General features: G+C 32.9%; 2 protein-coding genes across 4 annotated transcripts; one reads left to right on the top strand and one right to left on the bottom strand.

The window, feature by feature from the left end:
• Positions 1 to 333: 333 nt before the first annotated feature.
• LOC114342251 (protein jagunal) lies at positions 334 to 45,578 on the bottom strand. The gene is made up of 4 exons (XM_050663339.1): positions 45,370 to 45,578; positions 45,125 to 45,266; positions 18,319 to 18,543; positions 334 to 11,355 (listed from the first exon to the last, which is right to left on the bottom strand). Exons 1-4 carry the CDS (start codon positions 45,474 to 45,476, stop codon positions 11,224 to 11,226), a joined length of 606 nt encoding a protein of 201 aa, XP_050519296.1. The 5' UTR covers positions 45,477 to 45,578; the 3' UTR covers positions 334 to 11,223.
• A 531-nt stretch (positions 45,579 to 46,109) lies between these two features.
• LOC114342252 (katanin p60 ATPase-containing subunit A-like 1) lies at positions 46,110 to 101,019 on the top strand. 3 transcript variants are annotated; one of them, XM_028293040.2, is made up of 6 exons: positions 46,110 to 46,171; positions 46,285 to 46,501; positions 61,200 to 61,408; positions 61,535 to 61,926; positions 72,856 to 73,034; positions 93,171 to 101,019. In XM_028293040.2, the coding sequence occupies exons 2-6, from the start codon at positions 46,334 to 46,336 to the stop codon at positions 93,747 to 93,749; spliced, it is 1,527 nt and encodes a 508-aa protein (XP_028148841.1). In that variant the 5' UTR covers positions 46,110 to 46,171; positions 46,285 to 46,333; the 3' UTR covers positions 93,750 to 101,019. The 3 variants fall into 3 exon arrangements, with proteins under 3 accessions (XP_028148841.1, XP_028148842.1, XP_050519284.1); XM_028293041.2 differs by lacking the exon at positions 46,110 to 46,171 and having other exon boundaries at positions 46,192 to 46,501; positions 61,538 to 61,926; XM_050663327.1 differs by lacking the exon at positions 46,110 to 46,171 and having other exon boundaries at positions 46,194 to 46,501.
• The last annotated feature ends 5,258 nt before the right edge of the window (positions 101,020 to 106,277 follow it).

Genomic DNA, 106,277 nt, shown 5'->3' with positions numbered 1-106,277 from the left:
CAAATTTCATTTTCATAGCTCAACCGGTCTTAGAGCGATAAATAAATTGGCAGTTTGAAATAAAAATTTCAACACCCCGTATCTCGTAAGCGAAGCATTTGTGGACATACGTTTATAGATCAAACTGTCATTATTTTTCCACGTAGAATTACCTCTTAAAGTTTGTCATACTTATTTACAACACCCTGTATATTTTTAAACGAATATAATAATCAATTATCGTACTGTACAGGATACTGCAATTTTGATTTAAATACAAATCTAAATTATTATGTGTTCAGTAGTTCTATTAGCACTGTCTGGATCTTATTGGAGTTTGGGGAACCAAAACAATTTTAGAAAATAGATTTTATTTTTCGAAAATAGAATTCCAAAAAGTGTGTTTTGAATATTCAAATATTCTACAATAATTGCATACAAAAAACACAGAACTAGTTAAAAGATATAAGAACACATTAATTACATTTCAATTTCAACATTCTTAAAGAATTACATAAAAAGTATACCATGATTTTAACAAGGTGACTATTAATTAGTCTATGTATAAGGGCTGATTTAGGTTAGGACGGGACGTGTACGACACGGGCCGTGGAACAAACGGGCTCCGCACGGGGTTTGATTTATGGTACGACGGGTCGCTTCCGGCTTCTGCACGGGTTTTTTTAAATTAGTTTTATTTGCGAGTGTCTTTAGTGGATTTAACACTTTCGTTCACCGTGTCCTCATTTGAGGACAACCTATTCTGTAGTTTTTTGTATATAGCTCCATATGTTTTTACTCTTGTAACACATTGTCCACGATTATGGACATCTTATTCCGTCCAAAGAGTACTTGTGCTGCAATCTAACAGCTTTCGAACAAAATATTTAATTTTTTGAAATATAGGTTTCTATAATTCGTGCGACATTTCTATATTGACATGCGACAAATGCAATGTTCATATCTGTGTAAGTATCATCAGTTCATAGAGTATAGTATAAAAAACTCATTGGCTCACGATATCCTCAATAAATGAGGGCATCTTGTAGTGACCAAACTGTGCATTTCGAAAATGTAAAACTTCTTCCTTCTTGTAAACTTCAAAATATTAGCCTCCTAAATTGTTTAAATTATCGCACCATCTTTTTCTTGGTCTGCCAATACTTCTTCGTCTATTTGGTGACATATCGTGCTTTTCGTACTATCCTATCCTCTGCCATTCTACTAATGTGTTAGTTCCACTCCTTTTTCTGTTTTGTCACCCATTCATTTATGTCTTCTATATTGCATGATCTTCTTATGTTTTCACTTCTCTCCCTACCCAACAGACTTTTCCCTGATTTTCGTCGGAGTATTTTCATCTCTGTTGTTTCTAGTAATCGTCTCGTTTTAGATGCGTCCGGTCTTGTCTCCACCGTGTATGTCAAAATAGGTATAATTGCTGCTTTATAGATTCTTGCTTTTGTGTCTTGTCTTAGGTGTTGGTTCTTCCAGATTGTGTCATTAAGAGATCCCGCCGCTTTACTTGCTTTTAAGCTTTGTTGCCGTACTTCCTCTTCAACATCTCCGTAACTGGTTATATTTATTCCCAGATCTAAACCTTGCTTCTTGCTTTATTATTTTCCCATCAATTTCGATTTTACATCGTAGTGGGTATTTAGATGTTGTCATACGTTTGGTTTTTTCTGCTGATATTATATATGTATTTCTTAGCTGTTGTATTGAATATGTGTGTTAATCTTTGAAGATCGTCTTCTGTCTCGGCGATTAATGCGGCGTCGTCTGCATAACATAATATTCGGATTTCTTTGTTCCCCATTCTGTAACCATGACTTTTATGTACTGCTTCTATTATTTCGTCCATTATTATATTAAAGAGAAGTGTGCTTAACGAGTCACCTTATCTAATTCCGCTTTGTACTGGTATAAACTGTGTTAGTTTTCCATTTATCTTTGCCTGTATTCGAATATGGAAGTAGATGTTTTCGATGGTTTGTATATTGATTGGTATGTTTCTTCTATAGAGTAAGTGTAAGACATCTTTGACTTGGATGCGATCGAAAGCCTTTGTCAGGTCTATAAAACATAGATATGCTGGTTTATTGTACTCGATGGCCTTTTCTGTGATTTAATAAGGGAAATGAAAATGTAGTATGTCAAAGTGTGTAAATAATTTATTTCTTTAGCTGAGCGCTTTCAACATAAACGTCATCATCGGAGCTAATGGTCAAATATTAAAAAAGTACCGCTACATAGAGGTGTAATCATGTGCATCTTATGAATGTAAATGTGATTTTTTGATTGTTACACCTCTTTTGATGATTACACCTCTATGTAGCGGTACTTTTTTAATATTTGACCATTAGCTCCGATGATGACGTTTATGTCGAAAGCGCTCAACTAAAGAAATAAATTATTTACACACTTTGACATACTACATTTTCAATTCCCTTATTCATTCAAGTGTGTACAAACTTATCAGTCTTTCAACTATTTTTCTGTGTATTGTCTCAGTATAAATACGGCGTCTACGCAGGATCTTCCGGATCTGAATCCTTGTTGTTTATTTGATAAAATTGTTAGTTTATTGATTTTGTTGGGTAGGACTTTTGTGGTTAGCTTAAGTGTGGTGTTCAGTAGATTTATACCTCTATAATTGTTGGGGTCCTCTTTGTCTCCTTTCTTGAACATTGGTATCATTATGCTGTTTCTCCATGCGTCTGGTATCTTGCAGTGCAATATTAATTTTTGTATAAGTTTTGTCATCTCTAGGGTTATACTTTCTCCTCCGTATTTTAGAAGCTCGTTGGTTATTCCGTCTGGTCCTGGTGACTTTCTATTTTTGAGTGAGTTTATGGCTATCTCTACTTCCTGAAAACTGATTTCTATTTCGTGTCTTAATTCAGGTACGTTATTGTGTTGATTATTATTTTCCTTTCCTTTAAACAGTTCCGTCAAGTATCTTTCCCATTCGTTTGCTGGTATGTTATTGTATTCCTTCAATTCGGCCATTTCTTTCCGGTGGTTTCTTATGAATCTCCATATTTGTTTTTGTGTACCGTAGAAGTCGCTTTCCATCCTTTTTGTAAACCGTTCCCAGTGTTCATTTTTTGTTCTTCTTGCCAACTGCTTTGTTTCACTTCGTATTCTTCTATAGGTGTCTCTGGATTCTGGAGTATTTGATGTTTTATACTTCATGTAGGCCCCTCGTTTCACTTAACATTTTAATATAATAATGAAACATATTAATATAATAATGTTTCAATATACTATCATAATATAATGTATAATAATATATAAACACACCGAGAAGCCAGACTGATCAAAAACAATAGTTGCCCGTGAATAGCACGTTGCGACCGCCGACACGTAGTTTATGTTAAGATGGAGTGGGGCGAGCACGGCCGGTAGACGGGGCCTATCCCCGTTGCCGGCCCGTCACGTTATACCATAAACTATCCAATGTCTTTCATATCACACGATTCTTCAACGTCTCCTGCAACACAGCCGTTTTGTACACGACCCGTTCTAACATAAATCAGACTTAATTGTACAAAGAGTGGGTTGTATTCGGACTTCTGCTTCTTTTAAAAAATAAATCTGCCAATAAATTAATATACAATGGGTGACAAAATTAGAACCATTTCATAAAATTTAAAAGCCACAACAGAAAAAATTAACAAATCACAGCAAAACATGATGAAGGAAAAGTTCGCGACATTTTCTTGGCAAAAAATAGAATAACAAAATGTTAAGCAAAATTATGGCTGGCATGAATATTTCATCAATGACACTTCGTTGGCATATAAAAGATATGCAGATTCCAATATGTCAGCCTGGAAAAAGCCGCTACTTATCCCTCCGTAAAATAAAATAAAAATATAACAAAAAATAAAATATACTCACTGACAAAAATATTGCATATGCATGTGCAATGAAATTTTTTGTGCTGCTGTCCGTAGCCATATGGTATAGATAGATGCTGCTGTCATATAGTATAGATACTATAATCGGATTTAAATCTGATCTGGACTATATGCTGGCCAGTATAATTTTTAAATTGAATTTCATCAAGGTAACTATATATTCACTATGCTAGCGACATGAAGACGTCCATTAGCACCGATATGTCATATCCAATATGGCTTTCAAATAGCAAAACATGATCTTGTAAAACGTTTTCAATGTACATATCAGTTTTCATTCGCCTAAGCACATCCACGTGTTCGGGATGTCCTTTCAAAACAATACCGCTCCGTAGAATTATGCCGCCGCCACCAAAAGTAACGCATTGTATGAGGTTACAACTGACATACTGTTCGCCAACTCTTCTGTAGACTAAGTTTTGTAAATCTTGCTTCCATATAATGAACGGTATTCCAGATGTAACTTCATAGTGTTAATTTTGGTAGTGCCGGCATAGTGCTAGGGAGTGGTATTTTTTGGAAAGGAGATACCTAACTTGTGGAGATGATTGGGTGAATGACAGCTGATATGTACATTAAAAACATTTTAGAAGATCATGTTTTGCCATTTGTCAGCCATATGGGATAACACATTCGTGTTAATGCACCAAGACGCAAGACGGGGGACATGAAAGGAGCCTCCACGTAGATTGTGATCACTTGTGAATACAATTGGGCGTCCCCTGGAAACGAGTAATGTCGGCTAATCCTTTCAACACCGGTGCACCACAGATGCAATCAGAATCAAAACGGTCTTTATCAAGGCCATTTTTAATGACGACCTCAATTAATATTGAAGGACTATCAGCGGATAAAGAAGACTTATTGTCTAATATGTGCAGAGAACATGGTGTCGATGTTCTATTGGTTCAAGGATTCGGGGCATGAAGCTTATACTGGAGAGACCACACGACCAATATGGTAGCGCAGTCTTCGTCAGACCAGATATCGACATAGCGTCCACATCTCTAACAGATCAAAATGACATCGAGATCCTCACAGTGGAGATGAACTCCTGTACAGTGACGTCAATCTACAAACCACCAGACGCTGACTTTGCTTTTGAGTAACCGAGTAACTTTCAATCACAGCAAATCAAATTCGTACTGGGTGACTTAAACTGTCATAGTGTCGCGTGGGGTTATAACGAAACAGATTCCAATGGCGAAGAACTAGAAAAATGGGCTGAAAGCATGAACCTAAAACTTATTCACGATCCAAAGCAGCCTGCGTCGTTCAACAGCGGAAGATGGCGCAGAGGTTATAACCCAGACAATATATTTGTCAGCGACAGAATTGGAGACCAGGTGACAAAAATCGTTGGAAGCGCCCTCCCAAAGACACAGCACAGATCAATAATTTGTCTTTCCAACGCGGCAATCAGATACGAAATTGTTCCTTTCAAGAGAAGGTTCAACTTTACTAAAGCAAAATGGGAAAAATTAACTGAAGCATTGGATCAAGAAGTGTCCCAGCTAGAACCTTGCTCTGATTCATACGATCAATTTGTAGAAATCGTAAAGCAAGTGTCACGGAAATTTATCCCTAGAGGTTGTCGAACTGAGTACATAGCGGGGCTCAATGAAGAATCTAAACCCCTACTTAAAATATACGAACAGCTATATGAAGAAGACCCTTTCTCGGAAGCGACAATACAGGATGGGGAGGAAATGTTACATGCGATATCCGCCAACAGAACGGAAAGGTGGTGCAAGCTGGTCACGAGTCTGGACATGAAACAAAACAGCAGACGTGCCTGGAAGCTGATTCGGAATCTCGGCAACGATCCCGCTGCTCCGGCAGTCAACATGACAGAAGTCACACCCGATCAGATAGCTCATCGTCTTCTAATGAACGGTAAGACGACATCAAGAAAGAACAAGGTGAGAGCTCAACGGAATATCGACGAAGAAAGAAATGTTCTAGGTACCTCTTTTTGCCTAGAGGAGATGAGAGGCGCGATCCACCAAATGAAAGATAATAAAGCGGCTGGCCTGGACGACATACGAACAGAACAAATAAAGAACTTTGGACTAAAAACCATAGAGTGGCTCGTAAAAATGATGAATTGCTGCATACGTACATTACAAATCCCCAAAATCTGGAGGAAAGCTAGAGTGGTAGCCCTCTTAAAACCAGGGAAGGATCCGGCGGATACAAAGAGTTTCAGACCTGTCTCTCTTGTGCCCCCTTTTCAAAGCCTTTGAAAGAATTATACTGAACCGGATCACAGAATATGTGGAGACTAAAATTATTCCAGAACAAGCAGGATTCAGACCCGGAAAGTGTTGCTGCAGTCAAATTCTTAATCTCACCCAACATATTGAAGATGGTTTTGAACGGAAGGAAATAACAGGAGTAGCGTTCATAGACCTAACAGCCGCCTATGACACAGTTAACCATCAACAGCTACTCGCAAAACTCTATGATACTACAAAGGATTTCCGACTAACAAGGTTAGTGAAATGTCTCCTCCAGAATAGACGCTTCTACGTAACGCTCCAGTCCAAGAACAGTCGGTGGTGGGACCAAAAAAATGGGCTACCACAGGGAAGTGTCCTCGCGCCGATACTATACAACATATACACCAACGACCAACCCATACACCAACAAACAAGACAATTTATTTACGCTGATGATACAGCTGTGGCAGCTCAGGGAAGAACCTTCAATGAAGTCGAAGTGAAACTGACAGATGCCCTGGGAGACTTAGCTCTATACTACGATAAAAACCATCTGAAACCCAATCCCATAAAAACCCGGGTATGTGCTTTCCACCTGAGAAACAAGCATGCCCGAAGGCCGGTGGAGGTGGAATGGCGTGGTCAGATGCTGGAACACGAGACGCCAAAATACCTTGGCGTCCGTCTGGATAGAACTATGTCTTACCGATACCACTGTCAAGATGTCAAGAAGAAAGTAAGTGCCAGAAATAATATCATCCGCAAGCTAACTAATACAAAATGGGGAGCACAACCACACCAGGAGTTTGGGCACCAGTATGGGCAAACTCTGCTCACGCAAAGAACGTCGACGTGGCTCTAAATGAAACGGTTCTTATAATATCGGGTTGCCTGAAACCGACACCTATCGAAGAGGTATACCCCATAGCTGGAATTGCTCCACCACGTATCAGGAGGAAGGTCACGTCAGAGGTAGAACGAAAAAAGCAGGAGACGGACCGAAGACACCCCTTATATGACCACCAAACTCAGCCAAGCAGACCAAGATCTCGGAAAAGCTTCCTGAAAACATCAAGATCCATCCCCGAAGCGCCAGAGACGCGCCGAATACACCTATGGCAAGCGTCAGCTACCGCGACACATTTTCCTACCTCAGAGGAAATGGCTGCTGGACACAATTTACCGTATCCGACTTGGAAAGCGATAAACAGATTAAGAACCGGCGTTTCACATTGTGCTAGTAACCTGAAAAAATGGGACCAGGAGGACGATACCTGCGACTGTGGCGCGGTTCAGACCAGCCGGCATCTACTATCATGCACAGAGATGGGAGAGACCTGCACAGAAGAAGACCTAATTATAGCAAATGACAAGGCCATCTATGTGGCCAACCATTGGAAATACAGAATTTGAAGTTGTTGGTGTTCCGGATTCCGGACACGGAAAGTAAGTAAGTGCCAAGACGCAGATCTTCATGTCGGTAGAATAGTGGATACTTACCTTGATGAGATTCAATTTAAAAAATTATATTGGCCACCATATAGCCCATATAAAATTTAAATCCGATTATACCATTTGTATGATGCTTTCGGATTCGGAAAAGAAATCCTATTGCTATGACACTGTGGGCAGCACAAAAAATTTTATTTCACACTTTAATTTCAAAGTATGCAATATTTCTGTACGTGAGTGAATAATAACACAATGGACCAAATTAATTAATAACAAGAATTTGAAAATTAATCATTTGAAGAAGGTATTAATTAATTCGAAGCATATTAATGTCATTTCTGCTCAAAAGAGTATATAAAAATATTAAAAATAAGTGAAAAAAGTACAATTTGCTAAGAAAATAGGATCATGTCCATACCACATGGCCGATCCCCTAAATTGTAGAAATAAAAAAGTGCCAGTGAATTTGGCTAACGTCTGCCAAATGGGGTCGAAAATTGTATGGGGGTTCGTTTAATCCGAAAAGGTTGCATACCCCGAGCTCGAAGAAGCAATAAATACTCAAAAGCCGACTGCGCGCGGACGCGCCGCTGCCAAGTCTACGGAACGAAACCAAATTTTGCTCTTTTTTATTGCCGCAGTTAATTAAAATTAATTGCGGCACATAATTATTTTTTCCTCCTCTATATAATAACTTTATTTTTACAAATTTAATGAAGGTTGTTTTTTAATTTTTGTTGTTAGTTTTTACTACTGTTTACCGTTTCTTTTCAATTTACATGTTCTTTAATTTTTGTGTATCCTTAACCTATTAACCTTTGTTACATAAATTAACATATTTTTGGTCTGATGAGAAAATTGTCGAAACTACATTTTAATTGATAAAGAATTTTACACTGTGACTTTGAGTTTTAGTTCATATACGTAGACTTGGCAACGGCGCGTCCGCGCGCAGCCGCCTTTCGAATATTTATTACTTCTTCGAGCTCGGAGTATACATTTTCGGATTAAAATCCCCATACAATTTTCGACCCCATTTGGCTGAGTTTACTCGTGAATTTATCTGTGCAGATTAGACCAAATATAATTATTTATCATCAAGATAGATAGGTATAATATATTATATAACGTATCATCTGACATTGTTTTAGTTCTTACAGTACACATAACCTTTAGACCTCCATTTTCTTCTAAGTTCTCTTTTAATAACGCACTTCATTTTTAGGGAACCTACTAAATATTTAAATTCTACTTTTTGAGTTGGTTAAATTGACTTATAATAATTTCAGAAGGTCCCCACAGTTATACAGTCTTATAAAGATTAGGTTTATTTCTTCAACAGTTAAACGATTTGATACACGTATTTACAGTAATAAAATGTACGCTGCAAAATGTGTAAATAAAAAAGGATATTAAGCCTTTCGTCCACCGTGTCCTCAGTCGAGGGCAACCTATTCTATAATTTCTTGTACGTAGCTCCATGTGTTTTTACCCTTGTAACACATTGTCCCCGATTATGGACATCCTATTATGTCCAATGAGTACTTGTGCTGACATCTTACAGCTTCTGAACAAAATATTTAATTTGTTGAAATATAAGTTTCTGTATTTACTTATGACTGGTGTAGATAATGTATATACAATGCAATGTTCATCGCTGTATAAGTAAAGAAAAAATTGTTTTGTAAGATACTTATTGAAAATTACTTATTGAATAAATTATTGTTTTTTGTCAGTACATATTAAAAAAAAATGTATCTAATATTTTTACTCCATTGGCTCACGATATCCCCAAATAAGGACATCTTGTAGTGACCAAACTGTGCATTTTGAAAATGTAATCAAAAATTTGCAAATATTCTCGCGCTGTTGCACATTTCAGATTTTTAGCTTAAAGAAATTTAATTCGTGAACGAAAGGGTTAACGAAGTAAAAAATGAAATTAGTTTGGTTTGGACACTCGATACCTTTAGTACATTAAATGTACTTAAACAAAATGTGTAAATAAAAAAGAACATTAAAGAATTAAAAAATGAAATTAGTTTGGTTTGGAAATCTAGTGATTATAAAGCATCGTCAAGGCTATAGCGGGATAAGATGATAAAATCTGCACTGGTTTCTTATTTGGGATGGGGCACTCGAAAGTGCATATTTAAAAATTCACGTGACCAGATTCTTAGCTCCCTAGGTGGCCCAGGGGTCCCCTATCGCAAAAAATGAGTTTTTCGAAAAACATTTTTTTCTGAGTGATAATCCTTTGGTATAAAAAATGTGAAAAAAATCATGAACATACATTTTTATGCCCACAAACTTTTGATTTTTTTTTTTCAGAATTGAGCTCAGGAAAAATTGAATTTTTCAAAAAAGTGTTAGGTTATGTAGGTAATTTTTGGAAAACTTCTAAATAATTATTTCTCGTGTATTTTTTCCGTTCTTTTGAATGGCCGAATTCAAACGCATGTTAATAAATAGCGATTTTTGATAAATTTGTTGGTTAGTTCTAATAGCAAAATCAGGCTTGCCATTTCAGACCAGAACAAGCTCAAAATACGACAAACCGTCTTTTTTATATTGTTTCCCTTGTTTTTAGCATAACCCCTAGATACTGCATATGAATGAAGAACGATGTTTCATCTATTTTTCCGTGTTTTCTAATAGCAGGGTCATGTTGGCCATTTTCAGACCAAAGCATACTTTAAATTCGAAAAACTGCATTTTTCGGTGATTTTTTTTCATATCTTAAGCACATAATCTGATTTAAATGTGCCAAATAACGATTTTTGTTTCCCCGTCCCCTTCATTCGAATGGTGATGATCATTTAAATATTATCATTTATATGTAAAATTTATAAAATAAATATAATATTTAATTTCATATTTGACATTTTTTTCAACGAACATTTTTTCAACGTTTTTTTTTATTACACGAAAAATACAAAATTTATACAAATACACGAGAAATAATTAGTTAGAAATTTGTCCGAAATTACGTACATATCCTAAAATTTTATTGAAAAATTAAAATATTTTTCCTGAGCTCACTTTTGATCCAAATAAGCTGAAAAAATCAGAGTGTTCGGGGGTATAAGAATGTATGTTCATGATTGTTTTTAGACTTTTAAAGCAAAGGATCGATCAGGAAATTTTTTTTAGAAAAACATATATAGGAGACTCCTGGGGCCGCCTAGAGAGCTAAAGGGGGCTTTAAAATTGTATTTTCGAGTTCCCAGTCCTAAATAAGCATCCAGCCGAGCGCAGATTTTATCATCTTATCCCGCTATAGCCTTTACAAACACCACAAAAACGTTTAATTTATGTAAATACATAATATAATTTTCGCATTATCAGCAAACTGTTGGAGAAACAAATCTGTGTATTTCTTTAAATGATGTTGTTAGGCATCGTAAGTATGATAAATGACTTAATTTATATGATACTATTTCTAAACATGTACAAAAGTTCCCCACGCTGAAGTGAATTTTGACAGTATAAGCAGTCTTTCAGAAGACAAATAAAGGTCCATTTATTCACATCTATCGTTCTATATTTTCTCCACCCAATCCCATATTAACACCAAACACATTCCCAGTGAACAATAATTTAAATATCTGAATTAGTTAACAAGACTCAAACTGTACAAGGATTTATTCCTGCTTCCTTCCTGAAATCCTAGCCAACCAAGCGTCGAGAAGTTTCTGGGAAAAATGCAAAGTGAATAGGTGGATTTGAAGGGCCACGATCAAGAATGCATACCATAGCATACCATATGGATAACCCTAAAAATAAAATACATTACAAAATATGGCTTAAGTGTACACGTTAGTTAGTAGTACTATTAAACAATACATAATAATACTCTAATACATAATAATTATAATAATTATGTATTAGAGCCTAAGGATTATTGGTGAATATGACCTTAGATAAGTTTTTTGTAGTATCTTGTAGATAGAAATAACTTGCTTATCAGTGGCGTACCGATAGATCAGCGGGCCCTGGTTCCAATTCGGATGCGGGCCCGCCTGCCCAATATAAAGACACATTGTATATTTTTTAGTAAGTTTTTAATAAAAATTAAATACAAATCATCATATATCATAAAATATAATATCACATATGTATTTATAAAAACTTGAGCTAATTTATAATCCATTTACTCACGGTTTTTGCTGTAAATTTTAAAGAACCGCTCGGATTGGGATGAAATTTGGCATACCCATAGCAAGCATGTCAAACAAAAAAAAGTAATATTGTGCCGATGTGTGCTTTTACCCTGGGGGTGGGTTTCGCCCCTTCTCGGGGGTGAAAAACAAACGTTCAAGATAAGTCCGGAATTGGATAATCTGACTAATTCTAAGCAACTTTAGTTCTATAGTTTTTTTAATTAATCAATACTTTCAGTTATTTGTGAGCGAATATGTTCATTTTTCAACAAAAAAACACGTTTTGAGACGGTTTTTCGCAAATAACTCAAAGGAGTAAGTATTTTACCGAAAAAAATATTCTTAGTAAAAAAAGAGCTTATAAAAAAGTAAAAAAAATGGTGTATACAGTTTCAGCGACCAAATTTCGGAACATACGCACTGACGACATGTAAAGTTGAACTGCATTTAACATAGTGGACCAATATAAAACTTTGACACACAGAAATTCATACCACGTTGATAGACATTGTATAAAAATATCGTTTAACTATCTGTCTCCTTTGAGGACTATCTGTCCCCTTTGAGGAGGTGCCACAGCCCATATCGCCGCCCAAAGTTAATGTTGCCAAATAATATATATAATAATCCGATTTGCGGATCTTTCTAAGAGTTGTGTCTCCATATCTTCGTAGCAATCGGATATTTGCCTATATTTTTCAGTGTAACTACCAATCTACTACAACAGATTAATAACAAAAATAGACTTAATGGTTTGTAGTTATTTCCTTTCTCTCCTGTAAATATTTTATGGTTAAGCGTTATTATACCTTGTTTGAAAGAAATATCTAGAGAAATGCGATTGACAACACTGCTCAAACGTCTGACTGCTTATTAGAAAAGGAACGATTCTTGTGGGCTGTCTAAGGAAACTTGCATATTCGCACAGCCCCAAGGATTATAACCAAACCGATAGGTATGGTATGTTAAACAGTAAATGGTTAAGTTCAATTAGTTACCACTATAAACAGCCCGGATTAACCGATAATAGTATAAAAGGCCCGGTTTCAGGTAAAATTTATTTTAGGCTTTATTATGGGAGTACCGTCTAGTCAGTGTTAATTGCAAAAGACCAACTCTGTCTACCTCGGTGGCTTATCGCTCCGGGTGGGTCTTAACAATGGGCCAGGGCAGATAAATTTAATAATATTTACGACCGCACTAATTGAATTCAAACCATTTACTGTTGAACAAACCATACAAGCCGATTGCATATCTAACTTTCTACGCATACGCAGTACGAATAGAATAGATTATTATAAGTTTATGGATATGTACTTAAAACATAATTTCACCTAAAATATATCAAAATTTTAATAATTCTATATATGTAATAGGTAGGTACCTAAGTATACATTAACTCCTTCAGTCATAATCGTCGCAGATCTTTTACATAATTATATGAAACTTCGTAAAATGTCATGTTAATAGATTGAAATCTTTACCATTTAAAAAAGCATACAGTCATACAGTCTTTTTCTATTTATTTATAAAATCAACTTATTATTTACATGAAATATATTGATTAATACTGACAACTAATATTTATAAAAATATTCATTCATTTTAGAGAAAACCCTTTAAATAGAGGCCTTTTAAGGCCTGAAACAATAAAAAAGTTATTTTTACGATAAATAATGCAATGGCAAAAAACAGTCATTTTGGACATTTCGCGGGCTATTTTGCAACAACAAATTAACGAAATTAAACTTGCCGTAGCTCAAATTGTGGCTTTTTTAATTTACTACAACTTTCTATACAGTTTCTCTCTAAAATGAAATTTATGAATGTTAACTGTCAGTATTAAGAGGAAACAGTAGCGATCAACAGGTAGCAAAAACGCCTAAAATTTTTTATTTCATTAGTAGTTCCAAAATGACACAAAATCTAGGCATCGGATAAAAAAGTTTATTTGAAGAAAGTGTATTTTTTTGTTCTTCTTAATGGCGGTACAGGCTCGTTTTTTTAATATTGTATTTAATTACAGAGTAATTTCCACATATTTATATATGTATTTTTCAATTTGGGCTATGTACCGCCATTCTTTATTATATTTCGAATACGTGTGCCAAATATCTCGAAAAATATTCAAAATTACAGCTGTAATCTTGGAACGCGTTTTCGCTACCTGTTGATCGCTACTGTTTCCTCTTAATCAGGATTTCATGTAAAGTTGTTTTTATTTGCGATGTTAAATCACAATGACGACCTCTCGTGGATTTCGGCTCAACTAATATTTAGGGTGTTTTCTTCTTTTTCTTAGGGGCGTTTTTAATGTCAAATCGTTGTCAAATTTTGTAATTTCAAACGCACGAAAAAATAGTAATTGTTTATTTTTATAAATAACTGGTGGCTATAATAATTATTAATATGTCGGTTCGGTTATAATCCTTGAGGCTGTGCGGACGTGCAACTCTAAAGTCTGTTTTAAACTATAACATAAAATGATATAAGAAAATGGTATAACAAAAACTTACATGAAATGATTGTGTACAATATTAATACAAGAAGTTTTGTGTATTACATTGTCACATTTTGGTATCAAAATATGTTATGTGATTCTGCGCATTACATCCTAAATAAGTACTTTTTTTATATTTTTGTGATGGTACATGTACTGTTAACCTCAATTTTCTTCTTCTTATTTTCTTTTAAGAATATTTTAACCTCATTTTTCTCAACATTTAACTAGTTACTTTTATCTTCGATATTTTATATTACATAGATATATTTTAAATGATGGATAAGAAAACTCTATTATTATCAGCTGCTTCCATTGCAACATTTCTTAAAAGAAAAGTTAACCTTAAAAGAACCAATGTGACAGTATAACGAAAATAACCTAACTGCGCATGCCTGTGTACTAAAAATTGTTATCAAATAGGACATGTTCTAATTTGTATAACATTTTCTGTTAACAGATTTTGTTTCCTGTTTTACATTGTGACAAAACTTAGTATACCATTTTATGTTATAGTCTAAAACAGACTTAAGGAAGTGGTTTTCTGACGATTTTGACTAGTTAAGTACCTGTTTAGTTGTTAGTCAGGTTATGACTCCTGGCCCTCTGGAGCGATGGCCGTGTTGCCAGGTCGTAAAAAATTATTGCACGAGAAATAGTACCACAAAGCATGAGATGTTTTTATTTTTTGTTTGAAGCATAGGATTTGTTTATTCAGTAATATTTGCAGGTTATTTGTTTACTAGCCTAATTTATATCGTGAAATTCAGTATAACAATGCGTAATTTGCCTTAAAATAGCAATTTAAAAAAAACCAAAAATGTTTAATGTTTTACGCTTAATGGCCAAGCTGAAATAAAAAAAGAACTATAATTAGTCTGAATCCATTATTGCATCAGTTAACAATGCATTTAAAGCATCAGTTAATAAAATAATTGTAGACAGAATGACCGCCAATATTCCAAACGAATAGGCACTAAAAGAAGCACAAGATTAATGTATGTTTTTTAATTGTAACTACCCTGCTCTAAACTTCAATAATTAATACTTAGCTAAGTATAAAGAAAGTACCAAACCAAATAAGACAATTTCGTTTGGTTTTCGACTATAATCTGTAATACTGTGATTCATTCATAAGAAAAGAGAATAGGGGGATATTAGGGATGCTCCGAAATACACCGATATTGAATTCGCCTATCGAATTTCATGACATACGAATATTCTCATTAAACGTGACATAAATAGATAAAAAAGGGAAATTTCCCTCCGATTGGCAACACCTCTGAAATTTAAACAGAAGCAGCGTGGTCACAAATTTTTGTATGTAATAGGCGGGGCCAGGGCAACTATTTGGGTGGAGTTTAATTTCGACTTGTTCCCGAATGAGTTCAGAATCCAGCAGCCCAATGAAGTATTGGATTTTTTTATGTCAAAATCGTCAGAAAACCACTTCCTTTAAGTCTGTTTTAGACTATAACATACAATGATATAAGAAAATGGTATACTAAGTTTTGTCACAATGTAAAACAGGAAACAAAATCTGTTAACAGAAAATGTTATACAAATTAGAATATGTCCTATTTGATAACAATTTTTAGTACACAGGCATGCGCAGTTAGGTTATTTTCGTTATACTGTCACATTGGTTCTTTTAAGGTTAACTTTTCTTTTAAGAAATGTTGCTTAATATTTATATAATATATATATATATATATATATATATATATATATATATATATATATATATATATATATATATATATATATATATAAAACAAATGAAATAGAGAATGTGGAAAAATCCCCTTACGAATAACTCACACATCCACTATGTGGATCTTTTGATCACTGAGTGTGTTTCAAAGATCTACATCTTTTGTTTTTTCATATATATATATATATATATATATATATATATATATATATATATATATATATATATATATAGGGTGAGGCAGATAACTGGCCTATTAGAAATATCTCGAGAACTAAAGGCAACAGAATCATGAAAATTGGAATAAATCGGTTTTTAAGGATGATCTATTAAATGAAAATATTTTCATCTCTTTGCAACTTCCGGTTATACCGGAAGTTGCTTATAACTTCGTTTTTTTAAATGGGACACCCTGTATATTTTTACATTTTTGGATTCTCTTCGATGTCTTCTTTCTTAAAATATGATGTTTTGTAATATTACACAGGGTATTTTAAAAGATAATTACGTTTTTTTATTAATTTCGTAGCAATATTCACACCCTGTAGAATTGTAGTAGTTTGACATCTAAAACTCTACTTACGTTCAAATGATTTTTAATATACTCTACTATTGTTAAGAATCATTAGTATAGCTAAATTTTTAATTTTATTATACAGGGTTGGTCGAAACTCGGAATGAGTATTTTCTGAGTTTTCTTAAATGGAACACCCTGTATTTTTGTATTGTAGTGAAATGGTATTTTATAGTACTTTTTAATTTCTTAAGCATTCCCTATACCTAACTGCTTTGATTTGTGAGTTATTGGTGATTCAATCTAAACATTAATTGCAACAAAAAATACGTAAAATTTTATTAGGTTGGCCGTGAAAATACTCAATCCCAAATAATTTTTCAGAAATAAATACATATTAATCCAGACTGGTCCTTAAAATTACTAATAATGGTTTAGCTATCAAAATACCTACGTAGTTAAGATTGTTAGTGCGATTAACAATTAAGCACAAATTAAAGCAGTTAGGTATAGGGAATGCTTAAGAAATAAAAAATTACCATAAAATATCATTTCATTACAATACTAAAATACAGGGTGTTCCATTTAAGAAAAGTCAGAAAATACTCGTTCCGAGTTTCGACCAACCCTCTATACTAAAATTAAAAATTTAGCTATACTAATGATTCTTAACAATAGTAGAGTATATTAAAAATCATTTGAACGTAAGTAGAGTTTTAGATGTCAAACTACTACAATTCTACAGGGTGTTAATTTTGCTACGAAATTAATAAAAAAACGTAATTATCTTTTAAAATACCCTGTATAATATTACAAAACCTCATCTTTTAAGAAAGAAGACATCGAAGAGAATCCAAAAATGTAAAAATATACAGGGTGTCCCATTAAAAAAACGAAGTTATAAGCAACTTCCGGTATAACCGGAAGTTGCAAAATATTTTCATTTAATAGATCATCGTTCAAAACCCCTTTATTCCAATTTTCATGATTCTGTTGCCTTTAGTTCTCGAGATATTTCTAATAGGCCCTTTATTTGCCTCACCCTGTATATATATATATATATATATATATATATATATATATATATATAATTGCTTATAGGAACTATGGAAACGAACGAAACAAACCAGTATAATAACAACAATCAGACAGAAGAAATGAGAGGAAGATCCTAGTAACATCACAAGACAAGTACTCGAATATCAACCTGAGGGGACAAGGAAGAGGGGACGACCAGATAATAGTTGGAAGAAAACAGTAACCAGAGAACACAACAGAATCGGCTTAAGTTGGGGGAAAGTGAAAAACAAAGCAAGAAACAGAGGTGAATGGAAGGAACTGGTACGCAGATTAACCAGAGAATAAACACAAGAAGACGCGCTGAGCTGACCACCAGCCGTCTTACACTATCGGCCAAGAAACGCAGATGCTCCCAATACTCCACTAGGAGTGATGGTCCAAGAGAGAGAGATTTTAATTCGTGCTAAAATATGTATTGCTGCAGTTATGTTGTTTTCTAAATTCTTAGAGCATATTTCATATTTTTTGTTTTCTGGATTCCTTGTTTTTACAGCTCGGAAAGAGAATTACTAATGTTATTAATTCAAGTCAGAGACCGGATGGAGTGAGGAGAAGAGGCAGGCCCAGAGCACGATTAAAGGACCAGGTTGAAGACGACTTGTGAGTGTTAAGGAGTGTGAAATTGGAAAACCAAGGCGAAGGATAAGAAGGAATGGAAACTGATTATGGGACAGGCCAAGACCCAACATGAGTTTTAGAGCCAATGATGATGATTATTTCGTCAGTGAAGTTTAAACTATCTATTTTACTCTATAAAAATTGACATACCTGCCACCATTCAATGTTTTCTAGATCTTCTTCAACTTCATGCTTGAGGTAGGTCCAAACGTCGAAGAAATAATAAACTCCAGCATAACAGATAGGAACCAATGCAAATAAGAGAACGCCAAGCCTGTAGTACCTCATTAAAGATACTCTGTTCTTTTTTATTGCTTCTAATCCTAAAAATGATAGTGGAAAACTGATGCACCAAATATATTCCCACCATAATGGCTAAAAGTAAAGGTTTCTATAAGTCTCTTGTAAATTAAATCTAAAATACTAATCAATTAATTTTATACATATGTTTTATACATGTTACGGTGCATAGAAAGCTTAGTATTAATAGTAAATACTTTGAATGTTTTATGGATAGACAGTATAATTTTTTGCAAGTATACAGGTTGTAACAAAAAAAGTAGGTCATATTATATTAAATCACATATTCTGGAACCAAAAATAGTTGGATTGAACCTAACTTACCTTAGTACAAATGTGCAAATAAAAAAAGTTACAGGCCTTTGAAGTTACAAAATGAAAATCGGTGAATGTTTGCAAGGCTATATTATTATCATGTATAGGTACTAAATATACTTATAAATAATCATAAACATTTCAATATTCATTTGAGTAGTTTATTTTGCCGCATACTGAATATTAGGGTGGTTCGAAAAAAACTTTTTTTCTTATTTCAGATCGCTATAGTGATATTTTTTTAATAATTTGTCTTTCGGTCGCGCAATGCCATCGAAGTTAGCAAAAATTGTGAAAAACCTCAATTTTTCATATTTTTTTTTAAACAGGCCAGATGGTTTTAACTACGTTCCTATACCATGAATTAACTACTAAAAGTATGTAAAATCAATATAAATGCACTTATTATACATTTGTTTCATATCTTCCGGTCGCGCAACATAATACAAAATGAGTAAAATTAGTAGTTTTTGCAAAATTTCAAAGTTTGACTGTTTAGTACAATTTAATCATACGACTTTTAGAGATGCTATAGTTTAATTCAATTACAATAATATATTTAAAATCCAAGCCTATAAGATACATTTTGATATTCAAGTGGAATTCGGTCGCGCAGCTTCTTCAAAAACAGCAGACTACCGAGAGGCGAGGCGAAAGTGACGAATGCCAGCGAAGCTCGCGTAGCCACAAATAGAGATACATGTGGGAAGACCTCTACAATGGAGTATTTGTCTTCTCCATTACAACGAACTGCCATTCAGCCACCTTTTCCAACACTTAGATGGAAATACAACAGGCACTATAGGATATCCGGACCGATTGGAAAGGCCCTACCTGATTGTGAAAGACTACCAGTTGTTGTTGATTTTAATCGTTGGTATCGCTGAGCGGTGCAGTAATGTGGTTCTAATATAGCCGTCTCTGGAACTGTGTCCACACACGTTACTTGAAGCTTCGGTCACTAGCTTAACGCATCTTTCTACTGCCTGTGTATGGCATGGCAAAGTATCTATACTCATAACAGGCTTGAAGTCATTGCTCGCATACTGTTTTATCTCTTCATTGGTCAATGTTCTTAGCCGTAGAGGGGAGTCAGTGTACTGGTGTTCCATTTGATAATTTCGTAATACTATTTAGCTTCAAAGTTTAAGTTTGGTGGTTTAAAGATTCTGATAGAGTCACTTTCAGATATTGCTTGCTTTTCCTTCATAATACGCCTAAAGCCCAGCTCTCGGATATGGTTTCTGTCATCAATTACCATAGCCAAAATAAATTTTCGGGATGGGCAAAGTAAGCATTCCGTTGTAAAACGGGATCAACAACTTGAAGAAGCTCTTCTGGTAAGTACCTTGAAGATTCAATGATTTTGTAATCATGACTAGGCCCATCTGTGAATTTGTGGTTTATTTTTGTGGCAAATCACAGGCATATTATAACATTTGAGAATGAATGTGACAATCTCTCTCAGATTTTCAGAGGGGTTGGACACACTGATGTAGAAACGCAAAACTCGGTTTGCAGTAGTAAGTCATCTTGAATGTGACGTTGGGCTAGGATCACGTACCCACTACAAAGCCTTCTGAACAATGTTCTGACTTGATGACTTCTGATATCTCAAGCAAGTACAATTATTGGTGCTTGCTAAGAATACGCTTGTCAACTTTTGAAATCTCACAATCAATAGGATTAAAAGCAATAAGTGGTAGTCTTTCACAATCAGGTAGGGCCTTTCCAATTGGTCCGGAATATCCTATTGGGCCTGTTGTATTTTCATCTAAGTGTTGGAAAAGGTGGTGGAATGTCAGTTCGTTGTAATGGAGAAGAGAAATACTTCATTGTAGATTGTAGAGGTAATCCCACATGTATCTTTATTTGTGGCAGCGCGCGCTTCGCTGGCATTCGTCACTTTCGCCTCGCCTCTCGGTAGTCTGCTGTTTTTAACGAAGCTGCGCGACCGAATTCCACTTGAATATCAAAATTTATCTTATATGCTTGGATTTTAAATATATTATTGTAATTGAATTAAACTATACCATCTCTAAAAGTCGTATGATTAAATTGTACCAAACAGTCAAACTTTGAAATTTTGCAAAAACTACCAATTTTACTCATTTTGTATTATGTTGCGCGACCGGAAGATATGAAACAAATGTATAATAAGTGCATTTATATTGATTTTACATACTTTTAGTAGTTAATTCATGGTGTAGGAACGCAATTAAAATCATCTGGCCCGTTAAAAAAATATACGAAAAATTAAGGTTTTTCAAAATTTTTGCTAACTTCGATGGCATTGCGCGACCGGCAGAAAAATTAATAAAAAAAAATAATAATTAGTGCTTTTTTCAAGTCTATACCAATGGCAACTTTTGCGCACTATAGCGATCTGAAATAAAAAAAAAAGTTTTTTTCGAACCACCCTACTGAATATGCCTTTAAGATGCTCAACTGGGACAATAAAGGGACCACAATAGATGGAGAAAAATTAAATCATCTTAGTTTTGCAGATGACATAGTCCTTATAACTGATGACCTAGGAGAAGTAAAGGAAATGCTAAATAAGTTAGACGCTATCTGCTGGAAAATAGGCCTGAAAATAAACTTTTCTAAAAGTAAATGTATGACTAATCTGGTTCCTAGCGGACAGCTGATTATACGTGAACATGAAGTAGAACTAGTGGAAACGTACATTTACTTGGGTCATGAAATTAGAATTGGCAGAGATAACCAAACATGCGAAATAAAAAAAAGATTAACCCTTGCTTGGGCAGCCTACGGAGCTCTGAGAGACATATTTAGGAGCAGTATACCGATCGGTTCGAAAAGACAAGTGTTTGATCAATGTGTGCTGCCGGTAATGACATATGGAGCAGAGACACTGACTCTAACCAAGGCAACAGGTTGCTCAAAGGCGTATGGAAAGATCCATGCTGGGTGTAACCCTACGGGATAAAATAAGAAATGAAGATCTCAGACAAAGAACCGGTATCGCAGATGTTGTAGAACGTATCACCAGGCTCAAATGGAACTGGGTATGGCACGTCGCCAGGCTGAAAGACTCAAGATGGACACGAAAGCTGATGGAATGGAGACCGAAGGAAGATAGTAGAGGAAGGCCGCCTACGCCATGGACAGATGATATCAGGCGGATTAGTATTGGTTGGATGATGATGATGATGATGATGTATGTGGTAGATTTTACAAATGTTCAAAATATCTCGATACAAACTGGCTCATTGAAAAAGCATTAAGAGGCAAGAAAGTTTTAAAAACATTGTGTTTAACTCATGATACTATAATAATAATTTAACTGAAACGTACACAAATATTCGAGGGGTTTAAGGGAACAAAACCGCCATAAATTGTTTATGCTCACTCTAATTTTTTTACAGATGTTCTTGCCGTAAGAATACCTCATGTCCATTTTCAATAAAAATCTCTAATAGTTTTCAATATATTAGAAAAAATCGATTTTCATTTTGTAACTTCAAAGGGCTGTAACTTTTTTTATGTGCATATTTGTACTAGAGTAAGTTAGGTTCAATCAAACTATTTTTGGTCCCAGAATGTGATTTAATTTATGACCTGCCTTTTTATTACACCCTGTATAATATTAATCATTGCTCGGCTGCTGACACTATTAAAAACTATAGGTCAGATGCACTTGCATATTTATTTGGCGACTACAATTTACCACAGGCTTCTTGGGCTAACTCAAATGAGGGGAGCTTGATCATTGACTACCCATAAAACTATACAGGAAAGCTACTTACTATGCTAATGCTTCTTTTACCTTAACCTGAGGAAATAAAAAAATAATCAACAAAAAATCAACATGAAGTATTCTTGGATCTCATTTTCTACAGTATTGAAAATTATCAAAATGTCAGTTTGCGAGGCATTTGACGATCTGCTTCCCAATAACTTTCATCATGTGGCAATTATTTGTGATCTTAGTTGTAACGGTAATGTTACATTTATTTGTGATCTTACTTGTAATGGTAATGTTACAACAATTAAATTACAGTACTACATATTTTGACTATTGTAATGCAAATTTTGGAGGTTTAATCAATTATTTTTTTTAGTTGACTGGAATACTGGTTTTGATGACTCAAACATTAATATCTCAGCAAATAATTTCTATGAAATAGTCTCTAATGCAATATCATAAATGTATGTTCATATCATGTGTATGTTTCGAAAAAAAAAAACATAAACCTTCAAAATTTCCACGTCGGTTTTCTCCAGAATCAAAAACACTTTTTTTATTTCAAAAAAAGTCTACTTATGCTAGATTCAAACATACTCAGTCAGCAGCTGATTATACCTTATTTTCAGATCTTAGAACACAGTGCCTCCGACGCCCCTGAGGGGCATAAGGAGTTTCGAGAAAGAAGAAGAAGAAGAACACAGTGCAAACTATTAACAGATCAATACTAGAGATCTTATGTCTCCAACATTTAAGAATCTATTAACTCAGATTCAAAACAACTTTGGAATCATGTAAACCACTTGAATAAAAGCCATGGAATTCCAAATGTTTTGCATTTTAATGACTTCAGCTGGAACAAGTGAAGTTAATTTAAGTAACTTAAATTTTAAAGTAAAAGGTTGTGTTGATATTCTATTTATTCAATTTTCACTTTCTGAAGTCTGTAAATGGTCTCAAAGATAAACTGAGTTATGGTTCTGATAATATTCTTACATAGGTACTTCTTAAAAAGGTGTGTACAGTAGGGTACATCTAAAAAATAAAAGTTGGAAATGTTATATCTAATAGCGTGAAAAAGTTGCTAGTGTTATTTTTCTTAGTATTTTTAATTTTTGTTTCTAAGCGAATTTTCAGCCCCCAACGACCTTGAATTTTATTAAATATCTGATTTTCACGGAAATTTCAATTTATATTATTTGGAATAAAATATGTGCAAACTCGATCTAAGATCAATTAAAGAAAACTTAAAATGTTGTTAATTATGAATTTAAAAGATATTTAAAGTTTTATTTGTTTTCCAGTCTCCCCAACCCCTTTGAAATGTCCCACTTCGCGAGTCCGTGCGTGTAATTTTCACTTATGTTTGGTGCGATGCCTTACTTTGTTATTATTGTTGTTTGTAAAGTAAAGATTTTTAAAATAGATACCAGGACCATGGGGAATAAAATCAAGATGTGCTGTGGACCGTCCCATTTTTGGGCAACCACCAAATACCAAATCTCTTCAAAAATATCTTCAAGGTTAAACGATATGAATGGAATGTCAACAAAAGAGTTGGGTGTAAAATAGAAGTTATTCAAATTAACATTATCGTTAGAGTAGTTGTTTGCAAAGTAATTTGCAAACAATGTGGTGATAGACTTACCACCTAAACCTTCTTCGTTGTCAAAAGTCATAAAATCTGGTATACCAACAGGGCCGGATTTAAGGGAGGGCAGGCTGGGCAGCTGCCCGGGGCCCCCCATTCCGGGGGCCCCCACAAAATCCCAAACATAAAAAAGTCAGCACATTATTCACATAAAATAATTTTTGTTTTATGCAAACATAATTATGTATATCAAAAATAATTTCTTATTTATCGTTATATTGAGTTGGCACTACGCCACTGAGTATAACATTGATCAAAACATTGCTTACTCCACATTTACAAAGTTTGAACTTAAATTTGAGCCAAACTTGCCTCCTACGCCTACAATAATTTATTTGTTTCTAAATCATATTCTACATCATACATATTTTTTAAATACTCTTTTTGCATGGATTGCAAAATACTCAGAACATAATCAAGTGGAATTCAGTCTTTTTTGTTGAGTCATAATTTGGTTATGAGTTTGACCTTAAATTATCCCGTTGACAAAAATTGTGGCATAAGCAAATCTGAAAATCTGGCACTAAACCACTCATTTGTTTTGTGACTTTGTGCTTCTTGCAGAAAGAATAATAATTGTCAGCTGTAATACTATTTACGATAATCTAGTAAAACAGCAATATTATTACTCACCACTCACCTGTTTGTATTATTTCGTACTCTTAACCCTGTTGAGAAAGGTAAGTTTTTACTTTATTTTTGTGATAGAAGTTTCCTATCTAGTATTTGGAGGGTTGGCGACTTTTAAAATATAAAAATTTAAATAAAGTCATGCTACTCATACAAATATGGTCAGGCCAGGCCGGAAAATATTTAAGTTGTACATTGGATTGTTAACTGTTAAATAATTGGGATATAAGCTTAAATTCTAATTTCTAAAATCATTCAAAAGGTGCGTATTAAATAAAATTGTGTTGTGTGCTCTCATTGTTACTGGTACCTATAATAGTCCATTGACTCACGGTTTTTTCTGAAGATTTTAAAAAACCGCTTGAATTGACATGAAATTTGGCATACACATAAATAATAACATGTCAAAGAAGAAAAGTGAATTTTGCCGATTTGTGCTTTTGCCCTGGAGGTGAGTTTCACCCCTACTCGGGGGTGAAAAAATAAGTTCAAAGTTCAAGTCCGGAAATGGATAAACTGACGAATTCTAAGCAACTTTTGGTCTATAGCATTTTTTCACTAAGTTAATACTTATGTAGTGTTATTATTTTAGTTATTCATCATCATCAGTAGCTCGACAATCATTTTCGGTCCTGGCTTGTTCTAGGATTTTCTGCCATTCTGTTTTGTTCCTTGCTTTGTTTTTTCAGTTGGTAATCTTAAGTGTTTTCAGATCTTGTTCCACTTGTTCCATGTATCTAAGTTTGGGTCTTCCCTTTGACCTTCTCCCTACTGGTGTTTGCCTCATTATGTGTTTTGGTGTTTCAGTCTTCAACATCCGCGCAACATGGTCCATCCAGTGCAGACGTCTGATCTTTATGGATGTTATGACGTCGGGTTGGTTGTATGCTGCGTAAGGGGGTTGTTTCTCTGGTATCCGTTTGATGCAGTATAATTCCATCATATAGTGGATCTTTGTTTTTTTAAGTTTTCTTTGAAGAAGTCTGTTATTATTTCAGTTATTTGCAGTAAATTTGCGAGTAAATATGTTCATTTTTCAACAAAAAAAAAACACGTTTTTAGACGGTTTTTTGCAAATGACTAAAAAAGTAAGTATTTTATCGAAAAAACATTCTTATCAAAAATATAAGTGTAGCTTATGAATAAGTGAAAAACATGGTGTATGTATGAATTCTAGAGAGCAAGTACAGCCTTGCTGTCTCTAACTGCAGTGGAGAGTGATCATTCTCAAAACTAAAGTTAGGTAATTAAAAATCGCCTTCGGTCTATGATGGGCCAAGAGCGTTTCATCTCTCTATAATGAGCATTAAACACGATGCCTTAAAGGAACTAAATAGATATGTCAGACATAATTAAGGAATTTTCAATTCAAAAATCTTAAAAATACCCAGACTTTAACCATACATTTTACAATATTTATTTTTAATATTTTACGGTAACAAGTTACACCTCTTGTATTTTTTATTATTTATAAATATATTTATAAATGTAGATCAACATTTTTTTTTTATTTTTAAAAGGGAAAACTCTATACTTGGCTGTATACCATAGTTATAACAACAATTTTTTAATGGTAGGAGGTAGGGTCCCCCACCAATTCTGCCCAGGGGCCCCCACACCAATTCTGCCCAGGGGCCCCACTGCCTTAAATCCGGCTCTGTATACCAATATTTTTGTTAACTGAATCAAAGTAAGACCAAAATTGTTGCGGATTATTTAATACAGATGAGTTGATGTTATTAATATAATTCATGTAGCAGGTTTGAGAAATAGTTTTGCAAAGGACCCCGCAGAAACCTCATGGGAAATGGCTCTCTGTCAAATGCTCTGAAACTTTGGGTTCTGGTAGTCCTTGATGTGTAGAACAAAAGACTCAATGGGCGCATAGCTCCAAAAAATCATGTTTTTAAGATATAAGCCTCTGAAGTTATAGGTACAGTGAGGACGTTTGAGTTGGAATAAATTCATTTTCTCGAGAATGGGCGACTCTGGAGATAAATTACAAATCAGGTCGATTTTTATTTTTAAATTATAATTTTTTGGAATATATATCATACTAGTGACGTCATCCATCTGGGCGCGATGGCGCAATCGATGATTTTTTTTTAAATAAGAATAGGGGTCGTGTGATAGCTCATTTGAAAGGTTATTCAATTTTCTAATCAATAATATAAACATTAACATAATTATTTATACAGGGTGCCCAAATTTTTTTTTAATTAAATTAATTGAGATAAAAAGAAGAATATATATATAATTTATTTAATTCGAAATACATTTTACTGTTGTCCGTACACAGGAAAAAATGTTTATTTGATAAATAAATATTGTTTTTCGCTAAAATTCAATATTAAAGCTGCCACCCACCTGCCTCTTAGCAGTTTGAACATTTAATTTAAGCGAAAAGCAATGTTTATTTTTCAAATTAACATTTTTTCTGTTTTCTGGCAGCAGTAAAATGTATTTCGAATTAAATAAATTATATACATTCTTCTTTTTGTCTCAATTAATTTAATTCAAAAAAAAATTTGGGCACCCTGTATAAATAATTATGTTACTGTCTATCTTAGTGAATAGAGAATTAAATAACCTTTCAAATGAGCTATCACACGACCCCTTTCGCTTAAATTAAATGTTTAAACTGCTAAAAGGCAGATGGATGGCAGCTTTAATATTGAATTTAAGCGAAAAACAATATCTATTTATCCAATAAACATTTTTTTCTGATTTCGGACAACAGTAAAATGTATTTCGATTTAAATAAATTAATATACATTCTTCTTTTTATCTCAATTAATTTAATTAAAAAAATTTTTTTGGGCACCTTGTATAAATAATATTAATGTTTATATTATTGAATAGAGAATTTAATAACCTTTGAAACGAGCTATCACACGACCCCTATTCTTATTTTAAAAATTCAATTGCGTCATCACGCCCCCAGATGGATGACGTCACTAGTATGATATACAGCGTGTCTACTTAAGTTGGAAACATGGGAAACTTTTTTATTATTAATTTTACGAAAAAAAGTTATTCTTTATAAAAAGTTCTGCATGCCCCAAAACCTAAGATTAAATAATCAAATATCAAATTTTCTCAATATTATACGAGGTATGTCAAAAAATATGAATTTCGGTCAAGGGTAAAGTACCTTTATTTCTCTCAATATCGAAAATTCTTATGATAAAAAGTTGTTTGGAATTAAAAACTAAGCTCAAATATGCAATTACATGCTTCTAATTGAAAAAAAAAATTTTCTCAAATTTATGGATACCCAACATTGTTTTTAATTATTACAAATATGATAACTCGTTTATTATTCATTTTACGAAAAAAAGTTATTCTTCATAAAAAGCTTTGCATGGTCTAAAACCTAAGACACAACCATGATATATCAACTTTTATTAATTTTATACGAGGTGTGTCAAAAAATATGAAATTTGCTCAAGATTATAGTACCTTTATATTTCACAATATTTCAATTAGAAGGATGTAATTGCATATTGAAACATAGTTTTTAATTCTAAACAACTTTTTTAATAACCGTTTTCAATATTGTGAAAAATAAAGGTACTTTACTCTTGAGTGAAATTCATATTTTTTGACATACCTCGTATAAAATTAATAAAATGTGATATCTGATGGTTGCATCTTCGGTCTTAGGACATACAGAGCTTTTTATAAAGAATACCTTTTTTTCCGTAAAAGTAATAATAAAAGAGTTATCGTATGTGTAATAAATAAAAACGAAGTTAGTATCAATAAATTTGAGAAAAATTTGGAAAATATCTTTTTCCAATTAGAAGCATATAATTGCATATTTGATCTTAGTTTTTATTTCCAAACAACTTTTCATAATAAGAATTTTCGATATTGAGAGAAATAAAGGTACTTTACTCTTGAACGAAGTTCATATTTTTTGACATACCTCGTATAATATTGACAAAATTTGATATCTGATGATTGAATCTTAGGTTTTAGAGCATGCAGAACTTTTTATAAAGAATAACTTTTTTTCGTAAACTGAATAACAAAAAAGTTTCCCATATGTTTCCAACTTAAGTAGACCAAAGTATATGCCAAAAAATTATAATTTAAAAATAAAAATCGACCTGATTTGTAATTTATCTCCAGAGTTGCCCATTCTCGAGAAAATGAATTTATTCCAACTCAAACGTCCTCACTGTACCTATAACTTCAGAGGCTTATATCTTAAAACCATGATTTTTTGGAGCTAAAGTTTCAGAGCATTTGACAGAGAGCCATTTCCCATAAGGTTTCTGCGGGGTCCTTTGTCTTAAATTAGAGAATTCTAGATAGTCGCTGTAACTAGAAGTTTGTTTATATTTTAAGTGTGCTCTCTTTTTCTGCCATGTGAGTTGTTTTAATTCACCTGTAAACCATACTGGATATGTAGATATCTGTCTACGTTTTAACGGAACAAACAAATAAATTGCAGTATTCAGTAAGTACTTGATAAAAATTATGCACCGAGCTATTGATGTCATTGCTGTTTAGTATAACATTCCAATCTATAGGGGATAGGTAATTATTTAGAGCCGTATAACCTGCGTTCTTAAAATCAAAGTAGTATTCTGCATAACACAGAGGCTTAATATTGTTCAAAAAAGATAGCCTACCCTCAATAGCCACATGATGATAATTATTTGGCAGCAGTAGATCATTTGCTCTTTCAAATGCTCTCTCAAAGGACAATCAGTAAAACATAAATCTAAATATAGATTCTGATCGTTAGGAATAGTGTTAACCTGAATCAAATCCAAAAATGCATACATTTCACAAAGAGTAACAGCTGGGTAGTCAGTTGGACAATTCACATTTAACACTTTGTCATCAATGGTGCTCCATGAGGCTGATGGAATATTATAATCACCAAACAAAAGAAGTTTTGCATCCGGATGGAGTGCAGCGATATCAGTCACACATTGGGCATGTTCAGAATATAAATATATCAGCCGAAGTACATGTAGGAAAATAAGTTGCACCAATTAAAAAGGGATTTTTAAAGGAGCCATGACCGATTAGGACGAAAACATGTTCAATTGTGTTAAGGGCTTTTACTATTAGGGTGCTATTAGGATGCCACCTCCTCTAGACTTTAAACTCGTGTTCGAGTTTCTGTCGGATCGACAGATACAGTAATTACACCAGTTCAATTCGGCTTCACTAAAATCAGAACTTAACCAAGTCTCAACGAGAATTATAACGTCGTAGTCACTGAGAAGAATGTTATGTTTTAATTCGATTAATCTAGTTCGTATCCCACCAACATTCTGATAATAAAACTTAAGATCGTTAATAACATTATTCTTGTACACTAGTTTTTTGAATTCACAATTTTAGGCACCCCTTTAACATATTTGATAGTAATGTCAACTTCCCCCCTATTAAGTCTATCAGTTAACTCGGATCTTAGAATGGAAAGCTGTGAACGTTGTTGAATAGTCAAATCAGATCTTACCTGCACTTTGTTATGAATAGTGGAATGAAGTTTATGCTTATTTTTTAAAATATTAGTAACATCAGCATCAGAATCCAAAATTATTTTAATAGATCTAGGTCCAAGGGCGGATCCAGGACCGATTTTCGGGAGGGGCCATAAACTTTTTTTTTAGGGTGAGGGGGTACCGGGGGCTGGGGGTAATTTTTAAAAATTTAGGGTTACAATGGTGAGTTTTAAGGCACTTTTCACACACTTTTAATTGATATAAAGTCATTCAAAACTTATTGTTAATTAAGTATTATTAAAGTCAGTACCAATTCCTACACATTTCTTCAGATCCAAGTGCAGTTATTTTAACAAGTTTAATACTATTTTTCCCAATGCTTCTCCTGTCAGGGCTTGTTCTTCCCCTCTTTCTTGATTTTCACTAATTATTTTTATGTTCTCACAAGCGTCAATGAACTTGACCAATCTTTACGAATGTTGTTATTGTATATGTATCTGAAATTTAGAGAAAGCTGTTTCACGTAAGATACGTCGGTCGTTTCGTCAAATATGACACAGTAATAATGTGCACTTTGAACCTGATTCATTATTTGTTCAATTATTTCTTCGCTTCAACATGTTATTAATCAATTTTGACTGGTGATACTAATGTACGTTGCTCGGAAAGATACTGTGGATAAGAATCTTATCTCCTGATGTGATTTTAAACCTTCACAATTCCCCTTATTACTAGATCCAGCATCTTTGTCCAGAAGCAGAAGGCTATAGATAGACTCTACTGTTAGTCGTAATCTTTCTCTATTTTCTTGTGTCTGTTTAGACTTCTGAGAGTCTATCTGGTTAATGACTGACTTTTGCGGGATGCGATAACTTTGTAGAAAATCTAGCTCAACCTGAAGGCACTCAATGTGGTCTGATTGATGTTTTTTCATGGGTTGTATCGCTCCATCGTTGCCCATTACTTTGGCGAAAGATGTTAAACGTTTCGTGACGAGGCTTTGGGCTGTCATCTCCTTTATTATGACCATAGTGCGAAAGTACCAATCAACTCCTTTGTTCTAAATACTGGTGACCCAAGTAACACTTCATTTATTTTGTATTCTTTGTGTGTACAGAGCATAGAAATTGATACGAATTTGATGGCTACCAAGGTCGTTCTAACCATTGGCACTTTGTAAAGTTATCAACATTTTGATTTACACAACATCCTATGTCATTCTTGAAGCTTACTGCTTTTGTTCAATTCTAGTCCAGAAGATATATTTATCCCCTGTTTTGTACATATATATGTTTTTGAAACTGAAAACATTTGAACTGTAAATATGTAAATTTATATTTTTTTATTCTCGGCCCGTGGAAGGCGAGTAGTTGCGACGCCTTCGCCTTCAGCAGCTGTATATCACCTCCCAACTTCCTTGCGGCTACCCCAACCCCCAAATTCAACCTCACCCACCCCGGAGTTTCTGACCGGTGGCCGGCGGAGGGGCCCTACGCATTGGGCGGGGGGCCCCTCCGTTGGGCTCCGATCACAAACCTCTTTTTTTCGAGGACATTCTTGACATACCCACCGTGAGTAGCTGCCATGTCTTACCCCCATCTAAGTACCTTTCCCACCGCACATTCTTTCCAAATTCCGCGTAACAGGGAAGGCAGCAGTTACGCGGAAATTCCAAGCAGCCTGTGAATACAGACTGCTACTGCGTCCGGAGGCAACCGTGATAAAAAGCCTAGAGGAGTAAACCTCGATAAAAAATCCGCAACCACACGGTGTTCAGCGATCCGTGCCAAAGTGGCGAATGGCCTAGCGTTAGATGGTCACAAACGGAGCCCTTGGGGAACCGGGCGAAACCCCATTGTATATGGCCTTACTGCTGCATGCGGGGCTCTGCAGTAGTGTACGAATATTCCCTAGCTACTCGTGGAACTTAAATGGAAAGGAATAACATTCAAGTCATAAATATAAACGGTGACTCGGACGGTGTACAAAATCCGAGTCAATCAGACATAAGTAGTGGCGGCAGGAAGAGAGTGGACTCTCTCCCAACCGAGATACCAGACATAAGTAGACGGAGGAATAGGATAAACTCTCTTTCAAGCCTGGTACCTGTTAACAAAGTTTAACAAGATGGAGACCAGACCATATATAAAAGGAAAGAAAGTTGTGAGTATTTCACTATTATGGAAGGACTAAATAGGTATGAAAAGCTTGTGAGTGAGTTAAACAAGCTCATAAACGATGTACCAAATACTCATAAAGGTATTAAAGAAGTGGCAATTCAGCTGAAGAAAACAAGTACTACCTTTAAAAAGTACCTCGTTGTCAACTGGCTAAGTAAACACCGATACGAGCCAGTAGAAAAGATGACAATGGAGAAACGCAAACAGACGCGTGGCATGGGGGCCCAAAACAGTTCATTACAAATATTGACCGAGTAAAGACTGTTGGTGACTGGGAGAAGATCGCATCCCAGGAGTGGGACGAAAAATTATTTAAGCGTAGGTACTAAGGTGATAATCGGAGACCCGGTAAAAACATCGAGTGAAGTGACAAAGGTGGTCTTTGTGGAGCCGAATGATGAGGCAATGAATTTCAGTGTCCAACGTCTCTACAGAGATAGATACCCTGAATTAACCGAACTAAATGACCAATACGAAGTACTGGAGCGAAGGGTTAGGCTAATCAGTAAAGGCACAACTGTGACAAACCGAATCATTAAGACTAAAATTAGCGGACAGAATGTGGAACTATGGGAGAAGATCTGTAGGGTGAAAGAAGATCACCCGGAAACAATGGAGAAGGTTGCTTTGCACCGTGTAAGCAGCCTATCTGTGAGAGCTTAGAAAGATGTGTGAGATCATTTTCCGTGACACAAACATAGACGTTTTGATCCATACAACGGCCCAAAAAAGAGAAAGACCAACCTACGGTATGATAGCCACCAAAAAAGATGGTGATTATAAAGACATATTAAAATCTGTTAAGACAGCTGTGAGAAGTACGGATGCCTCCGATGTAGTCCGCTCTCTTAGGAGTACCAAGGACGGCAAACTTCTAATTACACTGGACAAAGATAGAGCAGCCTTGCAAAAGATCAAGACTGCTATAGGGGCCCAGGATGGAGGAATGAGGGCTGTCCAGCTTGGTGACGAAAACAAAACAGTAACCCTGCACATCCGTGGATGGCACTTGATGCTACCACAGATGAAATAAAGAATGCTTTTGAGGAACAATTCGGTAAGTGAGAGGAATTTTACAAGATAGGAGACCTCCGCCCCCTTAAGGGACAGACCCAGGCCACGACGGTAGTAGTACCGGTACCAGTGGCAAACGTTATGGCAGACAAAGGTTACCTTAGAGTTGGCATCGTAAGATGTCAAATAGAAAAAAGACTCAAGGTAATTAGGTGTAGCAAGTGTTGGGGATACACCCACAGCACAAATGTTTGTAAAGGACCAGACCGAAGCGGCACGTGTTACCGGTGTGGAAAAACCGGGTACAATATAAAGGAGTGCAATGATGTCGAATGGTGTGTTCTATGTAACTCACAGCACAGGACGGGTAGCATGGACTGTCCAGAATTCAAAACCGCCCTAAAAAGGGCAAGAAAGAGCGAACAACAAGGGCATAGTTACCTAATCCCTTTGCTTCTCCTTCAGTTGAACCTGAGAAAAAAGATATAGCCCTCGCCGAGGAATCGCATACTCTGAAACCCTCGCAAAATACAGAAACTGCGCGTGACTCACTTCTAAACGAGTTTGACCAGGCCTGCGACGTATCTACAGTGCGACAGGTCGAGGTACCTATTGAAGAAGTCGAGGTTTTCGAAGACCCTCTTATGATGGAGTTTTCGAAAACCTGCGACGAAATACAAATGACACTCAGCGAGGCTTGAACACCTGAAGCTGCAAGTGAGAAGGTGGACCAACTGTCGCCGAATAGTGTCCAGAAAATTATCCTTGGATAATTATAATAACAGACACCATCACCCATCTAAGTGACATAATAACTTACTGGTAGATATTAAAAATGGCTTCGATAGGGACAAAGAGACTAAAAATATTACAAGTCAACGCCGGAAGAGCAAAGGTAACACACGACTTAAGACTTAATTCACGCGAAAGCCTTGGAGATAGAAGCAGATCTCTTGATTGTCCCAGAACCTAATAAGAGAATAGCTACGAATAAAGGTTGGATATAATGATACATAATAACATCGACGTAGCGATAAAAATACTAAATAGAAAGGTGTGCATCAATAAAATAGTAAGAAAAGAGGGGTATGTAACAATAAAAATTAAAATTAAACAAAGTTCAATATAGTAGCTTAAGTTATTAAATAGTGATCAAAATCTCTCAACTGATTTCTTAAATGTTGCTTTAGATATTCCAAATAACTCTAAACTATTGCTGTGCTCATTGGCAGTTCGTAAAATTCTTGTAATGGGTTCATTTTGACCATAATTTGTAGTGTGGAATGGAATGTTGAAAATCTCAGTGTTACGAGTTCTTCTAGTATTAACATTAGAACTTATTAAACTTAGTAACTCTGGATCTTGAACATATCCATTTATAATCTTAAAAAGGAAACATAAATCCGCTTGACACCTTCTATGATGTAGTGGTGAGATATTTAGTATTGACAGTATATCATCATATGTGTATTGTTGTCTAATAAAAATAAAACCAATCTTGTAAGCACATACCCTCAAGAATTTATTCTGAACTCTCTCGATACTGTAGATGTCACTATTATATGAAGGAGACCAAATGAGAGAACCATACTCCAAAACTGATCGAACTAAACTAAAGTATAACATTTTTAAAGTTTGTACTGAAAACTGATTACAGTTTCTTAGAATAAATCCCAACATTTTTAAAGCTTTAGCTGAAGTTTCGTTTTTTAAAAGTTAATTTAGAATCACAATTTATACCTAAATCCTTAATATTATGACGTGCCTCTAACGGTACATTTTTTATACAATAATCATAATTTACAAACTCTCTTGATCTTCCAAAAGTAATTTTAAAACATTTTTTTATATTTAAGTATAGCATGTTTACCTCACACCAACTAGCTAAGCTTTTAATATCATTCTGTAACAAAGAGGCGTCAACTAGGTTATTTACTATTCGAAATATTTTAAGGTCATCAGCAAACATTAGAAATTTACTACTTTTAATCACTGAGGATATATCATTAACAAATATATTAAATAAGAGAGGCCAAATATGAGACCCCTGAGAAACTCCTGAGGGTACAGATACTCGGGGAGATAAACAATTTCCATATTTAACATACTGACATCTACCAGATATATAACTAGCGTTACCAGGTGTCCCGATTTGCGCGGGACGTCCCGATTTTAAGGGGTCTGGGGACGCGTACCGATTTGTACCTGATCGGGACACTAGATGTCCCGATTTTCACCCACGAAAACCAATTTCAGGAGGACTTACAGTGAATTTTATAACTATGTTATAAAAACAAGGCACTCCTAAAAGCGGCAAAATTGAAGGAAAAATATAATTTTAATAAAAAAGAAATAATTTACTTAATCTACGATTTTTTTTGTAATTTCGTCTGATTATTATTATGTAAGATTAAATACAGATTATAGAAACACCTTGTAGTCCAGTAAATAAACGGGAAATACGGCGATAATACCGTGTATTTTTCAGGATCAACTCAGAATTGTATGAAAATTTGGACGGCTTGTGCCGTTGGTTGCTTTTACTCGGGGGATGGCAGTCACCCCTAGTAGGGGTGAAAAACCGCGCGTTTAAAATAAGTCCGGAGATGGATAAATTGATAATTCTAAGCAATTTTAGTTCGATAGAATTTTAACTTGTTAATACTTTTCGAGTTATTTACGATTGAAAATGTTTATTTTTCGACAAAAAAATCACGTTTTCAGACGATTTTCACAAATAACTCAAAAATTAAGTATTTGATCGAAAAAAATATTCTTAGCAAAAATGTAGCATAATATAAAAAAAAACGAAAAAAATTGTGAAATCGTAAAGACTATAGACCCAGCAAAAGCAAAGTTGTGGCTCATGAAAAATACGTTGTTATTCGTCAAATTCCAAATCAAATGTTTCAACGTGAAATAACCAAGAAATAAAGCACTTTTCGGGAAAAACCAATTAAAACTTTTTTTAATAAAGCTTTAGATATTATGTTTTAAACAAGTTTCTAGCATCAAAACTAAGCGAGTTTGCCCAAAATCAAGTTGACTCCTTTTTTTGATAAAAAAAATCGTGAAAATCTCCCCCTGCTTAGCACCCCAAATGAAATTAATCGTTACCGCTTTACAAACAATTTACTTTACTTATGTATTTTTTACATGATTGAAAGGGCCTGAACGAGTCAATAATCACGAGTGTATGCAAAATATGGACAGCCATATTTTAACCAATTTTTGTCTTACAGAAAAACAAAATGAATCTATCAGATTTATAAAAAACCTACCTACTTTTTACTGCTTGAGGTTTTTAGTATCCCTAATACTTTTATTTTCCAATATTTTAGGAAAATTTTTTTTAATATAAAACCAATTCTGTTTGAAACTAAGCACTCCCAACCGGTAAAACTTACAGATCGTATTGGGACCGTGCAAGTTCGGCAAAGCGACCTCTATTTCTACGCTCTGTACTTGTATTCGCACTTTTAATTATATTGGCCAATTATATTAGTCCTGGGCCCAGAGCACGCCAAATAGAATTCTATTTTTCTGACGTCACAAAATAGAATTACATAATGGGAGAATCGACGGTTGCTAGGCAACGTGACGTCACTCAAATAGAATTCTATTTGGCGTGCTCCCGCACCTGGTTGCTGGATAATTGTCAAGCCCATAGTCCAAAAAAATAATAAGAAGAAAAAATAATATGCAGGGTTATGTTATGCAAACGTAAACAATTGTATGTAAAAGTAAATAAAATTAGTTATTAAAATGCAGTACTGCAAGCAAAATACAATTAATTAAATTTACCTTTATATAATAATTGCATATCTTATCAATATTGTGGAGCAATATATAATTTTTCTGCTTCAATGACAGAAGGTATGAAATATACGTCAATTTGACAATTTCAATTGACAATATGAATTATTTAAGATAGTTGCAATATTTCTCCGCGACTCGCGCACGGTCGTTTCTTGTTTCCCTTCCAAGTACTTGCACACCGCGAATAAACAATACACATAATATAAAGTAAAGGGTAAAGCGGTAACGATTAACTTTATTTACGGTGCTAAATAGGGGTGATTTTCCCGATTTTTTTTTACCAAAAAAAAGGGTCTAACTTTATTTTGAGCGTAACTCTCTTCGTTTTAATGCTAGAGGCTTTTATATAAAATAAAATGAAAAATTTTTTAAACACTTTAAAAAAATTTTAATAGTGTTTGCTCGAAAAGTTCTTAATTTTTTGGTTATTTCAAGTTGAAAAATTCGATTTGGAATTTGACGAATAAGAACGTATTTTTGATGAGCTATAACTTTGCTTTTACTGGTTTTATAGGCTTTCTGAACATACAATTTTTTTTGCTTTTTTAAAAGCTACATTTTCACTAAGAATAATTATTTCGATAAAATTACTCGAAAAGTATTGACTTAGATTAAAAATTATATAGAACAAAAGTTTTTTTATAGTTAGTCAGTTGATCCATTTTGGGACTTTAAAAGCGTTTTTTTAACCCCGAAAAGGGGTAACTGTAACTGCCACCCCCCAAGTAAAAGCAACCAATGGTACAAGTTCAACTTTGAAGTAGACAGTAAGTAGAACCAAAAACCAGATTTTCATGCAATTAGGAGTTGACTGAAAATTACACTCCAAAACGGTCACTTACTGGGCTATTGTTGTTTATTTGTCCCGATCTACAACCCTAAATCCCGATATGTTTTTGCTTATGTACCGATTAAAAACAAATCGGACCTGGCAACACTATATATAACTACCTATCCACTCAATTATTTTACCTCCAAATCCATAGCCTTTTAATTTAGCAATAAGCAGATCATGGTTAACTCTATCGAAGGCTTTAGAGAAGTCTGTGTAGATAGCGTCAACCTGACCCTTCTGTTCAAGTGAATTAGCAATGAAATTAGTATACAATATTAAGTTCGTGCATGTAGACTTACCTTTAGAAAAGCCATGTTGTCTAACATCAATTTTATCTTTACAATTCAATGTCAAAAAGTTACTTACAAGGCACTCAAAAAGTTTGGGTAATACAGATTGGTTACAAACCGCTCGATAATTTTCAACATCATTTTTATTACCAGACTTAAAAATTGGTGTTAAATAACTAGTTTTCCAAAAATCAGGAAAGATGCCAGTACTCAATGAGGAATTAAATAAGTAGCAGATAGGTTTTACGAGAGTAAAAATGCAATGCTTGAGAACATAAGCTGGCAAATAATCTGGTCCAAGCGATAATTTCCAAGGAATCTTTAAAACACTATCAATTATGTCTGAGAGCTCAATGCTCAATACTATAATTATTCACATTTACACTCTGCTGATAGTTAAAAATTGGGATCTGATTAACTTTAGTATTAAAATATGTAGTTGAGAAAAACTTACTAAATAAATTAACTACGTCTTGAGCATTATCACCTGTACTATCACCGTAGAACATATTAGATGGCAGATTATAACTTTTACGTTTATTATTGATATACTTCCAAAAATGTCGAGGATTAGATAGAATTCCATTCTCAATATTATTCAAATAGTTACTATAACATTGAGAGGAGACTTGTTTACATTCATTTCTCAACTGAGAAAATCTTAAATAATCATCCCTTCTACCAAATAATTTAATCTGCTTATGTATTTTCTTTTTTAAATATATCAACTTCCTTAATTTACCATTAAACCAAATCGGAAACGAACTTGTTTTAAATTTTTTGATCGGAACAAATAAGTCAAAACCTGTATACATAAAATCATAAAATACTGCTATAAGCTGTAATTCACATCATCTGATAAAAGTAAGTCCCAATTAATACTTGCAAAGTAATCATTTAATCCGACATAATTTGCATTTTTAAAATCATAATAAAATTCCTCGTAGTTCAGTTGATAATGCTTTTCAAAACCAGTTAGTTCTACAATTATAGGCGAATGATGGATACTATTATCAAATAGCGAATCAAGTGGAATAACTACATCAACATTGTTTAAATTTGTAAATACTAAATCTAGAAAGACATTACGACTGTTAGGTAAAGTGTTTATTTGAAACATGTTAAAATAACCAAAAGAATTGGCCAAATACACAGCAGGAGAGTCATCAGGACATTCAACATTTAATCCAAAGTTGTCATTACTCCAGGAAGCATTTGGTAAATTATAATCACCACACAGTACCAAGTTTCCACACTTCTCCATAACATATTCAACTGAACTGCAATGTAACATGTATACATTTAGGTCGGATGCAGGAGAAATTTGTTCTACTTCACTATCAGGGATTATCACTTTCTGCGCACTTATGTCATTTTTAACAGCAATCAACACACCTCCACCCCTAGTTTTTCCTGTAGAAGCAGGATTGCGATAATTTCAAAACACATTATAACCAATAAGTCCTAATTCTGCATCGCTATAATCACAAGTTAACCAAGTTTCCACCAAAATGATTATATGATAATTACATTGAGCTATGGCAATTTCCAGAGACTTTAGTTTAGTTCTTAATCCACCAACATTTTGATAATAAATTAATAAAGGAGGTGAGCTTATATGTTTCGTTGTGTCTAGTTTTTTTTGTGTGGAATTATCATTTTTGCAAATTTCAGGTATACCTTTAACACAAATAAATCTTTCTCACCTTGTTCTTGGCGTTTTTGAGGTCATCATTAACTTTATTGAGTTTGTTGAGTTGCTGGGGAGTTAGATCAGAATTTATAAATATCTGTTTTGCTTTGGCAACATGAATCTTATTTTTTAAAATATTCATTACATCAAAAGAATTTGTTAATACAATTTTTAGGGAACGAGCACCATTTTTGTTTTTCTTACCAAATCTAACAACAACTTTAATATCCTCTTGAGTAATATCCTTGAAAATTGAGGTCACAGTAGCCAAATCATCAGAAGCAGCATTTCTTCTATCCACAGATTCACCTAGATTATGAATGATTAAGTTGTTCATTCTCTTTTATCTTTCAAATACCTCACTTACAATATCCTCTTCTTGGTTTTTAGAATTCTGCAATTTCATATCATTAACCTCATTCTGCAGTTTTTCAATTAATTTGAATAGTTTTGGAACAAGTTTCATTCCAGATTTACATTCTTGGTACAAAAACTGCAGAACATGATTCTTCTTTAACTCCATAACCCTAATTTCTGATGAACACAGACCAGAACAATAAGTATCTTTGTGAACTGGGCGGTCACAGCTATCACAATAAAGTATTTCTTCTTCAGTACCATCTTTCTTGAATTCCATACACTTCATTTTCTAAATTAAAATTTAAAAGCCGGTCCTGTACACTAATGAGCTTTATCAATTGCCTACAGATAATGGACAAGTTCAGTTTTTTCGTGATCTGTAAATTACCACAAAAAAGGGTAAAAACACTGAATTATTTTCTGTTAATTGCAGATTAACCAACTATTACACAATTGTATTAAAAACACTGTGAATGCAGGAGATACCACAAAAATTTGCTATAAATTGATACTAAATTTATAATTAGTTTCACTGTTTAACTTAAGATATTTTGATTTATTTACAGGAAGGTTAATTAAGGTGTGTACGCTTTGATTAGCTTTTTGATACTCGAATTATCATATCATATTGTTGTAATTGTAATGTCTGCTATTTTTTGCAGGAACTGTTGTGAGTTTTTAATGCATGTTGTTGTATAGTGTGCCAGTGGCGGCCGGTCAGGTGGTTATAAATATTATAGATTTTTTTAATATGTATTCAATTTAATCAGAGTTTATGTCATTTTTTTTATCTATGAAATAAAAAAAATGTCAGATAATACAGACTAAATTTTATTCATGGTTTTTAAAAGGATTCGACCAATCCGAGCGTTAGTGATTGTTTTTCTAGACTTTTCAAAAAATGAATGATCCGAGCCATTCATCTGACTGTTCGGCTAGCCGACACCAGCTCATCAGTAGCTTGACGATTTACACATAAAACTCAACGAAAAATACAAGTTGATGAGCAACCAAACATACATTTCTCCTTAGGCATTAAGCGGCAGGTAACGGCACATTTAAATCTGACGGTTTCATCTGGAAGCATCGGCAGAAATTGTAAAAAATAATCACGCCGTTTTACGTCGTTTAATTGATATTGTAATTTTTTAAGTTGTTAGGAATTATCATTTATTTATGGATATATATAATATCTTATAATCGTTATATCATATAATTATAGATAACTAATAAAATTGTTTAGGAAATACGATTTGGATTTTCTAATTTACATTATGATTCTAAGATATTTAGGGGCATGTCTAAAACAGTACAGAATGAACTAATTAGTTACATTTTGAATAACGATATTGGATCTGAGATTCAGAAAACCATTTGCTTTTCGCTAGAAGTAGATGAAACTTCTGAAATGTCATTTACAATAATTATCAACTGTTGTGTTACGTGGTAATATTTATGAGAGGTTTTTAGGTTTTACAGACGTGAGTAAAAGCAATAAGGCAGAATATGTTTTTGGTGTTTTAAAGAACAGATTAAAATTTTTTGATATCAAAAATAAATTGGTAGGGCAAACTTATGACGGCGCTGCCGTGATGTCTGGTGTCTCCAGGCAAAAGTTAAAACTATTGTACCACAAGCTTTATTTACTCACTGTCATGGGAATAGAATGAATTTAGTTTTGCAGGATAGATACGTGTAAAAAATTAAAGAATATCGTCTTCTTTTGCCAGTTTAGCTCGCCCAAAACGGACAACTGTTTTAGAACAATTTGTTTCGAAAAAAATACAGTTTTTCAGACGCGATGAAATTTTAAACCTCGGTTAGTTTCCACAGTAGCAGATTTTCGTGAACGGCTTTTGGAAGTTTTTTTAATTTATTATCGAAGGCAACGATTTTGAAAGTTGTGATGTGATATCTTGATCCGTGAAGCAATCGGTTTGAGAACTTTATTAAATGATTACTCTTTTAATATTCTTTTAAATATTTTTAAGAACGTGTTTGCCCAAACCGATTTGATATTCATTGTTGTTCAACATCAGTCAATTGACATTATTTATTCCAAAGATAGAATAAGAAAACTGGTGCAATATCTCAAAGATTTTCGTAATGATAGTAGTTTGCAATATATACGCAGTGACGTTTTTTGGGTCGCTTGATATTTCCGAACCACCCCAAAAAGACACAGGCATGATACATATGTCGAAAAACGAGTATATTTTAAAATTTTGGATGCCTACTATGTATTATGCAAATAAATACTCGTTTTTCGAATTTTGAAGATTTGCACATTTTTGATCTCTTTGATGATTCTAAATTTAAAAGTTACCTTCGCCAAAGAATTTTCAAGATATTTATTATTACAAATTACTTAAAAATTACACTGACCCAAATATTTTCAGAAAGTTGGATAAGTTACAAAATATGTGTAATTTTATATAGTAAGTACTGCAATTCATTAAAACAGCAGGATTTGTGCTGGATTAATATTTCTGTACAAATTAGTAAATTGTACAATATATTGTACAGATCTACTGAATCAATTACACATTGGGATTCCCTCAAGAAATAGGAGAAATCGTTCTATCTCATTTTTTGTACCATTTCACCGAACAAACTATGGTTACTACTCTCCTTTAGATAGATATGCAAGAATTATAAATCAGTATCATCTAGAGGTCTTTGGTATTAGTTTATATTATTTTAAAAGTCAGTTAAGGAGCATAAATTTTTAGATTGCAATATGACGTGATGTAACCTAGTCTCTATTTAAGGGTGTATATCGACGCTGCCAAGCCAAAACGGCATAAACGCCAAAATGACCACTTTTTAGTTAGCTGCACTAAAAAATAGGATTTTAATTTCCGCACCAGACAGTCAACGCGGAATAACCGCAGAAAAAGTGAAATAGGTGTAATATATGTTTAAAATTTTTATAAACGCCAGTCTAGTCACGCACGTGAACACTGACATGAACACTGATTGACATAATCGCCAGTGCCCGTAAGATTATCATTGTGTACATTTCAGTCCAGTAATAATAGTAAAGGTATGTATTTTTACAATTTTTATGGATAAGTAACATGGTATTATCTACCTTTGCAATATTTTCAATTTGTATTGATTTTTGAAGCGTAAACACACTGAATTTCTTTAAAAACTATTCATTTTGTATTACAGCATAGAGTTCAAATCAATTTTATATAGCTAAAAATGGCGATCGATTTTTGGCGTTTATGCCATTTTTTTTGTTGCACATGAATAGCAGAAGTAAAAAAATAATGGCCTTACTAAATGAAAATAAAACATATACCGAATCAGTACAAAATGATATACTGACTGACAATAATCCCCCTATATTTCCCTTAGAGGTTTATGACATTTATAATGCCAACATTGCAGAAGCTTTTAGCAATGACATTATCATCTTTGAGGAACCACCAGACGTTGCAGTAGAAGAAGAAATATTTAGTCACGATCTCACATCATGCTTCAACTTAGCAGCAGATAATGGTTTGGATGCCGGTATAAGTAGTGATCAAAATAAGGAAAATACAAGCAATCAAATCAATACGGATGTTGAACCAAATATTGACAGTGATTATGAATTAGAATCCACTACTTATTATTAGATATCCACTTTTAAGTATTTCATATTTACTTTTAAGTATTTCATCCTAGCACCAAAACATGTTTAAAGAATTTAAGGTTTTGTTTTTAACTTAGAATGTATTTTTGATTAATAAAAAATAAACCCTATCAAAAATCTTCGTAATTTCATCATTTTTCTTGTTGGCATAAACGACAATTTTTGATTTTCGTTTCTTTTTTCATTAATGGCATATATCCCTTTTAAGCGCCATATTGACTAACCTTACAACGATGGGATCGACACAAACGCCAGAGGTAAGTTTGGCATATTCACCAATGTTATATCTTGATTGGACATAAGTGCCATTTTATAGTTTTTAATTTATTTCAGACAGTATTTTCAGCCACATTAATGTTCACAATATATTAAAATTTGAAAAAAAATCACCAATTTTTTTTGAATCACTGTGCAGATAAGCAGAATTGGTAAAAATAAAAATAATCAGTTTTTGTGTTTCCTGAAAAATCAAGTTAATGTCGTTTATGCCGTTTTGGCTTGACAGCGTCGATATGATAATGTATAATGGAAATAATTTATTTTAAATTTTTAATTTAGAATTAAGTTTATTTTCAATCTGTTTACAAATTGTTATTTATTTTGTTAATTGTAATTTGTTAATGAGGTTTTCTCGTAAATAAATAAATAAAAAAAATAAAAACAACAAACTGATCATCAATTCTCTTATTACCACCAACTTCTGCTTTAAATGAACGGGATTTCTCTTTTCTCAAAACAATCAAAACATATTGTCGAAACACCATGAAACAAGAGAGAATGTCAAGTAAACCACACAAAAAAATCTCCTATGATGATTTAAGTCTTTTAATTAGATGGTATACCTATATGAGGAGACAAAAAGACTTTGCCAAACCTGTCTCTAAGTCCATAATCCTTAGGAATATCATATGTTTTTGCAGCTCATGACTGCAAAGTTCGTTTACTATCAATTTGGGTATGTAAAATTGCCTTTAACAATATTTTAACAGTTTTGCATGAAAAGATTAATATGCTAGAATCAAAATAAACAGAAATCTTACCTTAGGAATATCCAACTCTTCTATTTCTAGGATAAATATATCTAATCTGTCTAGAATATCAGCAGACAATTTAGCAAGCATAACAAAGAACAGCAGGTAATGAAAAAAAATACAGTATTTCAGTCTTGACTTATTCAATGCGCTAAAAAAATAACAGTTAGCATTTTTCAATTACCTCTAAGATCTTGGCATATTCTCAAGACTGTTGGCAAAACTATTCTGATAGGTAAGGTTATAAAGTTTACCTTGCTTGATAATGGGTTGCCACCCTTTGTCTATGTTCAAAATCGGATCCATCTGTACCAGCTGGAGTTATCGTTCGTCCTATAGTAGCCATTTTTTCCAATTTCATACAAAATTCAAACTTTTCCAATATTTATTCACACTTTCAAACATCCAGGTATACGATGGTGTCACCACCGCACACCACTGACACTAGGTGACAGCTCGTATCGTCGTGTCAGCTGAAACTGTCAAGTTGGCGTACATCAGTGTTGCCGTTTATATTTTTTGTAACAACCAGAAAGGACAAAAATAAATCAATAATTTACCCAGAACAAATAAAGATGTTGTATTCATATAAAAATGTATTTAAATAACAAACATCATATATAATTTTATTCAAATCATTTATTTCATACACAATATGGCATCAAACTATTTCATTTAAACTTCAAACAAAAATTGGTCTTTTGACTAAACACTTTTCTTGGAAGATTTCACAAATAGCCATAAGCAAAGCAATATATTTCATGTAATGTTGAATGTTGCACTTATATTATAATGTATTTTTGAAATGAGAAATATAACATTCGAACTACAAAAAATATTAATGTTTTACTGTTGAATGTGTTGCCTATGTCAGTCAAAAGTAAAGTGGGAATTTTTGGTGAGGTAAGTTGTGGGAAAGAGCCCCACATCACTGGAAAGAGCTTACTCGACTCGACGGTTGGCAACACTGATGACACTGTGACAGTGACAAACAATCTGTAATCTGTCACTGTCACTCTAACAAATTATTTATTTATAATATAATAAAAATATTTAGTAAGTGTATTATTATAGAATACTCTTGTTACACACTTTATTCATTTTATTATTGTTTATAAATATATAAGTATGTTATGATACACTAATACTCTTATTCTGTGACATTACAGAGTTGTGTCCGAAATTAAATATAGAGCTGAAGGTTCCAAAATTCTTAGAATGGCAGTAACAATTAAGGAAATATGTGATAATATAAGGCTGGCCCGGGAAATGTCTATGTTAGGAAATTATGAAAATGCGGAAGTTTATTTTGAAGGTTGTCTGCAGATGATCACCAAGCTCATTTTAATGATAAGTGAACCTCTAAGGAAAAATAAATGGCAACAGGTATGTTAGATTTTCTGTAAGATGTTAATTTCCTTTCAAAGTTTCTTTATATGGACAACGAGAATAATATAGGAACAACAATATTGTTGTCTTAAATCTGTTACTGGTGTTTGATTAATTTTTGACCTCCCTATCAAAAAAAAACAGTTGCTGTATAACAGGCTAAATTTTTAACCTTGGTTTTAGTTAAGAGATGTAGGAAATTAATATAAAAAGAAAATAGAGCAGTGTTTCCCAACGTGGGGCCCACGCCTCACAGAGGGGCAATTAGAATATGGACTCGACACGAGTTTAACCCTTTCGCCCGGGCCATTTAAATACAATGCTAGATTTTGGTGAAGAACATTAAAGTCTCTACTTACTGCTCATACTTTAACTAATAATCGTGTGCTTAAGGCTAGTTGTCAAATTTCTTCATTCATCGCTAAAACAGGAAAAAATCTAACTATAGGAGAACTCCAGAACTCTAATAGATCTAATTATCACAAATTGCAAACTTCAAGAAACTGACCGAACTTTTCCGAAATTTACTGATCACGACATTATTGGTACGTCCATTAATATTTGTGCAAAAAAGAATTTAAAAATGGTATCTTCAAGATATATTACGCCTGAGAAAATTGAGGCAATTAACATTGATTTAATTGGAAAAGATTGGAATTATTCGTCTACCAATGTTGACGTTTTGTATGAATACTTTTTAAATAATATCAGAAGTAGTTTGGATAAGATAGCACCAACCCAACATAAATTCCGTAGTAGATTTTGGATTGATGAAGAAGTACGAAATTTACAAAGAGAAAGAGACATCTGTTTTTCAACATTTCGGTATACGAATAATCCATTAGATTTTCAAAGGTACAAACGGAAGAGGAATGAAGTTATTACTTTAATTAGAAGAAAGGAAAAAATATTTTACTAGCAGAAAATTGATCAATGTCGCTATGACAGTAAAAGAATGTGGAGTACTTTAAAAGAAATTGTAAATAGTAGTAATAATACATCGAATTTTAGCATGTTAGATAGTAGGTTAAATGTTACTAAAGACTTAAATAAGTTTTACTTTGATAGTATTGAGGGGATTGCTCAAAATATTCCTAGATCCTCAAATTTTTCTGAAATACAGTTTGATATTGTTTCTAAGATTGATCCTTTTCCCATCATTTCACTTGGTAAATTGCATAAAGTGGTAAGTAGTTTAAAAAATAAAGCAACTGGTGATGATATTCTGACAGTGTCAATGTTGAAAGGGATATTTTCAGTGGTTGGTTACCCATTGTTAAACATAGTTAATACCTGCCTGCAAGCAGGAGTTCTGCCGTCAGTATTAAAATGTAGTACCATAATACCTGTACCAAAAATAAGTAAACCACAGGCGTTTGAAGATTTTAGGCCGATTAATTTACTTCCGTTAATCGAAAAAATCATTGAATTATTAGTTTATGATCACTTATTTAACTATTTAAATGAATATAATTTGCTGTTTGTAAATCAATCTGGTTTTAGATGTAGGCACTCTACTGAAACTGCATGCCAGTTAGTATGTAACACATGGAAGAAAGATATAGATGACGGTAAAATAGTAATTAGTGTCTTTGTAGATTTAAAAAGGGCTTTTGAAACAATAGACAGGCAGATGTTATTAACGAAATGCAAAAATTATGGAATAACTGGAGTTGTGTTCAAATGGCTAGAAAATTATCTAAATGGTAGATGTCAAAAAACTAAAGTAAATAATAATATTTCAGACGAAATAGGTACTATATATGGAGTTCCCCAAGGAAGCGTTCTTGGACCATTATTATTTGTTTTATATATAAATGATCTACATCTCTATCTTAAAAATTCATTAATTTCTGTCTCTGGACAAGATTTTAATAATTTAGTTCAAACAATAAATGATGAATTAGATATTCTTAATAATTGGTTGATGGCAAATAAATTGAAACTAAATGCTCAAAAAACTAAGTGTATGATTTTGGGTACTAAGATAAATTTAATCAAGGAAATTTTAGTATTGAAATAGGTGAAGATATAATAAGCTATGTAGATGAAATTAAATATCTTGGAATTTTATTTGATCCACAGTTAAATTTTACCAAACATATAAATTTTCTGTGTAAAAAAATTGGTAAAAAAATCGATTACTTCTCTAGAATATCTAAAGGGCTTTCCCGATGGTCTAGGAAGTTTGTGTATAATACAATAATATTTCCGCATTTTAATTATTGTATGTCACTGTTTATTTCATATTCAAATGAACAGGTATATCGTTTGCAGTTGCTTCAAAATAAAGCTATGAGAATTGTCCTTGGATGTAGCAAGTATACCTCTATAAACTTTATGCTGGAAACATTAAATTTTTTAGATGTTAATCAGCTTATTACTGAGTCATGTTTGGTGTTAATATTTAAAATTATTAACAAGCAAGCTCCTCAATACTTCAATAATTATGTCATTAAAAGATCACTTTTGTTAGGTCAGTATAATTTAAGATTTGATAATTATCATATTGAAAGGTTCAATACAAGTGCCATGGAAAAAACTCTTTTTGTTGAAGGACTAAGAATATATAACAGTCTACCATCTAGCATAAAAGATTCACCAAATGTTAAAGTCTTCAAAAGTAGGTTAAAAAAATTGTATTTTAAGAATTAGTTGATTTTTCGTTTTTAAGTTATAGTTATTTAAATATATGTAAATGTTTATTTGTAATGTAATAGCTAAAAAGCTAAATAAATCCTATTATTATTATTATTAGGAGATAATTTAATAAAACCGTCAATATCATCATTTGTTCAATGGTTCATTTGAACAAAGGTTCTTGAAAAAGATGACAAAGATGTAAAAGCTATACTGCTCATATCAATACTGTTAGAAGAAGAATAGATGGAATTGATACAGATATTGAAGAACAACTTTTGAAAAGCTAAAAACAAGAAATTTCTCAGTTCAAATGGATGATTTAACTTTGAGAGACAGTGAGGCAGTATTGATAACTTACATCTTGTGCTGCTGATGGTGCTCCTAATGTGATGGGCAAGAAAAATTCCTGCTAAAGTTGATGAAAGATACGAATCCATAAATGATTCTTGCGCATTGTGTTATTCATAGAGAAAACTTAGCTAAAAACATCTCGCCTGTTCTAGATGACACACTACATTTCTTAATAAATAGAGTGTGTTAATGCTATTAAATCTAACGCCAAATGTGTGAGTCTATTCAAACTATTTTGTGAAAAACAAAATGAAGACCACGTGAAACTTTTACTTCATACTGAAGTAAGACGACTATCTGAAGAGAACTGCTTGAAAAGAAAAGAACTGTTTGATACTATTGGTGATTTTTTTAAGCTACGAACCTCAAATGAAGTATCTGCTGAGTACATCATGTTATCATCTACAATCGATGGTAGAGCATTTGTGAATTATTTAGCCCAAATCTTTGAAAAACTAAACATATTAATTAAGCAACTTCAAATAACAAATAAAACTATTGTCGATGCAAAACGAAGATATTTGGTTTCACTACCTTTAATGAGTTATGTCAGAAACCTATTAACAATAAAAACTTTGAACAGTTCCATTTGCTCCCAAAATGTAAAGTAACGGATACCGCTTTACTTGTTATTTATTGTCAATGATCTGAATATTCTATCGGCTGAATTAAAAGAAAGATTATTTTCTGATTTAAAATAAATTGATTTTACAACATGGATAATGCAGCCAATATTATTGGATTTGTCGGATATATCAAATATGCAGTAGTGATGTTGAAAAAGTAACTATTCGTTACAAAGTACTCATTACTTACGAATACCAAAAGTAACGATTACTATACAGAGAGGCAAATTGTTACTTTGATTACATACTTTGATTACTCTGATAACTTTGTTACTTCGTAACAATCGTATCAGAGCGAGTACATATTTGAGTATTGTATCTACAATCGGTAAAACTTTAATTTTACATGTAGGTATGGCATTGTTTTTATTAGACCAGGGCATTTGACATTAAAAACACAGGAATAAATCTATTTTTAAATATAGTAGGTACCTAGAGACTTGCAAATTTTTGCATTGTATTTAGGATTAGGATGACGTCTGGAAAAAAGTCTACAATAGAAAAATGGGTGGAAATGCATTATTACATTTTAAAGCAGTAGTTTCCAACCTTTTTGTACCTGCGCCCCCCTTTAAAAAAATAAAATTGTTGCGCCCCCTTAATTTTTCTAACAATGTTCACAAATACTCAACTCAATCTTGAAACATCTGATTTAATGTGCTATCACTAGATAAGTCTATTATCATTTCCTGCTCTCCTGTCCTAAGGCCAAAATCATCATATTTTTTCAATCACAAACAAATTTCTAATCCATTCATATTCGGACATGTAAGATGTACCTAATTTTAATAGTGGGAAACATGTCAAAGTTTTTAGTCAAAGTTTTTATTTTTCAAACTTATTATCCACAGTTCCAATTTTTTCATAAATTCAGTAATCTTGTCTTTTTCGTAACAGCATGAATTTGAGGCACTTGCATTGATTTATTTAGAGTACTGAGTACTGAAAAATATCAAACAAATACGCGTTTTACAAGGAATTTCGTGTCATAAAACAAGTTTGCTTCATCTCCATTATTATCAGTAAGAAATATGGCGATCTCTTTTTTAGCTCAAACACCCTTTGAAGTACTTTGGCACGAGAAAGCTAACGTGCCCCACATTAATATAGAAGTGATCTATATTCTGAACCCATGTCATCACACAATTTTGCGAAAAGCCTTCCTCTTAATGGGCTATTTTTGATCAAATTTACAACTCATAATACATAACTTCAAATACTGTTAGTAAATCTTCACCCACATCTCTTAAAACAAGTGATTTTCTATGAATCATGGAATGCGTCCAAACTGCACGAGGAGCCAGCCACATTTCGAACTAGTGCCTGTAGATCAGCATTTTTTCCTGCCATATCAGTAGCCTCATCTACTTGCAGCGCGAAAGAAGATAGTTTTACTTTTTCTATCAATTGATCGCAAACATCTTCAGCTTCAGATATATCGGGTATTCGTCTTGCCACCGTATTATCTGTAAGTGGAATGATTGTAAGTTGATCAGCATAATAATATGCTCATATTATGATTCACTGAGCATCGTAGCTATTATGTAATAGCTGCAGGTAGCAGCAGATAGCAGGTAGATTCATTTTTTGGACACCTATTCGACTTTTTTGGTTTGTATTCGAAAGTGATATTTTGGAAACAGCTGCGTGCCCCCCTACAACAGTTTCGCGCCCCCCTAGGGGGGCGCGCTCCACAGGTTGGAAACCACTGTTTTAAAGTGTATAAAACGCATCGAAAAATGCATAAACATTTTAAAATCAGTATATTAGGGGCCAGATTTTCTTATTTCGGGGTATTTGGTCTCACTGAACACAAATATGCAATCAGAACCGACCTCCGAAGCACCTGGGTGCCCAGGGTTACTGCTAAGGTACGTCATCTAGAGTTTCGAGGGTTTGTTTTTGGCACTTAATTGATGCAAACATACTACTCGAGATTACTGATATTGTGGAGCAGCAATGACAGAACAATTAACAACATTAATTAACAAAATCATAAAACACAATAAAATACTGGAAGAATGAAGAACAAGCGAACTAATTCTACTATTCAAAAAGGCGATAAAAAGCAGAAAACTACAGAGGTATCAACTTGTTAAATACTACCCTAAGACTTACATCTAAATTTTTACACTACCTAATGAATCAGGGGATAAGTTTAGCAGATGAACAACAGGGTTTTCGTACTGGAAGATCGTGTAATGATGCAATATTTGTCATAAAGCAAATTACTTAGAAATTACTAGAGTATAATAGACCAGCATTCCTATGTATGACTGACTTGAAGAAAGCATTTAACAGAGAGAGTAGAGTTAAGACTCACAGATGTAATCCATCTTCTGTATAATAGAGAATTTCCCTTAGATATCATAAAAACTATTGAAAAAATCTACCATAACAACAAAATGGAAGTCAGAATAGATGGACAACTTACAGAATCTATAGATATAGGCAGCGGAATAAGATAGGGAGACTCATTGAGTCCTATGCTCTTTAATTTAATCATGGATGAATGTTTATGTACTTTTGGATGCATTTTAAACTGCAATTATGCATTTCCACCCATTTTTCTATTGAAATTTTTTTCGTGTTTTACTATTTTCCTAAAAATCATTTATTTTTTCCTAAATGCTTTGGTCTATGTGTATTTTATTGTTATGATCCAAAAATCTAAAATAGTATCTGCCCGGTCCAAAAAATTAGTAGAATTTATAAAAAAAAATTCATTTTTAATTATTAATTAGTCTGGACAAAATTATGTCGGGCACCCCTTGTTTTTAATAATTTTTAACATGAAAGATTACATATCATTCAATTTCTATCCATTAAATAGATGGGTGAAGGTCTTGTTATATGGGATCTTATAGGAAATACTGAGAAATGCGATTCTCGATATGATTAACTGGTAGGTAAAAGTCGGGTCCATAGATATTTCGCCCCTCGGCAAATTCAAACAGATAACATTTGTATTGTTATGAAATTCGAGTAAACCGATGTCCCTTTGTGACAAGGCACACGCCAGTATTTTTTACAACGGGGTTACTCATTGTAAATCAATCAGTTTAACACTTGAAAATGTATACTTGGGCATTAGTACAGTTAAGATTGTTGGACGATTATATTTAGATGAAATATTAAGCAATAGAATTGAAACTTTTTTCTACTTTTAAGGACAAAAAGCAAGTTCATTAGCGGAACGTGATTCAAAATTATTCTGCAGATTATATTTGAAGCAATATTTGATTAAAACATCTCATTTTTGGTGGTAAAAATACATTAAATACATATATTAATTTGTCTGGACTAAAGGTGGTAAAATATGGTCTGGAGTTATATTTTTGTTTGAATTTGCGGAGGGGCCATAGATAGATGGTGTCAACTTTACTCAAATACAAAAGTAATAATAGTATGGTTTGTTCAACAGTAAATGCTTAAATATAATTACTGCGGTCCTAAGCATTATTAAATTTATCTGACCTGGCCCATTGTTAAGACCCACCCGGATAAGCAACCGAGGTAGACAGAGTTGGTCTTTTGACAATTACAATAATTACGACTACAAAAACCAAAAAAAATTTGATGTAAAATATTTTGCTTTGCTTTATATACCCGAATAGAAATTAATGTTTTCAAATGAGTTTTAAAATAAATTAAATCTATTTTAATTGCTAAGATTATAGAAAAACAAACATTCAAACATTAATAATAATTTGTGGTTCTGAAAAGAACCGTTTTTTTAATAGTAACATTTGTAGATTTGATGAAAGTATCACTCCACACATAGTTTCGTTTTGCTATCGCTGTCCTCATCTAAATTAATTATGATCGGTCCAATTATATTATGATGTACACGAACATATGAATTTTCTTTACCTATTACGTGTCGGACTGAATTTCTCCAACTATTTGGAAGAATATCATTTGACACATTTTCTTATTAACTCTACAACAGTACTACTTAACGTTGGAGAAATATTTTGTGACCTCACGTTAGACTTCAATTCATGCCACATATGTTCTATGGGATTAAACATACAATAATAGGGTGGAAGCCGCAGCACTGTATGTCCCATTTCCTCTGCCAATGTATCACAAACATATACTTTTTTTTATAGAAAATGCCTTTAAAACTTCTAAAAGCTCTTGTTTGGTATAACATTCTTCAAAATACATATCATTAGTCTCCATGTAATTTTGAATTTCCAATTTAGTGTTATTCGAGTTTGGAGCCTTACTTAGTTGGCGACTGTGATAGCTTGCATTGTCCATTACTATCACGCTATTCTAAGGAATGTTTGGCATAAGATTATTTTTGAACCATTCTTTAAAAAGTTCTGCCGTTGTATCTTCATGGTAGTCGACGCAGGAGTCTTTAATGTTCTTTGCAGAAAGCCACAGGGCATTTGGAACCCAACCATTTTCTGATCCAGCGTGTAAAATCGTTATTCTTTCCCCTTTATTTGACGGAGCTTTTGTCTTACATTTACCGGACGGATCGGCAAATCCTTTAGGTCGCGTTGAATGTGTGTCAAACCATGTCTCGTCGAGGTAAATTATCGGACGATTTTCAGAACGGAATTTTCTTATCGAAGTTATATACTCATAACGCCATTTTTGTAATCTATGAGATTCCATAATTACTTGTCTTTTGTCAATTATACGATATCGAAAGCCCATACTTTTCAAAATTGTCCATAAGCTGGTGAGGCTACAGCTTATTTGGGTTTCGTCAACATTGAGCCGTTGCTTCAGAGCTCTTAATGTAGGTATGCGTTGCTCTTCGTACATGGTATAGACTTTTCAACGTATCAAGTCCTTATCGGCTTCGTCCATACATTTGGTGGAACTGAAATCTTTACGTTTTTTTCTTGTTTCTATGGGGTTTGATGTAATTCTTTTTACTGTGGTCAGAGGTATTTTCGTCAAATCGCATATTTCACTCGTAGCGGAAGTTGTGTCAAGTCCTCTTTTAAGTAAGGTACTGTATATAGTTTTTACAATTTGCTTTGCATCTACAGATAAATGTTTCTTCTTTACCGGAACACTAGAAGAAGCCCCATTATTACTATCCCACGGACGCCACATAATGATAGAAAACGTAATGAATAAAATGAGTAATACTACTTAACACTTCCCGTGATACATAAAGACTAACAAATTTTATCAAGAAATCGTATTTTAATACTGGTTGGTTTTCAGTTCCATAAACTTATTATATAAATACCTGAAAACCACTTAAAAGGTGATTAAATAGCAACCCCGTCACGCACTACAATCGAATTCGAAAAACCCTTTTAGCGGTACAGTTTCGTCAATATAAGCCTAATCTGTATTAATGAAATTATAATGAGTTTGGATTGTACGCAATTAAATCAACATTAAGAAATGAAGATTGACAAATTTTACCAGAAAACATATTTAAATTTTACCTGAAACGGGGCCTTTTATACTATTATCGGCTAATCCAGGATGTTTATAGTGGTAACTAATTGATCTTAACCATTTACTGTTTAACATACCATAACCAAAATATCCTACTAATACAAAATATGTACTGAGAAATGCCATTCTACATATGATTACCAGTACTCAAATAGAAAAATAACAAAAGTAATCAAAAGTAACGAATACTGTAAATGATTACTTCATACAAAAGTAACAATTACTCGAAAGTAACTATAATCAACATCACTAATATGCAGTATCAAGAAGAAGTCGGAGACCTTCGAAATAATGAGTCAGTGAAAAACTTTTTTTAATATAAAAGGAAGAAGGCAAATACCCAAATTCAAAGAAATGAGCAAGAAAGCTATTACTACCGTTTCCATCTTCACATCTAGCTGAATGTAGATTTAGTGCAGTAAATGATTTACTGGTAAACAAAAGAAATCGGCTCGATATAGCATAACGTGGAGACTTGAGACTGAAGTTAAGGCAATTGGAACCTAATAGGTATAAAATCGCTGGGCAGCAAGAATCGAGAGCAAGGATCTCACTAAATTAAAATAAATTAGTTAAAAAATCTGGAAAATTAATATTGGAATTTGAATTCGAATTTTTTATATGTTTTAAAATTTACTTACTTTCGTTACAAATTTTCTAGTGATTTCTTCATAAAACCTATAATTCATATTCAATTTTTTAATATTAAAAATGATGTACATATGTTACATAGGGGGGCATAAAATTTTTAGAAAGAATAAAGTGGGACATGACACTAAAAAGGTTGGGAAACACTGAAATAGAGGATGCTTAGCAAATATACAATTTGCAAATAATTGTTTTATTGTATTTGATACAAAAGTATATACACTTCTCCAAGAAATTAACACACCACCACCTTAAAAATGGGTAATTTTTGATGTCTCGAATTTCCTAAACCTGTTGTCCGATTTAAGTGATTTTTTTAATGTTATAGCCTTAGTCTTTAACAATATCGCTGAAATAATATTGTTGCTAGATAGGTAAATTGTCATTGTATACTGGATGTACCAACTACCAATGGGAACATCCATAAACTATGTCGTAAAAATTTCGGACTTTTTAATACCCTCCCCCCTTCCATTGTAAAGCATCGTGTTGACCCCCCTCCCTCATACCGACGTCGCAATTGCAACTTATGACCCCCCTTTTTAGTGATATTTTTTAAAATTCCATGATATTTCTGGATTTTTAAAAGTTAGCTATCAAAGTTTATTTACTTAAATGTAGCTCATTAATATCCGCATACTTTTTTCTCTCAATTTACTGTACAACTAATTAGCTTTATTGGGACAAAAGACAATACTTTCATCGGAGTTCCGATATGCTTTCTTAACTGCATCATATAAATCTTTGACTTATTTTGTTTTGATTTCAATACCATTTATTTTATTAAGTATAAATACAATGTATTCTTCGCGTCAAGATATAAGAAATTTGGCCTGGCGCTGGTGGGATGTCCCTACCGATTTAGTATCATAATAACAAACAACAAACCCTCCAGGAGCGGATTCGCTAGAATTAAGGGGAAAGGAACAAATGCAAAATTTTGACGCCTGTCAAAATTTTCAATGTGTTTTAAATGTAATCATTTTTTTCGAATCCTGAGAAAACTAATATGTAAGTATTCTTAAAAAATTTAAACGCAGAATGAAAAATTACTTTATACCGAGGGCCGAAAGTCCCTTGGAATGAATTAAAAGTTTCTTTTGAATGAGATATTTGAAATTAAAAATCACACTAAATTTTCTCTTAGTTTTTCACCCCTGTAACTAATTAAAATAAACATTATAGAAGTTTTCAGGGACTTTCGGCCCTCGGTAATAACGTAACGGCTTAAAGCCGAAAGTTCGTACCCATCCCCTTAACAAAGAAAAATTCAAGTCTTCAAGTAGATATAATATTTTAATGGGGTTGGAATAATAAATATAAATTTAAATATCATATCATTATATTTATTACGTATTTATATCTATGTAGTTATAGGTATATTATTATGTACAATGAAATAAGAGAAATGAACAAATTAAAGAAATTAAGGAAATTAATGATAATAACAATAAAAGATTAAAAGAGTGGTAGCAAAAATCAGAATTAAAAAGATAACATAATAAAAAATAACATAGAAAAATAAAATTTGAAGTTTAGACGGAAAAAAATAAATACAAATTACAACTCTATGTCACTATCGCTGTCATCTTCACTAGAAACGTTATCTAATGTTATAATAATTATTAGTTTAATATGTGAGGTTAATGTTCTGTAATGATCTTCCGTTTTTATAACATGTGAAACACAATTTTGCCACAGTGTTGGGGAAATCTTTTTTATTTCTTCTACAACATGTGACACCGATTCGCTACTAAATTTGGGACAGCAGTTGTTTCGCCGTAAACTTTCCTTAAGTTGGCTCCAGATTAATTCAATGGGGTTGAAGACACAGTAGTAAGGAGGTAATCGCAATACATTATGACCATCACATTTGGCTAATTCGTCTATAACAAATTGTTTCTCAAACACTTTTGTGTGAAGAACTTCCAACATTTCTTTTTTTGTATATGTTTCTTCAAAGTACAAATCATTGTCATACAAAAAATCAGATATCTGTTTTTTTGTCGAACCTACACCGGGGATTTTTCTAATTTGTTCGCTGTGATACGTTGCGTTATCCATTACAATTACACTTTTTGGAGGCAAATTTGGCAACACCTTCTTTTCAAACCATTCCTTAAACAAGCTACTCGTCATATTTTCATGGTAGTCCAGCTTTGAATCTTTAATGTTTTTTGCCGATAGTAAAAAAACTTTCCCCTCCAAGCCAGCCATGTTCAGAATAATTATTCGCTGACCTCTATTAATTGGATAACTGGGTGCACATTTAATAGAATCGTCTGTCCAACCTTTTTGAGCAGTATCGTGGGTATCGAACCATGTTTCATCTAGATAAAATATCGGTCTTCCTTCATCTCTAAATTTAGATATAGCATCCAAGTATTCATTTCTCCATTTAATTAGACGAGGAGAATCCATTATTGATGATCGCTTATTAATTTTCTTGTATCGAAAACCAATGTGATTCAAAAATCTTGATAAAGTTGAAGGCGAATACGTAATGGAATAGTCTTTAACAAGTTGATCGTAGATCATACTAAGCGTTGGAATTAGGTTCTTTGAATAGAAATTGTAAATTGCTCTCTAATTACCTCAGCATCTTTTTCATTTACTGCTTTATGTGTAGAAAAGTCACTCCGCTTTTTACGAGGTTGAATTCTATTCGTAACAATTTTCCACACTGTTGTATATGGCATCCTTGTCAGTCGAGATGTTGTCTTGATGAGGAATTTACCGTCTTCTGGATTTGGATTATCTTCTTTCACAGTTTGATAAACATTCCTAATAATTTCTTTGGCATCATCAGATAAATGTACACGTGTTTTACACTTAGCACTAGCTTCACCGACTTCAGACATTTTACTTGAATACTCGCGATCTAACCTTCTATCTAAATGCAAGAAAATAACTGCCTGAATGTGCAAATGTCAAACTTAAATATGTTTGCCCCCCTTTCATAATGTTCCATAATGTATGTTTTCTGGATAAATAAATGATACTTAATTTTACCTAAATACCTATAATCACGAGAATTATGTGTTAAGCTATATAATAATAATTAGAGGTATATCTTATCTTTAACTAATGCTCTTTCTAATGATTCTTTAATTTTTTTATTTAAAGATAGAAAGCTGCATTATCGGAAGTCCATTTTGTTTAAAGTGAAAACGATATAAAACACATTATAATCTAACTCCATAAAATTCACGTAATGAGCGCATTGGACATAAAAATTTTTTTAATACATTGTCTAGAAATTTTAATTTTAATAATTTATTTGCATTGATAGGTAACGAGTCAGTTCTGTAAATAATATAAAGTACGGCCCTAGTAGCTGTTCCAAAACTATTGCCACCCGTCGCAAAGACAATTGAGGGATTAGTAACGTCAACTATTTATTATGATACTAAATCGGTAGGGACATCCCATCAGCGTCAGGTCAAATTTCGTATATCTTGACGAAAAGAATACTAACTAAATAAAATAGAATATTTTATTTCTTTTCATTCTTGTAGAATTGTTTCACACAGAGTATTCAGTAAATAAATGAACAGTTTAATATTTATTGCTTCCAGACGTTGTTCTGTATAGAAGCATTTGTTTAAATACATAGAACAATGTTTTGTTGTTTGTTATTCTGTATAAAACTGCTAGCAATATTATTAAGGCTGTGAGTGATAAAAACGAAATAAAAAGTATGCGATAAAAGTAATATACCTACTAATTCTTTTTAATTCTAAAATAGGGTAATCTTTTATATTCGTGAACATCAAACGACGTCGGATGTGCACTCATGGCCCCCTCTCCCCTGTCGTGTACCGTCGTAGTAAGCAAAGACCCCCTCCCCCTTTTCAACGACGTAGTTTATGGATATTCCCCAATAAAACTGTGTTTTTTTTTTCTAAAAGTTCGCATTACACTGTGGAATATTCTAGCATTTATAAAATACTGAAATTAAAACCCAACTATAGCCTATACTTTAAAAACTAGCCATGTTTTTCATCAATACAGGGTGTTTTTAAGTGAGTATGGAAAACTTTAAGGGGTAATTCTGCATGAAAAAATAATGACAGTTTGCTTCATAAATGTATATCCACAAATGCTTCGTTTTCGAGATGAGTGGTGTTGAAATTTTTCTTACAAACTGATGATTTATTTATTGCTATAAAACTGGTTGAGATATGCAAATGAAATTTGGTGGGTTTTAAAAGGTTTATTGCGCATTTTTTGACATACAAATAAGAATTTTATATTCGCCATTGGTGCGCATTTGGGTCATATTACCAATAACGTAATAATTATAATCATATAAACAATACTGTTGTTTATAAGATTATTGTCATCTGTTTATTTTATTGTTCTAAGTTTTTCATTTATTTTTTCTCAAATCTTTTTTTCAATAAAGGTCTCTGTCTATTGTGGGTACTTTTGTATCCATTACGTTTCTTCTATCATTGCTTTTAACTAGTATAATATAGTCAGTTATGGATTTTTCATTTCAACTATTGACTTCTCTAGTATACATGTGGATTTGTTTGTGTTTAAAAAATGTATTAGTTATTGTCATATTGATTAAAGTGTAAAATTCTAGCAATCTCCTTCTGTTGATATTTATGACCATTTTTCCAAATACAGAAAAAGTTAATAAATATAAATTGAAATTCAGCTTTTCTTAAAAGAAACCACACACCATAGCCAATTCAATTTTAATTTTGTAAATTATCACAAACGATGGAAAAACGGGTTTTTATTTATATATTATATATACCTAACAATCAATTAAAAAGTAGCTGCTAACTCACACAAATGAATACATCTTATGCTTAAAATAACTTCTCGACTGGAGAGTATACTAAATACCCCAAAAGATTACCTACCTGTTAATTTGAAAGGGGCAGTTTTTTATTAAATTTTACTTATGATATTTTTATTCGCAATTTCATAAAGCTAACAATGGTTCACGTTTCTTAATATTACTTTAGGTACAAAAGAAAGTTAGTACTGAATACGAAGAAGTTAAAATGATTAAATCGATGCTACAAAATTTGAGACTAGAGACAAGCTCGGAAGTTCCTATTGGAGCCAGAAGAAGGGATGAACCTGTTAGAGATTTTGGAGATATGAATAATGCTGATCCATTTTCACAAAATGATCCAGATGTTTGGCCTCCACCTACACCTGTTGATCACAAGTAAGTACAAAAAAATATATGCAATTTATGTTTAGTGTAAAATTATAAAAATTATGTTGACCTGAAAATTATTTGGGACCAACTTTTAAAGGGAATTTAAAACTTGATTTGTAAAATTTCTTTTAGCAGTATTCCGAAATCCAGACCTTCAGTTGTAAGAAAGTCAGAAGCCAAAAAGATGCCAGTCTCATCAAGATCAAGCTCATCTGCAGCAAGAAAATCTGAAATATCTAGGTATTCTAGGTCTGTTAAAAAGGATGATAGACCCACGTCTTCTCGTTCTGAGCGTGATCAGAAAGAATCAGAAAGTGGAGACAAAACTGAGAAGCCTGAAACTGAAGAAGAAAAGAAATTTGAATGTCACATCTTGGATAGAGAATTAGCTGATACTTTAGAAAGGGATATTATTCAAAAAAACCCTAATGTACATTGGGATAATATTGCTGATCTTCAGGAGGCCAAAAGGTTGCTAGAGGAAGCTGTTGTATTGCCTATGTGGATGCCCGACTTCTTTAAAGGTAATTAATGTATTTAATTTATTATAGCACCATAGTTGACACTAAAACGATGTTTGGCTTTTTTGATGGATTCTAAAGGGATATCATGATGAATGATTTTGTTACTAACGTAGTAGGGAGCATCAACAATAGTTCGCAGTACTTTATTTTGGAACCTCTGCAAGATGGATATGTTGGAGTTGCTAGCAGTTTCCCACAGCTGGGTGTAGTAGGCCCATACAGGTTTTAAGATTGTTTTGTATAATAATATTTTATTAAGAAAGATGAAGTTTTTCAATCCTAAAAGCAACATTAATAATATTGGAAATATTAAAAATATTACTAAAAGATTTTTAAATTGAAAAACTTATTGGTACATTTACCTGGTGACACCTCACAAGGCTTCTACAATTTGCAAGCCAAATGGATACTGCAGTGAAGACAAAGGGAAGGAATTCTACACTATGCAGTTCACATCCCCCGTCTGCAGCTTGGTAAAGTTCCAACGGAAAATGCACCTAGTTACTCCGTAGGTAGTATTACCCATGCATCACCAGCCAATGCAGCATCAATCAATACAAAACCAGCAGATACAATGCACTCAAAGTAAGTACCCTCAACTAATTCAAACAAATCTTACGCAAACCAAGATAAATTCATACCTGAAACCATCACAATTATATCAGACTACGAGTAGTTCAACCCTCAGCAAAAATAAAGAGACAACTGGGACAGAAAACACGGAGAACCAAGAAGTCACCGAACATGAAACAACCGATGATGATAGTATCTACGAGCCGAATGACTTTCAGAAAATTGAATCGCGTAGACATAAACGCAAAAGACAAAAATATAGCCCAGAGAATTTGAAAAAATCTGCACGCCCCCGAACAGAAAATCACAATATTGAAATTAAAAATAGATTTCAGCCCCTTACGCAGATTCAACAAAATAACTCTACAGGCAGTGCTAACAAAGCTCAACAAAAAATAGATAAAATTCCACCATTTATTCTATATGGTGTAACCAAAGATGTTCAGGCACTGCTAAAACTCATTCGAGAAGGAACCACAAAATTTACCTATCAGCTTTTAACGGAAAACAAAATGAAAATTCAAGGAGAAACGGTGGAAGATTACAAAACGATAAAAGAAATTCTCGACAAAAATAATATAGTTCGGCATACGTACAAACTACCGGAGGAAAAAACTTTCCGAGTAGTCTTAAGAAACTTACACCACAGCACAGATCAAAATGAAATCATATCCTCACTAAAAGAAAAAGGTCATAATGTAAAGCAAATCCTGAACGTTTTAAATAGGCAAACAAAAACACCAAGGGACATATTTTTTATAGACCTAGAAAGAAAAGAAAATAACGGGGAAATATATCAAATGAATAGACTATTAAATGCAGTAGTTCGATTTGAACAACCTCACAGAAAACAATATGTCATTCAATGTAAACGTTGTCAAAACTACGGACATTCGAGAAATCAGTGTACGCTACAATATAGGTGCGTAAAATGTGCGCAAAATCATGATTACCGCACTTGTAAAAAAACAAAGGCTGATGGAAACCCAGCAAAATGTGCACTATGTGGTGGACCCCACCCAGCAAATTTTAAAGGATGTCAAGTCTACGAGGCCATCTTAAATAAAAGATACCCCACAAGAAATGAAAATACACCACAAACGCAAAAAATCCAGCAACAGAGACCAAGAACAAATGAAGAATCAAATGAGGCATACAGTATAGAAAACTTGCCCCAAACATCAGGTACTTATGCAAACGCCACCAAAAAAATGAGACCTATGGCAAGACCGGTTGCTGAACAGCAAAATGCACCAAACACAAACCAAAATAGTAGTTTTACACAATACCTACAACATGTAATAGAACAGCAACAAACTACAATAAACCAACTAATCCTGGAAATCAAAGAACTTAGAGAAGAGCTAAAACAGGCCATCACAAATAAGTGTAATGGCTAAGCTACTTACTATTGCACTATGGAACGCAAACGGCATAAAGCAACACAAACACGAAATAGAAGTATTCCTAGTAACTAACAAAATTGATATACTGTTAGTCTCTGAAACACACCTTACCTCAAAAACTAGTTTCAAAATCCCAAACTTTGAAGTTTACAATGCAGCCCATCCCGATGTAGATCGATTAGCCAGAGCTGGGGCAGCAGTGTTAATTCGAAATGGACTTAAACACTATCTCCTTAATAAAGTAGAAAAAAATGACATACAGGCAACCAGCGTAGTAATAGAGGATTGGAATGGACCAATTACAATAACAGCGGTGTATTGCCCACCAAACTATCGGGCAAATAAAGAAATGTTTACAGAATTATTCAGAAATAACGGCAACAGATTCCTAGCAGGAGGCGACTATAACGCTAAACACACTAGCTGGGGATCTCGTCTAACAGCTCCAGGAAGAGGAAGAATACTGCATCAAGTCATTCAAGAACTACACCTAAATCATCTGTCCACCTATACACCAACCTACTGGCCTACAGACCCTCAGAAATACCCAGATTGCCTTGACTTCTTTGTGACCAAAGGATTCTCCAACAATTATCTAACCATCGAACCTAATTATGATATTGCCTCAGATCATACACCAATAATAGCTACGATTCATACAAATATTCAAGAAAAACCAAAACCACTGATTCTCCATAATCAAGCTACCAACTGGAATATATTTAGAGAAATATTAGAAAATGAAGTAAACCTCAATATATCCTTAAAAACACACCAAGAATTGGAAAACCAAGTACAAAAATTTACAGAATTAATACAGTATGCCTCGTGGGAATCAACTCCACCATTGGTCAGAACCCAAAACAGAAGTCACTGTCCTCCTAGTATAAGGGAGAAGATTAAAGAAAAGCGCCACTTAAGAAAGATCTGGCAAAACACAAGACACCCTGCAGATAAAACCAATTATAACAGGGCAGCGAAACGTTTAAAAGACTACCTATCAAGCATTAAAAATGAGAGCTTCCAAAACTATGTCGAAAACCTAACGTCAACAAAGGATACAAATTACAGCTTATGGAAAGCAACTAAAAAATTAAAGCAACCCAAAGAACATATTCCACCGATAAGGAAACCTGATGGAAGTTGGGCAAAAACAAATAAAGAGAAAGCAGAAATTTTCGCTACACATCTTGAAACAGTTTTCAAACCTCTCAACAAGAGAAGATACAGATGACGAAATTATAGCGTTTCTTGATGCACAAATACCATCAGATGAGCAAATACAACATATTACACCAAATGAGGTACGGTGCATTATAAAAACAGAGCTAGACCCTAAAAAAGCTCCAGGACACGACCTAATCACTTGAAGAATTATGAAAGAACTACCGGGAAGAGGAATACTTATGTTAACCTACCTTACTAACGCCGTCATACGACTAAAATATTTTCCTGCGCAATGGAAGGTAGCGCAAATAATACTAATCCCTAAACCTGGTAAACCTCAACACGAAACAACTTCATACCGACCAATAAGTCTACTGCCTGTCATGTCGAAAATTATGGAAAAATTACTAGCTAAGAGACTAATGAAAATTGTTGCAGAAAAAGAACTTCTACCGATACACCAATTTGGATTTAGAGTCAAACATTCAACAATTGAACAGATCCATCGACTGGTAGAATTGATCCAAGACTCTTTTGAAAGTAAGCAATATTGCTCAACTGCATTCATCGATGTGAGTCAAGCTTTTGACAAGGTGTGGCATCAGGGACTACTCTATAAACTAAGAAGGGACCTACACCAGAACATGTATGACATACTATACTCATACCTAAAAGAAAGATATTTCCAGGTAAAATATGAAGACGAGATAACCGGTCTACATCTCATAAAGGCAGGCGTTCCTCAAGGTAGCGTTCTTGGGCCGATCCTGTATCTACTATTTACCTCCGATTTGCCTACGGACAATAAAGTATATACAGCCACATTTGCAGACGATACCGCAATAATGGCGGTACATTCAGATCCCGTTGTTGCAGCAGACCAACTCCAAGAAAACCTAAATAAAGTCCAGAAATGGACTAAGAAATGGAAGATAAAACTTAACGAATCCAAATCAAGCCACATAGTATTCACTAAATGTCATAGCGATTCTCCTCAAATATCACTCAACAATGCTCCCCTTCCAACGGTAGATACTGTAAAGTACTTAGGCCTACATATGGACAAAAGACTCACTTGGAAAACTCATATATGGAAAAAAAGAAAACATCTTGACACCATATATAGAAAATACTATTGGTTGCTCGGAAGAAAATCCCAGTTGTCGTTGAGAAATAAATTACTAGCATACAATGCCATACTCAAGCCAATTTGGACCTATGGAATACAGTTGTGGGGCACTGCTTCAAAATCCAATCCAGCAATCATGGACCGGTTTCAAAACAAGGTGTTACGAGCAATAACTGATGCGCCGTGGTTTGTAAGCAACAAAGACATCCTACAAGACCTTCAAGTGCCAACTGTGAGTGAAGTGATAGTGTCACACAGTGATAAATATTTACAGCGACTAGAAAACCACCCAAATGTGTTAGCGCTAAATTTATTAGACAATAGTCAACAAATTAGACGCCTTAAGCAAAAATTTCCATTAGATTTACCATTCTTAACTTAAGAAACACTAATTGTAAACGTAATTGTAATACTCATGTAGAGTAAATATTTATTGAAATATTTCTCTTCGGGTCATTGTAAATTTCAACAAATGTGTTTATGGTCTGTTTTTTTTTAGACTGATTGCACAGTAAACAAACAATAAAAAAAAAGGTAGTATTACGTATATATTCGTATTACTCCGTAGAGTAACTAGGTGCATTTTCCGTTGGAACTTTACCAAGTTGCAGACGGGGGATGTGAATTGCATAGTGTAGAATTCCTTCCCTTTGTCTTCACTGCAGCATCCATTTGGCTTGCAAATTGTAGAAACCTTGGAGGGTCACCAGGTAAATGTACCAATAAGTTTTTCAATTTAAAAATCTTTTAGTAATATTTTTAATATTTTCAATATTATTAATGTTGCTTTTAGGATTGAAAAACTTCATCTTTCAATTGCCAGATGACGCTAGTCACCTACCCTATTTGTTTCAGTTGCAATGTGTGGGAAAAGCTCTCGGTGCTGGTCAGTTAGGATATGGAGAACAAGCCTGCGCTCTCTTCGATGAGATTCCAATAAGAATCGAAAATCGCGATTCAGAGAGCTGGATTGCACTCCGTATTCTAATTGACAAGTAAGATTGTTTTGCCTTCGCATTGCAACTGAATAATAAAAATGGTATACATTTTTATTTTATATTCGTATTACTCCGTAGAGTAACTAAGTGCATTTTCCGTTGCAACTTTACCAAGCTGCAGCGGGGGATGTGAATTGAATAGTGTAGAATTCCTTCTCTTTGTCTTCACTGCAGCATCCATTTGGCTTGCAAATTGTAGAAGCCTTGGAGGTGTCACCAGGTAAATGTACTAATAAGTTTTTCAATTTAAAAATCTTTTAGTAATATTTTTAATATTTTCAATATTATTAATGTTGCTTTTAGGATTGAAAAACTTCATCTTTCAATTGCCAGATGACGCTAGTCACCTACCCTATTTGTTTTAGTTGCAATGTGTGGGAAAAGCTCTCGGTGCTGGTCAGTTAGGATATGGAGAACAAGCCTGCGCTCTCTCCGATGAGATTCCAATAAGAATCGAAAATCGCGATTCAGAGAGCTGGATTGCACTCCGTATTCTAATTGAAAAGTAAGATTGTTTTGCCTTCGCATTGCAACTGAATAATAAAAACGGTATACATTTTTATTTTTATTTTAATATTTTATTGTTTATTGAGTTTTGATCTGCGACCGATGAGCTAATAAGTGTGTATCAATTTGAGGCCACTTAGTGAATATGTGTTTTGTCCAAGTCAGTCCTCGATCCAGGTGCATGCCGAGGTATTTGGCGCTATCAGATTGTGCAAGTTGACAATAAATAAATTGAACAGGCGGGCACGTTTCTCTGTGGAGGGTTAACGTCACGTGTGCTGATTTCAATCCATTTGCTTTAATATGCCATCTTTTTAGCCAGTTTTGGCCCTTGTTTAGACTATTTTGCAGGTTCCTAGAGGCTGATTTTGGATCAGTGTGGGACGCCAAAATAGCTGTATCATCAGCAAATGTCGCGACAGTGGTAAGTCGTATTGATGGGACGTCTGCAGTATACAATAAGTACAGGATCGGTCCAAGCATGCTACCTTGTGGAACTCCTGAATTTATTGGATGCAACTCTGTATATTCACTTCCATGTTTTATTTGGAAGTGCCTATCTGTCGGGGATGATTTTAGAAGTTGAAAGTGGGAATGGGGCAGTAGCTTCTTTAGTTTAACTTTCAATCCTTCATCCCACACTTTGTCGAAAGCCTGAGATATATCTAGGAAAGCTTCTGAACAATATCATTTACTATTCAGGTGAGCCCAAATCGGTTAGCCGCCCAACTAAACGTGCACGATGCCAGTGAAATCCGTAGGCTAAAATGTCTACTGCCATCCGACCTATCTACATCACACAGACTTTAGTTCAGTTTTTAAGGCAGATGTTTATAAATTTACACAAACAATGTTTAACGTAGGATTAGATATCTTTATGGTCTAAGAGCTAGCAACGTTTTCGAGAAATCATTTTAAGACGGCTGATTATTTCATATATTGTTCCCTATGCTTCCTCGAACACTAACGGCCATCTGGCTGCTGATACAGGTTGCGTTCATTACTGCGCAGCACACCTGTTCAGTTAAACACAAAATCAGGGTGATTGATTAGTGTGAAAAAGCTTAGTAGATCCGTTATAGTAATAGATAGCAATGAAAGTTAATAACAAAAATTGTAGCTAACTTTGCGCTACACATTACAAAATTAGTTAGAATGTTACAGGGTGTTCGATAACACAGTGCAGACCAAACTTTTGTTTTTTTAAATGGAAAACCCCATATTTTATTTTATATTCGAAATCTTCTTAACTTCCCCATCACAAAAATATAAAGGTTTGTTATGTTATACAGGGTATTTACAAAGTTATAACCAATGTTCTATGAAAATCGTAATAAGTTCAGCTCCCTATAAAAATAAGCACAACAGCAATGGTTTATTGGTGCCATATTTTTTTGTTGATTGTCAAAATTTATAAAAATGGTTGATGTTGCTAATTTTCTTTATATCGAATACAGGGTGAGTCAAAACGCAAGTACATTATTTTCACAGTAATTTTAAATAGAACACCCTAATTAATAACTTGCTCTGAAAAATGAAAATATCTCGAAAACTGACAAATTTAGGCATAGGGAAATACAAAAATTAAAGTACGGTAATGATATTTTTCGATAGTAATATAAAATATAGGGTGTTCCATTTAAAATTTCTGAGAAAAGAATGTACTTGCGTTTTGGCTCACCCTGTATTCCAAATAAGAAAAATTAGCAACATCAACAATTCTTAAAAATTTCTACAATCAACAAAAAAATATGGCACCAATAAACCATCGCTGTTGTGCTTTTTTTTATTTATACAGGGAGCTGAACTTGTTAGGATTTTCATAAAAAAATTGGTTATAACTTTGTAAAAGCTTTATATAACATAACAAACCTTTATATTTTTGTGATGGGGAAGTTAAGAGGATTTCGAATATAAAATAAAATATGGGGTGTTCCATTTAAAAAAACATAAGTTTGGTCTGCCACTATGTTATCGAACACCCTGTAACAATCTAACTAATTTCGTAGTGTGAAGCTGAAAGTTGGCCACAATTTTTATTATTAACTTTTATTGCTATCTATTACTATAGCGGATCTACTGAGCTTTATCACACTCATCAATCACCCTGTATAATGAATTTAAATTATTTTAGGACGAAACATTTTTTTGTCATTACTTTTTAAACCACAGAAATGTCTGGCAATTACAGTTCATATTTCTAATAATGTTTAAAAAGTAATGACAAAAAATTTTCTCGTCGTACAATAATTTTAAATTCGATATGTTTACCTTTACAAGTGTGCTGCGCAGTAATGAACGCAGCCTGTATCAGTAGCCAGATGTCCGGTACGGTGTTCGAGAAAGCATAGGGAACAATATATGAAAGAATCAGCCGTCTTAAAATGATTTTTTTTTTCCGACTTTGCTAGCTCTTGGTCCATTAAAAGAGATTATTCATTGGAATGATACACTACATGTCATCAGCTTCATTGTCAGAAAAAATGCTTATTGCCTAATAGGCAATGTATTGTTTCAATTTTCTCGTAATTTTTAGTCATATATTATTGAAGCTAATTAAGTCGATAACTAATTATGTTTCCCACAAGGAAAAAGTTTTCCTGTAGTTGGCTGTATACCATGTAATACAAAAAACAGTAAAATCCTGTATAAAAGGTATATTTAAAATCCCTCAAAAGGTCCACATCAAAATCACCCTTTTGATGTGGCCCTTTTGAGGGATTTTAAATACAGAGTCGGTATTTTCTTATCGATGGTATGCGCCTTTAATAAGAGCAACAAAGAGACATGCATTTATTATACATTTAAAACGGGTTAGAAGATATTGGGCGGCCGAAGTAGGAAGGGTCACCAAAAAATTTCGCGTTGTAGGTATGGCTTTGTCAGACAGCGTTGCCGAATTTGGAAATTATCAAAAGAAAATATTAAAGTAGAAAAAATAATATAGTTAACTTTTTGTAAACAGATATAATAAACAAATTATTTAAAAATAACAAAATATTTAAAAAATGTGAAAATTCACCCATTTTAAAAAAATGTGAAAACGTTGAATTATAATTCAACGTTTATTTTTTTACTTATATTTTTCTTTTAAATAATTTGTTTAGTAGATGTACTTATTTGTGCACAAATAATAATATTGTGCACAATAATATAGGTACAGTATTGAGTACAAAAGATGGAAAGCATAATACGTTGTGAAATAAAAAGAGATGAAACTAATAGAGATGTAAAATTATCGATAGGAACCTATAAATTTACATAACATTACATAGTTTCGCACCTTTAGACATATCTGAGGAGTATAACAAATCTAACCGTGACAGGAGAATTTTATAAAATTCTAAACGTTTTCTGTCACAGACGTCTAAAGGAGGGAAACTATGTACCTGATGTAATGTAAACTTATAGGTTCCTATCGATAATTTTACACATCTACTAGTTTCATCTCTTTTTATTTCACAACGTATTAAGTTTTCCATCTTTTGCATTATTTTGTCGGTTATTAGCGCGCTCATCACTGTATTATTATTTTTTTTCTACTTTGATGGATAATTACGCATGTCTGTCTCTCTTAGAGTCTTTGTAAACACAACTTTTCCGTCATTAGATAAGACAGGACAAATGAGCTGTCGAATGAAAGCTCATTACCCAACGATCTTATTGAGGTGAGAAATTTGACCTTGCACTTTCAGTTTTAGAGTTGAAACGAAGTACTATTTTAAAGTCGCCCAATAAATATTATAAACGACTTATTATTGGACGCGCTTTAGCAAGACGAAAACCATTATATTTTTCCGGCTTTGTGCAAGTCTGTCCGTCCGTCTGTCTATCGAATATAACTCCTACGTTATTAAAACACTCAACTCCGGTAGCGAGATAATATAGCAGGAGACCTGAAAGCTACGGCCGTGGAGAACTGGACAGAGATTGTCTAAGACAGAGAAGAGTGAAGGCATGCTGTCGAGTGGGCTAAAACCCACGAAGGGTTGTAACGCCACGTAGTAAGTATGAGGTGTCGAATTAAGGATGGTATTAAAGCTGAGAAATTGGACTTCACACTTCCGGTTGCAGAGTTGAAACTGGAAGTAGTGTTTTAAAACAAGGTATCGAATTAGATCTTATAACCCAAAGATGGTCTCAGTTGCAACCGGAAGTACTGTTTTAAAATCACTGAAATAGTACAATACAATTGTTTTCGTCTTGCTAAAGCGTGTTAAATAATACATTGCTTGTATTAATTCGGCGTCATTAAAACCGTACTCCCGGTTGTAACTCTATAAACGGAAGTCCGAGGTCAAATTTCTTACTTCTAATGCCATCTTTGGGTTATAAGCTCTCATTCGACACATAATTTGTCATTCTATTTTTTTGTCGGACGGACTTGAATAATACCGGAAGCATCTTGCTACGGCGCGTCGAATAATATGTCGCTTGTACTATTTCGGCGACTTTAAAATAGTACTTCCAATTTTAACGCTCAAACCGGAAGTGCGATCAAGTTTCTCACTTTAATAACATCCTTGGGTTAAGAGCTTTCACTCTTACACCTCATTTGTCCTTCTGTCTGATCTTATGACGGAAAAGTTGTGTTTACAAAGTCTCTGGAACAGAAAAACTTGCATAATTAAAGTAGAAAACATATTTTATTAATTTTTGTTAACAAATAGTGTAGGTACTAACCAAATTATTTAAAAGAAAAAACTAATAAAAAAATAAACGTTGAAATATAATTCAACGTTTTCACATTTTTTAAAATTGGCGAAAACAATATTTTTTTACTTAAGTTTTTTTCTTTTAAATAATTTGTTTATTATATCTGTTTACAAAAAGTTAAATATATTATTTTTTCTATTTTAATATTTCCTTTTGATAATTTCCAACTTTGGCAACACTGTCTGACAAAGCCATTACCTACGACCCGAAATTTTTTGGTGAACCTTCCTAGTTCCGCCACGTTCGGCCGTCCCACATCTTCTAACCCGTTTTAAATGTATAATAAATACATGTCTCTTTGTTGCTCTTATTAAAGGCGCATACCATCGATAAGAAAATACCTACTCTGTATACCTTTTATACAGGATTTTACTGTTTTTTTTTTTAATTATGTTTTATTTATATTTAAATTTAAATTGAGTTACTTTTCTAGGAATAAGAAGACCTTGGAAAGGTGTACTAATGGTTGGTCCCCCAGGTACCGGGAAAACTATGTTAGCAAAAGCGGTAGCAACGGAATGTGGTACAACATTTTTCAATGTTTCGACATCTACTTTGGGCTCTAAATATCGCGGTGAATCGGAGAAATTGGTTCGATTATTATTTGAAATGGTAGGTACCTACACTTGAATATTTTATTCCAAATGTGAAACAAAGACGATGAACTACCCCAGATAACCAAAATAATATCCGAAAATAATACTTCAATCATCCAAGATAGTTATCGTTCACCCTAGCTTAGCTCAGTCTCACAAGGTGTGTGTTCGTCTTGTCGTAATAGTCCAGGGTAATAAGGTTTTTTCCATGACACTCGAGCAGCCAGGGTACTGAAGCGTTTTTTCGACAGGTAATACCTATGAGAACAAATTGTAACTATTTCCTGCGTAGGATCTGGCGGCCATTTTTATTTATAAACAATTTAATGTCGAAAAACGGCATTTTTTCCGTTTTTTTTTTAAATCAATGGAAAACAGTGTACCTTGTGGTTACATTAGTACAAAAATCTTCGAGAGCATGGAAAAACCTTTAAAATGACGTATTACAAAGGTTGATACACTTATTTATTGTTAATATAATTGAGAAAAAAGATCTAAATTTCAAAAAAATTAATTTTGCAATAACTATTGTAAAAATTAGTATACAACTTTGAAATTTTTGTCAAATTAGGGTTCGTTAGTGCTTAACACGTGACAAAAATTTCGAAGCGATTCATTTAATTGTTTATATTTTATTCAAATTGTTTATCCTAGAGAGCTTTTTTTTGCAATAACATAAGTCAGAAAAACAGAATGTTAGAACCACTCTGCAGGTCAAATGTAAGAGTATAGGCTAAACTTTCAAACCTGTTTAAAAAATGTTAATAAAGAGTGCATTTATTAGTAATAAATAATTATGCAAAAGTTTCGTCAATTTTTCCTAATAAACAATTTGAATAACTTTCTTGTTATGGCCAGTACAAACATTTTTTTTGCACATTCTAAAAGATGACATTTTTATACGACCTTAGGAAAAAATAAGTTAGCCTAGGTCAATTAGGGCCAAAGTTAGCAACATTTTTTTAAAAATCCACAGCTAATTTGTTTATGATAAATAAGAATCGAAAATAGCGCTCTTCCACTTTCAAATACACGAAGTATTCAGAAAAAATTTTGGATTTATTTGCTCTTTAAGGGAGTCGTCAATAAAGCTTCAAAAATGAAGTACAAACGCGACCCGCTTGCAACCGACGAAGTAGAAGCATAAAATCCGTGCGACCTAAAATTGAAATATCAACTTCAAAATCCTACAATTTTTTGTAACTTGGGAACCAACCAATGGATTTTAATGTTTTTTTTTAATTTCTATGTACTTTTAGCGTACTTTACAAATATGAAGTCTGTTGATTTATAAATTATTTAATAAACAATTTAATTTGTTTAAAAAAATTTTTTTTCAAAAAAAATTTTTTTATCGTAATTTGGGTGAACAACTACAATGTTATGTATGTAACAATTGATAAAAAATTATAATAAATATATTATTACTACACTCACCGGCACAAAATTCGGCCACCCAAAATTTTTGATTAAGTTTAATAGTTTATAACTTTATTATTTGTGCGCCGATTTTTAAGATTCTTGCACCAATTTGTAGATGTACATATATTGTTATCGTTTCGTATTTTTCTGGTAACAAAAAAAATTTGCTTGCATGGCATTATACAGGGGTGAATGGAAGCGTTTATTTTCTACTAACTTTAAAAAATTCTGTGGAAAAACGGAAGGGCTCATTTTGTGTCATAGTCCTGTCATATTATCCCAGAGACATCACCAAAATTTTGTTTTTTGAATTATCCAAATATCTCTTTTCTTGTAAGAGCTGCATCATTTTTTGTAAGTAAAACACTGATTGACTCATAAAATAGAGGTTGGATTGATAAGATTAGAATGGCCCGCATGCAGCCCAGATCTCAATCCTGTTAAGCATTTATGGGATGAATAAAAAAGAGCTATTCGCCGTTATCCCAGGCCTCCAGAAGATTTGGTACAGTTATGGCCTTGGTAGAGGAATATCGGACTATTCCCCAGGCAATATTAACACACCTTTATTCGATGCCAAACAGATTGCGAGAAGTCGTTGCTGCAAGAGATGGACATACTCACTATTGAATTGTTTCGTTTTGTTGTTAATGTTGTTTTATTTTGTTTAAATTTTAGTGCGCTTGATATTTTTAATTAAATAAACCTTCAAAGCAGTGTTTTTATTTACAGCTCTTAGAAGAAAAGAGATATTCGGATACTTCAAAAATTAGCTTACAAATAGATGTTTACATGTACTTTTTACAAAAAAGTAAAAAATGTCTCCACTTAATAGTAGCTGTTATACATACATTCCAAATGAGTTCTTCTCACATGGAATGTTTTTTAATAGAAAATTCGTATAAATAGTTACTCTATAGGTACATTTTAAAATATCTTCTTAAATTTGTAATTGAAAAAAACTTTATATTTTTTATTCATATAAATATAAAATCTAAGACATAAAAATGATTTGATAAACAATGAATCACAAAATTCAAATTACTGCAACTGTAAGCAAACTTATAGAGTAAAAGTCGCACTTTTATAGAAATTTTTCTTTTATTATATAATATATACAGAGAGTATATAATATAATCGACGACTTTGAAGAAAAATCCCGAAACAGGTCGATTTTTATTTTTAAATTACAATTTTTTTGGCATATATTTTATACTAGTGTCGTCATCCATCTGAGCGGTAGACGTAATCTATGATTTTTTTAAATGGGAATAGGGGTCATGTGGCACCTCATTTGAAAGGGTGTTCAATTGTCTATTCAGTAATATAAACAATAATATCCTTATTTATACAGGGTGACCAAAATAATAATTTTTGAATTAAATTAATTGACGCAAAAAGAAGAATGTATGTAATTTATTTAACTCAAAATACATTGTACTGCTGTCATTAAATAAAAAAAATTATTTCACAAATAAACATTTATTTTCGCTTAAATTAAATCACAAACAACCTCTTTGCAGTTTTAACATTTAATTTGAGCGAAAATCAATGTTTATTTGCCAAATAAACATTTTTTTCAATTTTCTGACAGCGATAGAAAGTATTTTGAGATAAATAAACTGTATACATTCTTCTTTTTTCGTCAATTAATTAAATTCAAAAATTATTTTTTTGGCCACCCTGTATAAATAATGATATTAATGTTTATATTAATGAATAGAGAATTGAACACCCTTTCAAATGGGGTGTCACACGACCCCTATTCCTCTTTAAAAAAATCATCGATTACGTCATCACGCTCTGGTGGATGACGTCACTAACATAAAATATATGCCAAAACATTGTGATTTAAAAATAAAAATCGACCTGTTTCGGGATTTCTCCACAATCCTCCATTTTAGAGAAAATTCATTTTTTCCATAATTTAGCCCCTCCCTGTATACAGTGCGTCCATAAAGTAACGCATAAATTCATTATTTCGTAAACCGGCGACTTTAAAGAAAAATCCCAAAACAGGTCGATTTTTATTTTTAATTTGTGATTTTTTGGCATGTACATCAGAGTAGTGACGTCATCCATCTGGGGTGATGACGTAATCGATGATTTTTTTAAATAGGAATAGGGCTCATGTGATAGCTCATTTGAAAGGGTATTCAATTCTCTGTTCACAAATGTAAACATTAATATAATTATTTATACAGGGTGTTCAAAAAAACATTTTTAATTAAAATAATTAAGACAAAAAGAAGAATGTATGTAATTTATTTAATTCAAAATGCGTTTTCCTACTGTCAGTAAACAGAAAAAAAATATTTGACAAATAAACATTGATTTTCGCTTGAACGAAATGTTCAAACTAGCAAGAGGCAGGTGGGTGGCAGCTTTAATATTGAATTTAAGCGAAAAACAATATTTATTTGTCAAATAAACATTTTTCCTGTTTTCTGACAACATTAAAACGTATTTTGAATTAGATAAATTACATAATATATTCTTCTTTTTGTCTCAATTATTTTAATTAAAAAATGTTTTTTTGAACACCTTGTATAAATAATTATGTTAATGTTTATATTAGGGAATAGAGAATTAAATACCCTTTCAAATGAGCTATCACATGACTCCTATTTTCATTTAAAAAAATCAACTATTACGTCATCACGCCCAGATGGATGACGTCACTAGTATGATGTATATGCCAAAAAATCTGAAATTGAAAATAAAAATCGACCTGTTTCGGGATTTTTGTTTAAAGTCGCCGCTTTACGAAATAATGAATTTAAGCGTTACTTTATGGACGCACTGTATATATTATATATATTCATAACAATTTTTTATCAATTAATATATACATAACATTACTTGGTAGTTGTGCACCTAAAACACGGTAAAAAAATAAATAAATTGGTTTTTTTTTGTTTAAATAAATTAAATTGGTTATTATAATTTATGAATCAACTGACTCCATACTTGTAAAGTACGCTAAAAGTACATACAAATTTAAAAAAACATTAAAATCCATTGGTTGGTTCCCAAGATACAAAAAACTGTAGGATTTTGAAGTTAATATTTCAATTTTAGGTCGCATGGATTTACGTACTTCATTTCTGAAGTTATATTGACGACTCCCTTGAAAAGCAAATAGAGCCAAAAATTTTTTATGAATAGTTCGTGTCTTTAAAAGTGAAAAAGAGCTATTTTCGATCCTTATTTATTATAAACAAATTAGCTGTAAATTTTTAAAAAAATGTTCTAACTTTGGCTCTAATTGACCTAGGCTAAATTATTTTTTTTTAAAGTTCGTGTAAAAATACCATCTTGTAGAATATGTAAAAAAAAGTTTGTACCGGCCATAACAAAAAAGCTATTCAAATTGTTTATAAGGAAAAATTGACGAGACTTTTGCATAATTATTTATTACTAATAAATGCAGTTTTTATTAACTTTTTTTAAACAAGTTTGAAAGTTTAGCTTATGCTCTTTTATTTGACACCTGCAGAATGGTTCTAACATTCTCTTTTTCTGACTTATTTTATTGCAAAAAAAAGCTCTCTGGGATAAACAATTTGAATAAAATATAAACAATTGAATAAATCGCTTCGAAATTTTTGTCACATATTACGCACTACAGAACCCTTATTTATTTTTTCCCCACACGATTACTTAATTTTTTATTAAAAAATCAAATTTGTCAAAATCGGAATTTTAACGTAAAAATGAAAAAAAAAATGAACTCTCGGTTTAACTCGCTACAACTCTGTTCCATTTTAATATTTTTTTTTTGAAATTTTTACAGCACATACCTCTTACCGTTGTGAAGACTATGAAAATTTTGTAGACTTTCAGTCTTCTTCTTGTAAAAGTTGCAAACTTGTAAATCGCAAAAATTAGGTGGCAAAATTTAAAATTTATCAATTATCACGTCTATCGATATCACGTCTATGTTAAACTATAGAGTCCAAAAGAAGTGTTATGGGAAGTTTTAGAGCTAGACCTGTTATAGAAAAAAAAAATGGTAAAACTTTGAATTTTAAGAAAAACGTTGTTTTTGTAAATTAATTTTTGTAAAAAAAGTTATTTTTTTTTAATCTATGCAAAAACTTTGCAAAACTTTTTATGCATAGTCAAATTTGATTTTCTAATAAAAAAATAAGTAATCGTGTGGGGAAAAATAAATATGCCATTTTAATTGCCTATTTGTCTTATTTGTAAAATTCATATTAGAGTTTTCAAAAAACGTATAAAAGGTGAAATTTTTTCTAAGACCCAAACAAACTAATTTTTTAAATCCGGGCCTGATTTTTTTCTAGTTTGAATAAATCAGTTGATTGGGTGATAACATAAATTAAATATTTGTTCAAAAAAAATTCATTTTCGTAATAAAAGTTATTTTTTTTTTAAATCTATGGTTCACTTTACCAAACTTTTAATTATTCATAGTCAAATTGGATTTTTTTTATAAAAAATTAAGTAATCGTGTGGGGAAAAAATGAATATGCCATTTTAATTGCCTATTTGTCTAATTTGTAAAAATCATATTAGAGTTTTCAAAAAGCGTATACAGGGTGAAATTTTTTCTAAGACCAAAACGAACTTATTTTTTAAATCCGGGCCTGATTTTTTTCTTGTTTGAATAAATCAGTTGATTGGTGGTAACATAAATTAAATATTTGTTAAAAAAAATTAATTTTGGTAATAAAAGTTAATTTTGTTAAATCTATGGTTCACTTTACCAAACTTTTAATTCATAATCAAATTTGAATTTTTTATAAAAAAATAAGCAATCGTGTGCGGAAAAAAACAAATTTGTTATTTTAATTGCCTATTTGTCTAATTTGTAAAATTCATATTAGAGTTTTCAAAAAGCTTATACAGGGTGAAATTTTTTCTAAGACCCAAACGAACTAATTTTTTTAAAGCCGGACTTGATTTTTTTCTAGTTTGAATAAATCAGTTGATTAGGTGGCAATAGTGTAACGATTGACCAAAATAAGAGACACATCGATCTGACCGTTCAAAAATTATGACGAATACAAATTTCTGTCAAAATGCGAAACTCGCCCTGTATATTATTAAACAATGGGAGCAGACACTTTTTAATGGTCATTTGTTGTTCCCCATAGGGGCCTCTATACGAGGTAGGAGTATGTACAGTTCGTCATGACTCACCCTGTATGAAGTATGTTCAGTATTGTGACTGAATGATTAGATGAAAAGAGATATAGTAAATAGATAATAGCGAAAGAGGGCGCCAAGAAGTTTTTAACGGAGAAAACAGGTAAAACAAATTGAAGATAATTATCACTAATGAAATATTAAAGAAAATAAAGTAAAATAATTATTTAAAAATGAAATAGCAAAGAAGTGACGTTTGTAACGTTACACACTCCTTTCACCCACCAGAGAAATTTTGAACACAAGTGAGAAATTTTTCTCAAAGAAAACAAGAACACAAAGTTCTTACCAGAAATAAATATATGCAGTAGTAATCGTTCAGAACAAATCAAAAATAAATACTCATAATAAAGTAATTATCAAGTCAATGTATATAGTTAATTCAAATCGTTAATCATAAAAATTTTAAAGTATCAAAATAAATTTCATTAAGATTAGGACAAGGCGAACACACCCCTTGGGAGAGACCGAGTTAAGTTAGGGTGAACGGTTATCTTGGATGATTGAAGTATTATTATTCAATATTGTTTCAATTATCTGGGGTAGTCCACGCCTTTTCGCTTCACTGGCGCCCACGTTGAAGAAACAGAAGAAGAATTTGTTTACTCGCCAATTTTCACATGGTTAAGTATACCATTTCTATGGTGAATTTACTCAGCTGACTCCCAAGCGACAAGTAACCTATACTGTTTTCACTTCCAAGATATTAGTCAAAACATAAGCACACCTCAGCTATGTGGCATTTATTTGGAGATCCGGTTATGGTGGCTCCTAGCTTCTGAGCCACCTCAGATAATTAAGGGGTGGTTACCCCCTACCATAAGGGTTGATGAAGTAACAATACTCACTGTGAATACATTTATTTGTACGTTGGAGTAATAACGGTAAGGAGCTGGTGGTATAATATTTAATTTATGTGATGTTGCCCGCTGGGATCTCAAATACTAATTGACTGATCTTTTCTCCGTGAAAGTATAACTAAAAGTGGATTGCCGTGTTTATTGTTTTTATATAAACAAAAAGTGAGAGTAATACTAAAACTGCTGAATCTACTAGATTATAAATAACGTATACTAATTATTATTTCAAACTGACCTTGTATCCAAACCGCATGCATTGATGTGGTAATGTAGGTCAATCGTATTTATTGTATATTATTGTATATATGTATATTATTTGTTTTACCAAAGACATTTAATTATTAAAGAATTTGTCTTAATAAGATGATTATTGAGATGCAGTGTATCCCAATACACGGTGTACAGGGTTGCAATAAGCCAGAGCGTTCATACCTTAAAGCTGAATTATTAGAAGAAAGAGAAGTTATGGGAAGTTACTTTAAAAAATAGAGACTTCACCCTAATGCCTCTAAAACCGAAGTAACCTGTTTCTACCTAAACAACAATCTGGAGCCACGGACACTTACCATTCACTTTAATAATACACGCAGGCCCGGCCCCAGGGGTGGGCGAACTGGGCGGCGATTGTAGGGGCGGAAAATTTTAGAGGACAGCCAATTTTTGAAATTGAAGAAATAATGAATTATCTTATTAATATTATAAAAAATCAATATTATGAACAAGAGCGGAAAAAATGGAGAATTAAATAAGTGAAACAATAACAATTGCAAGGGTCATTCGACCGGAAATCAACAATACTGCCTTCTTCATTGCATACAAATAGTCGGATCAGAACTAAATTAAATTCACTTAAAATTAAATCTACTAAAAATGGATATAATAATTGGAAACATATGGCTGAAGCTTTGTCCAGCCACGCTAAGTCTTCAGCTCATCTACTAGTCTAAGAGCTAGTGAACCCTCCGACTAACGGTCTTCCTGTAAGGCTAGAAATTTGTATAGCGATAATTCATAGCACACCAAGGCTAAAAACCATGACCTAGCAGGCATCAGCCCTGCACGTGTATCTACCAGGTGAATCGAAAAGTGCATAGTTTAGGGGGAAAATAAACTTTCTCCTGTAAAGTTTAAATTTAAGTATGTGTTTGAGTAAGTCATTTAGAAGAAATGTGTACAATGACAGGCGATTCTGAACAGCATAACACCTTGCCAGGCGAGGGGAAAGATTAGGGGTTTTTCCTAAAATTATTGTTTTTGCATCGAACAAAGTTTGTTTAGGTTTTTTGAATCATTCCAAACAGGAAAGGTCTTTAGTGATTTTTCTCTTAGGTTAATAGTTTTTGTTATATTTATAAGCGATTAAAATTTTGAAAATTGCGAAATCGGCCATTTTTAACCCTAAATCGGACATTTAACTAAAAATTTCAATATTGACAAGGTAAGTAGATATTCTTTAAACATTGATTAATGAAATCCCGAAGAGTTTTTTGCAAAACAATATCGAAAACCCCTTTGTTTTTTAATTGCTAATCAAGCGGGCGCGACACTGTAGTATAAGTGAGGACGTTTGAGTGTGCATAAATTCATTTTCTCGAGAATGGGCAAATTTGAAGAGAAATCCTCAGACAGGTCGATTTTTATTTTTAACATTTTAGAACATTTGCAGAACATTTTCTTGGATTTGTGCCTGTAGCTACTGGAAATCACTGGTTGTTTTAGACTTACAGAAGTTACTTTGCAAAAACTGAATGAACTGGGAATACCTTTGGAAGATAAGAGAGGACAATGGTATGATAATGGGGCAAACACTAAAGGGAAGAACTTTTTGTTCCATGTTCTAGCCATATTCACTCAACTTAGTCGTGAACGATGCTGCTAAAGCCTCACAGTTTGCAGTTTCTGTCTTTTCCGTAGTGACAAAAATTTACAACTTTTTCTCAGCATCTGATCATCGTTGGGCTATACTGAAAAATCATATTTCTAGCACAACATTGAAATCGTTGTCCGAAACTAGATGGGAAAGTAAAGAATTGATGCAATTATTCCGATCAGATACCAAATTGAAGAAACCAGATACCTGGTACCCTGGGTACCAGGTATTCCGTAGATCACTTCCGATGTCATATTCGTCGTTAGGGACCCCAAAAAGTCCCCAAGTAATGATTTTTAGCTAATTTTTTAATAAATTTTTTGCCGAAAACACCACAAGACGGGGTAAACAGTAGGTACCCTGGGCACCAGGTATTCCGTAGATCACTTCCAATGTCATATTCGTCGTTAGTGACCCTAAAAACCGCCCGAGTAATGATTTTTGACTAATTTTTTAATGATTTTAATGACGAGGTAAACAGTAATTTTAAAGACAAAATGCATGGTAATAACAGCAGATCCAATAAGATGTAAATTGGAGCTGGAAGGTCAGATAATAGAACAATTGATGGAGTTTAAATACCTAGGCATCACACTGTCTAGCTACGGAAGGCTCGAAACAGAAGTGGAAGATCAAGTGAAAAGAGCAAACAGAGCCGCAGGTTGCCTGAATGACACAATATGGGGAAATAAAAATATCGGAAAAGAAATGAAAGGCAGAATTTACAAAACAGTCATCAGACCAATAATGACATACGCGGCAGAAACACGACCCGACACAGAGAGGACAAAATATTGCTCGAAACAGCGGAGATGAAAACCCTTCGAAAAATCGATGGTAAGACTCTATGTGACAAAGCTAGAAGTACAGATATGCGAGGGAGATGCAAGGTGGATGGTGGATAACATTAATAACTCGGTAAGAAACAGAAGAGTAGAATGGAATGACCACATAAGCCGAATGACAACAAATAGGGTAGTCAGGACAGCGAGAGACGGTTCCCCAATAGGAAGACGATCAGTGGGAAGACCACGAAAACGATGGAACGACAACTTGTTAGAGGCATATTGAAAAAACAGACAGAGTCATGTCTATACAAAAAGAAGGAGAAGAAGAAGGTAAACAGTAAGTAGGGGAGACCGGGGCACAGTGGACATAGGGGCACAGTGGTCACTTTAAAATATCTTTTAAATGGAATGCGTTGCTACGACCGATGTTAAGGCCGGTTTTAGTGCTTTATTGCTTCGCCTAATATATTAGTTAACGGATCTGTTTTAGTGCATGAAGCACTGTATGCAACGTAACCAAGCTATGCAAGATATTACTGCCGTGTACAGCGCTTCATGCAGAAAACAGATCTGCTAAATAATGTATTTAAACCTCCTCGTAAAATTTCAATTTTCAATTGACTTTGGATAGACAGTACATCTGCGGGCAAAAGAAGGTGATTTTGTACTCACATTACCTCAGATTGAACTGTAAAAAGACTGGGTGTTGAACTGGCTGTGTAGTCAACTTCCTTATAATGATGGTTGGATTAGCACACAGTACGGGTCGAAATTGTAGAAGAATTTGGCTTGAACACCAGTCAAATCTTGATCCCTATAATACAGTAACAATGAGATTCGGATCGACGGATAGACGAAGAATGAAGTAAAAGTGTGAAAGGTGAAAGTAAGAAAATAAAGGCGTCATATGAAGAAATAAATGAATTTCAACTTACCAAATTAAATTGGATAATTTAACCAACAAAAGCGTTGACACAAGTTGCAGTTTCTTCCCCAACGGGCGAAAATTAATATTCACATCAAAATTTCTAACGGAGAATAAGTAGGATAACCGAGTTGGCCTATTTATACTGAGATATTCAAATAAAAAAAATTACAGGCACTCGTGGGAGTGCCGACAGAAGTGAAAACTTCTTATAGTATATAAATTACGAGCTCAATGCTTTTACCCCATCCTAAAAGAAGTGCTATACCTATATCATATACGATATACGCGATGCGTATGCCCTATGCTATTTATGTATAATACACATAATTTATATATGTACAAAATTTACTTCAGCGAAGTGATGACGGTCGCAAATTTAATACTTTTTCCCCATCCAAGAAATGCACAACGTCCCTAAGGAAATTTTCAATTCAAAAATTTATTTCGTCGAAGCGATAACGGTCGCTAATTTACTACTTTTTCCCCATCCAAAAAGTGCACAACGTCCCTCAAGAAGTTTTCACTTCAAATATTTATTTCGTCGAAGCGATGATGGTCGCTAATTTAATACTTTTTTACATCGAAAAAGTGCACAACGTCCCTAAATAAGTTTCACTTCAAACATTTATTAAGTGCACAACGTCCCTCAAGAAGTTTCCACTTTAAAAATTGATTTCATCGAAGATTTTACATCGAAAAAGTGCACAACGTCCATAAATAAGTTTCAGTTCAAATATTTATTTCGTCGAAGCGGTGACGGTCCCTAATTCAATACTTTTCCCCCATCCAAAAAGTGCACAACGTTCCTAAAGAAGTTTTCACTTCAAAAATGTATTCCGTCGAAGCGATAAGGGTCGCTAATTTAATAATTTCCCCATCCAAAAAGTGCACAACGTCCCTCAAGAAGTTTCCACTTCAAAATCTTATTTCGTCGAAGCGATGACGGTCCATAATTCAATACTTTTCCCCCATCCAAAAAGTGCACAACGTCGTCCCTCAAGAAGTTTTCACTTCACGAATTTATTTCATCGAAGCGATGACAATCGATAATTTATTACTTTTTTCCATCCAAAAAGAGCACAACGTCCCTAAAGAAGTTTTTACTTCAAATGTTTATTTCGTCGAAGCGATGACGGTCGCTTATTTATTACTTTCTCCCCATCCAAATTTAATAATTTTTTCCCATCCAAAAAGTGCACAACGTCCCTAAAGAAGTTTTCACTTCAAAAATTTATTTCCCCGAAGCGATGACGGTCGCTAATTCAATACATCTTCCCCATATAAAAAGTGCACGTCTCGAAAAGAAGTTTTCACTTTAAAAATTTATTTTGCCGAAGCGATGACGGTCGCCATGACGTTCGCTAATTCAATACTTTTCCCTATCTAAAAAGTGCACAACGTCCCTAAAGAAATTTTCACTTCAAAAATGTATTTCGTCGAAACGATGACGGTCGCTAATTTAATAATTTTTCCCCATCCAAAAAGTGCACAACGACCCTCAAGAAGTTTTCACTTCAAAAATGTATTTCTTCGAAGCGATGACGGTCGCCAATTTAATACTTTTTCCCATCCAAAAAGTGCACAACGTCCCTACAGAAGTTTTCACTTTAATACATATACGTACAAAATGTATTTCGCCGAAGAGATGACGGTCGCGAAATAAATCCTTTTTCCCTATCGAAAAATAGGTTTTACATTTATTTTAAATTTAAATACTTCTATATAATTTATGTATAGATACACATAATATAGATACGTACAAAATTTATTTCGTCGAAGAGATGACGGTCGCCAAAAAAATCTTTATTTCCCCATCCTAAAATAGGTTTTACATTTATTTTAAATTTAAATACTTCTATACAATTTATATACAGTGAGCACGTAAAGGTTGGAATAAATTCATTTTCTCGAGAATGGACGATTTTGGAAAAAAATCCTGAAACAGGTCGATTTTTATTTTTAAATTACGACTTTTTGACATATATATTATACTAGTGACGTCACCCATCTGGGCGTGATGACGTCATCGATTATTTTTTTAAATGAAAATAGGGATCGTGTGATAGCTCATTTGAAAGGTAATTCAATTCTCTATTCAGTAATATAAACATCAACATAATTATTTATACAGGGTGTCCAAAAAAAATTTTTTTGAATTAAATTTATTTACATAAAAAGAAGAATGTGTGTAATTTATTTAATTCAAAATACATTTTACTGCTATCAGAAAACAGGAAAAAATGTTTATTTGGCAAATAAATATTGTTTTTTTCCTTAAATTCAATATTAAAGCAGCCACCCACCAGCCTCGTGACAGTTTGAACATTTAATTTAAGCGAAAAGCCATGATTATTTTTCAAATAAACATTTTTTTCTGTTTTCTGAGAGCAGTAAAATGTATTTTGAATTAAATAAATTACATACATTCTTCTTTTTATGTCAATAAATTTAATAAAAAAACATTTTTTTGGACACCCTGTATAAATAATTATGTAAATGTTCATATTACTGAATAGAGAATTGAATTACTTTTTAAATGAACTATCACACAACCCCTATTCTCATTTAAAAAAATAATCGATGACGTCATCACGCCCAGATGGGTGACGTCACTAGTATGACATATATGCCAAAAAGTCATACTTTAAAAATAAAAATTGACCTGTTTCGGGATTTTTTTCCAAAATCGTGCATTTTCGAGAAAATGAATTTATTCCAACCTTTACGTGCTCACTGTATACATACAAATAATATATAGCATAAACGATGACGGTCGCAATGGCGGTCACGATGACGGTCGCGAATTCAATGCTTTTTCCCCTATCCAAAAATCGCACAACGTCCTTAAAGAAGTTTTCACTTCAAAAATTACCGTTGGATCGGTGGGTGGTCTAAAATTGACGGAAATACTGGGGTTGTTAGAAATGAGTTTCATCTAAAGGGACCTAAAAGGGTTATCGTATCTAGCGGCTGTTCTGTGCAGCAGATTTACAAAAATATTTAGGTGCCTGGTCGGTAGGACTACTAAAGAATTGAATCGGTCATTGCGAAACAATCTAAGTCCATATTTTATGTAAAATGACTTTTCGACGCCATGATATTTTATAGATTTAAATCAACCATTCCGCGCAAAAACAACGCCAGTTACCGTTTATATGTATGTTTAAGTATTGTAGGTCGGTATGTTTTTCGGTGAGTTCGAAAACCACACATGTCCTTTACTTGTGTATTTTGACTGTTTCTTGCTGCCAATAAAGAAAATTTTAGTACAAACATTAAAGATCATGGTTCATTTCGAAAACAACATAAGTCTACAAAATTAAAAACTTATATCAAAAAAACTAAGTAACACTTAGTCGTTTTCTTGTATATATGTTACGGGTGATGTGATAAATCCGGTCTGTAATAATAATTACCGGTCAATATTAATAGTAACCGTAGCAGCTGGTAAATGTGATTAATAATGCCTTTAGAATTAGATTTACCGGCTATTATTAATACTTTCCTAACAATTCTGGTTAATGCAATAAAAACTATTGTTTATTTTTGAAATTTGATAATAAAGTTATAATAAACAGAATTTATCAATAAAAACCTCAACTAGACACCTTATAAATAAAAACAAACTCATACATACGCATTAGGCTTTAAGTCACTAGACTAGAATCCCTTGTTTTTATAGGAAAGGCTCTTGTGGCACTTAGAATTACAAAAAACACTTAATTTTTTAAGTTTGCAGCGTTTTTAATTGCATTGACCACTACAATTATTGCAGTGGCGGAATCCTTGACTGCCTAAATTCGAATCTTTACGAACGCATTCACTGAGACTTATCTCAGTATCAGACGCTTCATTGACTGAAATAAGTGTTTCCTTGCAGGTGGTAAATTCGTTTCTTGCATGAAGTTGGTTCAAAATGCCATGCTTATTGCCTAGCTTGTATAGCTTTACATCTATAACAGAAATAATAATGGCAATAATCAACTTAGCTCTATCAACTTCTGGAATTCGCACTCGTAACACTTTGGCCTACTTTTTCAACAGGGAATCTATCATTAGAATGCTTTAACATTCTGTCAGATTCTTTTACAAGTGACTGTTTAGAAAGATTCCGAGTCTCCTGAATTTTCTTTTGAAGTTTTGTCAATTGCACTGCCATCTTCTACGTCTCCGTCATTTTCTTTAACGCCAATACTGGCATTGTCTTCCTCATTGACAGCAATTATCGCACACGCAATATGTTCGATTGGTCTGTTAGTGTTACCTGTATCTTAAATATTCACTAACTGTAAATCGGGTGAATCCTCGGTTGTACTGTTGAGTTCCATATCACCACGGTGCTTTCCTCCATCATAAGCGTCATCAGAATGATCTGCTATTATCGCTTCTAAATCTTCTTCTGATTTCGAATAAAGTACCAGGAGGTAAGGATGTTTTTGATCCTACTTTAGCCTTATGTATTTAATACATTAAATAGTGTATTACACAGTGGCCCTGTGGTATGCGCTATGCGCCGTATTTCGTTCTGGTATGTTGCAGTGACTAATAAACCTCCCTACACTCCACAAGCTTCTACGCACTTAACGGTATTGAAGTTTATCACATTTACCGTTCTAATGTTCTAATTCTGCCATATTTATTACTTTTACCTAGCTATTCGGTTTGTATTAATAGTAACTGGTAATTATTAATAATTTCCAATTAATCATACTTACCGTAACATATACATACATAATATATCTAAATTACTATGTATTTTGACTGTTTCTTGCTGAAAATAAAGAAAAAACATTAAAATTTATGGTTCATTTCGAAAACAACAGAAGTCCACAAACTTAATATCAAAAAAAATAAGCAACTTTTAGACTTTTTTTGTCTTTTAGAAAGATACACCCATAATAGTTATATAAAAATATAATATTACCTCAGAATATCCAACTATTAATAGGAGGATTTTTACGTTTCCTGAAAAATTTACACATTGTAACATATATTGTTTTCGCAATGACTGATTCAATTATAAACGAATATTGTTTCGCCGCATTTTTTAAAAGGTTTTTTAGATCCAGATCTTTGACACGTTACACTAGGAAACCACTGATTGACATAATAACCATATACAAAATCCTTATACAACCAGTGTTGACATACGGATCGGAGGCATGGACCATCTCCAAGGCAGATGAAAACCTTCTGCTTATATTTGAACGAAGGATCCTGAGAGGAATATTCGGTGACATCTGTGAAAATGGTGTTTGGAGGAGGAGGTACAACTACGAGGTATACCACAGATATAAACAAAAATTTGGTGGTAAAGACGTAGTATCTCTAATAAGAATAGGAAGACTAAAATGGGCAGGACATCTAGCAAGATCACAGCAGAATAACCCTCCTAGAAGAATCCTGATGTCACCTGAAGGATGGTGTAGATGAGGATGGGAGAAAAATAGGCGCAGCAAACTGGCAATGGATAGGACTGACTGGCGTAATAGACTTGGGAAGGTCGAGGCTCTTTCATAGGGCTGTAGCACGCTTATATTTGAACGAAGGATCCTGAGAGGAATATTCGGTGACATCTGTGAAAATGGTGTTTGGAGGAGGAGGTACAACTACGAGGTATACCACAGATATAAACAAAAATTTGGTGGTAAAGACGTAGTATCTCTAATAAGAATAGGAAGACTAAAATGGGCAGGAAATCTAGCAAGATCACAGCAGAATAACCCTCCTAGAAGAATCCTGATGTCACCTGAAGGATGGTGTAGATGAGGATGGGAGAAAAATAGGCGCAGCAAACTGACTGGCGTAATAGACTTGGGAAGGTCGAGGCTCTTTCATAGGGCTGTAGCACCATTGATGATGATGATTGTTTCGTTAAGCGGCATTTTTTTAAAGGTTTTTTTTATTACGGACCTAACTGTAAGGCCCGGCGCAAATTGAACCTAAGCCAGGCACAACCTGCGCAGGCGGGACGGGTGACCCGTGCATTTATTTTTCTAGCGTGCCGCATATTGAACACAACCCAACCGTTGGCTATCGACATGGCGAATAGAGACGGGCAAAATCAGTGCGGACATGTAACGGTTACTTTTGATACCGGTTCTCAGTGGTACTGAGTACACATACTGATGTATCTGATCCTTGTACTGAATTGAGTAGGCAACTTAAAAATCGGTATTTCCGTACTTGTAACTAGTAACGTTTTAAAAATATCTTACACGTCCCTAGTAGTCGTAGCGGTATGACTTTCGAAAACATCGAATTTGATCAGAAGCGGGTGTATAAAAAGATATCTTACACTGAGCATTTTATTTCTGCACATAATACCTACATATTTAAAATAATATCTCCCCTAATGCTCGGTCATAACTCACATTCCTCAATTTACTGCTCGGATCACAATCATTTACAATTACTGCAGGATCGCAATCATTTACAATTACTGCAGGTCATAATAATTCATAATCCCTCCGCTACTGATCGGTCATAAAAAATAACACTATCTGCATATTTCGTTTTTAATTTTTAAGCATAAAAAATGTAATATGTAATAAACAAAAATGTAGTATGCCGACAAGTTGAATTTGAGGGGGATACTGTATTTTTATCGATCACGGTTTTAAGTAACATGAATATTGTTTCACCTTATTTTTCTAATAATGTGTTTTTGTAAAGGCATAACTTTGATTATTAATTTCGTATCGCCGCTTATTTAGTCCACCAAAAGTTATCAGAATTTAATGACAAAGACAACGCAGTTTTCACTCGAGGTGTTGACTATGCTAATATTTTTATTTATCATAATAAATTGTACTTAGGTACCATCCGTATTCATTTCAGATAAGTCCATCTCACAAACAAAAACAAGTAAAATTAAACATCTGGCGGTGAGTCACGCGTCCCACGGCCCAAGAAAACTGTACGCCGATGACAAACGTTCCCAAGCGAGACCTGCGAACGAATGTACTGATAGTAGGATGCGCAAAACTGTCTACGCAGTTAGCCGGTGCAGGTTGTGTCTCACTTATGTTTAATTTGCGCCGGGCCTAAGTCAAAGACAGGATATAATCCCCAGATCTTTGACACGTTACACTAGGAAACCACTGATTGACAATATTTATTATTCCTTTGTTAATAATTGATGGATTCGACCGTTACTTGATGGAAGTTCATTTTATCTAACAATAAAACACTGAAAACGTTTGTTTTCTATACTTCCACAAAATTTATTATAACTAAGTGACTACAGCTGTTTCGGCAGAGTGCCTTTCTCAAGTGATATAGTTTACAATGTGTTTGCCTTTTTAAGTCTTCAACTGAAGAGGTTGAGGAGTGGGGAGCTGTTTGTCTCGAGTTGGTCATTCAGAATTATATCTGTATTTTTCAGTTTATTAATTTCCATAGATTCTAAAAAAGATAGCTTAAGGCCTTTATTTTGAATATGCAGAATTTGAAACTCTTCATTGAAAGAATGATTATGATCTAGAAGGTGAAGTGCGTATGTAGAAGTGTCTGTTTTTCTATTGTTGAATGCCCTTTTGTGTTCTGCTATCCGTTTGTCAAAAGTTCTGCCAGTTTGACCGATGTACGTTTTCGGACAGTCACCACAAGTTAGTTTGTACACACCACTCTGTAGTTGCTTTCTCTTTCGGCTTTTATTGTTCTTAATATATTTGCTTAAGTTGTTGTTAGTTCTGAAAGCTGGTGTTATTCCTTTCTTTTTTATGTATCTGGCTATTTTTGTTGTTATCTTGCCAGTATATGTGAGAGAGCAGAAGGTACTGGGTTCTTTCTGTGGTGGTGGATACACTAATTTCAGGGCTTTCTTATGGAGTTTTTGGTTTAAAATTTTGTTAACTGTTCGTTATAGCCGTTGTTTACTGCTATTTGTTTAATGATGTTTAGTTCTATCTCGAAGTTATTTTTTGTCATGGGAATTTTTGTCAGTCTATGTATCATGCTATGGTAGGCTGCTAATTTGTGTTGTGTAGGATGGGATGATGAATTGTGTATAGTTGTGTCAGTATGGGTAGGTTTATGATATACGGAGAACTCATGTTTGTTGTGTAGTCTGGAAATCGTTACATCTAGAAAGTTTATGGAGTTATTCTGTTCTGTTTCTATTGTAAACTCAATATTATTATGAAGTGAATTAATATATGATAGAAATTGGTCAAGTTGTCTGTTAGTTCCTGTAAAGCATACTAGTATATCATCCACATATCTCCACCAATATAAGAACTGTTTAAATACGGGATGTTTAGAAATTGTTGTTTCAAGTTGGTTCATAAATATATCTGATAGCAATGGGCTTAGAGGATTACCCATAATAAGTCCTGCACTGTTGTTTGTGTATATTTGATTATTGAATTCAAAATAGTCTTGATTTATGCAAATTTCAAGAAGGTGTAAAATTTTAGATGCAATGATCGGATTTGTACTATTATGGTCTAAAAGATTCTTAACTAAAACAAAAGTTTCTGTAGGAGGAACACTAGGAAAAAGATTTTTTACGTCAAATGAAATTAGTCTGGAGTTGTTGGGCAATTGAAAATGTTGTATTTTATTAACTAGTTCTAGTGTATTTTTTACGGTGAATTTAGGTGAAAATTTAGTGTATTCTGTAATAATATCTGACAGTTTTTTTGAAAGTTTATATGACGGAGCTGTATAAAAAGAAACTACAGGTCTTATTGGGTGGTCAGGTTTGTGTAGTTTAATAAAGGAGTATAATTTAGGAGGTTGTGGGTTCATAATGTTAAGGTATTTCTGTTCTGTTGGGTTTAGTATTGATTTTGAATTTTCAATGGCTAGTTTAATTTGTTTTCGGTATTTTTCTGTGAGGTCTTTGTTTAGTTTTGTACTGTTTTGGTTAGTTAAAAATTCTATTGTTTTGTTATTATAGTCTCGTTTGTCGATAGCAATAGTAGTGTTACCTTTGTCTGCTTTTGTAAATATTATGTCATGTTTTATTGATTTATTTTTAATTGAAACGGCTATTTGGTATTCCTTTGTTGTTATTCTCATTTAGTAGAGATTTGATGGAAGGGAAGAGTACAATATTGTATTCAATTATAAAACAAATTTTAATGCTCTGTTTACTTTGTAGGCACGTTTTTATGCACCGAGCACTATATTCATCGATGAAATCGACTCGCTTTGCTCAAGACGAGGCTCGGAATCCGAACATGAAGCCTCTAGACGAGTTAAATCGGAATTATTGGTGCAAATGGATGGTGTTACTGCCAGTGATGAGCCAGGTAAAGTCGTAATGGTTTTAGCCGCAACCAACTTCCCTTGGGATATAGATGAAGCTTTACGACGTAGATTAGAGAAACGAATCTACATCCCGCTACCCACACAGGAAGGCAGAGAAGCTCTGCTAAGAATCAACTTAAGCGAAGTCAAGCTGGATCCAGATATCAACCTGAAGACCATTGCTAGACGTCTCGATGGTTTTTCAGGAGCTGACATTACCAATGTCTGTAGGGATGCTTCGATGATGTCGATGAGAAGAAAAATATGTGGATTAAGACCAGACCAAATCAGACAGTTGCCCAAAGAAGAACTAGACTTGCCAGTTACTATGAAGGATTTTGAGGAGGCATTGGTTAAGAATAATAAGAGCGTTAGTAAGGAAGATTTAGAAAAGTATGAACGATGGATGAGTGAATTTGGATCTTCTTGATTGGGATTTTAATCCTGTATGAGGCATCGGTTATAACTTATGTTCTTCTTAATATAGCTCAAATTTAATTAATGTAATATGTTTAATAAGTTTGTAAAATAATACTCATTATCGATGGAAATGTGACACTATATAGAGTTTAAACATATCTTACACTTCAACTTTTTCGTGAATTATATGTTGTTTCTGATAGAGAAAACTGAAAAATGTATTCACATACTTAATACCTACGAAGTATTACCATCTTGTAGTAAAAACGTTTATCTTAACTAAACTCTTCACCCAAAAGCGCAGAGTAACCCAGCAAGGTATTACTCTAAGCATAAGGTACAAATATACAGTATGTCCCTGTAAGCTGGAACCATATGGAAAACTTTTTTATTATTAATTTTACGAAAAAAAGATATTCTTCATAAAAAGTTCTACATGGTCTAAAACCTATGATTCAACCATCAGATATCACAGTTTATGTATACAGGGTGTTTCATTAATAATTGTCCATATAGTAACTGGAGAAACCTCTATTTAAAAACTATTTTTGCTCAGCATTTTAAAACTATTCGACGTATCCTTTTCATACTTGACAGAAAGTGCGACTACTACACACCCTACTAAATTATGATGAAAAACGTTTCTAGCTACTACCAGAGGCGTACGACAGGGGATAGTGAATGGTTGACCCACTCAAATTGGTTGAACCTTCTAAAATTCTACGCCACTGGAGTAATGACTATTTTAGTAACATTTTTAGATTCTCCAATACTTTCTACGTAAATACTATACTCTTCATTGGTAACGATAAAGTCATTAGTTTTCGAGATATTTGAAGTTAAATATGAAACGGCACAGTTATTTTGATTAATTTATGATATTATGATTCATATGATTAAAATGTAAAAATTGTTTGTACCCAGTACTTTAAAACTATTTGACGTATTCTTATCATACTTGGCAGAAAGTGTGGGTACTGTACACTCTACTAAATTTAGATAAATAAACGTTTCTAGCTACTACCAGAGGCGTACGACAGGGGATAGTGGCTGGTTGACACTTCCCAAATTCTACGCCACTGACGAAATTGCTATTTTATTGTAATTTTTTGATTTTCCAATACTTTTTATGTAAATAATATACTGTTCATTCGTAACGATAAAATGATTAGTTTTCGAGATATTTGAAATTAAAAATGAAGCGACACAATACATTAATCAAAATAACCGTGTCGTTTCATTTTTAACTTCAAAGATCTCGAAAACTAATGACTTTATCGTTACGAATTAAGAGTATATTATTTTCCTAGAAAGTATTGGAGAATCTAAAAATTGAACTAAAATAGCAATTCCGCCAGTGGCTTAGAATTGGGAAAGGGTCAACCTTCACTTTCCCCCGTCGTACGCCTCTGGTAATAGCTAGAAACGTTTGTTGAACATAATTTAGTAGTTTGTACAGTACCTAGAGTTCCTGCCAAGTATGAAAAGGATACGTCGAATTGTTTTAAAATGCTGAGCAAAAATAGTTTTTAAATTTTTAGATAAAACACCCTGTAACTCAGTAAGGAACCACATTTTATTCAAGTGTTTTAGGTTTAATCTTCGTATTTTGTGCTAAGGTTTCTCCAGTTACTATATGGACAATTATTAATGAAACACCCTGTATAATACGAGGTATGTCAAAAAATATGAATTTCGCCCAAGAGTAAAAGCTTTATTTTTCACAATATTAAAAATTGTTATTATGAAAAGTTGTTTGGAATTAAGAACTATATTCTATTATGCAATTACATCCTTCTAATTGAAAAAAAATTGAAAATTTTTCTTAAATAATTCTGAATAATCAACATTATTTTCAGTTATTTCAATTATGATAACTCATTTATTATTAGTTTTACGAAAAAAAGTTATACTTTATAAAATATTCCGCACGGACTAAAACCTAAAATACAACCATCTTATATCAAATTTAATCAGTTTTATACGAGGTGTGTCAAAAAATATGAATTTCGCTTAAGAGTAAATAAAATACCTTTATTTTTCACACTATCGAAAATTGTGACTGAAAAGTTGTTTAAAATTAAAAACTATGTTTTAGTATGTAATTACATCCTTCTAATTGAAATATTCTGAACTATGAGTTCTTAAGGTACTTTACTTTTGATCGAAATTCATCTTTTTTGACATACCTAGTATAAAATTGATAATATGTATTTGATATAAGATGGTTGTATTTTAGGTTTTAAACCATGCAGAACTTTTTATAAAGGATAACTTGTTTTCCTAAAATCAATAATAAAAAAGTTATCATAATTAAAATAACTGAAAATAATGTTTATCCATAATTTAAGAAAAAATTTCAACATTTTTTTTTAAATAGAGGGGTGTAGTTGCATATTAGAATATAGTTCTTAATTCCATACAACATTTCATAATAACAATTTTCAATATTGTGAAAAATAAATCTACTTTACTCTTGAACGAAATTCATATTTTTTTTGACATACGTCGTATAATATTTATAAAATTTGATATCTGATGGTTGAATCTTAGGTTTTAGACCATGCAGAACTTTTTATGGAGAATAATTTTTTTCGTAAAATTAATAATAAAAAAGTTTTCCATAAATATGGTTCCAACTTACAGGGACATACTGTTTTAACTATTTAGAATGGGAAATAAGCCACATTATAAATAATAATAGAAATAACCCATTCTAAATAGTTAAAATTGTAAAAATGCCACAAGAAAATAGCTTCGGGACATACTGTATAATTGTAACTTGGAACAGCTCAGTAGTTATCGTATTTGTTAAGTTTTGAAGCCATGTTTCAGGCTTTCTTGTTATAAATTTCACCTTAAATAATGAATTGAAGTAATCCATATTAAATTATTTCCTCACGGTGTGGTCCAGATATTCTAGTTCTCATCATGTAATCGTATATAAGATGTATTGGATGCAGAATCTCGAAAATTATATAACATAGTTTTTAAAATCTTCACACACAAATTAATTATCAAAATTATTTAAAACACTAAGAATTTTAGCTTGTTAGGAAGAACTTAATTATTACCTGATTTTATTATGAAGGTGTAATTTATATTGTTAACAGTACTTATATATAATAATTTATTATAGTAATATTAAGGATGATTTTAAACTGTTCTAATTCAAATCTAAATGAGTGGATAATTAATCCATTAAAGGATCACTGCCATAACACTCTTAAATTATTTCATGAAAATATATAATTGTTTTTTCTAGCAATCGGATCCTTTTGAACAATACTGGTTTTCATTTTATAGACCTTATTATCAATTATTGTTTTGTTTGGTATAACCTGTATTTTTTTATTCTATATTTTTCTCTGAAGATTTGCTTACACTAGAATATTATCGTTTTAATCCAATACTATTAATAGATAATATTGGGCTGATGATACAGTGCTTTCATAAAGTGTGGAAACGGTCTATTATCTCATGACTTAATTATTTTCAGAGTTAAAGCTCTGACAGGTCGATTTTTATTTTTAAATTTTGATTTTTTGATGTATATCCCATAAATAGTGACGTCATCGATTTGGTCATGATGACGTCATCGATGATTTTTTTAATGGGAATAGGGGTCGTGTGGTAGCTCATTTGAAAGGTGATTTAATTCTCTATTCAGTAATATAAACACTAACATCAATACTTATACAGGGTGGCCAAAATCATTTTTGAATTAAATTAATTGACGCAAAAAGAAGAATGTATGTAATTTATTTAACTTAAAATAGATTTTACTGGTGCCAAAAAATATAAAAAAAATGTTTATTTCATAAATAAACATTGCTTTTCACTTAAATTAAATGCCAAACAGCCACCCACCTGCCTCTTAGCAGTTTGAACGAATTTAAGCGAAAAGTAATGTTTATTTGTAAAATAAACATTTTTTTCTCTTTTCTTGTAGCAGTAAAATGTATTTTGAGTTAAATAAGTTACATATTTTTCTTTTTGCTGCAATTAATTTAATTCAAAAAATGTTTTTTGCCACCTTTGAAGTGAGCTACCACACGACCCCTATTTCCATTTAAAAAAAATCATCGATAATGTCATTTGATTTATAAAATAAAATTTTGATATTTTATATATCAAGTGAAGGAATATATAAAAACAGGAAGTAACCCTAAAAAAAGCAAAATGCGAATAAAAAAATGGACAAAATAAAAAAATATATTAAAAAAGGTAGGTGAGAAAACCGAGTTCTGGGGTGCAGCTGCACCCCACACCGCCTACGAGGGTTAAGAATCACGCTAATTATACTAAATTCTTATACAGTGTCTTTAATCGTTTGATGGAATGTATGGAATTTAAAGTTTTGAAAATAAATGCATTTTGTGTCAGATCTTATCATGTCATACGTCAATGGAGCTCCTATTTTGAAAATTAATATACATACAAGTAACGATTTTTAATACAATATCACTACATCAAATAAACTAAACAGCGTGAATATTCTAGTATGTAACTCCATTATTCATGATTACTGTTCGTTTTTAAACTAAAAGACTGCAACCGTAAATTTTTTTCAACTATTAAATAGGTCTTTTCATCACAAAATAGTGTCAGCCATTTTTTTCGTACAGTTTATTGTAAAAATGTTGTAAACAAACTTAATATTGTACTTATTTATTTATTATCACTTTATTTTAAATGAAAACTCTTAATTTATGTTCTTTATTTTGAACGTATTTACACACACTTATTATTTATTCTATTTAGAATAATGTTTAACACATATACTAAAAACATACATTGAGCGTTATTATAAATTTTTGCGAATTTTTGGCATTGTTTAATTTTTACGAACTTTACAAGAAATAAGAACGCTATAAATCATTTAAAGTATTATTTTATAAATGAATTTCTTTATAAACAATCTCGTGCTTTACAAACAAAATGTTATTTGTATTAAATACTATGCATTTGTCATTTGTAGCCTAAAGATTTTAAATTATATTTATATTTTATTGAATATACACTATAATAATAATTTTGTTAATTAATATATTTCGGCAAGTAATAAAAATCGATTGACATGATTAATTGGAATAAAAAAGTATAGATATTATTTGTGTAGTAAACAAGTAGTGATGCATAACCTTTCAATTGTTGATCAAAACTGTACGAAAACGTGGCGGCTGCGCATGCGCTCATCACATGATGAAAAGGTCTATAATGAATGGCAGGAACTTCTATGTTTTATGTTTGATGTTTCTGACAATGATTCTGTCAAATTTTTCCCGAGCTCGGTGGAATCGACTATATCATTAGTTTTCACTAATATCTATCAGATGAGTGCTACAATAACTTTGTACAGGAATTTAATGTTCACCATTGGCGCGCATACAGGTAATATCACCCTTATGTGCGCCAATGGTGAACATAAAATCCTTAATTGTATGTCAAAAAATGCACAATAACTACCTCTTAAAACTCACCAAATTTCATGTGCATATTTCAACCGGTTTCAGAGCAATAAATAAATCGTCAGTTTGTAAGAAACATTCCAACACCCTCTATCTCGGAAACGAAGTATTTGCGGACATACGTTTATAAAGCAAACTGTCATTACTTTTTCATGCATAATTACCCCTTAAAGTTTGCCTTACTTATTTAAAAATACCCTGTATTGATGAAAAACAAGGCTAGTTGTTAAAGTACCTAACTTTTTTATTATCCAACATAAGCGAATTAATCAAAAAACAGAATGTTAATAAAACATGAGGCTATAGTTGGGTTTTAATTTCAGTATTTTAGAAATGCTAGAATATTCCACAGGCTGACGCGAACTTTAAAAAAAAATCACAGTTTGATTGGTACACCCGGTATACAATGACAATTTACCTGCCTAGCAACAATATTATTACAGCGATATTGTTAAATAATAAGACTATAACATGTTAAAAAAAAGAATGTGTGTACTTTGTACGCACGTCAGAAGTTATACTTCTATTATATGATTTCAACGAAATCAATATACTTTAAACAGTTTCTCTACTACTTTCCAAAAATTTTTATTAAAACAATACCAAAAATTAAAAAAATTAAAGAATAAAACACGCACAAACACATTGAAAAATGCCACAAATGATTTCTGAACAATAATTGTTGCCAAAAATTTTAATTAAATACGTATGTTCTGAAAAAAATTATATAATAATATACTTACAATCATAAAATCTATAAAAAAAATAAACAAATAACTTGCTTGGGGCTTGAACCCACTTCACGTCTATCGCGCCGTACGAAAGTCGAAGCGATTTCCTACTGCACCACCTTCGCGTATACGTCATGGGGAATATACACAAACTAAACGTTTACATCATAAACTTTTTGACATTTTGTTTATTTATATGAATTTAATCAAATTATTAGTTTGATTTTTGTCGAATTAACATGCAACAAAATATGGAGTAAGAAAACGATATATTAGATGAAGATTTGTAGAAAGTTTGTTCGTAATCAGATTATGTAAATTAAAGCATTGCCTACTAATAGGTAACTACATTATTTTTTTTTACATTTTCCAAATAGATAGGTATGAAGATAATTTTTTATTGGAATACAACTGAAACATTTAGAATTACGTACCTGCGGCTTTTCAAAACTATTTAAAAAGTCACTATAATTATAAATTTGATTTTATTTCTGTCCTCGCAACAATAAAAACTAATATATACAATATTTTTGTTTACCGATAACCTCCATATTGAACAATTATTGACAGATCATTTTAACACCCAATCAGAGCCCGTATAACGACTAATACAATACTGTCGGTGTGCGCATGCGCGCAGATTAATAAAATTTCACCCTCAATGAAATCGCGCCTAAAGAAGTATAACTTCAAAAATCACTTAAATTAGACAACAGGTTTAGGAAATTCGAGACATTAAAAATGACCAATTTTTAAGGTAGTGCGTTAATATTTTGGAGAAATGTATGTATATGGTTTAGTTATAGTTGCTAGTTTTATTGTTTCTTTGTTATATAATAATTATCGTTTTGTCTGTAGATCTTGAACATTTTTCAATATAATCCAATAATAAAAAGTAAGTAGAAATAAATTGGAAAAGAAAACCAAATCAACCAATTTAAAGATCATTAGTTATGTAGCTCTTTTATAAATTACTGTAGCCTTTTATCAAGATAACAGAAAATAAATCAAGTTGTTTAAAAATGACAGTTGTATGCTTTTCAACAATGTATATTACTAAATAAAATTGTAAAAAATTTTTATGCAAAATTTATTAAAAAACGTCCATGTAGTCGTAAAACCTAATTTTTAAAATATTTCTTATTTATATTTTGAAGTTTCCATACGTTGGTTTATGTTATAGAAAAAAATACTTACTCCAAAACTATATAAAATTTACAATGAAAAAAGCATCTAATAAAGCTTCCTATTTGTGCACCAAAAACTGAATATAACCTCGTCGACACAGACACGCTTCTTCTTCTGGTAGCACTACAAACCGGGGTGGGTCTTGAGTGACTGCACAACTTGCTTGCATCTCGAACTGTCGTCCATGATAGTTGGGTGAGTGGGTAGCCCCATTGTTCTTAGATCTGACCATATATTGTCTAAAAATTGGAAAGAAATCCTTTGTAAAAGGTATAAAAATTTTTTATTAAAAATCCCTTAAAAGGGCTACATCACAACAAAACGTTTTCGATTTTTATAAAAAATCATCATCAGTGTTCGATAAACTGGATGCTAGCTGAGCCACAAAAGAAAAATATCTGGGTAAAAACCCTTTACATAAAATATAGATGCCTTAAAAGTGCCTTCAATAAAAAGGCCTGTGATGGTCACATGGCAAACAGGATAATGCTCTAAGGTAAAGTAAGACATTCTTACTTACATTTTATCACTTTGTCTTTGTTCCCTGGGTTCTCTGCATCTTCGTCCTGGTCCATCTTCGCCGTCTCCGTTTCCAATTTTTGTCGCCCATTTTCAGAAGATTCTCCCAATTAATTTACAGGGTCGCCATGTAATAAATAGAGTGTTGTTATGCCTTCTGTGGTCCAAATTAATTAAAACTCTATTGTTTGGTTCAAATACATTATATTTACAATCACCTCCATCAACGCCTAACCATAACAATATGTTTACATTTAACAGTAACGACCTACTACAACAATCCTATCTATATCATCGGGCGTTCACTTATATAAGGATTAAGCTATTGCAACATCACGCGCTGGCCTCGGTCATGGTCGATCAATAATTATATTATTTACTTTTCAATAAAACATCTTTTTGTACAGGGTGATATTATAATACCACATACAGGTTTCCCAACACGTGGGATCCAAATTGAGTTGATCACATTTCAATGACTTAATGGCAACTGTTGTGTGGCAATTGTATAATATGTACTTAAATATTTTAAATGCTGCATTTTTTCTCTGAGAAAGGACCTATCCTTACAACTAAACATATTAAAAAGAAATCTATAAACAATTATATACCGAAAAAAGGGTTTGTTAAAAATGTTATACAGTATGTCCCTGTAAGTTGGAACCATATGGAAAACTTTTTTATTATTAATTTTACGAAAAAAGTTATTCTTCATAAAAAGTTCTTCATGGTCTAAAACCTAAGATTCAACCATCAGATATCAAATTTTATGAATATTATACGAGGTATGGTTAAAAATATGAATTTCGCTCAAGAGTAAAGTAGATTTATTTTTCACAATATTGAAAATTGCTATTATGAAAAGTTGTTTGGAATTAAAAACCATATTCTGATATGCAATTACATCCTTCTAATTAAAAAAAAAATTTTTGAAAAATTATTTATAACAAAAATTATGGATAATATATTATTTTCAGTTATTTCAATTCTGATAACTCTTTTATTATTAATTTTACGAAAAAAAGTGATTCTTAATAAAAAATTCTGGATGGTCTAAAACCTACAATACAACCTTATATACAATATATATACAATACAATCTTATAATCATATTTAATCAATTTTATACGAGGTATGTCAAAAAAGATAAAGGACATCGCACACATCTTATGGAAAGTATAATGTCACTCAAATTCAATAAAATTTATACGAATAGATTCGTTTTAAATTAACGGTCAAATCTTATCATTGCGCCAACTCCATATTTTCAATAATAAGAGCAGAAATTGATATAAATAAATCTGAAATCAAATGGATACGTACATAAGTTAGAGAGCGAAAAAATATTTTATAATACCCAAATTGTCGGTACTCCATAAATCAGCGGATTAGTTTCACTAATCCGCTTAGGCCCAGCGGGGTTTAAGCTCTTTTGAATAGCACCCAAAGCAATAGTGATTGTAACTGACAGTTTTACTGACTCCAAAAATGTGATTTCGATAAACTTTAATTGCAATTTGCGCCATAATTAATCATAATTAAGAGTTGGCGCAATGATAAGATTTGACCAATAATTTAAAACGAATCTATTCGTATAAATTTTATTGAATTTGAGTGACATTATATTTTCCATAAGATGTGTGCGATGTCCTTTAGATCAAAAGTAAAGTACCTTTGTAGTTCAGAATATTTCAATTAGAAGGATGTAATTACATACTGAAACATAGTTTTTAATTCTAAATAACTTTTCATAATAACACTTTTCGATATTGTGAAAAATAAATGTATTTTACTCTTGAGCGAAATCATATTTTTGACATACCTCGTATAAAATTGATAAAATTTGACATTAGATGGTTGTATTTTAGGTTTTAGACCATGCAGAACTTTTTATTAATAATCACTTTTTTTCGTAAAATTAATAATAAAAGAGTTATCTAAATTGAAATAACTGAAAATAATGTTAGTTATCCATAATTTAAAAAAAAATCAATTAGAAGGATGTAATTGCAATAAGCGAAGGATAATCTTAGCGAACAAATGCTGTTTTGGACTGAGTAGACATCTGAGAAGCATAAACTTAAGCCAAAAAACAAAAATAACCATATACAAAACCCTTATACAACCAGTGTTGACATATGGATCGGCGATATGGACCATCTCCAAGGCAGATGCACTTTGTATTTCTCTAAAACTTATTTTACATATTCAAAGTAGAATAGTTAGGGCTTACTCTAACGTACTGGATGTTATGATAGATTGAAAGAATTTACAACAGAATCGATTTCTGCTAAGTGCGCACCATTCCCCCACTTTCCCTTACGCGAGAGGTTTGGCAATACTGATCTTCGTAAGCGTAATGTTCTATTCTTAACTTGAAATAAATAATCAAATGTTGTGACACTACATATTGTGTATTTTGCAAAGTAGAATAGGGAAATTGCTGAATTTTTTTAGCGCTTATAGTTTGTGAAAACAATGAGTTTAAAATTGTTTGTAAACATGTGAACGATGACCATGGACATCGTGTAACATTTACTATGCATCTGTAGATGTACTGTGACAATTTTTGTCACAGCTCGTTATTTTAAAAATGTCTATAGACGTCGTGTCACATTACAGCAATGGCAATTAGACGCCTATAGACGTTCTGTCCGCCAACGTGTTAAGCTCCATTCCTTTCTATTTTTGTTCTCCAGTTAGGCATCTTCATTCTACTGATCTTGTCTGTCTTGATCTTCCCATCGTTACTTTGGTCTCCCTTGAGGTCTTGTATTTGTAGGTTTCCATTATCCTTTTTCGTCCTAGTACATGGCCGAGCCATTTCAACCTTTATCTGATTATTTATCTCGTTAAAAAATCGTCCCCATCTTGGATTTTTTTTGGTCCAAGAATTCTTCTGGGATCTTACTTCCAAAATTATTGAGAGACTCATAAAGCCCGACTTATGCCCTTTCTCGTTGATAACAAGATTTTATCACAAAATCAGTTCGGCTTTTTAAATAATAAATGTACCACCGATGCCATGTTTTCTGTACTACATGAGGTTTATCAAGCATTAAACAATAATCTGCACACTGCCACTGTTTTTTGTGATTATGCCAAAGCTTTCGATTGTGTAAATCACGACATTTTGATAAAAAACTAGATTTCTATGGAATTCGAGGTATTTCTTCGAACTGGTTTCAATCTTACTTGGATAATAGGAAACAACTGGTTAGAGCAAATGATACGGACTCTAGTCTCAAAAATGTTGTATGTGGGGTACCACAAGGTTCAGTATTGGGTCCTCTACTTTTCCTTATCTTTATTAATGACATCACTAGTTTAAAAATCGACGGAAAAGTTTTTCTTTTTGCTAATGATACCAGTATCACTTGGAGCACTCAAATATCGCAACTCTTCATGCTACTATAACTTCTGGGCCCGGATTACGTACACTCGATACGCATCGTATCCGCCATGTTTTACTGTAGCGCCTTATGGGAAAACATGGCGGATACGATGCGTATCGAGTGTACGTAATCCGGGCCCAGATCTACTCACAATAAAATCCTGGTCCGATTCTAATTTACTCTCTTTCAACGTAGATAAAACAGTAGCATTATCCTATAAAGGAACTCTTTAACCCTTACCTCTTCATAACAGCCAGATCAGTATCATTGATTCTATAAAGTTTCTTGCTATTTTTTTTAGATAGCAACCTTAAATGGTCCCTTCATATCGATGTGTTAAGCAAGAAACTATCCTCAGCTTGATTTGCAATAAGATCTGTTTCGAAGGAAATGAATTAATTTAGCCTCTTCCAAAATAACATATTTTTCTTTGTTCGAGTCCCATCTTCGATATGGTCTTCCTTTTTGGGGTTCTGGTACAGCTGCCCAATCCGATTGTTATTTTTAAATTACAAAGAAGAGCAACAAGATATCTGTTTGGCCTCAGAAGAACAACACATTGCAGAAGCTACTTCAAAGATCACAGGATTCTAAGACTACCTTCTTTATATATTTTAGAAACTGTTTGCTTAATTCGTAAACATCTGCATGTCTTTCCAGCAAGACCTAGACATGACTATTCCCCCAGAAATTCTACCTTTGGCATCTATTTACCGATCCCGTCCAGTGAGTTAGTAAAGAAATCTATATTATATTCTGCAAAAAAACTATACAACCATCTCTCTCTACAACTTAAATCTGCAACATCTTTCCCCAAGTTCCGTAAAATGACAAAAGCCTATTTATCTGAAAGACCATAATATAATATTGAATAATATTATTATTCAATAGCAGAGTTTCTTAACCAATAACTAAGAAATTACAGTATTCTTATGTATAAGTAGAATCTTAATCTATATTTGAGTTTCATATGCAGCAGCTTAACTTATTAAATTTCTTAAGGTAGATTACGTAATTTGCAATTTTTTTTTAATTTTGCAATAGATTGTTACTGATTTTTATTTCACTTTATTATGTTTTATTTATATTGACGATTTATAACATTTTAGTAAATTGTATTTGTTATTGTTTTTATTTATGATTCTTGTAAGCTTTGTCTATAAAATTGTTAAATTTTTCATGGCAATAAAGCATATTTCTATTCTATACTTTCTATTATTCTTAGCTTCTCATC

Source organism: Diabrotica virgifera, chromosome 10 (genome assembly GCF_917563875.1).
Source record: "Diabrotica virgifera virgifera chromosome 10, PGI_DIABVI_V3a".
Classification (NCBI taxonomy): domain Eukaryota; kingdom Metazoa; phylum Arthropoda; class Insecta; order Coleoptera; family Chrysomelidae; genus Diabrotica; species Diabrotica virgifera.
Note: the sequence above shows the minus strand (reverse complement) of the source record. Positions and strands in the feature narration are given on the sequence as shown.

Bases quoted from the DNA above. Each gene is read 5' to 3' on its own strand.
- LOC114342251 (XM_050663339.1), bottom strand. From the start codon at position 45,476: ATGAAATTGGAAAAAATGGCTACTATAGGACGAACGATAACTCCAGCT. The intron at 45,267-45,369 runs GTAAACTTTATA...TTATTTTTTTAG, and splicing joins GCAACCCATTATCAAGCAAG to CGCATTGAATAAGTCAAGAC. The intron at 11,356-18,318 runs GTATGTCAATTT...TTTTATTTTTAG, and splicing joins AAAACATTGAATGGTGGCAG to GGTTATCCATATGGTATGCT.
- LOC114342252 (XM_028293040.2), top strand. From the start codon at position 46,334: ATGGCAGTAACAATTAAGGAAATATGTGATAATATAAGGCTGGCCCGG. The intron at 46,502-61,199 runs GTATGTTAGATT...ATATTACTTTAG, and splicing joins GGAAAAATAAATGGCAACAG to GTACAAAAGAAAGTTAGTAC. The intron at 61,409-61,534 runs GTAAGTACAAAA...AATTTCTTTTAG, and splicing joins CCTACACCTGTTGATCACAA to CAGTATTCCGAAATCCAGAC.